This window comes from Rhopalosiphum padi, chromosome 1 (genome assembly GCF_020882245.1).
Source record: "Rhopalosiphum padi isolate XX-2018 chromosome 1, ASM2088224v1, whole genome shotgun sequence".
Classification (NCBI taxonomy): domain Eukaryota; kingdom Metazoa; phylum Arthropoda; class Insecta; order Hemiptera; family Aphididae; genus Rhopalosiphum; species Rhopalosiphum padi.
Window position 1 is genome coordinate 44,806,191 of NC_083597.1, and position 144,179 is coordinate 44,950,369.

At 28.4% G+C, this 144,179-nt stretch overlaps 6 protein-coding genes and 2 long non-coding RNA genes across 18 annotated transcripts; 5 read left to right on the forward strand and 3 right to left on the reverse strand.

Moving 5' to 3' along the window:
• The first annotated feature begins 3,856 nt into the window (after positions 1-3,856).
• On the forward strand, positions 3,857-7,203 carry LOC132917881 (52 kDa repressor of the inhibitor of the protein kinase-like). 2 transcript variants are annotated; one of them, XM_060978856.1, is made up of 3 exons: positions 3,857-4,310; positions 4,401-4,477; positions 5,043-7,203. In XM_060978856.1, exon 3 carries the CDS (start codon positions 5,254-5,256, stop codon positions 7,096-7,098), a length of 1,845 nt encoding a protein of 614 aa, XP_060834839.1. In that variant the 5' UTR covers positions 3,857-4,310; positions 4,401-4,477; positions 5,043-5,253; the 3' UTR covers positions 7,099-7,203. The 2 variants fall into 2 exon arrangements, with proteins under 2 accessions (XP_060834839.1, XP_060834838.1); XM_060978855.1 differs by having other exon boundaries at positions 3,857-4,477.
• Positions 7,204-7,239: 36 nt separating this feature from the next.
• On the forward strand, positions 7,240-13,856 carry LOC132917882 (uncharacterized). The gene is made up of 7 exons (XM_060978857.1): positions 7,240-7,393; positions 8,099-8,295; positions 8,812-8,932; positions 9,024-9,154; positions 11,284-11,415; positions 13,028-13,093; positions 13,340-13,856. Exons 1-7 carry the CDS (start codon positions 7,240-7,242, stop codon positions 13,511-13,513), a joined length of 975 nt encoding a protein of 324 aa, XP_060834840.1. The 3' UTR covers positions 13,514-13,856.
• A 1,930-nt stretch (positions 13,857-15,786) lies between these two features.
• Positions 15,787-27,054, reverse strand: LOC132931702 (activated CDC42 kinase 1). Its single transcript, XM_060997644.1, has 11 exons — positions 26,645-27,054; positions 22,835-22,956; positions 22,497-22,759; positions 22,233-22,424; positions 19,803-20,025; positions 19,410-19,712; positions 19,106-19,344; positions 18,479-19,008; positions 17,704-18,398; positions 17,096-17,232; positions 15,787-16,994 (listed from the first exon to the last, which is right to left on the reverse strand). Exons 2-11 carry the CDS (start codon positions 22,934-22,936, stop codon positions 16,898-16,900), a joined length of 2,781 nt encoding a protein of 926 aa, XP_060853627.1. The 5' UTR covers positions 22,937-22,956; positions 26,645-27,054; the 3' UTR covers positions 15,787-16,897.
• A 10,564-nt stretch (positions 27,055-37,618) lies between these two features.
• On the forward strand, positions 37,619-70,638 carry LOC132932338 (6-phosphofructo-2-kinase/fructose-2,6-bisphosphatase). 6 transcript variants are annotated; one of them, XM_060998657.1, is made up of 10 exons: positions 37,619-38,200; positions 60,042-60,167; positions 60,280-60,440; positions 61,181-61,315; positions 61,599-61,856; positions 62,063-62,281; positions 62,434-62,668; positions 62,785-62,912; positions 68,098-68,145; positions 69,735-70,638. In XM_060998657.1, the coding sequence occupies exons 1-10, from the start codon at positions 38,029-38,031 to the stop codon at positions 69,846-69,848; spliced, it is 1,596 nt and encodes a 531-aa protein (XP_060854640.1). In that variant the 5' UTR covers positions 37,619-38,028; the 3' UTR covers positions 69,849-70,638. The 6 variants fall into 6 exon arrangements, with proteins under 6 accessions (XP_060854640.1, XP_060854644.1, XP_060854641.1 ...); XM_060998661.1 differs by lacking the exon at positions 68,098-68,145 and adding an exon at positions 65,247-65,286 and having other exon boundaries at positions 37,621-38,200; positions 69,735-69,873; XM_060998659.1 differs by lacking the exon at positions 37,619-38,200 and adding an exon at positions 48,724-48,835.
• On the reverse strand, positions 54,482-57,135 carry LOC132932340 (uncharacterized). Of its 5 annotated transcripts, none has more exons than XR_009662855.1 (5): positions 57,040-57,135; positions 56,277-56,928; positions 56,021-56,208; positions 55,818-55,847; positions 54,482-54,857 (listed from the first exon to the last, which is right to left on the reverse strand). It is a non-coding gene; the product is annotated as an uncharacterized LOC132932340 (long non-coding RNA). The 5 variants fall into 5 exon arrangements; XR_009662856.1 differs by having other exon boundaries at positions 56,277-56,894; positions 57,040-57,127; XR_009662853.1 differs by having other exon boundaries at positions 56,277-56,647; positions 56,724-57,043.
• A 429-nt stretch (positions 70,639-71,067) lies between the features above and the next one.
• LOC132932341 (uncharacterized) lies at positions 71,068-88,015 on the reverse strand. Its single transcript, XR_009662858.1, has 3 exons — positions 87,931-88,015; positions 87,711-87,865; positions 71,068-71,827 (listed from the first exon to the last, which is right to left on the reverse strand). It is a non-coding gene; the product is annotated as an uncharacterized LOC132932341 (long non-coding RNA).
• A 99-nt stretch (positions 88,016-88,114) lies between these two features.
• LOC132932337 (endothelin-converting enzyme 1-like) lies at positions 88,115-116,534 on the forward strand. The gene is made up of 14 exons (XM_060998656.1): positions 88,115-88,920; positions 111,583-111,718; positions 111,816-111,977; positions 112,082-112,230; positions 112,297-112,359; positions 112,496-112,696; positions 112,823-112,950; positions 113,025-113,349; positions 113,417-113,598; positions 114,102-114,218; positions 114,323-114,578; positions 114,690-114,785; positions 115,163-115,239; positions 115,433-116,534. Exons 1-14 carry the CDS (start codon positions 88,513-88,515, stop codon positions 115,521-115,523), a joined length of 2,391 nt encoding a protein of 796 aa, XP_060854639.1. The 5' UTR covers positions 88,115-88,512; the 3' UTR covers positions 115,524-116,534.
• A 9,195-nt stretch (positions 116,535-125,729) lies between these two features.
• Positions 125,730-129,542, forward strand: LOC132925868 (SCAN domain-containing protein 3-like). Its single transcript, XM_060990231.1, has 4 exons — positions 125,730-125,986; positions 127,218-128,556; positions 128,803-129,240; positions 129,322-129,542. The coding sequence occupies exons 2-4, from the start codon at positions 127,398-127,400 to the stop codon at positions 129,540-129,542; spliced, it is 1,818 nt and encodes a 605-aa protein (XP_060846214.1). The 5' UTR covers positions 125,730-125,986; positions 127,218-127,397.
• Positions 129,543-144,179: the final 14,637 nt, after the last annotated feature.

The window sequence follows — 144,179 nt, forward strand, 5'->3', positions numbered from 1 at the left end:
TTTTCCACGGAGAGAAACTCGGGGGTTTTGTTTTTACTAGGTTTTGTAAGTCTATGTGATATTCTTCAGCTTTTTTATGTTCTTGGCTAGATATTTATTTGAAGGGTTTTTGATATTTATGAGTGATCTGGTTGTATATAAGAGTGTTATATGTTCTTCTTAAGTCCGGTGGTAATTCGTTAGCCAAGTTTCTTAAGCTTTCAATAGGACTGGATTTGAAGGCACCTACTGCGAAACGTAATCCCGTATTAAGAGGTGTATCAAACGTTTTTAAGTATTTTTGGTTGGCCGTACTAAATACAGATGAACCATATTCAGCTTTAGATCTAATTAATGCTCTATAAATCTTTAATAGTGAAGAAGTGTCGCCTCCCCAGGATGTGTGTGAAATGATTTTTATTATATTGAGTTTTTGTATTAATGACGTTTTTGTTGATTTTAAATGGGGTATCCAACTGATTAACCATTTATAATAAATATTTTAATAAACCATTATAATTTTTTATAGAAACATATAAGTTATAAAATATCATAATCCAAAACTGAATACTTTTTCTAAAAAATCGCCATTAAAATAATTTACAAATATATTGAGTTACATATAAAAGAATCACGAACAAAAAATGTTTTGAGGTACACCTGTTTACTTCACTATTATCAACTAATGGCTTAATAATGAAAATAAAAAAATAATCAATTATTCAATACTTGAAATCCTGGAACTAATTCTCTATCTAGGTGATGACTTATTACAAACACAATACAAAATAATAAAAATAAACTTAGTAAAATCAATAAAATACAAAATAATGTTATATCACGGTTAATAGTTAGGTATTATAAAACAAAAACATGAAACTGATAGTTATAGTTGACAGAAACTGTGACCAAATATGTTTGGATAGGTATTTTAAATGTCAATAAAGTAAGTATTTCATTAATAAAAACTGTACCTTAAATTTTCCATCTAATTATAAATATATTTTAATAAATATAGAGGCAATGAAGATCTTAACAGAAGCTAATCAAAATGTTTACCTAAGCATTGGATTCTTATTAGATGAAGATTGGTGCTCAATATTGAATGCTTTGGATGAAAATGAATATAAAACTCGAATATTTGATCCATTAGTCGGTTTTTTAAATAAATACAAACTTGGTGGTCTTTTCATGTGTATTCCAGATATGTTAAATGTAAGTAAAGTTAGAAATCATTAATTTCGCATAAAATCATACATATTTAAAAGGTCTAATATAAATTAAGTGTAAAATGGTTAATTTTGATCATGCAAAAATAACCGTCGATTTACAACAATCAAAATTTTATAATTTCTTCTATAAGTTTTCTTTTAGAATTGAACACAAAAAATATATATTGCAATTTATCATTATCGGTATGATCAAAAACATGTCCCATCTTTTGAAATATGACGTGCAAAATTCAATTAGCTAACAACTAATACTTTCGTTGATTTGCACCATTAATTTTATTTATAGCTGATGTGTAACCTGAGGTTAAGTCAAATTTAAGTGTGTCATTTATACATAATGATGCACCAGTACATGTTATACTTAAACGTATCATTATAAATCATAGTTATAAGAATGATATCTATGAAAAATAAAAAATGTTATTATAAAAAAATGAACAAAACTAGATACAATTTAAGCGATTTAATTATATAACTCGAAATATTTATTATATATGATAGGTCATATTATCATCAAAATTCTTGCTAAATAATCATTAAATTGAGTGTTCAATCCATTAATAACAATAATGTATTTAGATCCATTTTATGAATAACTTTATATTAATCGTATAATGTATATTTCATTTCAAGAAATATGACTTTTAATTACATAGTATATTTTTATATAAAACATTTATGTATATATTGCTAAGGTAGTATTTATTTTACTAGCTATTTGAATATGATAGATTTATTTCATTTGTACCAAAAACATTTTATATATAATACAATTATCATTTCATTATAATAATAATATCTATTTAAATCAAATATTATTATTTGTATTAACTTTTGAATAGATATTGAATCATCCATTGTACGGTGGGTTTTCACATTTTCATATTTTATCATCAAAATTGCATTTATATTGAAATTGCATTGTGTAATATATACTACAATATTATAATACGCTTATATATAAAAAGTTCAAGTCATCACAAATATTCTTTTAAAATAACTACAAAATAACTAAAATTGTAAATCTTTGTTTGAATATCTAGTCTTAATTAGAACTAATAATGTACGGACAATAATACGTACCTTTGATATTTGTATTATTTTTCGAATCGTGATCAAATTGGTATTTTATAACATATTCGTAAGTATTATAAGAGGCACTGGGGCTTGTTGACACACTTTATAGATTTTTATTCCACGATCAGAATTTCCCTATTAAATACTGAAATTTGTTTGTATGTCTTCATTAACATGTAAGCTATGAACTCATACCTTTAAATCGTCTTTATGTTTAATCTTTTTTTTTACAATATTTAAAACTTAAAGGTTATATCTTACACTCATGTGCACCAATTATAGTGGAGAAAGATCGTTTTAGAGATTAAAATTACCAAAAATGCATTAAGAATAAATTTAACACATGAACATCTAAACGATTTGGCTCTTTTGTCTATATAGATTGTAATTGTGAAAAATATTCACTAAAGTATGATGTTTCGGTAGGTAAAATTCAAACTCTAAACAGGACAATAAGAATTGGAAAACCGATAAATAGCTAGAGAGTAATTATCATCAACTATCTCAAGAATATGATGAAGTTAAATATGAGGAAATCAGCAGAATATTTAATTAATTGAAATTTGAATGTATTAACGTGAAATGTCGAAGGAAAAAATACTTTTCTTGGAGTATATACTGCACGTCGTAGACATCGTGCACTTCGGGTGATCTAGATTAGATCAAATATGCAATGGAGAAAATCATTGTCAAAATACATTTTATTTTATTATTTAAATTAACTGCTGATACATATATTTTTATGATTAGAGTACGAAAAAATAAGGTTACTAATTAACTCTTTATTTAAAGATTATTGTAACATTTTTGAAGCAACCAAAAATAATACTGAATCCCAACGCATTTTCAATAATAATTTATTATCGATTTTAATAACATGACCAATAAATAATAGACAATTTGTTATCTAAATTTTAAATGTTCATTATTTTATAATTTATTATTTACTCGCATAAATTATAATTTAATACTATAACGTACAATATTAATTTAATGAACTTATATAGCAGCTGTTCTAATTTTAGTTATTAATTATGAACATTATGAGTAAATAGAAAATTATAAAATATAATATATTAAGTTGACAATGCATTAAAAATTGTTATTACAATAAACTGCTAGTCTATAACAGTAAACAGTTTTATATTATTTAAAAAAATCCCATACACCTCACACATTTTATTTATAACAATGAAAATTGTATTAGTGATTATTTTGAGCATATTTTTATATTCTCCATTGATTACAATACAAGGTATTAATATTTTTAATTTTTTTTTTTTTTGTATAAATATTTTCAAAGTTATAGAACGACTTATAGATATTACGTACATACTATGTAAGAATATTTTTGTTGATCTCAATTTTAATAAATCAAATTGTTTTAATTATTAAAACATATGTATTTTATTTTGCTTTATTATTAACTGCATACGTTATATTATATAATAAATATTTATAATATATGTTTAAGATGCAAATGCAAAACCAGTAATTTGCGTTATAGCTGGAGAAATATGGAAGAGTAGTAGTGGTCAGTGGCGCAACTAGGGGGGGGGTTAAGGGGTTATGACCCCGCCCGAAATTTTTCCGAGGCTTAGTGTTATGTTTTTTAGCCGCCGTAGTTAAAAACACATAAAAAGGAGTAAAATAAAAGAGGCAGTCTACGACAATTAATCCGCTAGTGCTCATCAACAATATTGCTCTATATTACCATTGTTCTGTGATATTACTCTATGCGCCGGACCCGGCCGGTTGGTGACGGGGTACGGTCAATGTTATACATAATTTGTTTCACTGAAAATGGTCACACTATAAAATGAGGCATTGGTAGCGTCAATATTTATCGATACGGCGCGGTGCCTTTATGATACTCTATGTAATATACCATTCATCACGTCAGATAAAATCGAATTTGATAACAATATTATGATCTCGAATCTCGATTAAAACTGAGTACACCGTGTAGTCAGTACGAAAATTAAAACTATTTTATATCCATTGTTCATTGTTTAGTTAAAGGTAAATTATCACAATCATAATAATTTATACAAATGGCAAAACGAAAAATAAATGATTTTTTCTTTACAAAAACTCCAAAAATCATCAAAGAAACTACCAGTAATAGTGTTACATCACCATTCAAAGAAGATGAGTGTGTAGTAGAAAATAGTTCTGTTTCAATGATGGTAAGTAATGTTTAAATTTAAAAAAAAATTTAATGTATAATTTCTCTTATAGTCTTATCTGCTTATGACTTTAAAATAATTATGAACAGTCCAGCATGTAGGCATGCAGCCAATAATATTTTTCAAAGTAGATGATAAATATATTACATTTTTTTTTTTAATTATGATTGCTTGAATTTTAAAGTACCCTAATATTTGCTAATTATTATTTATTGCTTTGCTTCAAACTAGCCAAGCACTTGTGATGTTGTTAATGCAGTTGAAAAAAATATAGAAAATGACATATCATTTTATGTTGGAAAGAAAGTGTGTATAGTATAATAATGAGTTTTTTGTTTATTGCTTATTAGTACTTATTAAGCTTTTGGTGCTTTTTATTTTAGTTGTCTGAAGATGAAAAAATTACAGCATTGGCAAAGCTTAAGCATCCCACTCCAGACTATATTTTTCCTAAAACTGGAAAAAGAAATCTGAAATGTCAAATTGCATGGTTTTTTCAATTTAAATGGCTTCATTATTCATTTGAGCAAAATGGTGTGTACTGTAAAACTTGTGTATTTTTCAGTCCAAATGATGGTGTAGGTAAAGGAGGACATCAGAATCTAGGAAAATTAGTATTAGAAAAATTTGACAACTGGAAGAAGGCGTTAGGTGATAAAGGATACTTCAAACTTCATTCAGAAAGTAATTATCATAAAACATGTCAATATCGTTATGATCATTTTTTGGCAGTCAAATCGAAAAATGTTGATTCAATAAATATTCAAATTAACACTATGCTTAAAAAAGAAATTGAAGCAAACCGGTTAAAGGTTATTCCAATAGTAAAAACAGTTATATTTTGTGGAAGGCAAGGTATAGCCTTAAGAGGCCATAGGGACAGCGAAATGTTATTAAATGCTAATGAGAATATTAATGAGCCTGAATGTAACGATGGAAATTTTAGACAGTTACTTCGGTTTCGAATAGATGCTGGAGATGAATATTTAAAGAGTCATTTAACTTCTTGCGCAAAAAATGCAACATATCTGAGCTGGAAAATACAAAATGAGATACTTTCTGCTTGTAATAATCTTATTTTACAAAATCTTGTATGTGCTGTAAACAAAGCCAAAGGGTTTTCTGTATTGGCTGATGAGACCAGTGACATCTCCAATAAAGAACAGCTCACCATTTGTGTGCGTTATGTTAATTTAGAACAAAAAAAAATTAGAGAAGATTTTTTACAATTTGTGGAAGTTACTGATGTAAGTGGCAAAGCATTAGCACAAACTATACTTCAAAATCTTGAGATCATGGGACTCGAACTGAAATACTTAATTGGACAAGGGTATGATGGAGCGGCGGCTATGTCCGGGAAATTTAATGGAACACAAAAACATATCAATGATAAATATCCAATGGCTTTATATATCCACTGTGGAGCACATTGTTTAAACTTGGCTATTTCGTTTAGTTGTAATGTAACTGATATTCGAAACTGTATGGGCACAATGCAAGCTATATGTAACTTTTTTGGCTATCCTAAAAGACAAAATGTACTCAAAATATCAATTCAGAATGAACTACATGAATCAAAATTGAAAAAACTAAAAAAGTTTTGCCCTACAAGGTGGGTTGAGCGACATGACGCTGTACTTGTGTTTCATGAACTTCAACCAGCAGTTGTGGATGCACTTAATGAAATATCTACTTGGAAAGATAATGAGACTTCTGCTTTAGCTAACCAACTTAGTTCCTCCATCCATCAATTAAGGTTTCAAGTAGCCTTATTGATATTAGTAAAAGTATTTTCAATAAGTGCTCCTTTGAGCAAATTTCTTCAAACTGAAAACTTAGATTTAGAATCTGCTCTAGAATTTGCTGATATGACTCAATCAACTATAAAACAAATCCGTGATAACGCTAATGCTGAGTTTGAAAAAATATTTAAAGAAGTAGAGGATGTCTGTAGTAGTTTTGATATAACTGTTAGTGTTCCAAGAACAACAAGTCGACAAAAAAATAGGAGTAATGTTATGAATAATAATCCAATAGAATATTATAGAATCTCAACATTCATCCCATTTCTTGATAATTTTCTTGAACAACTACACGGACGATTTCTTGAACATAGGGCCAAACTAAAAAATTTCAACTGCTTATTACCTAAGACCAGCAAACAAATATCTGAAGAAACATTTGAGGACTTCAAAATTCTGTTCAATTTTTATACTGATATATTAAGTGACAGCATCAATTTGACTAGCTTAGAAATGGGTTATGGTGAACTTAAACTGTGGTATAACAGTTGTGCATTCAAATCACCAAATTTGTCGTCAACAATAACAGAACTATTTTTCCATTGTAATCCTGATTTTTTTCCTTTAATCTCAAAGTTATTGCAAATATTAATTACACTGCCAGTCACAACAGCTACTGGAGAGAGGTCTTTTTCATCCTTGCGTCGACTTAAAAATTATCTCAGAAATACTACTGGTCAAATGAGACTAAATGGATTGGCAGTCCTCAATATACACCAAGATATTAATGTTGATCCATCAATGATTATTGATGAAATGGCTAAAACTTCAAACGGAGACTCAATCTTAATTTATAAGTGTTTTTTATTCATAATATGACTATTTCTATACTTATGACTTTATTATTTTATTTCTTGTTATGTATGATGATTTATAAATAATATATTAACATTATTTATGTAATAAATTATATAATTAACCATACAGGATTTTATCTTATGTATATATTATATTGTACTAATGCAACCCCCCCCAAAATTTTTTTCTAGTTGCGCCACTGGTAGTGGTTATGTATTCAATATAAACGAATTGCCAAAACGTTGTGATATATTAATAGTAGGTCAATTTGCTCTTGACCGTGATGTTGGTGTCTTAGTAGATGTAGAAGACGAAAGTAATTATAATAATTATAAATATTTTGAACTCATGCTTTTCTTATGTTATTTGAGATGTACAAATATAACCACTTGTAAATTGTAATACATATAACATAATCTGTTTAACAGCCATAAGTGATAAATTTATTATTTATCATTATAAAAAAAATATTTTCAAAAAAATATTTCGACATTCGAGTCAATATAAACCATTATTATTTTTTATAGAAACATATAAGTTATAATATTTCATAATCCAAAATAGAATACTTTTTCTAAAAAATCGCCATTAAAATAAATTACAAATATATTGAGGTACATATACAAGAATCACGAACAAAAAATGTTTTGAGGTACACCTGTTTACTTCACTATTATCAACTAATGGCTTAATAATGAAAATAAAAGAATAATCAATTATTCAATACTTGAAATACTGGAACTAATTTTCTATCTAGGTGATGACTTATTACAAACACAATACAAAATAATAAAAATAAACTTAGTAAAATCAATAAAATACAAAATAATGTTATATCACGGTTAATAGTTAGCTATTATAAAACAAAAACATGAAACTGATAGTAAGTTATAGTTGACAGTAACTGTGATCAAATATGTTTGAATAGGTATTTTTAAATGTCAATAAAGTAAGTAATTCACTAATAAAAACTGTACATTAAATTATCCATCTAATTATAAATATATTTTAATAAATGTAGGTACAATCAAGATCTTAACAGAAGCTAATAAAAATGTTTACCTAAGCATTGGATTCATATTCCATGAAGATTGGTGCTCAATATTGAATGCTTTGGATGAAAATGAATATAAAACACGAATATTTGATCCATTAGTCGGTTTTTTAAATAAATACAAACTTGGTGGTCTTTTCATGTGTATTCCAGATATGTTAAATGTAAGTAAAGTTAGAAATCATTAATTTCGCATAAAATCATACATATTTAAAAGGTCTAATATAAATTAAGTGTAAAATGGTTAATTTTGACCATGCAAAAATAACCGTCGATTTACAACAATCAAAATTTTATAATTTCTTCTATAAGTTTTCTTTTAGAATTAACATTGAACACAAAAAATATATATTGCAATTTATCATTATCGGTATTATCAAAAACATGTCCCATCTTTTGAAATATGACGTGCCAAATTCAATTAGCTAACAACTAATACTTGCGTTGATTTGCACCATTAATTTTATTTATAGCTGATGTGTAACCTGAGGTTAAGCCAAATTTAAGTGTGTCATTTATACATATTGATGCACCAGTACATGTTATACTTAAACGTATCGTTATAAATCATAGTTATAAGAATGATATCTATGAAAAATAAAAAATGTTATTATAAAAATTGAACATTATAACATAAAATTATATTTATATTAATTAATTATGATATAATTTTGTTTTAGGGTGCCATAGAAAATGTGTCTCAAAAAATAAACGATTTTGTCACTTCGGTTAAAAACAATGTAGATGGATTAAAAGTTGGTCTAGCATTTTATGTAACGGATCAGATTTCCAATAAAACCAGTAAGTACTTGTAATATAAATTTTTATTGGACATATTAATGTTTCGTTAATTATTTTTTTTATATTCTGATTACAACAATTATTCTTTAAGGTATTGATTTTACATTGATAAATGAAATAATGGATCATTATATCATTGATTTTACAAATTTGAATAGTTGTAATAACAATACAAAAAAATACGGGTTGAATCCAATATGTAGTGATACTATGCCATCTATTGTACGTACTTATATTTAAATATAGGGGTGCACATGGTTTGCGCACATTTACTAAAATTACAACTCATTTGCGCACATTTTTACAACTCGTTTGCGCACAGATTATTTCTTGTGTAACCACTGGTTTGCGCACACATTTCCCTTCCCACTTTTACAGACTTAGGACTGTCAATGAATATTTTTAACTTCACTGGTGTGGTTAAAAATGTATTTTTGGAGTGCTATGTGTTAAAAAATATGTACAAGTAATTTTTATTGTAGCGGTAATTTATTTATGTTTATTTTAATTAGATACCTACTTATTTCAAAGGTTTACCTTGGAAGCGGTTGCCCATTTGTTCCAAGTAATTTAATTGATCAATTTCGTTATTTGTATACTTTGTCCACAAATTTTTCATGTACTCAATTGTTTGTAACATTTCTTTCCGACGATAGTTATTAATATTCATTTTTATTGAATTCAGTTTAAGATCAGTTTCTGATTGAATGTTTAAAATAACATCTATTACTTGGTATACATGTGGATGAGGGTTATAGAATTGATTATTAAAATGCCTATGGAATGCTTCAGCTCCGTTCGTTGTTCTGGGTAAATCATCTGGTTTGCCTGCCCACAGGGATGGATTGAAATTTGAATTAGGTAATATATATGATGAAAAAACATAATCGGAGAAGTAGAATCCATCAGGTGGAGCTATAGCTATTAAATTTGAAAATGCTATTTCTATTTCATCAGATGGCAAGTACGGCAAACCAAAAAAATATTTAAGCCATTTACCTACCTCTGAATTATTATTTTTATATTCCTGTAATAATTTACTACTTTTTTGGATTCGACGAAACCAAGATTGAGCTAAATGAAATGTGCAGCATACAATTTTACACTGTGGAAAGACATTTAAAATTGAGCTATGAGCTGATTTTTCAAAATCAACATGAAATTCTTTAATAATAAGTTGCCGATCGAGAATGTGAGTACAATGATTTTGAAGTGTTTCCCACATAGTTGTGTATGTTGACGTATGTTTATCTTCTAAAAAACAAAATACTACTGGTACGTAAAAATAATTTTGATAAATATGAATAGTATACAGTTGTGTGAATAATTTTGAGCAATAAGAAAATGTTCCATCTCCAAATACATGTGGAGCATCACATAAAGCACTTAAATTTGTTGAGCATGTAAACAATACTACACTATTATCGTCACTGAAATACAAAAATTGTTCATCTTTAAATTTAACTTGAAATTCTTTCAGCTGTAATACAGCCTCGTTAACAGTATTTGGGAGTTTTGGGAAATGTTTTTTTCTAGTTGCATACATTGAATTTCGTAACATATGCATGTCACCATGATTTAAATTATAATCTGATTTTAATAATAATTCTCGTCTAATAATTTTACTGGGTTGTGTATGCATTTCTTCAACGGCCTTTCTCTTAACAGAACTACGGATAATATCTTTATGTACTGCGTTCTCAGAATATTCACTGTGATTATGTTCGTTTTTATGATTAATAATACTTGTACACTGAGGATTTAATGTAGCAATTGCCTTACATTTTTTATTGGTACATCGAAATGAAAAATTCCCACATTTTAATTTCCTGTACTTCGAAAACTTAAAATTGTTAATAGAAACACACATTTTACCGCGACGCGTATAGTATATATTTGTTATTTCGTAATCCATATTTCTGTAAACACTGTACGAGAGAATTACTAAAATTAAAAACTTGTGTTTGTGATTTCAAAACGATTGTACCAGTTTATTGATGGGTCATAATTACTGATAAAGTTTATCGAAGTAATATTGCCGATTACAGACCATTATTTGCGTCTAAAAAGCAATTATCCATATACCTAATATCATTGTTTGCACGTGTGTTGTGTGTAGCTGTGTAGGTATATAATAATAATATTATGTACAAAATATAATCATGGCTATACCATATTATTGAATGTCATTTGTTGTGCGCAATCGAGTGGTTCCTTCTACAATATGTTGTGCGCAAACGAGTTACATGTTTTCGCAGAGAAATTTTAAAATGTGCGCAAACTAGTTGTAGCCAAATATAGGTAATACTTGCTAATTTGAAAAAAATTAAATAATTACTAATTATTATCAGGAACAAATTACAGGAGTTGTAACTAATTCTAATATGGATCAATCAAAATTGTTTGCTAAGTTACAAGCAAATGTAATAATACCAGAAGATCTAGTTTCGAAAGACGAAATAACTGTCACAACTTATTCTAAAGTATGGTTTACCTTATATCTCAATAAATAGTTATAATAAATAGAACCATATTATGATTCAAAAACGGTAAAGAGGTAATACCTTAACTTTACAGTAGGTGTATAATGAACCACGAAATTGAGCAGTAAGCCATCATAATATATTATATATGTGTTAAATTTGAATTTAATAATAATTATTAAAATACAAAAAAACGATTCTCAGCTAAGATAATGATTTTTTAATACTATATATATAGCTATTATAGTAGTAATAATTTTTTTAATTATTACGAAATAATAAATTGTTATCCATCATTTACGATATTTAGATATGAAAATAAATTCAAGCAAAATGTTGCATTTCTATTTCAAAATATATTAAACTCATAATTTTATAAAAACAAATACATTTTAAATTCTGAACAGAGCGATGAATGTATTGATTTTAATATTTTTTCATTATATGTTTTTTTTTATATTAGTACACAATAGGTTATCGATAAAATGTTTCAATTTTCCTTTGATACTTGAAAATTTAACCAAATGTTTATATCATTGTTTCCTATTTACGATAACATTTTCAAAATATTTAATTTTTTTTTTAAACACAATTTTTATTCATAAATGTCGATTAAAAAATTTTGGTGGGTGAAAATGTTTAAAAAAATCAATATTATATCACACAAAATATATATTTGTATAAAAATATAAAAAATACATTAGCATAATTTTTTTTTATATACATTTCAAATTAGAACTTTGACAAAATTCATCAAAATCTCCAAACTATGGTTTTCCAGCTTTTTCGTATACAATTAATATATCATTATATTCAAATTTATAAGACCTATAGTAGTGATCCATCTGACACCTAATATTCAACATAGTAGTACACAGTTACCTACCTTTTTTTATTATTAATTATTTTCGGAATAAACTAACGTTTGCTATGAGTTGATTCCCTGTTGAAGGTACCTTTGTTTAACAGCACCGATACCGTTGAATTCATTCCTTGGCTATTGATAAGTATATACGAGTTAATTCTCTCATTGCTTTAGATAAGTAACGAAAATAAATAATATTTTATCGAATTTTATTGGTAATAACTAATTATAATTTACTTAAGGACCATTAATCATTATAGTTCAATATAAATTTATAGTACCATAGATGTACTTTTCGTAGTGTAATTTTTTTATTATAGAATTTATATTTTCCCAAAATCAAAGTTTCCCACCAAGTACAAGGGTTCAGATTTCCACTACTATAAACAGAACTACGAATAGTCAGAAGAGTTATCATTCGAAAATCAACAACTGTTTTTTTCAGTTGAAAATCAAATATTAATCAATTCATGGATGAGCTACTAGATGTTCAGTCGGAAACGATAAAACGTTTATGAAATGCATAAACTATGTTATTAGAAAATTAGATAAATATAATTTAGATGACAATTTTATAATGTTATTTTGTTGCAATCCATTCCACTCAGAGAAAACTATAAAAGTTTTCAAAGTATAACGTACAAATATAGTATTTAGATCGTAGTGTTTTGTATATCTCATTTTTTTTAGATTTTACACATTTATTGTGGAATTAATTTGAAAATTACATTTTCATTTTTATTACAGTATTGTGACGATTCAGTAGATACATCTCGATGGTGTGGGAACCCTTCAAAACTTTCATATGATCAAGTAAATATATTATAATAATATGTTTAACAAATATTTAAAGGATCCTATTATCTTGAAAAGAGGCGGATCCGAGAATATATTGGTTTTTCAATTACTCATGGTTAAAATTTTTTTTCAATGATTTTAATTAATTTTAATCTCAATTTTTATCAGTATATTAGGATTATCCACATAGTTTAAACTATATAATATAGTGTTTGTTTATTTTATTAAATTATTATTTACATAAATGTATTGTTTTTTCAGGGAGCTTATGTAGCACAATTCTACAGCGGATTATATATAGAAAACTTGGATGCAGATGATTTCGAATGCAAATGTGGTTGTAAAAAATTTCCGGTTACAAATTTTATTATTGATGGATGGACAAATTCTGATTTTACAGCGTGTCCTAAAATAGATTCAATTAAACCGAAATAATTATATCACTTTATTCATTTATAATAGGTTATATCATAAAATATTTAATATGAATATTCTTACTAAATTATCATTAATTTAAGTGTTTAATCCATTAAGAACATTAATATATTTACATCCATTTTATGAATAACTATATATTAATCGTATATTTCTGTTCAATAAAAAATATGACTTTTGATATACCATATGGTACATTGTTATATGATAAATTATGTGTGTATTACGAAGGTAGTATTTATTTTACTAGCTATTTGTAATATGATAAGTTAATTTCATTTGTACCAAAAACATTTGATTTATAATACTATTGTAATTTAATTGTTATAAGAATATATATTTTAATCACATGTTATTATTTATATTAATTTTTAAGTTAATATTGAATCACCCGTACTGACATACAGTGCCACAGTGGGTCTTTATGTACATATTGTATGTATAGACCGCCAGACCGGTGGAGTTGTTCTAAATTAACAACTTATCGGGCTATCTTTTCTTGTCTCAGTAAATAAACGGATCTAAATTAGGTATATTTTTGTTGTGTAGGTTATGAGTAGGTTAAGCACGGTAAGTTTTTCATGGTCTACCAAAAAAAAAAAAAAAAATGAAAAACCGGAAAATATGTTTCACAAAAAATAACAAATTATTGCATCAATCAAGTTTTAATAGGATCATTAGAAACAATCTGTAAAAACTAAAAACCTATGGTGAAAAAAATCATTTACCAATATTTGAAAAGAAATAGTTATTGGACATAATATAGTAGAAAAAAGTAACTAATGAAACGCACAGTAACAAATTAAATTGTCATAAATTAGAGTCAAATTGTTAATAAACTAATGGTATTAATTAAAAAATGTAAGCCGGAAAAGCTAAATAATGTAGGTTCAAAATAAAAAATATACCTATTGTTACATACAAATAAAATAAAACGGATGAAATTTCAAATTTGAAGTTTTACTGTACTTAGTACATTTGTGATAATAATAAACAAGGTATATTTTTTGATTACTTATTTAAAAATATAACATATTACACCCAAAACACTAATCTCAATATAAAAATTTAAAACCACATTTTTTATCTTAAGAACAATATTCTATCTAAATCACTACAGAAATATATGACGTTTGCCTACAGTAATAAATTCAATAGGAAGTATTTTTTTGAAAAAAAAAGAAAAAATAAATCAATGAAAAATTTGTTACATAATACATGCTGTTGGTATACCTAGTCTTAATTCTTCAGAACTCTGCTTGCAACTAGAAAATTCACATGTAAAACTTTAAATAGGTAGGTAGTTCTAACATTTTAATGAATATAAGTAATATAACAACTCATTTCAATATTTCATCAACCTATTAAAACATCTAGTTTTATTTAGATTTATTTTAATTTTAGAACAACTGAACTCCATAAGTAGTATCGAGCCATCAAAAATAGTTGCCATAAAATATGAAAATAACATATACTTTGAATTGTAATTACAAAAAGACTCAATTTTTAATTATATACTGTTCAATAATAAAAATAGCCAGTATAGGTACTAGTGTATTACCGTTGATTATAAATATTAGTAGGTATTTATAATATACAAATCAATGGCGATTTTACTCCCCTTAAGGTCTTAAAACTTGGTAAATTACTTTTAATGGGTAGATATTAAATAATTTTAATTTATAGAAATTATTATCAGTAAATATTTAAGTTATAGGATATAACCATAATAAAAAGGTACCCATACAGTAATATAACAAATATGTTCCATTAGTATTCTCGAAGAAATAATAACCATTTATTGTGCCATAGTACAAATTTGCCCCCCCTCCCTTGAAGTTTTGTCAAATCATAAGTAATAACCACTAGTTAGGTATACAAATCCTAACATTGAAATAACTAAAAAACAGTTATTTCTATGTAATAATAATTTATTATAATGCATTTTTGAACAATAATTATGTCATTACTTTTAAATAGGAAATATATATATTTTTAATCATGTTCATTTAACATACTGCAAATTATATAAGGGCATAATGCTATAATATTATAATTCATATTTTTATTTTACTTTTAAACAATATTATTAATTGACTAATTAATATAATAATATATATTATATGGCGTAAATTTTGTCTGATGAATTATAAACAGCACAAATAGTTAATAACAATTTTGTTTTGTAATTTTAATATATTATATTTTATTAGATTTAAAATAATTTATAATGCTGGTACATTAATAGGTGAATTCGGGTAAATAATACTCTGTTGAAACGTTTAGAGACAGTTTAATTATAAACATTAACATTGTTGTTAATATTAATATTTAAATAACAATACAAAATACTAAATAATAAATACTTTGATCATTAAATGTAGTACAACTGTAGAAACCTACTTCATCATATACACAACATTTTATTAGAGTAGATATTTTCAATTAGGTGTGTAAATAATTAATTAAATTAAAACATTACAAGTTATAATTAAAATGTTTCTATTACACTGATAAAATAAGAATAAGAAAATAAAAAAAGAACACCCTGGTAATTTGAACAAAAATAAAGTACAGAGAATACAAATACTTATTCTATGTAATATTAAAGTTTACATAAATTTAACTGTTGACTGCACTAGATTTAACATAAAATATTCAAGTATGTTTTAAAAATTTGGAATTTGGATGTTTGATAATTAATATAGTACATTAATACATTTATTATATAAGTAATTTGTTCAAAAACAGTTAAACACAAAAAAAAATTGTTCTCTTACGACAATATTTATGTTATATTTAACAGATTAATTAATTTAAATACAATTAAGAAATAGAATACTGAATTGGGGCGCAAGTTTTAACACAACATAAACAAAACATTTTGATCAATACTGACTTTTTTAAGAAAGTCTATTAAATAGTCGTTTGTGATGTGATTAATAATTATATAATTCACATTTGTTCGATTCAAATAATACTTTTCTTGAACATAAATTTTAAATAAAATTAATTATTAAGCATGCTAATGAGTTTATAGAATGAGTATTTTTGTAAAATATGTAGACAAAATAAAGATTATTTAAGAATTTATATACAAAAAAAAAATATGGAATAAATACAAAGTTAAAAGTAAGTTTTGTGATGCTTTTGATTTTTATACATTTATCTAAAACGATAATACTAATAGTGTTAATTATAATTATACTTTCTGATGGCTAACTATCTAATATGGAAATAACTTTTATCACAGGTATACTTAAATTTAAATATATAGACTATATTACACAAATTGAATAATTCAATAGTAAACATTTCCCTTAGGGAAAAATAAAGTGTTTCTGATAATGATGAAGAAACATATTCTTTCTATAAATGGTTGGTTCAAACAGCATCGCATAGAGTAGAAGCAGCTTCTTCCACATTCCAGTTACAGTTGTTCAGAGCAGTAACACAAGCTTCTCTGGATGCCATTCCTAATCTAAAAATACCAGTTATAAAGTTATAATATAATTCAATACATTAATTCATTAAATTGTTTTCTTAAATGTGTGTCATCATTCTTACAATTGATTTACTTACCTTAAAAGATTGTTAATTTTTAGATATTTTACACTCTCCTGTAAATTCCAACACGTAGCTTCTAAAGCATCTAAACACTCTTCTTCAGTCACTGTGTTATTAAAATAACTACAAAGCTGAGATACAGAGGAATCAGACTAAAATAAACACAGATATTAATAACAGCAAGAAAATAATTTTTTTTTACATGTGATGCCCGCAAGTGCTATGTAGCAAAATATTTATAACAAAGCAAATTTGCATTTGACAGAACCTATTTTGTGTTGTTGGTTTTAATATTCTAGCAAATTAATATATAATAAAAGTTTAGAAAGTAAGAATATTATCAATATTTTCTTGTTGATTTATTTTGTATTTTAATTAGTATGCCGAGTTTTAGATAAAATAGTAAAATTTAAAAACGTTGATCTCTTAAAAAAAAAAAAATAATACCCTTTGCGAAATGAAAGATAATATTTTTACAAATAAATAATCTGATATTAACTTTATTAATAAATCAATTTATTATAATATTAAAAATGGATTTTACTGAATAAAAAATTGCTTTGTTGTAAGTTTGTAAGTTGGAAACAATATGGGCATCACATCCTCATTATATTATTATTTACCGTATTTTGCTCTGGAACAATTTGATACATATTGGGTGTTTGACTATAGTACCTTGACAAGTCTACTGGTGGACTATAGTATGGTGAATTATAATTTGAAGCAACAGTTAAATTATCAGTCTTGACATTCGAGTATATATCATTTCTATAATCGGAAGCTGTATTATTAATATTTTTATGTGATGTTATATCACTTATGCACAACTCTTTGACTTTATTTTCTACCATATTCAGGTTGGCTGCATATATTGGATCTGAATCATACTTAGAAACGAATAATGACATATCAAGTTCTGTCGTTGAATAATAACTAGATGTGTTTGAACCATTAGTCAGATTACTTATGGAACTTGAAGGTCGAGGAATAGCTGAATTTAAAAGTTCTGTATTTAATTTTTTTGGAGCCACATTAGGAGGTGCCAACACAATTTGATTAGTGTTGGCTTGTGCTTCTTTTTTACCTAAACTTTTTTCAAGTTCAGCAATAAAGTTCATATCAAGTTTAGGAGTATTAGTCAAAACAGGCTCATTGTATTGTAAAATATGTGTATCAGAATAAGAAGGAAATTTTTGGACAGCATCAGTGGTAGTCTCGAAGATAGAAGTATCAAATGGATCAGTAGAGTGTTCAGAAGCAAATAATCCACTAACATTTGAGTATGTGTGATTATAATTAAATGGTTCAGAATTATCAGCTGAAAAAAAAACCATTCAAATAATAAAACAACAGTTTTGATATTACTTAGATTATTCATATCTGTTAAGAAATACTAACTTTCTGCAACATCAATTGGTTGATCGAGAATAGATAAATTTGAGTTGATGGATGAAGAATTACTGGTATTATGGTTTATTGGTGGTGGTGTACATCCGTCTAAATCAACCAAAACTTGTTCACTATTAGGAAGTTGAGGAAATGGACCAGGAGGTCTGCCAGGAGCTGGTCGTAAACTTCTTTTACGGCCATCTGTAAGCTTGGAGTAGTTGAATTGTTTGTTCGATGGAAGTATAGATGTAAGCACAGTATTTTTGGATTTTTCTGCTTTGGATCGCACATTTTTTTCAACTAGATCTGAATTTTTTCGACTTGGTAATATAGGAGGACCAGTTTCTACAATTTTTGGACGACCACCTAATAAATCTGGTGGCTCCATAGGATTGTTCAAATAGACTTGATCAATTTTATCATGGAAGCCCCAATTTTTTCCACTAGCATCACCATGATGGCCAGTATGAATAAAAGAATTTCGAAGGGGTTTGCTGATATCGTCTGATGCTTTCCGTCTCATTGGATCAACCGAACGCCTGTATAAATGCATTAAATTAATTTTAATAACAATCATTTGTGACTATAAATATATATATATATATATATTAGATAATAATATAAATTATATTTTACCTAGCAAAGTTTCCAATTTGAAAAGTTCTCAAATTTTGTCCTTTCCACCAGTAATGATCAGGTTGACCATCAATTACAATAATTCTATCACCTACTTCTATTTCTAATTTACTAGGGTCATCACAAAATTCAGTGGATACCGAAGTTGATGTAGCTTTGACAATGTTTGGTGAGTTACTTTTCAAATAATTTCTAATGCTTTTAAAACTTGGGCGTTCACCTGGATCCAGAATCCAACACTAGAAATAAAATATAAAAATGTTTTATTTAAATTTAAAGAAATAATTTAATATTGTTAACTCACTTGTTGCATTAATCTATATAAATTTATTGGACATGCTTCTGGTTGCTCTAAACGTTGGCGTTCTCTAACAAGTTTTGATAGTACTTGAGAAGCATCAAGACCTGCCCAAGGTTCTTCACCACCAGTAAACATTTCCCAAAGCACAACACCATACATCCATGTATCAGAAGCATGTGAAAATTGTCTAGTACGTAAACTTTCTGGTGCACACCAAGGGAATGGTACTCTTCGTCGTTCAGTCATAACATAACAATCTTCTTCCATTGGTAATAATCGCATTAGTCCAAAATCACCAATTTTTACCTAGATTATAAAAAAAATAAATAGGATTAAAATATATAAGGTATAAAACTATAAACTATAGTAATAAATAATAATAAATAAAAAGAGTACTTGGTGAGGTGTAGTAAGCAATATATTTCGACATGCTAAGTCTCTATGAATACACCTTTTTTTCTCAAGATACTCCATGCCAGTAGCAACTTGTAGAGCATAATCCCATAAATCAGTAATCATAATATGGCCACATTGTTTTCTTAAATAATCTCTAAGACTACCTAGAGCAGCTAGTTCAGTCACCATCATCATTGGCTGAGTTAAAACAATTCCATACAGCCTAAACATACAAAATTAGATTAACATTTCATAATGAAACCATACAATGAAAAAATGTACAATAAAATCACTTGTAAAAATAAAAATAAATATATGTTTATATAAGTATAAAATTCATTAAATATTGTTTAGATCAATAAAACAACAATTTTAATAACAAAATTGCATTACTGATTTCTTACAAGTTTAAACAAGCAATTAATGTTAGAAGTAAAAGTTCATTGAATAAAATATAATAACTATCTACTTTAACAATAATACTCAAAATTATTTATTGGTGATGTTTAAGTGGTAAAATAGTTATTTAAATTGTACTCATTATTAAAAACCAATGATTTATTATTGTATTACTATTATAGACTATACTATAGTCACTACAGTACTATAGTATAATGGTACTATATTAAACTGAATGAACTATCATTATGCAAGATGTGTATCCAAAATACATTGTTTCTGAGTTGAGGTCATAATAATATTGAAGGTAAAATTACTATCTTAATTGTGGTTTATATTAGATTATTGATTATTTGATAAATACTAATCCAAATAGCAGGAATTAGTGTTATATCTTTTATTTTATAGCAAGATGTTGTCATATTTACTTTAATTTTAAAAATATCACTTTTGAAATATTGCACTTTTTTTAAATAATTTTAAATATAAACAATATTTTCGTCAAAAAACGTGAAAAATGTCCTGGAATTGCACTATTAAAAATTGTAATGTAACACAGGACACTATCGGCTAAGAAAGTAAAAACATGTTTTCAAGAATAACGAATGATCATACAAATCATGAACCAGATAGTATTCAAATATTAAATAGACATAAGGTAAATAACTATGTAAAAAGGAAGACTGATTAAGTACTGAATTATCATTTTTGAAAAAGCTAAAGAAAATAATTTGTCTAGAGGTGAATATTTATCAATTTTTGGGAAAAATATTAATCATGCTATATTACAACGGAATATCAAATTTACTAATAAATGAACGCATAGATGATGTGAATGACTATTTGGATAAGGACAAAATGATATCTACAAAAGAGGAATATTTAGTAATATTTTTTAAATAATAGATCAAGCAATGTAATAATATTTTTTTGGAAAAGTAATTTGAAATCTATGTGCAGTGTCGTGACTATTTTTGGGGAAGCATGTTTGACTATTGTACAAAATTCTTTCAGCAGATTTAGTTTTAAAAATAACAAATAAGTTCATGTTGCACTTGATTTATTAAAAGATAAAAATGTTTTATCATATAGAACTTTTGTCTATGCTGAAAAGTAAATATTTAGATATTATTTAGACACAACATATAGTTTCTGACTTTGAAAAAGGAATTCTTCAAGCTGCAATTAAAAAATACCCTATCACCACTGATTAAATGCAAAATCATCTCAGTCAAGCCCGATGAAAAAAAATTGTAAGATTAGGATTGACTATAGAGTAAAAACATAATAACTCGAAAATTGAAAAACAGTTGCACTGCGTTTATGGATTGACTTTTTTCTCTCCAGATGAAGTGGAAAATGTATTTTTGAAATTAAATACTGAACAACTTATGGATTCAAAAGTTACTGAATTTGGTGACTATTTTGTTAATAACTATATTGACTATGATGTTACTTTTTCAATCACACTCTAGGCAGCTTTTGATAATAATGTTTAGAAAAAGAAAAATGGAAGTAAAGCATTCAATTCTAAAATCAAAACTGAAAACCAATCACCACATCCCAACATATTTTAATTAAATATGTCAAAAATATTTAGAAAAAAAACTAACAAACAATATCAACATATTCAAAAATCAATTCAGTAGATTTGGAAGCTGATAAAAACAAATATTAGTCAGAAATTTATTAAAAATAAAATCAAACAATATTTAAAAAAAGAAATTGATGGGTTAAATTTGTTGAATTTGTTTCTTACAAAAATAAACTAGAATGATTATAAATATATTTTTTTTATTTATTAAATGTAACTGTAGTACCTACAACATGTAACTATCAATATTCAAAACATAATAATTGTATTTCCCAACCGAAACTCGGATTTTGTTTTCTACATGTTTTAATCCAAACCACAACTCAGTATCAACCCCAAAATATGATCTCTATATTAGACCCTAATTTTTCATCCCTAAATATTATTAAAATTAATTTTCACTTAACACAAATTTATTTATAAATTGTAAAAAGTACTTTATAAGATGCACATGATCTAATGTGTGCATAGCTTGAACTTCTTTGACAAAATCTTCAAACATTTGTGGCAATGATGGTACATCTTGTTTTAACATCTTGACAGCAACTTGTACAACACGCCCAGTTGAAGTGGTCCATTCTCCACGACTCACAATTCCAAATGAACCATCACCAATTTTTTCAGATAATCTAAACATGACCATTATAATTAATAAATAATAATTCATTATTAAACAACAAAATAAAGTAATATTTATTTACTTTATATCCTTTTCCAGGATTAAACAAGTAAGGGATAGAGCTGATGGTTGAGCAGATTCAGTTGTAGACGTATTTTTTTTTAATGTTCCTGTTGAATGTTTGTTCGCTTGTGTTCCACCCAAAATTGACAAAATTTTATGTCTACGTTCGGCACCTTTACGTTTTTTTACAGCTTCTAATAACCTTCGAGCTGCTGGTTTACTAATACCAATATTTTCCAAATCTTCTGGCTTAACATACTCAAAGTGAGTTAACCTGGTTATCTAAACATATAATAAATACCAAAACTATTTAAATAATAATCACTTATAAAAAATTATTAATATTTTGAAACTTACTTGAAGTTCTTCAATGATACGACTGAGGAAATGTTCAAGTTGAACATCTACTAGAAGGCTATGAAGCCATTCTTTATCATCTCCATCATCTGTTAGTGCCATTTTTATGTACAGTTAACATCCTTAAAAAAAGAAAAAAAAGTTAACTATATGGTAAATTTGTATTACAAGCCACAATCTATTAATACTCTTAACATTCTTAACGCATAGTATGTATGTATAAGGAAAATACAATTTACAATTTCCATATGTTTTGGTTTTTTGGGATTGTACAGGATTTGAATATAATATCTCATTGTTCAGATAGTATTTATACTAAGCTAATTGTTACAGAATCAAACTTTAATAATTAATATTAACAAATAATATTCTATTAAACATTTATAATAGAAAAGCAATATTGTTTAGATAAATGATAGAAAATCAAGTTAACTACTTGATTGAATAACAAACTCTATTTTAAAATTAATTTTCTAGCTTGAAAATAACAATTAAGGACAAATACATTCAATATTTTCACTTTTAATTTTGTTATCACATATTGCTAATTGATTATTTTGTTGGTTACTCATTTCAACTACTAACATTCAATAAGCTTTTCCTATAATATAAACGCATGTTGTAGAATGCTAACCATAGTGCGTGGTATTCCAGTAACAAAAAAAATAGGATATTAAAACTGGTGGTTGACCCTGGAGAAGTATTAAGATTCTTTCCATGAAAACTACACAAAAATGTTCGTCTGGTTTGAGTAAAATAAAATATGGCAATACTAACAAGGAGAAAACAATTCAAAAAGTATTACACTGTTAGCAACCTGTCATGCCACTATTATGGCAACTGGACCATATCTAGCACTTTCCTGTATCTTAATACTAAGCTGTTATTTTTAACATTAACTAGAAAGCAATTACAAGTGTTGTCCATTAATAAGATATAAATTTCAAGTAAAAACCTGAAGTCATAGAACACAATTAATTAAAAATGAATACCATAGTACTTAATAGGAAACAAATATTAAAAAATATAAATATTTAAACCAAATAATTTATTTAAGCAAACAGTAAATTTATGTAACATTTATTTAAATGCAATAATGTTCAATAATTTGATCATTTCTCTGAAGCACTGAAATGTCTGAAATAAAATAAAAATGTATGTGAAACGGCTAGAGTATTGTTATTATTGAAAATTGTAGCTAAATTAAATTAGGTATTTATTAAAAGTAAACATTAAATGCTTATGAAATTAAAATAATTATAGAATAAGATTTATAATTTGTTTAATAATGTGACAGTAAATTAAAGTGCACACTTCAATGTAAAAAGTTACCAACATTATTGAAAATTTAAAACATTTGAATTAGACACTAATAAAACTCAACTACTTTGAAATATATAAAATATAATTATTGATATTACAGCTATATAATATGAATCAATAATATTACCCATGTATTGATAAAACAAGATAAAATAAAATATATCTAACTCAGTACAATATTAAAATAAATTTAATAATATTATACTTATGTAAGAACGGAGGAACCTCATTGAAATTTAATAGGTACAGGTAATTTATATGTTTTTAAAAGGGGATTTTTGGACAAATTGGCATATGGTCAGCTTCAAAACATTTTTGAATACCCACCTGTTATAGTATCATATAACATTATTAAATAAAGATATTATTTTATTATTATAAGATATATACACAATAGTGTTTAAAATTATAATACAACTATATATTTGAGTTAAGAGTTATAGACTATCTTCTTAAGTGGTAAAAATATACAAAAATATAGTAACAATATAAATAAGCACCTAGGTAAAATAAAAAATTAAGTAAAATGATTTCATTTAATAAATATTAATTAAAATGTAAGAGTACCTGTCTTATATTTATATGCTACACTTAAAACTTAATATGAATTGTAACTATTTCAAACAAAAAATGTGATTTAAAATAAAACTGCCTTAATTATTTTGTATACTATTATAACAAATATTTGACCTTGATATTAAATGACTGATTCATAACTAATTATTGTTATGTAAAGAAGTAATATGATAGTAATATAAAAAATAATGTTAATTTTAGATGACATATCAATTAATAGAAATTCCGTAAGACCAAGTAAAGTATCTAGTATCTACATATTATACTTTTTTGCCATTATATTTAGATTTATGAGAACTATATAAAATAAACAATAATATCAGCAAGGTCTGAGTACAAAGAAATGTTTATTAAATAATCAATATGTCAATATCAAAATTACAATAAGAGTACTTGCATGCATTTTATAAAAAAAATTTTAATATAAGTAGGTATAATACAAAATTACACACTATATAAGATAACAATAATACCTTTTAGATATTTTAAAATATACAAATACAACAGTTTTTATAATTAATTTACTTATTTCAATGAATTTTGTATAATATGGTACATAACTATTCAGTGCATACTTAAAAAAAATTGTTTGATATCAATTGATTTATATAATTTAATATTATATTATAAATCTAAGCTAATGATACTTTATACAACTCATTTTACAAAATGTATTTGGTCACAATATTATAAATAAAACTAACAAGGTTCTAACAAAACTAAAGTGTATATATAAAGATATACATAGTAAACGTGTTCTTAAATTATTATACTTTACCAGCAAGCTATATACAAGCTTATTATGACATATAACTATAACTCAACACTTTAACACTTAACCTTGCACTTCACAGTTAACATTTCAAAGATACAAAAAACTTGTCATAATGTGTATGCCCCTAATGTAAAAGATAACATAAATAACCCAATAATATTCCAGTAATAAGACTCATTTATACTTACAAAAAATGTCAAAAAACTTTACAGTATTAACCCTCAAATATTATAATGTTAGTAGGCAACATCATCAATAACACAAATCTATTCTACAACAATTGTAAATAAATTATTCATTTTCAAATTTTCAGACTTGGCAACGTGTTTACATTAAAAATACAAAACTTAATTATTTATTTGTATTATAAATAATAATTAAAATTTTTTAACTATCTTGAAATGCTGGATATTTTATAAATATGATAATACCGAGGATAATACCAAACATGTTACTTCCATGTATATATTTCTGTTTTTTCTGTAGTCTAGTCATAACGTTTATTAATATATTATATTGAACTACAACTTAATTTATAACTAATTATTATATACTCGTAGGTTGTAAATTGATTTGTGATAAAGATTATTTTTATTATTAATAATATAATATAATCCAATTAATTCATGTACTCGTCTATCTATTTTTCTTTACTCTTTCAAGTATCCAAAAAGTGTCTTATCTAGTTGTTGGTTTATAGGATAGATTTTATATTTGTTATAAGTTTTATTTAATTAAATATACACATGTACCTACCTAAGATATTATAAAACTAGTTAATATCCAATTACATATCTATCTACATAGATTTTTCTTCATTTTCTAGGTAAATTTGATTTTGCAATAGGTATAAGTAATCTATTAGCAAGGATTATGCAATAGGTACCTATAGGTAACCTATGCAGATTGTGCTAATAAGTAAATGAATTTCAATGCTTTTAATAAGTGTAGATAATGAAGAAGGTACAAATTATTTACTAAACAAAGTAATAACCTGTCTGAAGACAAGTCAAAAGTTGACAAAAGCAAATTAGGAATGATCAAAAGCATACGCCAATATTATTAAGAAGTACCTATTACCAAGCATCATAATATCATATTTACATAATACATCAATGTGTAAAGTCAATACGTACCAATTATTTTCACAGCTATCGAATCATCATAACAATTCGGGTCTGATGAGTCAAACATCCTCCACGGTATTTGCAAAATAACATCATCACAAGACTATTATTTATGTATAATTAACAACAACAATCGGTAATATTATTACGAAACGGACTCTGACGGCGAACGTATTATTGTTATTGTGGACAATCGTGGAATAGCGGTGTCCGTCACGGCCAACGGGCAACTCGATTAAAATATTATTGCCGATACAGTTACACGGCGCATTTTAGTATCGGTTACTGGAGTCCGCGATAGGTACAATAATAATAATGTTATTGGTGTACAATAGGACTTGGACACGGGGAGCAGCAGTAGCAGCAGCTGTGGTATCGTGAGCCTGTTGCGAGTGGCGACGGCCGACGGGTTGATAGTTACAGGCGTTGCAGCCTTGCAGGCGACTGCTACAACCGATACCTGCTATAACAATCGAGCGATTTCGATGTTCACTATCGATAGGCGATGGATTACAAGTACTGTATCACGATTTTTGATGCCCATACGGGTGGATATGCTAGCCGCTCGGTAATTGGGGATACCTGGCATTCATCCAAGTAATCTATTGTTTCGTATTTCGTACGTTATAACTTATAATGTTATATAATAGATATACGAGTATCGTAATATTATTCTGTTTTGTAATCGTACTTATACAACTATACAAGTATCCTCCGCCATCCAGTGTCGGCTACTCATGTGATACGTATGTTTTGTACAATGCGGATGTACGATGTTGACAAACAGGAAATCGATCGCGTAAAGGACGAATAATTGTACCGTTTAGTTTTTACGCGTATAAACTAATAAGATAAACACTATTTCACATTTACACTGACCAGCAGTTGAGTTGTTGAGAATTTGAGATTGATGAGTGGTTAACAGTAACCAGCTGGCAGCGAAACGAACGATTTACTTCGTTGAACTGTTGTTAGAGTTTGAAATAATTAATATCGTGAATAAAAGAAAAAACACGATAACATACGATTCTTATGATAATTTCCGCTTAAATTCAAAACGACGGTTAAAAAACAAAGAAAGAAAGACGCATACACACCTGTACGGGTGCACGACTAAATTAATTGTGGTTTGTATATTGTATAACATAGTGAATATTACTGAATAGTGAGTACCTACTGACTTGTTCTAACACCCGTAGACTTATAAGTTATAATATAATTTCTTCATCAGACCAACTTAATTTTTTGAACCAGATTCGTGATTTGTATCGATTGACCATTAATTGTAAAAACATCCTTATAAAAAATGCCACCTATTTCTCATAGAAATCACAAAATCAAACTATAAATCTGGAACGAAGTTGTCCTGGGCCCTGGCACTTGTAATTTTGAAGAGTTGCTCAATCCATATCGACATATCATACTAATTTTATTTTTTCGTACCTGATTAGTGATTTATTTATACTTTAATCTTCCTTAAAAAAAAAAAAAAATTGTATCCCTTTCGTAGTTAGATGCGAATTTGAGGACTGTAGGACTGTTCAGAATGGCATACAGATGTAGATATGCAGATTATATGTTTATAAGTTACAAAGATTACAACTTCTTAAAATGTCTTAATATTATATTAATTAGAAGTGTAAAAAATATATGTTCTTCGTTCTCATTTTGGTCGTCACTACTTCTAGAAAGTTAGTTTTATAAAAAAGAACTGAAACAATTTTACAGATAATTTAAAAAAATTAATAACTCATGGTCATTTAATTTTTTTAACGTGTCCATTATACATGAAAGTATTTAAAAAAGTTTTCACACAATTTTACATTGGAAATTACACAAAAACAATTAGATTTTTTTTAAAAAAACTGAAGTTTATTATTTAAAAAATTATTTTCTTAATTAGTTTTATTATTTTTTAAATTATTCATTAAATCATAGCTTACATAAAATAAACTCCAAAGAAAAGAAGGTATAGGTAAATATAATAATGCGTATTCTTATTTACTAATAATTTTTAACTTAGAAGTAAGACGATAATTATTAATTATATTGAAAATATATATACTTTAATATATTCGATTGAAACTCAAGTCACATTCATCAAAATCCTTTTTGGAAAAGCATTCAGGACTTAAGAATATTAAAGTAAAAAAAAAAAGAACATATGTTTTTAAATCCTTGTATGTATCACTGTATTAGTCATCAGGCCATAGACCATAGTAAAATTTAAAATACATGTTTATACATGTATAATACATATTCTGTATTTTCCTTATCCACGGACTAAGATATCTTAGTCCGTGATATTATCTATATTCTACATTATCTGCATTAGCTTTTTGCTGCGACAGAAAGTTAACACTTAAAATACTACCCACTAGAGATTTACAGAAATAATATTTATTTGTTGGCTCTATCTCATAAATTGAACAAAACTAGGGTCTTGGAGATATTTGTGATAAGTGATAACTGATATTACTTTGTCTATTGTATTTTACAAAAAATACAGCAGCTTAAATAGTTAAATGTGTCAAAAATTACTTTCAATTCAACGGTTTGATTACTGTAAAAATAATTTTTATAAAATTTACAAAATGTATAACTTCGACTTTAGTCATTTTAATGTATAGTTATAATTGTATAATTTGACCTGTGATATTTGATAAATGTTACAAGATTATATTATAAGTTAATCTATGCTGCAGTGACCTGTGCGGATTTACCTATTACGATATCCTCTGAAATAATGGAGATATCATAATTCTGGTTTTTAAATAAGATTTACAGGGACAAGAACTACAAATATTTCATGTTTTAATTTATTTTAATGTTTTAGTAAAAAAGTTAAAATATATTTTTTTATTTAATTATTTTCAAAAAAATTGAAGATAGCCATTTTGCAGAGTTCATTTTTCTGAAAATATTGACGTTCCAATCATTAATCTCTTGATTTTTAATATTTTTCTAGTCTCGAAAAATAACTGCGAATTATTTAATACGATAGTGGTATCGTTGAATCAAACATGTGGCCCATGTGCTCGTACGGCCGGAGGACGCTTTCAGTGTTTTTCTCGAAACTAGAAAAATTATTAAAAATCAGAAGATAAATGAAATTAAAATGAATTCTACAAAATGGCTATCTTCAATTTAGTGTAGAGCATAATATGATAAGACATGTCTTGTATTTCAGATAATAATATTTTATAATAGTGAATAGATATAACATAGTTATTAAATTCTATAAATAAACTTAGTAGGTAATTTATCTATTAATAATGATAATTGGTAGAGCACCTCAAATGGTTGAAATAGTCTTATTGTAGCTTATGTATTTTGGTAAATTATAATTTTTATTTTTATAATATTCATAATATTATTATCACTTGAAAAACATTGTGTTTGTAATGTTCTTTACGTGTTCGAAAATACGTTCGTGTATCGTGACTAATCGTGTTATCCTGTACAATACGTATTGTCATTCACCATACCATACCATGATAATATTCGTGGGCGGTGCATTTCGTCACTTTTAATTTATTATTTTTTTCAGTAGATGTAAATAATAGTGATAATACAGTATACACAAATATAAAGTAATAGATATTACTATTTTTTACTTAATGAAATATTTATAATTTAAAAAAATAATAAGCATATGTGATATATCTATGCCACCTAATAAAAAAAGTTTGTTTCGGGATGTCAAAAAAGAACAAGAAAAACTTTAATTTCAGCAATTTCGCGTCCAAACACAACGTTATAATTGATAAATTCTGTACAGAGTTAGATGAGAAAACGTATTCAAGCTTGTGAATTTGTTCCTGATAAATATAAATTTTATTTTACCTTAAAATTATTTAATTCGTTTATCGTTTGATAAGACAAATAACATAAGCAATGAAATAAAAAATTCAACAACATGATATTAAAATTTTCATAGATTTCTATAAAAATGTTGTGGATACTGGATAATTTTTTGAAAAATGAATTTCCTGAGTATTGGATCATTAATAGAAATGCCGAGCAATAATATAAATAATGAAATATGTGGAAGTGGTTCAACAATAAATCATTGGGTGTTGTGTGTTTTATAATTTACACATAGCATCACAAATTTATTTAATTTTACTCAGTAGCAATTGTTAAGCACTGGCAGTGTCTGACACGTATAAAAAACAATTATATAAGTACTTCAATACAAACAAATTTAAATTCTAAATATTTTTGAATCTATTGACTGATGAAACTATCAAAAAATGTAGTTTCCCGAAAGAAACATGTTTTTAAACATATTAAATATATAACATAAATGAAAATTAAAAGAACTCAAGTGTTATTTTTATAAAGTTTTATTTTTAGTTGTAATAAAAATAATTGTTTCAGAAAAAAATAACATTCATTGGGCGCTTTTTAAAAACTTGGCCCCAGAACCCAGGGCCACAAACAGGTATAATCCGGACCTGTCCAAAGATAAATAATTTAAAAAAAAAAATGTATTATATTTTCTATTAGGTTACGATTAATTGGTAGGTAAAATTATACCATCGAAGTGTCGAAGTATATGTAGCATTTAGGTACTACACAAGTACCAAATTATAAAACTATTAGCATTTAAAATTACCTATATTATATAGTATAATGTTTGAAATATTTGTTCCTAGTTCCTGTTATTTATATGTATACGGTTTGATGAAAGTGGATATTATTATTTATTTGATAAAAATATTAAAAACAGAAAACAACTAAACAAAATAAAATTTAATCGTAGATATTTTATGTTTTTTACAGCTCGCGTAATATATTATTTTATTAGGAATACACTACACTATGTCAAAACCTCCAAGCCATGCAGGTACACGGGACCTCTCTATCTTATATTTTATACTTTTTAGCTCACTTAGCACTTTAGCAGTTTAGCAGTACTTATATTGTCGATTTACTGTGGCTTTATTAATTGGAGAAAGGAATATTATTATCCGTAATAATAATTGACAGCTGTTGACAATAATAGTTTTCAGCTGAGTTTTTCTAAGAAGCAGAAGTATTCAAATCATAATATTGTATTATCATCGTGATTATAAATTGTTAACCATAAACCGCTTTTATTTTCAGAATTATGGTTACTGACTTACTGTTACTAATTAACCATTGATCATTGATCTATTAAGTAGTATATAAACATTCTAAGTTCCTTATTGTAACCAAATTGAATATTATTATCATAATGTGATCACTGAAAGAAGCAAAACAGAATCTCAGATTTAATTTGTAATTATTAATATTAAAGAAAACAATTTGAAATTAAAATATCGTTTTTAATAGGAAAGGTAATTTTATTTTTATTAACCTCATAATTTTTAATAGTTTTTTAAATTCTAGAAAAATTGTAAAAAACCAATTTTTGCTCAGTTGATACTTCTCCCATTACAGGACACGTATAAAAACATTTTAGTTATCTATTAATTATTTATTAAAATTATTGAAATTGAAGTATAAATGTGATGAAAAATGTATTTTCATAGTTTTATGCAACTGCTAGACTTAAGGGGTTTCAATTAGTGAATTAAAGATTCTTATAACTTGAGATAACTTTAAAAAGTTATTAATAAGTGATTAGTGATTAATTTATTCCCAATTAAAAAAAATTAAAATCACTTTTTTCACTTTTAATAAAAAATAATCAGTATCAGTTCTGTACATACTCCATAATATATGTAGGTATACTGGTATAAATTATTTTGTATGATGTATAATTAATTTTAATGGTTTTGTGGTAGTTGGTTGAAAAATCCCTGTTATACCTACTCTATATGGTTTCCTTGTACGTATACGGTATACCAGATACCTATATTTATGGCACTGATGATACTACAGAAAAAAAATATTATTACATAGTATTAATATATAGTAATATCTAACCACTAACATGCAGCAACCAATACTGCAATCATAATTATTTTGAGATATAAATGTACAAATATTATGTATGGCTGGTTTAATAAAGACATATTGGTACAAAAAAATTTTGTTTTTCATTTATTCGTTTATTATTCGTATTACGTGTATACCTACATATTTTATTGATTGAAATGTCAAATGGCTTATTTAATATATACCCAAGTACCCAACAAAAAAGAAACTGAAAATCTATTGTTCTATCCTCTACGAATTACGATACAATAAGTTTAGAGTGTATAGTATACCAATGATGGCATGATGTCTAGAGAGATCACTATAATATATGTAAAATGTAATGAATGTATTGAACTAGAATTCAAGTCGTCTTTTTTTTAACCAGAGTAAGAGTAGAACCTATTCTTAGAAATTTATTATACTATTTGTACTTAATTAATACAATAAATAATAATGGGTATATTTACTATATGTCTATATATATGTATACAATATTATATTATTGTTATTAACTTTTCAGTCTATATCTACTTATTTAAAATCTTGTATTACATTTTAAAAAATTATACAAAAAAAAAAGTTTTTTTGAATTTTTAACTATACAAAATACGTCAAAATTTTAACTTAAAATGCATATAAAAATTGTATAGGCTATAATATATAATATATAATTATTATTTTTATACAACTATAAGAATAGGTTTTGTGGGACTTCTATGAAATTTTCATTGATTTTGAACCAACAAATAGTTTTTATCGACATTTCTAGAAAGAAAAAAAAAATTTTTAATTTTATTGTACAATGAATTACCTAAATATGATAGGTAATATACTAATATAAATAATATTCGGTGAAAATTTCATTTATCTATATTCCATATCGTTATTTTTTAAAAAAGCACAATAAAATATCAAAAATTGTTTGAAGAGAAATAATTATTTTATGGTAAATTATATTTTATGTCGTAAAAATATTTTGAACTTGAAATTTTCATAAACATATTATATGGCTTTCTGGTTGAATTTTTTCTTCTATAGATTGAAAAACTAATAGAGAACTTACTAAATTTTTGAATCTTATAAATAATATTTTTACTTATGAATTTCTAACTACAAAATAATTAGTGCATTTTTGAGTTTTAATGAATTTTGTCAAAATTTTAACTTTAAACACTTATAAAAAAGTATTGTGACTTTAATTTTTGGATATTTTTTCATTGAGAAATTAATAACAGGCTTAATTTAAATCTTCGTATTTTATTTTATGAAGAATAAGAACTAATTGATTTTTCAGCCATAATAATACAAAGCTTTAAATAAAAGTTTGTTAGAATACATAGGTACTTCACCGCGGAAATAAGGTTAGATAGTAGGTTTACTATATTAAACATTTATTGTATTCCAATGATAAAATTATATAGTTAATATTAATTATTATGTATTTATTTTGTTTTTCATTTTTTATTTTAGTTAGGTAGTTTAATATTTTCAATTTTCAATTTTCAATAGATATAATATAGGTATATATAGTGTATACATAAAATAATCATTTCGGCCATCAGATTCTTATAGTTTTAATAGAAAAAAAGAAACAAAAAATAATTTGAAAAATTGTCAACAAGTATAATCAGTTGGCATTCAAAATTCTGACTAACTAAAAATAAAACTAAAAAATATGTTGTCCCATTTTTTTTTTCTTTGGAATGAAGATAGTGTAATTTTAATAACTTATTAACGGTGCAATCAGATTATAATAATATGGCTCCATTTATATTACATTTATGTATAGGACGAGTAGTAGTCGTATTTCATTTTTTCCATACCGCTAAAATTAAGTTTACGACTTAATATCATCATGAGTACTAGTTTTGTCAAATAATTTTTTTCGTAAGGCGCACAAAGTAAAAATAATGGCATTATGTGTACGTTTTGTGGTCTACAATACACGCGAAACTATACAAGGGAGCTTGGAGCTTTATTAGTTATTTATCGGAGGCATTTAGATTAAAATGTTTGGATTTTGTATATATTTGAAGACTTGGCTGAACCTATTAGAGTTGTATATCATTAGAGTCCATAACCATAATATTAATGTAATCACATTGGTTTGAGCCGTTTGAGGTTTCAATAAGTTTATATATAGTATTTTATGGTTGAAACTGATATATTTTGATGTTATAAGAGGAAACAGGATGAGTCATTGCCCATTGGTAACCAAAAGAGTCGTTTATTCAAAGTAATTCACTAATTCTGTTGATATGAATATTATGGTGAGCCTAGAGTAATAAAATAATTAATTTTAATATCAATACAAATATAAAATATACTATACTATACAGAATTTTAATCTTTTATTATGAAACTTAATGGTAAAAATATTATCTGTAATTTATGTTTGTGTGATATCAACATGTCGGGTTTTTACGAAAATGTAATATTTAAATAAGTATTTTATTGAAAGTGTCACTACGCTGAGTGACTTCTTTCCCCAAAATATATAACTCATGTTTTATTTTTTTCTTAACGTATATACTATATATATACTTATTAATTATTATTATGTCTTGATATAGAATATAGCTAGATGTAAAAAGTATAGGACACATATATAATGGATGTGTTAAATTTGAATGCAATTATGGCAGGTATATTATTGTACACGAAAAATGATTCTGAACGGAGATGATTGTCAGTATAAGATATATATTATATATTTATATTATTACATATATATTTAAATTGTAATATATCGTTATTTTGTAAAAAATTAAATTTCATATACTCAAAAATGTTTTCAATATTAACGCTGGAGTTTTCTTTATAGTTATAGGAAAACTTATGGAAAACCTTGTATTGGGTTTTTTAACTTTAGGTATAAATCACAAACATTTTATGAATTTTCAACTTCAAAATTCCTTTTCACGATTTTGACACATTTCGTAAACAATTGAACTTTAAATGCTTAAAAACAAAAAATGTGAGTAACGATTTTTGATTTTTTTTACTACGATAAGTACAACTTTTAATAAACCTTGTATTAAATTTAAAATTTTTTTGGAAAGCTAAATTTTTTTATCGACATTTCAAGAAAAAAAATTAGAAAAATCAAAAATAATAAAAATATTTTGAAAATTTAATCGTAAATAGATAACGCTATTTTCAGTTACAAAATGTATAATTATATTTTTGAAGGTTTGACGTATAAGTTAGTCAAAATATTGTCTAAAAAAAATTTTAGTTTCCGTTCAAATTTACATTTCACTTTCTATTTTAGATTCTGAGCAGAACACAAAATGATGAATATCAGAATATGTGCTGTTTTTTGTATGTTTAGACAGTACTAAGTTGTTGTCGTATAGGTGCTTCAAAAAATCAAAAATTAATTTAAATTTTCCAATAAACATCATATTCTAGACCAGTTTCTTAACCTTTTTGTATTAGTGACCCAAAAATGTACTGCGCATTGCTCAACTGTATGGACTATCAACCGAATCAACCGATACAGCATTGACATTGATTAGCACATTTGCCGATGACTAACATTTATTATCTTCTCCATGCAGTTGCAACTGCAGCGATAGTAGAAATTCAATTTCAATGTTGAGGGTGTTTAGTGAGTTAGGAAATTGTTGTTTAATTATACAAAAATAATGTAACATGCATTATAATTAATTCATATTGTAATTTAAAAACGAAAAACTAGATACTTAACATTTTCACAAAATGTTTATATTATCATTTTTTATTTGTGGTATAGTTTTCAAAATATTTGAGTTATTTATAAATTATAGGTATGATAAATTTTCAATTTTTTTAGTCCTTTTCTATAACTGCCAATAAAACATTATTCGTTGACTCTCGTTGAGTCAAAATTGTTGAAAATTTAAAACAAGTATTTACAAAAGTTATTCTTATAATTGTATAAAAATATTGAAATTATATAGGTACAATTTTTTTTATATAAATTTAAGTTAGAATTTTGACGAAATTCTTCAAAATCCCAAAAATCGTAAACCATTTTGTAGTTATAGATATCAGAATCGTTTATCGTTTACCATGATATGTGATATCATTGAATTCAAATTTAATACACTCATAACACTATAACAGTAATCCATTAGACACCTAATGTAGACAGCAGAGCGTCATCAACTTGCCAACTTTTTCATTATTCGATTATTATGGAAAGTACTAGATTTTTATTTTCTACCTCCCCCCTCCCCAAACAAACATACTAACTAGATTCAACTTACTATCAGAAACCATCCCCTAATAAGTGGAAAATCGAAGAATTTTACTGTCTCAAAATGTGATGACAGACAAAACAGAAATATAGGTACATCATTGTAAAATCAATACATTAATTGGTCATCGCTCATCGTTCCGTTCAGAATCTAAAACTTTTTTTTTATGTATGAATGTTTGTTTCGTAACCTAGTAGGTATTTAAAAAAAAGCTCAATACTGATTATCAGCGGACCCGCATGCTGTAGTCATAGATTGGCTGTAGCATAGAGTAATACTCTATGGGCTGTAGAAGCTAATATTATCAATTATTTAGTTCCTCACGCATCAGAAGTCGATATTATGTTTAGTGCTGCATCGTAATATTCATATAAACATATATATATATATAGTTATAATAATATAATTTAAATAAACACAAGACTATACGTCTATTCTAAATATATATACATAATTATATATTTCATGTTGTCTGTGGTTGAGTCGGCTGTTAAATTTTGTACCATTGGTCGAGCGACAAAGTGTCGGATTCAAGGCCCGTCATGGAAGATAAAAACAACTGTGCGACGTTGATCCTTTTCAGAAAATTTACATTATACAGGACGTAGGTTCTTGTAAAAATTAAAAATGAATAACGATAAATCATAAATTTATTATATATTTAATTTGTAGCGCTAAGAGACTGAAAGGTTTGTTAAAAAACATAAATTTACAAAATCGTGGGAAAAACTACGAGTACATGACGTCGCGTACATCTAACTATAAGCGTTATCAAATTTCTTATCAACCGATAGTTTTCATTCATCCGGAGCTCGTATGAAACATCTAAGACGTACAGCACGTTATCGAGTTCCGTCTGCCGTGAAGTGACTACTGAGCACTGACTAGAAAAATAAATAGTAATATTAGTAATTCGGTCTATCGCTTTACCGTAGTACTGTCAGTCGTCACTGTCGCTTTCCGTTGCTTCCTTCGCTCGTCCGTGCGACAGTCGTCCAAACTATCCGTTCGGTTTGGTGTTTATTTAATTTAATTTTGAATTTTAATACAAAAATAATAGTTAGAACATTGTTGTTTTAGGAAGGAATGTTTTAATTGTTTGTCTCATTATTATTTTGTTTTATAATCTGCTCCTGTTTGATTATTTTATATTTTATAAATATTCTATATATTACAATATAGTAATATACATTATAAATATAGCTCTACAAACGTTATTAAGCGCTTAATGAAGTAATGGCCGTTTGCAGTTCAGTAGTGAAGACTGTTGTACCCGATTATAGTAATGGTGACTGTGTTAAATTGTGCAGTGAACACTATTGGCCACCCAAAGATGAAAACAATCAAGTTTATAGACATTTACCTCCAACCACAGATACTGTGCTGACAAAACCGTTTCCAATTAGAGGTAAATTATTTTTACATATATTTTTGACTTATAATAGCTTGTATCTGTTATGTAGGATTGCACTCAAGTTGATAATTAGGTACTAAGGTATCTAGTTAGAATTAACTCATGTTATGATTAATAGTTTGTTTTAAGAATTTAATACATTTTTTGAATTTTAACAAAGCCAGGTAAGTAATTATTATAATATTGTGTTTAAGTATGATACAAGATATGATAGAAAAATTTCTGTTTTAAATTTTTTTCTATTGATTTATTGTAAGGAGTTACTTTAATTGTAGTGATCAAAAACACATAAAACAATTACAACATAACATTATATTTAAAGTTTAATTTCAATGTACTTATATTATATCTGTATACCTAGGTAGTTGGGTATTGACAATTTTTTTCTAATTCTTTTAGTTTTAGTTATTTAATTTTTATGAATTTGTAAAAGTGAAATAAATTTAAAATAACAATTTGGTTTGATAAGTACTTACCAGGGCATTTACTTAAAAATCAGTGTATTACATTCTTCTTGTTACCACAATGGACAGTCATTATAAATAATATTGTTTTTACTTTAATGTAGGTACATAATCTATATAATTATATCTTTCTTAGTATTTCTTATTAGGTAGGTACATAAAACTTAATTTAATATAGGTAATCAATAAGTAATCCAAAATAATGAATACATTTTTAAAAATTTATTATCTATTTTTCATATTCTGATGTGATGTTTAACTTTTCGAAGTTTCTTTCATTGAATTTGTTGTACCTATTACAACATGATAGTTATTTAACCCATAACTTATAATTTCCTTTATTTACTTAATTTTGTTTTAAGTTTAATTATTACAATATGAAATAAAAGAAATAAAGTGTTGTGGTTTTTATGTTTTAATATTTAATTGATAAAAGTATTACACACATGGTATACATGGTTCACCAACATAAAAACAATTTAGGTAATATTAAGTTTGTTAATACTGTTGCAAATATCAAGTGACGACTGAAATTGATTTCTAACTGTTATAATTATTATGTATTATAAGAAAAGGTTAGATTAAGAAAATTACTGAAAAAAATTATGAACCAAAATAGAACAAGATAAATGTAAAGTTTGATGCTCTAAATAATCCATTTTTTAGTTAAGGGTTTAAATATTTATATTTGAATAATTCCATTTCAATAGAGATGCGTTACTATCCATTTTTAAATACTAATAAAAGTAATTTATTGTAAAATTTGTCATTTAATAATATATCTATAAATGATCCTAATGAAAATGGTAACAAGTCTACATAAATGTTCTAGCCTTCTGGCTTCTAGGGTACAAACTGTAACAACAATAAGAAAACAAGTTATAACCGTTGTTGATGTGATTGATTATTACAATCTATGCTTGAATAATAAATAAATAATGCCTACTTATATGTATTTAATATTTATAAATTAATTATAATTTCTTTTTTAATTATGGTTATTAGTTTTTATAAATATTGAATATGGTGTCAGATATTATTGACAATTAGATTGGATATCTACAGAATAATAATTTATTAATAATAGTCTATCAAAGTTTAAGTTATTATTGTATTTACCAAGAAATGTTATAGTTATATTTATGTACATTATATTAATTATTAACCTGTATTTCTGAAGTCTAAACCAATAATAAATAGTATATTTTTTTATTTTAATAAAATCATTGTAAAAATGAATATTGATAATCAAAAAAGAAGAAATATTATTCTATGTGGGCCATACTATAACTATACTTTTACTTTATAAAATAACTTAAGAGGACGCCATACCCGCATGTGTTGTCTCTGTCTTACTAATGTACATCATAACACATTTTCATTCAGCAGAATACATTTTATGACATTAGCTTTAATATTAGAGTAAATTTACCTATTATCAAATTTAAAGGTAAGAATATTATCTAGACAATGACATATGCTTTTAATGATATTATTATTTTAAAGTGAGTTACACCTATGTAAAATATAACAACTTTAAAATGTTCATAACTCACTTTAAACAGATAATATCAATACAATTTTATGTCAATGTTTAGATAATATTCTTACCTTTAAATTTGATAATAGGTAAATTTACTCTAATATTAAAGCTAACGTCACAAAATGTATTCTGCTAAACAAAAATTTGTTATGATGTGCGATAGTAAAACAGAGACAACACATGCAGGTATGGCGTCCTACCTATATATATAAAATATGTGACTATATAAATAATTAGGTAAGAAATTGAATAATATTATTTGGTATTTTAAATTACAATTGTATTTGTCAGGTTAAAAATTATTATGAAATAAAAGTAACTACTTACTAAAACTTAGTTAAGATTAACCTAACTTTAACTTTTTAATTCATTTACTCTTAGTTTTGATTTATAATACCTATAAATAGTATTTAAATTTTCCAACATATAATTTAATTTTAGTTGATTTTTATTAAATTATAGCACCTACTCATGTTAGGTAATACTTATTAGTTATCACTTATATAACTATATATTTAATATAAGTTTCATACAATTTTGTTTTTATGTTGATACAAATGATACAATTATAAATTTATATTGTATAGTTCTACTTTTGGTATAGCCTCCTATTAAAAGAAATTATTGCTAATGCTAAATAATTTTAAAAATTTATCTTGGGCATTATTTTTATTCTAAATTTCAAAGAAATGATCCAATTTATACTTTATTAAAATACATGAATTGATATCAAATTGAACGGAAGATCTTAAACAATTTTTTGTTTTCATTTTATATTTTTATTATGGTGTTAAACTATTAGTTTATTTTAAATATAAATCTTGATCAATAAAAAGTTATTGAAATTATATTATTTCAACTGAATTATTTTAGATTAAGATACCTTATAATATAATAATTAATTTTGTCATTTGGTGTGTGTTAATTATATGCTTTCAGTATATTATATTAAGTGTGGTTTTATTTTTTTTAATCCTAATCATTTTTATGGCAGCGGTTCTCAAACTGGGCACTAGGGGCACCACGAGCACTCTCTAAGGGCACCGTGGTCTACAGTTCATAATAAATAATTTATCATTATCAATAAGTATTCTTTTGTTCTGTCTTTCATGGAACTCACAGCAGGGCATCGTGTCTGAATTTGGTCTAAGAAAGGCACCATGGAAAAAAAAGTTTGGGAACCGCTGTTTTAAAGTATTTAAAATGCATTTTAATTACTAATATGAGATACCTTACTATTATTGTAATTAAATTTATTTAAGTAATTAAAAATTATAAGTGTCGATTGTAAATATTATATTTATATGTCTGTGATTATAATTGGTCTACTTAATACATAAAGCATGGTTATTTTCTCAGTTATATATTTTTCTTCTGCGTCTACTGAGTATTAATATTTTAAAATTAAATTGGTAATAGAATAGATTCACTATTATGTAGGTACTATATGCAAATATGTTTGTTAATTATTATGTAAATCTTAAAAGATGAATAAATTAAGATTTAAATTATAATATTCATCTATATAATTTGCACATTATAGTATAGAATACTATATTTTATGTTCCTGTACCATAGCAGTCGATATTACAGATCAAACACTTTTGTTCTTATTTAAACAAATTTAGTTATTTCAATGAATAAATTAATAATGGTTAAAATGTATATTGTATTGTGTTTTTATGTAATATTTTACACTTCAACCAATGTGGTTTATTTTTAAAATAGGTGTACTTATTTTTGTTACCTAGTACTATTTCTTTATGTTTATTAATTTAAAAAAAAAAACTAAAAAGTCAATATTGCATTCATATTACCTTACATTTTACCAATCAAATGAAATGCATTCGTAATTATTTATTATAATGAAAGTCTATTAAAAATCCAAAACCTTGAAATCTATTTAAAAAATTTTTTTTAAATGAATTACCTAATTATAAAATAAATACTTATTCAATTTTATAGTGAGTTTTTTAATATTTATTAGCAGACATAGAAAATTATTACATTTTTATTGAAATACACTATTTTTGATCTAAAAAATATCTAAATGGACATTTTGTAATAATAATTATTATAGTTATATTTTATGAGTTGAACTAATATTTTAAGAAATATCCTATGAATTAAAAAGATACTTAGGTAATTGTATAGTTGAGTTTTTCATACATAATATTTTCATTTTTTATTAATCTATATTAATGATCATGAGCACTCAAAAGTTTGTTTATATTTTTTATTCTGATATTTGAACACCCAAACCCAGAATGTGCAAAGCTAGCCATCAATATTATTTTGATTGCAGATATAAAAAGTTAGTAAAATTACATAAATTAGGTTATTTTTTATAATTAATTAATGTTTATTAAAAGGATATCACACATTCATTGTGAGGTACTTATTGTCTTGTCAGCACATTTGAAAAAATCTAAAAAATTAATAATTATATTTATATAAGTAAAATTATTTAAGAAACAATTGTAGAGTTTTAATAACCATCGGTAAGAAAACTATAATATATCTACTATAAATCAAACAATAAAAACAAGTAATTCAATACAAGTACCCATTATTATTATTTATTTACTAATATTTAAAAATAAAATGTTTTCTAATTGAATTATCATTATTCTCAGAATACATAAAATTATCTTTTATGTCTGTAAACATTCAGCTTTCTACAATTACCACTGTAGTATTGTAGTGTGTCTATAGATTATTGCGAAATCATTTTTTCCAATAAGCTAACCTCAAAGTTAACCTATGTTACGTGTTTGTCAGATAGATAAAATAGGCGGATGTGTAGTGTGCTCGTTAGTATATACAAGTGTTACAGAAAAGTAAAAATAATTTAATAAAACAAAATTATGGTTTATTTTAAATTAAATATGTAAACCTATAAGTTAATTATTGAAGGCTTGGTTTTTTTATTCAATTTTCAAGCATATTAAAAAATATTTATGATTATATTTTTAAACAAAATATTAGGTAAGATAAAAAACACTACCCTAGTAGGTACCCTTTTTACCTTTAAGGAAATAAATTAAATATAAATGATAATATGTGTACTTACATTTGATACATTAATTGGTGTATCTATTATGAATTTTTGAAAGAAAAAAAATTGTATTTTAGGTGTAGGAGATTTTTTTTTTTGTTGAAGTCCTTGTTTTGAAAATAACACTATAATATCATATATTTATGCAAATATATATACATATTACTTATATGTATAAAATTAAATGTACAATTTTAGTATTTAGTAATATATAATTTATAATTAGAGCACGAAAATTTGACCTGAATTTACATTAAAAAAAAAGTGATTCTCATTTGAAAATAATACGTTTGTATCACCACAAGGACACTTTAAATGATATAAAAATCTAAATAATTGAAAATTTGGTAAAATTTAAATACATTTATTACAAAAGAAAAAATGTAAGTAAGCTGCTTAGTGAATTATTGTGTATATAATTAAATAATTGTAATAGTATAAAAAAAGAAAAGACTATATAATACTGTAGCACCGCCTAAAAATAATATTCTGCTATGATATTAGATTACTGGACATCTGGACATTTTTTACTCTTAACACTTTAAAAGAGTCAAAGTACTAATTACATTAAATTTGCTTTTAGAAAACATCCTTAATATTAAAGAGTTTTATCTAAGACAAGAAATAAATGAAAATTACAAATAAATATTAATATACTAAAAAGTATTGGGGTGTTGTATATACTACATTTTAAGCGTTAAAATAAGAGTTTAGGTTAGAGGAATAGGAATTTACTATTATACTACTTCACACATCTTACTATTCTCATCTCTTATCTTTTTAGATTACATAGATTTAAAATACATCGGCACATTTAATCATGATACATTCTAGTTGTTCAATGTTATTGTATTTACAACTTGATTATATTATTTTTATTTTTAATTTAATTACGCAGTTTTTATCAAGGTCATATAACATATACTACTAAATATTAAATACTAATATAAATAAAATATAAAATTGTACCTAGCTAGGTATATAATTGTATCATATTAATAATTATTTGTGTATAATATTTATAAAATGTAGTTTGTGTTGAATATGAATTAATATTATTTATTAATTAATAAACGAGTCAAATACAATTTAAATATCTGTGTGATTAAGGTTTACACGGATGTATTTTTTTTTTTCTTGAGTCGTAGGCTAAAAGAAAGATTATAGTTTAATACAAATGACGCAATTAAATAACTCATCGTGGATGACGTTTATGTCTGTATTATGTATTTGTGTGCATATACACGTGATTGTATTGGCATTTTTGAACTTGTATAATTGTTTGTGAACTTAATTCAAATAACGCTTTAAATATTTGTGAATGAATGCTATTTAAGTATAGTTAAATTTATCTCAAAATTAATTTATGAAAAATATCTTGATGAATATTTCCATATTTTTAAATATTATATAGATTTCGTATGACCAAGTTAGAGCAACACAACAGATTGTATATAATAAAACTCAATGTGTAATTAATATTAATTAGTAAATAAACAAAATAAAATAACATAAAATAAAATAAACATTATAAAAATTGAATGAGGGTAATATTAAAAGAATAAATACTAGCGTGAAGATGCTCAGAAGAACCGATTTTTGTCGGACCACGACGGCACGACATGTTCTTTTGTTGCCTAGCTGGATTGAGTATAGTTAGAAGTTAGAACCACGTTTGAAAATATATCGAATGCTATAGTCTATACCTTATAGGTTTGTAATCTGTCACAGATAGACTGTCTATTTCGTTCGAATTAATTCACAAAGTGAATACAACAACTATGCTGATTTTCCAGTTGAGCTATACAAAAACCGTGATATACCTACGTAGTGCTATATATTTTATGTTGGTTCATTTTTTTCTTGGGTGAAGTCGGAATATACTGCTAGTTTAATAAACTGCATAGGTACGCCATACATAGAAATTATGCATATTTCTATCTGTTTTATATTATACAATTTACATGGGTAACTATTATTAAATATAATATACTTTTCAGGTTAGATAAATAAGTAAATAAGTAAATATAGATTACCTTTAACTAAGTATTTATATAGGTACGTCTCTCCTATTTTTGATTGATGTTAGGTATTATTTACTTATTGAAATGTAGGAAATATCCCAATTTAAATATAATATATTATTATAATATTCAATATTTGTATCATTAAACATATATTTACTGTTTGGTGAAAAATATACAACGTGAACGTTTAGCAAGTATATTTTACATACTAAGTATAACTACAATATATAATATGCGTAACTAAGCTGTAGATATTAATTTTGTTTTAAATAAAATAATCGTAATTGTTTCCAATAATATGTAATTTTAAGTTAAGCTTTTTATTTTTTTGTCACTTGAAAGTAAAAAAACAGTGGAAATCTCTTTGCAATGGTCGTATAGTATATTTTTTGAACGAATCTCGTTATTGAGTAGGTCACTAATGAATATTCATTAAATTTGAATTCAATAATAAATTATAATAAATCATTGTATACAAAAACGATTACAAGTAACTGGTGTGTAGTGTATTGGTCTCTATTCCTAAGGATATTTTGTTACCTTAAAAAGTTAGAATTAAATCTTCTGTAAAATTTTAAGTAACTCATGGAGTGTTCTCCCTCAATCTTAACATACTTACTTAATTAAACTTTATACCGAGGCCATGGTTTTATTTTTTCTCGTTTGTTAATTTATAATACTTTTTGGTTTTAAGTTTCTTATTTGTTATTTCAGAGCTTTTATTGTATTATACTTATTATTTCTATATATGTTATTTGTTAAAATTCCGTCTAGCACTTGCATTCAATAAAGTAAAATAAATACTATTACTAATACAGAAAACATCGCTTTAGATATTGTATATAATTAAGTATTGTAGTATTCTATATAAAATATTATTCTTATTAATTTATAAGTCAATACTAACGAATTCGTATTATACCGTAAAATAGTGTGAATATCATAACAAAATAATGTAAAATTATACAAGATATTAATATGATATAAATATTATAAAATTAGTTTAAATATTTTGAAAATTTCATAACGTTCTATAGAAAATAATAATAATTAATAATATTATAGGTAATAGCTAAAAATGACCCTATGATTAAATTTTTGAATTACAACAAAATAACTAAAATCGTTTTATTTAGATTTTTTTAACATAAATTGATTAACAAATGTCCATGAAAAAAATTGTGCCAATATATATACATTTCATAATTTTTAATTAATGTAAGAACAACTATATTAAACATTAAATTTTGTAATAATTGTTGAGCTTTTTATTATTAATTTTATTAACGTATTACCAATATAAATCGAAAAATGTCATCAAATATATAAATATTATAAAAAGAGCCAAAATATTTTGAAAATTGTTTCAGTGTAGTAGAAGTACATAATATATTTTATCTCAAAATATATTTATACATTTTAAGTATTTGTAAAATGTTGTCCAAAACTAGTATTTTATATATCGAAACTAGATTAAATCTGCTACCAGAACCAATTCTATAAATTGAAAATAGATAATTTTTTTCTGCTCCTGACGTCAGATACATACATAAAAACATTGTAAAATCAATACATTTATTGCTCCTTTCAGAATCTAAAATTATAATTATTATGAACTATTATATTTTGTTCAGAAAAGATCGACTTGTCTTATTCTTCTAGTACACCTCATTATAATATCAATTATCAATAGCAGCCTAAAATGAATGTTATTTAGCCTTTGGTGGCGTGTCAGTACCTACCTACTTATTTTTATTATTTACTTCTATTTCTATAGTTCGCATGTTTTGTACTACTGTAGTACTGTCTCACAATATCCACTAATTAAATTAATTAGTAGATATTGTAAAACAATTGTGTTCATTTTAAGATTTTAAAATGACTAAAAAAATGGACTTGCATTATATTCATAATTACACAATATGCCCGTAAACACTAAAAATAAGTTAGGTGTACCTATGTTTGCTTAATTTATTTAATGTGATTATTTAACCATATTAATTAGTATATACTAATATAATTTACACATTTTTATAAATACATTATAAAACACATTATCTGATATAGTAATTTATTCATAGTATATACAGGGTTTTTACTATTATTTCGTCATATTGCATTGGTTTTTTTTATAATAAGCAAGTTAGCGCATACACAGCATATGAAGTCTTTGCTTAATGTCTCATATTAAGTCATAATGCTTATTGTTTAATTATGACTACTTTATAAAGAGCGATTCTTTTATCGAATAATACTCATTATTTCTATAAAACTATTAATGTTTTTGAAAATATATTTTTTTACATGATTTCCAGTTGAAATAAAATTGTTTTAAAAGAAATATATTTTTAAATATTTTTCATCGTTAATCGTTATAATTTTTTTAAGTTTTTTTGACAACATATATTCTAAAGCAGAATACTTTTCGGAGTATTTCAATACATACAAATTGAAATTCGGACCAGTAGTTAATGAGATAACTTTATAAGTATTAATTATAAATTTTAGATGATTGGAGTGGAGAGATATTTTTTACATATTTTTTAGTTGAAAAAATTTTTTTGTGTAATTTATAGTGTGACTGAGTAGTTAATGGTTGCTTTCTGGATGTAATTTTATTATGCTTATTTCGTAAATGCAAAGAAAAATGATAATCAAAGAATTATAGTCAAGTATAAACGTAAAGTGCATTCATACACAATAATATTATATTAAGTGGCGTATTTAGGGGGGGCTGTCCAGGGGTACTGGACCCCCCCAGAATCTCTCTAAAAAAAAAACTAAAAATTCTTACATATTTGCAAACCCCGATTTATGTAGGCACGCGCGGACGATGCAATTTTTCCCGTGAACAAAATATTTTTATAAAATATAGCTTAAAATTAGCCAACGGACGCGGTCGAACGCTCAAAAATCCGCCGCCGCGCGTAACTAAACTTGTCCTTGTATTGTATGTATTACCACTTTAAAAAATACCCGTATTAGATATATACATCAATAATTGTAAAAAAAAAGACGTTTTGTACTTTAAAATATATTAAAACAACTATTTTTTATTCTTATAATCTATTAAAAACTATTTCTTTATATCAGTACCTATCTATATTATGTCGGATTTATTAGACCCCCCAGAAAAAAATTGAAAATACGCCACTGATTATATTATTATGATATGAAGAGGAGTGGTATATATAATACTTATTATTCGTATTCGTGTACACCTATAAATAGGTAATATAAAAAAAAATATATAAATAATAGTAATTACTAATTAATAATTGTAAATTAAATAAATATAATCGGCCATGCGCGCGCAACTGTACAAGCCGTTTCGGCACAGTGCGGCAGTGGTGGATTCTGCGATATTGGACCGGTTTGATAGTGGTGAAGTTTCCGTACGCATATGTTTCATTCTGTGAACATCGCATTCTCTGTCAACTATGCATAATAACAGCGACTGCGGGCCGCAGTTCGAACCGCTCGCCTCCAGATACCTGAATAAAAAGACTAGGACCGTGTCTATAATCCATGTTAAGGGTGAGTATTATGCGGCGCGCTCCGTTACCTATCAAATTGTGTATTGTCTAGGAATAGCAGATGTCAACCGTACATCGTCATTGAGTAGGAGGATAATTGTTAATGAATTGGATATGTTTAATTTGAATTCATTGGTAAATTAATGTTTATAGGTAGGAAAAACGATTCTGAACAGAAACTGCTTGTTACTAACTACTAAGTATTTACTTATTTTATTTATTTTAAGTATTTATATTTCTACTATATTAATTTATTAAACTATTAATAAAACGGTTGACGTTAAATGGTATAAAAAGATAATAATTTAAAATTAATCTAAATATTTTGAAAGTTCAAACAAATATTGTTGAATTACAACAAAATAACAAAAAAAAATGTCTTATATTACTCATTATTATTTTAGATTTTTAAGTTTCAGTGAGTGCTACACATTTGGGTGATCTTGTTTAAGTTTTAAAATTTTTGACCGAGCTTAAAAATTGTTATACACTTTTTAAAATAAAAAACTAAAACAAATTCAAATACTTAAAAATAACTTAAAATAATCTAAAATTAGTTTAAAGGTATTGAAAATTTTATTTAGTTTACAAAAATAACGGTTGAAGTAACAACGAAATGTTTTAAGTTTCTACAAATTCTTCCTATATTCTTTAAATTACATTGAAAACAAAAACCCAAAAACTGTGGTTTAAGCGTGAATATTAAAGTTTATTCACATTTAAACTAATAAAAATATATTAGTGGAATTACATTCATTTTATATAATTCTAGTAAGCAAAACTTTTATTTAATAACCATAATATATTCAATTTTGAAACTTATAAGGTATATGAATATTAAATATTAGATTTTTTAACTATAAAATAATTATTTTAACGAAATTCTAATTTCAAAATGCTAGTTAAAAATTATTGTTTATTTACGCAGTTTTATTTTTGATTCCACTAAGTATAAACAACTTATGAAGAACATTGTATTATATTTTCAACCTTTTTGACTGGGGAAAATTATATAAAATACTAATATGAACACTTATACATTTCACGAATATAAGTTTATTTGCTTTTGAATTACAATTTAATAAAAAAATCTATTTTGTGTAAAAATTTTCATTTTTCTATTTTTTTTCTAAAAGAAAAAGTTAACTTGAATATTGAAGTATTTTTCTTTGATTTTTTCTATTATAAAAAATATTTTCAAACATAATAATTTTTACAATTTTATAGTTACCTATAGGCTAAATCGGTATTATATAAATTATTACATCTATCTATACTATATACTTAATACATTATTAATACAATCATAATAATCATATAGTATTATTCTTGTTTGCAAATAATAATAATAAGATATTAGTATAATACAATCATTATTATTTGTATTCTCATTATGAAAGTTTTTATAAATATACTATATGAGGTCATTTCTGTTATAGAATTACCTATTTACGCCATGCATATGTCTTTAAACAGTACATATGTTATTTTGTATAACCTACTTAGTAATTATATTTATAATGTATTTAGGTAATATCTGCTAGTTATAATTTATTGTTAGATTATGTAGACAATAATTTTAATTTTCATAGTATATAATTATAATATTCATTACTTTAAAGATTAGTACTTATTATATTGCTATTTTTGGAAGTTTTTTCTTGTGATCTTTGGCTTAAGTAGTCATTTACGGATTGTGTTGACATTAAAATTACACAATGTAATATAATTAATTTATTATATATTTAAAAATTTAATAAGATGTATCATATCATCATAAATACTGATTATAGTTACACTATGCTTTATATTAGAGGTAATCATCGATAGAAAACCTGGGGTGGTCGCTGCAAATAAATGTGAACTGATGGAATCATTAGGGATCATTAAGAATTGTTTATTACACAATTAAATTGACTTATTATGACACATAAACCAAAAATTGAATACATCCATTAAGTTTTATATTTGTATTAAATATATGCAGTTTAGTTAGGTGTACAAAGTCACGTTTACAAATAATTGAATTGTTTTTAAACTTTTATAATTTGGTAATTAAAAAGTAATTTACATTTAAAAGGTAGAAAATAATAAACAAGCACTTTGTACTATTTTCAAACTGCATTCAATTATAATTTGCTTCGTACTAACCTCAATTAATAACACATTTTAGATTTTATGTATAGTTCAGAGTATGTTCCTTAGTATGGTAAATTTGAGGAGTTGGTAGAAATTGTAAATAAATAACTCAAAGTATGATAAATTTATTATATGGTTTATTTAAAAGGAAATTAATATTCGTTGGAACAAATAACATTAATTTCTATACGTGTACCTTATCTAGGCACAATACAAATTATACAAAACACATTTGAACATTGTATTAAAAGTACCTATTAGTTATTGGTCCATACTATTGCGTTGAAGGTGAAATATCCGAAAAAACTCCTGCGTCGATTCTTTGGATAGACAAAATAAAGAAACCAGTACACTGTAACATATGAAAGAAGAAAGACCAAAGAGATGGAAAAGTCGATAAAGTTTCAAAAATGAAAATTAGACAACTAATTTTAGCAAGACATATAATATGGCGGGCACATGACCATATGATTCGAGATGAGGTAAAATGGGTCCCAACGAGTAAGAGACCACTAGTACATCCAACACAGAGATGGATGGATAGAGTAGAAAAGAAGTTTAATACTCTGGGAATAAAAAATGGTGAGTAAATGCAACCAATAGGAATGAATGGAGAAGAGTGATAGTTGTAGGGAATAACTTCTTCTTAACCAAAAAAATAAAATAAAATATTTGCAATTGAAAAAAAAGCGGTGTTTCAATTTTAAATTCCATAACTTAACTGTTTTGAAATCGTTTTATTATTAAACAGTCTTAAAATAATATAAATATTTAGGATATAAATGATATAATGTTTGATAATGATAGATATATTTTAGATTCTAAGTATAGTGATGTGTTATTTTATGTGTTCACGTTTTATATAAAAAATGCTTAGATTTTTATCTTCAATATATTTTCTGCAGATAGGAAAGTGAATCTAGTTGGTAATTTCAGAAGAGATTTAAATTAAAAAATAATCGAGAAAATGAAAGAATTTTTACTCAAAACTAGTTTTCAAGAAAATCGATTTTATTATTTTATTATAATCAAAAAAACGAATAACCTTAGTAACCTTACATATTTGAAATGTTCACTAAATGCTTATATTAACATTATATATACATAGAATAATTCTCAAAATATTTTAAATCATTTTGATCTATTTGTTGACATTTGAAATTTTGATTTTATTTTTTCTATAAATAATGACAATTAAAAGAGTTGCATAAAATTCACGAAATTATACTCGTAATTCAAAAATTATTTGTGGAGATTTAAACTTCTACGTAGGCTTATTATTTAATTTTATTTACACAATGACATTTTTAAAACATTTAGATTAATTTTATGCTATTGCCTATTTATATCATGAACCAATAATTCTCACAGTTTTGCTGTAAATTATCGACTCAAAAGTTATTAAAAATGTATCAATAATTATTATTTTAAACTATTGCTTCAATTTTAATAAAAGTTATGTCTATTGAGACTGAGGGTGTTCTACCGACATCGCCCAGAATCGTCTTTGATATGCATATTATCATTGAATACAGATTTAACACTCATATATTACAGTGACTTACTTAATAACGAGATACACTTGACACCAATAATTTTACAGCAGAGAAATTATCTAATTTACCTCTTTTTAATATTCATATTAAATTTGATCATTTTTTTATAAGGTTCTTCTTAAGTTTTAACAATTTTAGTTTTTTCGTTGTAACTAATAAGTATTAGCCGTAGAAAATTGAAACATTCTACTGTTACTTAAATTATAATTTTTTATGTATTAGAATATACTTTTATATTAATATTTTCGAGATGTTATATGTACATTATGATTCAGATAAAAATTTCAAAATATAGTTTTGATTAAACATTTAAATATTTAAAAATAAAACTTATTTACGCAATTAAAGTTAAATTTTGTACAGTATGCAATTTTTGTAGCAAAGGTTAAAAAACTATTTGTTTCACGAACACTAAGATTTTTGACTTGCTGCCCGTTTTATATATTTTCATACGCACTAATATAATATATTCACTCAGCTTCTATTTATAAAAATTAAATTTAATAGTCTAACTTTACTTTAATAATTTTTTTCATACCAATTGGTAATATAGAGTGATAATTCAGAAATTGTCTTGTATCTAGTATCTATCACAACGCTGTTATAGTACTGTATGCTAACAACCAGAAAATAATTATCTATTAATAATAGATACAATACAATACAATACTATAGCAGAGTAAATTATAGTTTGCTAACAAAACAAATGATCTATATATTTTTTTTACCATTTATTTTGTTATTATAGCTATTAAGATAAATATTATACGACTATATAATTCCTTGGGTTAAGGACAAAAGAATTGTTAAATTAGGGATAATATTATCCACAATTATTTCATTTTTATTTGGTAAATAATATATATCCTTAGTACTAAGTAGCTTTCAAAGTTTGTAATGAGTAATGAATTATAACTAATTGTTTTGTATTGATGTAAAACCTATTATTTTTCCTTATAGAATAATAATACGTTACACAATATACTTGGTGAATGTGGTTTTGCAGAATCTTTTATATTTCAAGGAGTGCGATGACAACAAAACAATACATTTTTTTTATTGGGTACTAAGTACATACACTTCATTAGTATTTTCATTTAGTCAGTTTTTAGGTTTTTAAATATAAATTTTAAAACCTTATCGCTTATATTGTTGTTGTTGTTTGGTTAACAAGGATAATAATATTATTTATAACATTATTATATATTATATCTCTCTATTGAATGAAAAAGTTTTGTACATTTCATTTTCAACGTAATATAATTGCTACAGAAACCTATAAATAAACAATATGTATTGTTTATTAAATACTTAACATTTTATATTATTTAAAAAAAGTTTTTTTTTAAATATTTAAAAATACAGTTAATTCATTTTTACATTTAAAGAGGGTGATCCTTGGTCGCAGGGGCAGTCTCCAGGGGATTTGATTAGCGAAGCAAGCAAGGAGCAAAGTCCCTTAGTATTATAAACATATATGTAATAAAAATGTGGTTTTACAATAAATTGTACCTATTTTAAGAGTATTTTGATGAGTAAAGCCGTTACTGAAAAAATTTCGGAGGGGAGTCCAACATTTTTCTAAACAAAGATACTGAACACTCATTATTTTTTTGATTGACCAACAACATGTCTGTAGCAGGTCAATTATTTACAAATCAAGATATTTAATTTCTATACATAAGTATATACATTGTTACATTATACATACATACCTACGGATACCAAATTCTTTTAAAATTGTATAATATTATGCAATTATAGTTTATTTAAAATACGTTTCAAAACCGAGAACTTATAGCACGCTTTCAGAATGGGTTTTTTTGTCTTGTTTTATTATTGTATTTGAGCATTGGCTGCTTACAATAAATTAAAATCATATTTACATCTCAAAATATAGATATTGTACTAGATTTTAGTGAAATAGTTGTAATTTAAAAAAATATTAATCCTTGAGACTGAATTTTATTTTAATTACAGATCTTATTGTTTTACATACTCATTGCAAATTTCAAAATATTTAATACATGTATACTTATTCAAAGTTCAAACTATTCTACAATACATCGGTATTTAAAAATAATGTATATGAAAATATAATATAAAATTATAATTATTATAAATTAAAATATATACGATGTTTATTTCATAAATTAGTTTAACCTATATCATAATAGGTTACGCCCATACTACTTATTAAGAATAAAAAACTTCTAATAAGTAATAGTAGGTAATGTATAAGTTATAAAATATCCTTTGAAATGGAGACTGACTAGAATTGGCACTTTCCGGAATATACCCTGCGTTTTACATAAACTGGATCGTCCTCTGAAAAAAAAAATTAAAATATATTTTTTTTTTAATTTTAGGTATTGATAATATTGATCATAATTTAATAAAAAGCATTTTATTAAAATATGAAACAATAGTATCGCCGCTTACAAATAAATATTAGTCAATAAATCATATAAATGTTTATAGTTCGAATATTTTATAATTTAGCTAATGTTAATTTTCAAGTTGATAGGTGATAAATTCGGAATAAAGCATAAATTGAGTCTTAAGTGTTACTACGTATTTAATTTTTATGATAATACGAGTAATACTGCTAGGATGGCAATTTATAACCATTCAACTACTATTTATTTTTATTATCCAAGAAAAGATAACCTCTTCGACATTAGGTTATATATTTTTTTTATATAGTATTTTTACATTTTTAGTTCAGGTGAAATTATTGTGTTTTAGAAAAATAAATAAATATAATAATAATAATAAGAGTATTTATAAATTTACAAAGTTTGTACTTTTGTATATTATATTAATTTATCTCTCGCTGTATTCAAACGACGGCTAATTATGGTGCGCATACGACACTATTTACTGACTACTGGAGGAAAGAAAATATTATTTCTTTTAAATTTATAGGCGTTTGGTATTAGAAGTTCTGGTGTTAGGCTTTCGAACATTATGACGTCAGATATTTTGTTTTTGTTTCTTGCATCGTGTAATGAGTCACACTTAACTGAAAGTTTGACGCCTCATGTCACGTATGTGAGAAATTCCACATAAGATATCGGGTAATTGTAGGTGAGTCTAGTATGATTTATTCTTAATCTTTTGATGATAGTTACCTTTTTCCTGCGAAATAGGTCGATGGATAAATAATTGTTTTTGTTACATAGAATAACTCTATTAATCTTATGTTTAAGTACTATGCAGATGTTAACATTTACCAGTTTTTAAATTTTACATTCTTTTATGATGGAATTAAATAGTATTACTTACCTATAGCATATTTTGATATAAGCAAGACATCTGAAAAAAATTTAATATAATTTTATAAAATTTATAGATGATTTATGTATTTATGTTTTTGTTTTATTTTCATTATTCATTTTTGATCAATTTTAAGACAATTACAGTTTAATTTGTTTTTCACTTATAAGTTAACTATTATCGTCTTTGATAATTAAACTTGGATATCTTACTGAAATACGTCATTCATTATCGTAATTCATAATGATTAATGCATAGTAATTGTTTATCGTGAATCTTTTGATATTCCAGGCCGTTCTCGAACATTCCCTGGAATTCACACTAATTTGTGTTTGCAAAATTCCTTAATCCTTCACTGACGCGACGGGGACGTTTCCACTCTATATACCATTTCTCGTACCTGTATGCAATGGTTTACTAATTATTGTGGATTCAAAATTACCACGTCATCAATTACATAGTACTTACATATTCAATATAACGAATCACGCTATAGAAACCTACTGAAAAGTTAGTATACACAGTTTCTTTACGATCTCCGATATCGCAGATAAAATTTGACAGTAGCGACCACAATGTATAAATAATTTATACTAACAATCGATACCCGGCGCCGCACTGTGAATGCGTGGTTGTTGGCGTGCGACTCCGTCCGGTTCCTTCCGGTCCGTGGCAATTGGGTCGACGCTGCCGCGACGTCTTCGCCGGACGCCGGAGACGCTCTCGCGAGAATAGACCGACAGGCCGCTGTCTCGCGGCATTAGCTATATATCCCTCCGGCGTCTACTATTTATAAACGCTCCGATGCCGCGCAAGCAACGCGCACGTCACACAATGGGCTGAAAATACGATTGTCGGGCTTGGGTACATGTGCGAATAGAGAATAGTTTATTTAGCTATAGCGCATGTACATACAGTAGTATTATTGGTCGTTACGTAGTGCAATTTTTTTTTCTAATAAATACCTATATACTTTCCACCGCCCCGGCGTGTGTTCGATGACGACGTAACGCGACTTGGCGATGGCGGCGGCGGCGCCGCCTTAACGATTTTGTTCGACCTCCATCCACCCCGACTCGTACCTGGCTATATACAAACGCACACGAGTAGTTGCAGGTACCTATATATATATATATAAAAAATGCACGCACACCAAGTATTATTATAATCGCGTAAGTGCGGTTTTCGTTCTCTCCTACACACATGCACAGCTCGATTTTAAACTACGTACTTGTACTATACGGCCGTGTATTATTGCTATCGCGCTCATTCGACTGCGGCATTTGTCGGTCGGTCGGTCGGGTCCGCTCGTTGTCGCCGCCACCGCGAGATAAATAATACTCATTGCGACGTAGGTACATATATACACAATACCCGATGATGCACGTGACATCTTCGTCATCGTCGATATAATAATATGTATTGACCGCGTCCGGATTTGTACGTTTTCCAAAATAAATCTTTTCGCGCGTCTAGTAGTCGTGTCCGCGTCGTCGTTCTCCTCGTCGAGCTTCGTCGTCGTTGTCGTTATTGTTACCGTTCGAAACGTCATTGTCAAACCCATGTTCCCCCGGCGGCAGTCGCTTTTTGAGCGACAAGAGTTCATTATGATCGGTGAGTTGGCCAAAAAGCAAAAACACACGCACAAAACTTTTTGACCTTGAGAAAATCATAACCGTTTCATTTTCGTATATGAGTTTTCTTCTTGCATAATATATGTATATTGTATATGTGTATATATTTGTAATATCATCAGTCTATTAATTGCGTAAACAAGTTATCTACCTTCCATAATCTGTTATGCCCTAAAACGTACGAAATTAAAAATAATTAGGTACCTCTGTAACTACTGTATTACTATATTTTGATGTGTGTTTACGACGGGTTGATCAATTTTCATAAAACACATTTTTTATTACACTAAGTTTTTTATCATTGCATTTTTCCACTTGTAAATGAGTTTTTATGTTCGTTGCAAAGAAAAAAATATCAGTTGACCACCCTGTATCTAGATGCATAATCCATTCAGTATACTTCAATGGACTTAACAATATTAATGTTTACCTTTCATGCGGATAAACGTAATTAACGTATTCAATGTATATTCATTATTCATATAGATCAAAGTATCATTCCGATTGGCAATATGTAATAATCACTAGTATAGTGATTTACATTTTAGTATAATTTTATCTTTAATTTATTAATCCTATAGTGATAAAAGTTTTTAATGTGTACAAAATAAGTTATTAAATTGTGTGGTTATACACATATAAATAATGCATTATATATGAGATACATAATGAAAATTGATTGATTTAAAAAGTAGGTATTCATTTATAAATTATTGATTTGATTTTATAAATAAATAAAATATTGTATTTCTTAAGATACAAACTACCTACATTTAAATACTTATTTTAATATACTTATTGATTTTTAATAGTTTACCTGTATTGTTAATTGTTATTTCACCTTGACATGGTTAGTCTGAAATGTGACAAAGAAATGTTGGATCATAAATAAATTATAATATTTAACACTGTTTAAATTATCTGCAATTGTAAGTTTTAACATGTGATTATTAGTTAGGAGTTTTTAAGACATCAATAAATCAATAACCTTATAAGTTATAAGTATTGACAGTATTGTGAACAAAACAATAAATATTTATAAACTAATAAATTTGTGTTTAAACGGTTAGGTATGGTAGTATTACAATTTATTTCCGTTATGTATTAACATAATACAGTAAAATACGATATTTTCTGAAAAATAATTTCTAGATTCCTGGTTCTAATTCAATAATATTTTTACATTTATTTTAAAATTAAAAATATATCATTATATAGGTTATGATTTACGTTAGATTTATGACGAACAATAATTATAAAACAATGATATTCATTTCTAATAAGTATATTGGGTTTCCGAGTGTATAAAATTTCAAACATTAACATTGTATATTCGTATGAGTGTTTAATAGAATTAACATTTTATTTTAAAATATTGACTCTACTGCCTACTATACATATATAAATAGATACTTTTGGTTTTTAAACTATACAATTATGTATAATGATTTATTTATATTTTTTATTTTGAAAAAGCACTATTTGTATAATCAAAAGTTGTATGGTTCTATTTTAATTAGAAATTAGTAGTATTGGATGAAGTACCTACTGTAATTTGGAAAAATGAAAAGTTATTTTTTGAAATTTTACTAAAGTTTAACTATAGAAAATGTTTTCAATTACACATCTTAGAAAAATTACTTATCCATGTGTACTTGATATTATTGTTTTTTATGCATCAATAATTTTAAACAGTATAAGAAGTCTATTATAGTTTAGTTTAATTTATATAAACATGATTTATAGTGTTACATTATATTTTTTTTTTCATTACCTATTTTTTTTCCATTAATATAGTTATATAATTTTATTACGGTCATTATTTTGTATGATATAATAAATTATGTATCTATTAAGTATAGGTACCTAATTATGAATTACATTGAAAAGTAAATTTTGTATTAGTTAAGTTGTTATAGTGGTTATAGTTAAAGTAAAAAAAAAATGCGTTAGTTATAGTGTATAGAAATGTGTTATTGTGTTATATAAAGTATGACATATATAATCGTTATCAACGTATGGAATCCGACGATGCATTTCCTTATTGAATAGTTATAAACACAAAACTATATTTCTTACTCTTATCGTACAATTACTTTTTGATATAAATAAATAAATCTTGATATCTGGACATTATATTACTGATCTTATGTTTTACCCAAAAGGGAGAAATTAAAGGTTTAAAAAAACGGGTATCCAATGCCCGATGTATATCTAAATCTTTCTTTATATACTATGACCATAGTTTAATGAGTTTTTTTGATGAACGATAATTTAATTGAACACAAATAAATCCAGTGATTTATATATTATTAAGTTATTTTAGGTAGGTTTTCTTTTTCTTCGTAGTTACTGGCCTTCAAAACCATATTATTGACAAACGTATGCCATAACATCATTCCCTATCAATAATATTTAGTATGGATTAATTTTATTTATATTAGTTGTTTCTATATCTCTAAAGAATTTTAAAAACTTTAATTAGTTATAAATGATCTATCTTCGTATTATTTATTATTAAATAATTAACTATGATAATAAATATAATTGAAATATGTATTAAAATACATAATACTCATTGTGTACTAAAATTTTCTAGGTGAACGTCTTAACTATGTTAACACACCGCATGTTATTGCTATGGTCGGACTACCGGCACGAGGGAAAACTTACATTTCGAAAAAACTTTCCCGGTACCTTAACTGGATTGGTATCAACACTAAAGGTGGGTATAGAGAAAATAACAATAGTTTGTGTGATATACTCGTACATGATACATCTGGTATTGAATATTGGTTAATTACTGTTGTATTATATGAGCATATTAAATATTTCAGTTTTCAATCTCGGAGAATACCGGCGTCATGCCACCACGGCGTATAAGTGTCATGAGTTCTTCCGTCCCGACAACGTTGAAGCGATGGCAATTCGAACACAATGTGCCATCGATGCGCTCGACGACGTATGCACGTGGCTAGATAACGGCGGCGAAGTCGCTGTAAGTATATCATAAATAATTTTAAAATAGGGCGATTTCTTTAAGGTCACGCACCCGTTTTATCAAAAATTATTTTTGGAAATATTGTATTATTTGTTTTAAGTCATTACGTAATAATGTTTTTGAAAAAATTGATTTTTTTATAGTGCTTAATTATTTTACTTTTGATTGAGTACATATACATCCAGGGAGGGACCAGGTCAGCGGGATACCTGGAAAATTCTCGATAGGTTACTGCTCAAAAATTATTCATTATTATTGTCATTATAATAAAAAAATGTATACAAATATAAATATTTTGTATTTTTGTATTATAACGTGCAACTGCAAAATATTTCTTACATTGTATGTTTAAAAATAGATTTTAGGTTTCGGTTTGGCTGATAATTCATCATTCTGTATGTTCAACAATTAATATGTTTATTATAATTTGGCTCTAACCGTTTTTAGTTATAACCATTTCTAGTCCACATCTAGTAAAATCACATATTAATCGTTAGAAATTCAATTTCTATACATCAAAGTTCTCAGAACTTAGTGGAATATGAATGTATCAGTATAAATGTATATTTTCATTAAAATAAGTAAAAACATAATAAATAATAATTATAAAAAATCTTTTTCATAAACATTAATACTTTTGGAGAGAATCAGTTTTTTCTCTTAAAAGTACCACTCTTTAAAAAATATATGCTGCATGAAATTTAAATACATAATTACAATGTAACTCCGGTTTATAGGTGTTTGACGCCACCAACTCGACCACTGAGCGCCGGCAATTGATATTGGATATTGTCGTAAAAAAACGAGGGTTCAAGTTGTTTTTCGTTGAATCAGTGTGTGATGATCCAAAAATAGTCGAACAGAACATAATGGTAAATTAATTAATAAGAACATATTATTATAGTATTAAATAGTATAATATATTTAATGTGTGTATATTATATAACATATTGTCGTGTTGGTTTTATATCTATAAATAATAATGTCGATTGTATGTTTATACATAACTTAATGGTCTTCAACTTTTTTTGACTCAACCCATGGGTCATGAACTATAAGTTGAAAACTAGTGGCATAATAAATGCGTATAATAAACAAGTTTGAAATTGTAAATGCCTATTATATTGATGTATTTTACACTGTTTTGTTGCGCAGGAAGTGAAGATCAACAGCCCGGACTACCAGAGCATGGGTGCTGATGTGGCACTCAGGGACTTTTTGCAGCGGATAGAGCACTATCAAGAGCGGTATGAACCACTAAACGAAGAGACTGAGTCTGAATTGAGCTTCATGAAAATATTCAACACTGGCGAAAAGGTGTTGGTGCGCAAGCACGAGGGTCACATACAGTCACGCATCGTCTACTACTTGATGAACATTCATATCATTCCAAGAACCATTTATCTTACTAGAGTGAGTGCTTCAATATAAAATATACTGTCCTGGCAAAAATAGTTTTTTTTTGTGTAATTTAAAAATCTGAGATACTAACTTTAAAAACTATTTATTTTTGTGAAAATTTCAAATACGTGAGAAGTCTTACTGTTTTACTTATCTAAGATTCGAAAACAAAATAATAAAAATTTAATACTATCAATCTAATTACGTATTTTTTACAGCACGGCGAGAGCGAATGGAACAAGGAAGGAAAAATCGGCGGGGATTCCCAACTGTCGCCCAACGGTGTCAAGTATGCCATCGCATTAGCTAACTACATAAACGAACAGAATATCGAAAACCTTCGGGTGTGGACATCATGGCATTATAGGACCATTCAAACCGCTAGCGGCGTTCAGGCCCCGCAAGAACGATGGAAGTCGCTGAATGAAATCGATGCCGTAAGAAACACGATACTTTTATAGATAATAAATATTATATAGTATAATATAAACTTTCCACACGTCATAAACAATTTGTTCGTGACCGCCATACTTACATTATTAGGTGAATGTTTGTTTGCTTATTTGTTTTTTATTATTTATTTTTTTAGGGTGTATGTGACGGTAAAACGTACGCGATGATCAAACGCGAGTATCCTGAGCAGTTTGCAGCTCGTGACAAGGACAAGTTTGCGTACCGTTATCCGAGAGGTGAGTCGTACGAAGACTTGGTTGCCCGATTAGAACCAGTTATTATGGAGTTGGAGAGACAGGGAAACGTTCTAGTGGTCAGCCATCAGGCTGTTTTTCGGTGTTTACTGGCATATTTTTTGGACAAAAACTCAGGTCTGTTTATTTTTATATAGGACTTTCTATAGCTATTATTTTTGCTATTTATTTCTCCACCATTTACAATATAACTAGAAACCCATTTAATATCATAAATATTTTTTATTTTGTAGAAGAGTTACCGTACTTAGAAGTGCCCTTACATTCGTTGATAAAACTTACGCCCGTAGCGTACGGTTGTAGAATGGAGCAAATCAACTTTCCTATCGAGGCTGTCAGCACGCATCGTCCAAAGCCTCAGGTTAGTTACTTAAACAAAATCAAAAAAAAATAGCATAGAATAAGAGTTTAACATACACAAAGATCGGAAATGTTATTATTTTTTTTTTTTAATACAAGTACTAAATTATGTTTGTTTAAAAAATAATGTTTACATTTTCATGTGTAAATTAAATCACATTATATGATCAATTGAACTCATAATAAACAGAAGTGTGCCGGTATTACGGGTCATTCTTTACTCTTAAAAATGTAAAAACTTCTTTGTTAAACTGTTTTATTTTCATTGTTTGTTTTTGTGTTTTTACTAAACTAATAACTACTAATACAACAAGCGCGTTGAAGAGTTTTTCACCAAATGTTACAATTTACAAACTATTGTATCTTGAAAGCTTTCTTGATATTTTAATCAACATTATAGTAGTTAATATTAATTAGTTAGTTTTCAGTAACTTTTAGAAGTGATTTATTATAATTTTGATGTACAGTTAGTGTAGTTATACTTGAATCAACCTTATATTGTTTCACATATTTATGTGTCGTAAACATTATATGTTTACTGCAAAAAGTTGTTGATTTCAGTAACTAATTAGATCCTTATGCAAATAAAGTATAAGCAATACGTTTTGTTTATACTTTGTGTATTTTAATAATTATCAATCACATTTATACTGAGTATTGATCAAAAGTTAATATATTTTCATGTCTTTTGACTGCAAAATAATCTGAGTATGTGCATCAATAATATTATAATTTATAAACTATTGTATCGGTTTAGACAGATTTATGTAATATATATCAACAACTACAATCAATTTGGGTGACCTGTTTGAAAAAATGGATTATGTAAAATCAAATTTTAAAATTATATGATGTACATATCTATTCATTAAATGTATTAGACATTGTTGGAAAATATAATATTTTGTTTTATATGCTAATATTATTTTACAAATTTCGACTGAATTTAGTTTTAAAATCACATAATATTCTTCAATTTCTGACTTCATATTTTAATATTACATATATTTTGTACTTATCCTTCACGGGTTGGCATAGCTGAATTCGGTTCTTTACATACATTCATAGTTATAAATGTCAGCGTAGCTTTCAAAACTATCAGTAATAACAACCATGAATTCACCAATTGGGTCATAATTTTTTTACAAATAATACATGTTTAATGGCAACTTTCCCAGCTTCCACTCTCCTATTTCGTAAAACAGGTCTGTAACTTGCCTGTAAAGTTTGTCTTCAAACTATTGTATAACATTTTAATATCTATAATATTAATCAACTATACAAAAAACTACAGAATGTTATACCTATGTACGTATAATAGTACGTAATAAGTAGGTATACCAATTACGAATAGATTAAAAAAATTTTTTTTTCTTTTGAGAAAATACAGTCTGTCTAGCTAATCCCAAAATGTTTAACATCTGCTGTCTGCACAGTATATTTTAAAACACTATGTAGGGATAAATCCCCTTAAATGGCGTTTTTGAAAATTATTCAAAATGTATATTGTTATAGGTACTTCAATATTTCATTTTTTAAATTTATAAATAACTTAGCAAATTATTTGTACATAAACTTTTGTTTCATACAATATTATATTATATGAATTTAAAATTTTAAAATGATAAAAATGTATTTATATGTTTTTGAAAATTACATATTCTTAATTATTGGAACACATTTTTTTAGATTTAGTTATAATACTATGAAAATTAAATAACAGTTATAAGGTGGGCCTGATTGGACCCATGCACACAGACAACACCATTCATACCTGAGTATTTTTTCACTTGATGTCTTGAAGCACTTATGTCTATAAGTTATAAATGTTGGAAGAGTCTTGATTGTCTTGATTTCTCAGTATTTATTTTTTAAATTTATTTATGAATCAAAGTATGTTATTAAAGACTTAAGTTAAATTCATCATTTTAATATAGATATTCATTTTGTATACACGTTTATTTTTACTCGCATGCTCAATAAATTATATTATATAATATGATAATTTATTTATATCAGTATTAGGATTAAAAAATGTTCGTATTTAATCATCTCATGGCTACTATGTGTTTAAAAAATAACTTCTTTTTTAATAACTCCTGAAATAAGAACTGTAAGAAATGATTTTTTGAAAAACGTTTTACCTATATTTACTCTTTCTGTATATTAAAACACCGGTTGGTAAAAATGCTAAAATTTGTTATCAATTTAGGTATTTATTTCTTTTGAAAAATTACTGTTTTTGCATGTAAAAAAATATTGTATTCGTTTCTCAAAGTCCAATCTGTAAAACATTGATTAAAACATGTTTATATTTTTGAATAATTTTTTCTAGAATTTGCTAAAAAATGAATGACAGAGTAATTATTTCCAAAGTAAGTCTATAAATATATTTGATTTTACACATTTTTGCTTAACATGAAAACAAGGGTCGGTAATATTATTAACAAACACATTTAATTTTTAAACGTGATATTTTATCATAATGTAAATAAACAAATGATGACTTATAGTTGGCTTCATCTCAGTAATACTGCTTATCAATGATTATTAATATTTAATATTGTACATATATTTTTACTGTTATCAAAAATATATAACATACTTAACAAAATCAATTAATATGTATAAAACCATGTATGTACAATATGATTCATTAAAGTGTCTACTATCACTAATTCGATTTTTTTTAACTTAATTGAAAAAATATTTTTACATTATTTTGTCATTTCTAAATGTTTTTGAAAAAAATACAATTTTTTTTTATTTGACTGCTATTTTTAAAATAAGTAATGTAGTCACTAAATGCATCACATTCTACCTAAGTATACAAAACAAAGTTTAATATTAAATTATATATTATATTATAATATTATATCTATTGGTATTTAATATTTGCTGATCAATTTTAGTTTAATTTGTAGTATGGTCATACTATTATTTATTCCTTGGTTTCTTTATATACATTTTTTAATTAAAAATATTTTTTTCCCGTATCTCATAAGTAGTATTTAAAAAAATCAGCTTATTATTAAAATATAATATTTAATATGTTACTTTATAAGAATTAATGTCGTATACATTTTATATAATTTCTCTGGGTATACCGTTAACACAATGACAATTCAATGCATTTCGACATTTAAATAATGGTGGTGGGCTAATATCATATTATATTATTGGTTTTTCATTGTTTATAAGAAATTAACGCAAGTTTATAAATCTAAATTTTTAAAAAAAACTAGAAAATATTGTGATTTTATCGTATAAAATCGGCTTTAATTATCTTTAACCTTAGTTTAATAGTAGTTTTTTATGCTTTATAGCAGTGGTTCTTAACCTTTTTTAGTTCAGCGCCCTTTTATCGTAATAACTAACTGCTAAAAATCAAATTTTCTTCTTATAAATATATACATATATTTATTTATTTATTCATCAGTATACTAAATTAAAGTAAAACTCTTATTTATTTTAAGAAGATAGTAATGGACAATGGTTATATTTTACTCCACTAAACAAAAAAATTTTACTTTACTATACAAAAATATTAATTTTATTCTCCGAGTTTGAAAAAGCTCATCGCCCCCTCAACATCCCCTTCAAAATTATCGCCCCCCCCCCCCCCCCCAGAGAGACCGAAATGCCCCCAAGAGGGCGATACCGCCCCGTTAAGAACCACTGCTTTATAGCATCTAATTAAATCATGGACCAAATTAAAATTATTGTATAGTGTAATAAATTCCCCATCCCAGTTTTTTTCTTTGAAATGAGTTTAAAATTGTGTGTACTACGTATATACCTATAGTTCTATAGCATTTGTAAATATATTTAAATACTTGTAAAGTTATTGCATATTGTTTGTTAAACTTCGAAAAAATTATTTTTTTACAATTTAAACATAAGCACAATTAATAATACACAATTAAATATACAATACTATACACTATATAAGTTCCTTCAATATGTATCTTGATTCATGATGTAAAAAATGGGTTTTGAAATTCGACATAAATATTTTAACATTATTGGAAATTTGTACTTTGTAGGTTCTTACAAATCCGGCTTACGTCCCATGTATATATCCTTCGTTTTGCAAGAAAAACTAACAATAGTTACTTTCGATTACAACAATTTATATTTACGGTACTAAACAGCGCATACGATGGGTTTTGCTCTTTTCCGTTATAAGGGCAAACTTATGACACCACAAATACACACATTTATGTGCTAATTAATTTTACATAAATAAAGGTAGTTCGTTCTGCTAACTTTGTCCTTACAGAAACAAAAATAACAAATAACATAATTCTGTCTACGCAATGTTTAGTAGGAAGCTAAGAGGACGCCATATCTGCATGGTTGTCTTTGTCTTACTAACGTACATCATAACAAATTTTCGTTCAGCAGAATACATTTTGTGATGTTAGCTTTAATATTAGAGTAAATTTACCTATTATCAATTTTAAAGGTAAGACTATTATCTAGACAATGGCATACGATTTTATTGATATTATCATTTTAAAGTGAGTTATGAACATTTTAAAGTTGTTATATTTTACATAGCTGTAATTCACTTTAAAATAATAATATCATTAAAAGCATATGTCATTGTTTAGATAATATTCTTACCTTTAAATTTGATAATAGGTAAATTTACATCACAAAATGTATTCTGCTGAACGAAAATGTGTTATGATGTATGTTAGTTAGAGAGACAACGCAATATAATATATGTTCGTAAGGGGAAGTATCTAGGTAAAATATAAAAATAAAATGTTCTCGGCTGTGTCAGAATATGAGGTACTCGACATAAGAAGCCTTGAAAATATTCACAATATGTTTGCTAAGGAATAAAAGAATAACTCACATTGCGTAAGCAATGTTTACCGACTTGATTGTTCTGTTACTCAACAATAATTTTTTTCTTTTATTCTATAGTATATTATTGATGAAATGTGAATCGGAAATCCCACATTTATGCATAAGAAAAAAAATTTTAAGTAGAAACAGTTTTCTCCATCTACATTGTACGCCGTGACAATATTTATAACGATCGATGTACACAATTTTAACTTTTGATAAATGGAAAAATATTTCGCCGTTATTGTATACTGTGCATTCGCTACCTGATTACCTACTTATATAAAAACGTATGATAATATCATTATTGTAATTTGTTTTTAAAGGATATGCCTACTGTCTCTGATAGCACGGACACAAAATCTACTAATACGGTGTGTGTTCTTGGTAATAATATAGTTATTACTAGTATTCGGATTTTTATGTTTTTGCACATCATCTTCATTGAGTGTATATGTTATTTGGAGGGAGTGAAAAATGAAAATGATAAATAATGTTAAACAGAGATCACACAATAAAGTTGTATACGCATTACGCATATTTAAAATTATTTCAGAGTATATTTAGTTACTTAAGTATATCTTTGAATATTTTGTAAATTGCGAGAAAATATATTAATTTATTTTAATTTTCGATTATATTATTATTAATTATTTATATACTTTTAAGTATCTTTTTTTAATCATTAATCAGTTATAATTTTTTAGATTCTGAGCAGAGCGATGAATGTATGCATTTTACGGTGATTAATCATTATGGTTTAGTTTGTATCTGAAGACATTTTTTTTATTAAAAAATCTTAGATGAAGTTTGCACTTTAGTTGGTCAAAAGCAGAAATTTCTGAGTAGGGCTTAAAATAAAACACATTTTTCCGATTTCATTTTTACCGGTTTTCTTTTTTTTTTTTTTCGATTCCATTGTCGAATTCCGATATTTTACTTTTTTTCGATTTCAATTTTAGTTTCAATTACTGATATTGATTTTTTACTGTCTTCAGTTTTGATGTCCATATTGTTTTTAGTTTTTAACGGATTTTACCGGTATTAAGTTCCAGTTTTAAGCCTTGTTTCTGACTATAGGTACTTTTTATACTAATTGGCAAAAAAATGATTCCAAAGAAGTTTGATCATCTCCGCTCAGAATCGTTTTTCACCGTGTACAATGATTTATCAAATTTAATACGTATTGTAATGGATTTACTTATTAACGGTTTATAGTCGAGTACTCTATAACTCTTAGGTACTGTACAGGGGATCGATTACCTACTTACTTATTTAAGTTGTGATTTTGTTTAAAAATAATTTTTACTGTTTTTAGTTAGCTCATTAATTATGCTTCCAATAATATTTTACACACTCAATGATAATACTATCAAGTCATAATGTCGTTTTTATTTTATATTGTGTTTTAATTAATTTTTTTCATTTTCACATTAAAGCATGATATTTTTATTTTCGTTGTTTATTTTTGCATATTTTTATAATTTTTAAGGGAATTAAGGAGGATAGTTGTAGAATTTTTGGAATATGTTAGCATTATATTTTAAATTTTTAAACATACAAATCCGGAACCTAGTTATAACACCGTGGCATGTTCGAACTTTCGTTTTTATAACACTTATTAATTTTATTGTATTATATATTAATATTTGGCTTAATGTAAATATTACGCTCATATACATATAGGATAGGATAATAATATATAATTTCATATTATATTTTGTTAATCTTTTTTTAATTTTGTCGCACCGTTTTGTAAATTAAATTGTTATTATTATTATTTTTATGTACCTAGTACATGCAAGCTACGTTTTATCAGCACATATACTTGCAAATTTTCTTGATTTCTTTTACGTATGAAATTTTTTGATATATGCAGTGGTACGCAGAAATAACGATATCAAATCGATCAGTTACACGATATTGCTTTAAATTCATTAACGTTTTACGTCTTATCTTCTAGGAACCGGGATATCTGGAGGATCGTTTTAAGGATGATGTAAACGACGGCGTCGGAGGCGGTGACAATACGAACAGCAAAAAAGCGAACAACGGAGACGCTACACTGCCCACTTAACTTACGATCCACCGTCATACGGCAACGATCACAACTATATTATTATACTATTACTATATCAGGGATACCGCACCACCTTCTCTGTACGTGCACACGCCGTTAAAAACGACTGCGTTCTGCAGTGGAGGTCGTGATGAAGAAGGCATCGTTCACGCACTAAAAATAAATATAAATTACCCATTATTATAATTTATTGTTTCCGTAAAGGGGGAAGGGGAAGAATGGTGAATTTCGATTTTTTTTTATGTATAATTTAATATTTAAGAAATATATATATGTGTGTGTGTGTGTGTGTGTATGTGTGTATGATATCAATATGTAATATAACATGTGACAGAAACAAACTATCCGAATTCGACTAATATATACCTGTGTATATATTTTATTTTAATAATATATGTATATGCTTGTGTACAATTTTTTTTTTAATTTTTCAAACGCTACTTAATTTTTAGACGATTATTGTAAATACAGTTTTATTTATCACAGCCATATTTATATTATATAATAATTTAAGTAAGCATCATATACATACGTCATAAACCACACATTACCATAATATTTATCAGTTTTGATACCTTAAAAATTTACTTAATTGTTTGTTTTTATTTTGTAGACTACTTTAAGGTTTTATTTTTATTTCATACTTTCGAAACATAATTTATTATTATTACCTATAAGGGAACTATCCGTTTTATCGTATAAGCTTGTCTTATAAACAAATATTACAATTACAATTGTTCAAAATCATTCTTCAAATAAATATACCATCTATACTCTAAATAGCATATATTATCGCTTTAAACCAATTTTATTGTGATATTTACGAAAAATAGCTTTTTTGTCTTTTGTTTTTATATACCAAAATGTTCTTCAGAATAAAGAAGATTTATTTTTTGTTCTAAATCTATTTTGACGTAATAAATCGTTAAATGCATACAATAATTTTACACTGTATACCTATTTAAGAGGCAGTGTAGTGCATTTGTCACACGGCTGGCCGTGGTGCGCGCAGTTTTTTGGTCAAACCTCGGCACAGTATACAAAATATAACACTTCGGTATTCCCCGTAGTCACTCTGTAGTCTGTTTTAGTGTCTTCGCTCTACCCACTCAACTGAAAGTGATGTTTACACACGTCGAAGATTTTTTAGCTAGATACACTTTAACCCTCCCTAGTGATAAGGTATTGAAAAAGACCTGATAAATCCGTTTAAATTAATACAAATATTGAGAGAAAAAAATGAATACCCATACATAGTTTATAAGTTATATAACGATCAACATTCGACGGTATCTCAACCGTTATTTAACAACTCGACATTGACAAACGCGTCATCTATACAATTTTAAAAGTATTTTAAATTTTAGGTTACGTTTTTGAATTATTAGTTATTATATCCGTGGAAGACTTGTTTGTTTCGTGAGGAAGGCACTTTACTTTTGCAAGACATTATCAGATAATACAAATCATGTAATCATATGCTCGTGATAAACCAGCAGATAAACGAAACACACCTATAATTTAAACGTATCTGTGTCTAATTATTACAAACTGCGTGTAAATCCCATCTAGAGTTGTAAAAACTCCTCCAAACACTACTCAAATACAGTAGTTGTACAATAATATTGCACACAACGTCACAACTCACAACCGTTGTGACACAACGGCAACGAAAGAAAGTATTTTAATAACCAAATCCCTCGTCGGCACCCGCCATCGTATATAACTATTGTTCCTTCGTTTTTTAATGGTTTCGGCGAACGGTCGGCACACTGTCGGATTTCACTCGTTTGTTTGCGTCGGCAGTAAAATGTAAATAATTTTACCAACTTATAGTTGCCGCCACTGATGGTATACCTGGTTTTTTTATTTATAATTATTATTGTAGTTGGGTGAGCTTGTTTTCTATCCGTGATACACTCGTATAATATTGTTCTGTTGGCGAAACGACTTTGTTCGCGTCCGCCTTAAGAAACCTATAACAGTTAGAAAAGGTAATCAAAAATTTAAATGTATCCACATAACAAAACAATAATACATTTTAACATTGCTCAGCCTCTACGGCTGTTTGTGTGATTTATTTTTCTACGTATGCTGGTAACATTGGTTTATAGGTATAAAAATAAATTAAAAATTATAAACATGAACTTGTAGTTTTGTTTTTGATATTTAAGCAGTGTACAGACGTTTAAATAGTGATCAGTATACCGGGATTGATACTCTTGCAACCGCCATAATTGTGACAACCGCAGACAAAATTATGTAATAAATTAAATACCATTGATTATAGAATAATTATACTTGTATTATTATATTTATATTTATTCTATTATCGACAAATTATGATACGCAGAATGTCATAAATAATAATGATTCATAGATGAGTATTATATTTATCATATTAAAAAAAAAATTTTGATGACACGGCACTGTAGACAGGCTACTAAAGGTACATATAAGTTATCAGTCAACCTTACGTTACGATTATGATAATTATTTTAAGGGGCCTTGCTACTGCCGTCAATTTGAGCTCAAAGGACGTAAAGTTTTGACAAAATTAAAGTTAGTTTAAGATGTCCGATTTTGATTCTGAAAAAAAATTAGGAACTCTGCAAAAAATTGTCTATAAATCAATAGATCATACGGAATACTTTGTAACAATTAAATCTTATATTCTAATGAAGTGGTAATAAAAATTTAAAAATATGAATTTTTTTAAATCATAATATTAAATTTAAAATTAAAATTAAAACCGTAATGTTTCGTACGATCTACAGACATTTTCTACTGAATTTAAATATTTTTTCCGAATTAAGATCAAACACCGTTAACTAAATTTAATTTTGTCAAATCAATAAGTAAGTTGTCGTAAAATTCGTATAGTGAATACTTATTGTTATCGAGTTATTGACATGTGCATGCGCGTACGAGAGTGGCAACTGTCGATGATTCCAGCCGGTACCCGCATTGAATTTCACATACACTAATAATCATTTACAACTAATACATAGATCTCGGGCGGCTAAGACGAGATTATGAATTGCCTAAATGTTGTCCCTTAAATAATAACCGTAGCGAGGCCCCTTAATAATAGTATGATACTTTTCTAAGGGGATTGAAAATGACCTTTACTTTTTCCAAAACATAAATCCATCATAATAAATTTTCTATAAATTTAACCTTAGAATTGAGGTTAACTTTCTTTTTTTTTAACCTAACATTTTATTACTTGTAAATTTGATTTAAAAACTTAAAATTCAAGAAATTTAATATAGTATAATATAGTATTACATAAATACTTATTTTATAATTAATAGGTACCTAATAAATTTAATTATTAAAATAAATAAATGGAAAATTATTCAAAAGTAAAACAAATGATGAATTAATATCTGTTTTAGAAGTTTTCCAATAGATCCATCGACATCCAGTAAATAGCGAACAAAAAGTACAAAGTTTTAGAAAACAATATACGTTATTGTTGGTAACAGTGCCTAATGATATTTCAATTATTAACCGTTATCAATATAATTTCGTTTATAAAACTCGTGTTTTTTAATAACTAGACAGATTTAATTTATTTTGTACATTAATAATATAATAGGTACATAGACACCTAAAAAAAAAATAAAAACAATTGCAACTTATTTGTAGTGTACCAAGGATAAACAAATGCAATCTTTATAATAAATTATAGGCAAGAAGTCCACGTGTAAGCAAAATGCTACCTAAATTTAAAATCAGTAATAACCGTGTATAAACAAATATTATACATTTATACTTTTATAAAATTCTGTATATAAATCTAAATTAAAAAAAGCATAAGCTTGTATTCTGCGTTTATAAACATTATAATTTGCATTGCAATGTAGGTGTAATTCAGCCTTATACAAAAACAACTAAGGGCAGAAACATGTCAATTATTTTTACCCTTGGTAAAGTTTTGATGTCGTAACTATTATCCCTCTTAAAAAATATGTCATTGGCAGATATTTGAAAATGTTTATGAATCTTAAATAACGAATACAATGGTTGTAGGTTTTGGACAGCAATGCTGAATTGCTGCCACCCCTATATCCCTAAAAAATGTACTGCACAAAGTCATAGGAACCACTTGCAGTCCTTCTCTAAATACACCCCTATCTAACGATATAAATATTGATAGTTGTATAATGTATAATGCAATTATATCGCACACAAATAATATATATATATATATATATATATATATATATAATACAGAAATCGTTTGTGTAAGATGACGTCATGCTTTTTGTATAGTATTCATTCTGAACAAATATTTAACGTTAACAAGGAGTTTTCGACAAACGCGATGAACGGAAACAGAAAATACTCGCTGAATGGTATAAATAAAAGTATTATAACTATTATTATCATCTGAGCGGAGAATGGACAGATGCGATTTCTTTTTTGAATTTAAAAGCGTGGGTGTATGCAATGCGATCGACGTCACTGCAGAAACTAGCCGCTGACAAACGTTCAACGATACAGGACTTTGGCAAGTATAAAACATTATATATAGTATAATGGTGCTGCCAATTCATTAGGTTTAAGTGTGCGAAAAAATCCTTATTCCTTATTCGAATGTCGACAATACAAAATAATTAATAATGTTTCATATATAATACACAAACCATTTGCGTTCTTTTATTAGATTTTCTATTTACCTATACAATTATACATGTATTCAATTTTTTTTTTCATATAGCCTGCTATATCATTTATAAACATTCAACATTTTTATGAGTGGATGAATGGCTCAAAAATTCAAGGAGATTTCCCTGTATAACACCGTTTCAACTTATTACAAATATAGTGTAGTGAACTATATTAGAGGCCTAGTTTTTATATTTAAATACCAAAATGATCAAAATATGAAATTGAATTAATTGGGTTGCCAAATTTAAAATAACTTACTTGAAACATAATTTAGTATGATAAAAAATAGCAAAATATATTTTTGCACAATTTTGTGTTATTTATAATTCGATTATAATATATGTATTCAAATACTTAGAATTCTATAATTTATTTTAAAATACATAAAATATTTACTCATATAATACAAATACATTCCCACATCACATGCATTATGATGACTATGATGACATCATTGATGATGTGTACACAAGTATTTCATTGAGTGAATAAATTATTACTTTTTAACCAAGCTGGTCCATTATCTCAACATTGATTTTTCCATAATATTGAAATTACTATCTCATTAAGTACCCAAATTAACATTTATGTATCTACTATAATCTATAGAAAATAAACCGAGTTTCTTTTAATTCTTCTATTTAGTTCAATACCAAAATATTATCATATTTTAGGGTTTTGATGCTACCACTAAGAAATTTATGTAGGTGGTGTAAATTCTTACCGATATAACAAATTGATCCGCCATTTAGTCGGTAACTGTAGTGCAAGTCAAGTGTCCATATTTAAAACGGACTGGTTTCCAGTATATAATAACAATAAATTATAAAATGTGAAACTTTCTTTTTAATTAATATTTCAACACGAATATCTAATCCCAATAACAATTTTAGAATAAATAAATAAATTACTAGCATACATATAATAATATGAAATATATTATATACAAAGTATTATTTGATCAAACAATTTTTTTTAAACTTTAAAAAAATGTATTGTGCTTGTTAGTTGTTCTTATTCATTAGTGTTGTACTTTCTACTTAAACTAAATGTATAAACTTGATCATAATATAATATTTATATAGACATATAGTCATATATTACGATCGATGACGTGAAAACGAATACCCACACCGATTAGGTAAATATGATAATTTATATTATTCATACTATATTATACAACATGCTATATGTAGATTGTAATTTGTAGGTACCTATACTACCTATACAATTAAACGGCAAATTTGTATTTGTTATAAGGTTAACCATATATCGTGATATTGAGAAGACTGTATGGTTTTTGAATAGTACAAAACAATGTATGTACCGTGTGCTATTTGATATCAAAGGATCAATGACGTTGACTGGTAAGACAATAGGTTTCATATAATAAATCACGGTTTGCTAGGTAACGAGGTCGTGTGTATTTTATCTTACGCCTAATCATAATAATATGTCAATTATGTTTTGGAATCATCTTGGTAGGTACAGCTAAATAATTTTAAATTTTAAATTTGGGATAACAATTTGAAGTAGAATAGTTCTGTGACCCGTGGGAGACCATGAATATTATACACTACACAATTTTCTACAACTATATGAGTCTTAATTAATATTGTAATGCAACTTATTTCTTAGACAATATTCTATCAAAAATATTGAGATGTTTTTTTAAAAATATTTATCTTTTAAAATTTAGTATAAGTGATAGGTCTTTAAATTTCATATTTTCTTTTGAAATTTTACTTAAAAAATTAAAAACTATAGAGTTATAAACAGGGTTATGGACTTATAGCACTTAAAATAATTAAAATAAACGCTTAAAAACATCATTATAAGCACTCAAATAAGCATTTAAAAAACTTAAATTTAAGTAAAAATATTTAATCAAAAAAAAAATACTTTCTTTTTACATGATAAAGCAGGTACTAGATTTAATTTGTAAGTTTTTAACTGCTAAAAATAATATAATTAAAGATTACAAAAAATATTGAAACACAAAATGATTAGGAAAAGTTTCTAACTAAAAAATTAAAAAAAAAATCAAAAAATCTTTATATTATAAAAAAATGAGTTTTTTAAGATGTATAAACAATTTACAATTTTAAAAAACTCATAACACGCTTTAAAATAAAAATATAATAAAACGTTTATGAGATGCCCAAGATAATTTTCTTAACTTTAAATTTTATAATAGATAATTTCACTCTAATTTGATAAATTATTATGGTTATAGTCATTTTTGTGAACGTAAAATTTGATATGTTGCGCGTGGGTTAGAGAGAGATAACAAATACTACGTTGATAATATCCTCTTAACTCTATAATGGTTTTTTATTTACAAAAAAATGAATACATTTTACTAACTTGTAGAGATAGATATTTTCTTTTTAAATTACAAATACTTTTTAATAAAATTTCAATATATTTTTGTACACTTAATTGTAGAAAATCTAATGAAATTAATTAATTAATTAGGTTAAATTTTAACATACAATAATAAAATAAATACTTATTGTGAAATTATATAATATAATGAATTGATTACTTTGTTATATTTTTTTCTCATAATAATATTGCTTACTTAATATAGCTTAAATATAAATACTTATTTACTTCAATGGTTCAGGGGCTGAGGTAATCGTAATTCATAATAATATTCGATTATAAGATGTTTAATAACATTTTAAATTTGGTAATTATTTAACACAGGGGTCGGCAATAGGCGGCCCGCGGGCCATGTCCGGCCCGCGGAAGGAAAAAATATGGACCGCCAAAAATTTTCTTAATTTTCCTATACATCCTATGCATCACTCCCCCTACCCTTCATAACAAAAATTAAACTAATATTGAAATTTTTTTGGCCCTCGAAATTTTTTTTTTTTTAAATATCTGGCCCTCCATATAAATTAATTGCCGACCCCTGATTTAACATATTTTATCTAATCCTATTTTAGGTAGGATTGAACAAAAACCACAATCAAAAATAACTGGGGAAGTTGATTTCATGACACTCCACACACCTAATATCAGTAATATTTATTGGTATTTAACATGGACCGATGACTTCCCGATGAGTTCTTTTATTCCGCTCTTTAGCCGATCGTCAAAATCGCTCAATGTTTTGAGTGTGTGTTCCATTAATTATACAGGATAATAGTATTCTGATTGCGTCTTACGCGGTGATTTATTGATAGAAATACCTGCTACAAACAATTCAGAGTATGTACGGTAAACAAAACGTGTCATGAAAATTAACAATAAGGATTATAAACAAAAACTGTTCGCAGTCACACTCCAAAATCGGGAAAAGTGGATACGCGAATAAGTAAACACGAGCCGTCGAGGACGCGGCGTTTACTAGTTGGGTCCGTGCAAAAAAACATTTCCTTTCTCATTTTTACAGACTTAGGACTGTCAGTGATCTATAAATTAGAACTGAGGTATGAATAAAAATATTTTTTTGCGGTTCTATATATATTTTTTTTAAGTTTAGTAAAAAATGTTAAAATGTTAATATTAGTAGGTATATAGTGTAAAATTTTAAAAAATATCATTACGTATATATAGTAAAAAATGTTAAAATGCGCATATAAATTAATTGGTTTCTTCATTATTATATTGGTCACCCGCTCCTTGTACGACAGTTTATTATATACTTCTTAGCTTGCCATCCTAGGCCAACCGCCTTACGTAGGAGCCTGGTGGTACAGTTTTTATAATAGGACCCAATTAGTGTGTTACCGTTTTTATAGACGGACCCAATTAGTTGTTTATCTTTATCATAAATGTTATCTCGGACCCAACTCGGATACGTCCCGAGGACGACCACCGCGCGCCAACGACCACGCGAGCGCTATTGGGGTTGCCGCTGACCTAATTATATTCACGCGGCCGACCACAGTCCACAGTCAAATTCGATACCGCGCGCAACAGGCGGTCGATCCCGGGCCCGTCGCATACGCGCGCCGACCTGCAGAGTCGATAAACGGTGCAGAACGCGAACGCGCGGCGTGCACGTGATCTCAGTACAGCTTGTACTCGTCGCCGAACGGTCCCGCGCGCACTTTGATGCATATCGGCACGGGCGGCGTATTGCGCGCTCGCGGACGCGTTGGACACGTTGAACGCGTAGTACCTATTATTGCACGCGGCGGAGTCGTGATGCGCGAGAAACAGTTTGGGCCCGATGACCGTACGCCGTACCTGCCGGCCACGCAGATGTTCGGGGCGCGCAACATCGCCGCGGTTTGATCGCGATATATATACGCGTCATGTATGTTCTGATCCGCGATCGTCTGCTGCACACCGTCACCGGTCCACCGTGCGTAGTCGATAGGGCCACGGCCGCGGCGATAGAAAACTGTGAAAACGCGTTTCGAACGTCAGCCCGCACAGCGGTCCCGGTGACCGACGTCGTACGGCCATCACCGTCGGCAGCTAACCGGATGGAGCCCACTGCCGGAAAACCGTATCCGGGTCACCCGCAGCGACGCGTGAAATATGTTGGGTAGCACCGGATTGGCCGGAACAGCGTTTTGGTCGTTCTCGACAGGCTGATGCCCCGTAATATAGTCTGCGCGATCGTAAACCTGTTCTTAAATATAATATGTCGATGTCGTGTGTCGGCCCTAAGCCGCGTGCCCACAGACGCGGTGGCCAGCGGCGTCCACGCGCCTTTTACGTCTTGGACAGAAAATCGTCTCGCGCGTGATACTCGGGGGCTCTGGTCGTTTTCCAGGCCCCCGGATTTGAGTCGAGGTGATCGGTGTCGTAGCCCACTGGTCGTAGGTATATGGTATCGCCGGTTTCTCCGCACGTACGCCGTGGCCACGAGGTGTCGGTGGACGCTGTGGCTGTCTTGCGCTGTCAGTTCACCTCGATATCTTTACCGTCTATACCACTAACCTGCGGTACTGACGGTCGCGATGAAATATTATTTGTTATTATTTTTTCTTATATTTTTCATCGGTACCAACTTGAAACACCATAATCAACTAATTCAGAAATTGCATTTCAATAATGTTAACTTACGTTGATTTATATTACTATCATATTATATAATATTGCTGTCCTTTTACAGCGACTTTAAATGTATTGCAATGAAACATTTATCGAATTTGTTTATTATCCAACAGCCTGGACGCGAGTTAATCAGCGATGTTAAAATATATTATACACAGCAGTTACATAATTTAACAATTAATCGTTTGCCATATATAAACATTAGTTATGTTCCAGACTGCAATACATCTATGAAATAGTTTAGTCATAACTTCAATAGTTTAAATAGAAAATACTATTTTTTTTATTTATTAGCTTTATTGTCTAATGTTCGTTTAATACTTATAATATTAGGTTGCGAAAATTGACAGTGGTCTAACTACCGGATAAAATACATATGTGTCACATTCACTCATTACAAGAACTTAAATTAGCAAAACCAAATATTTTAAATTACAAATGATTTACTTGACTTATTTATGCAAAAGTAGTGTAATAACCGAGTTTATTCACTAATTTGAAAATATTAAAAATAGTCTATTCGATTTTACGTTTCAATTGCGCAATTATTATACTCGGCGAATAAAAGTGTCATATCTAACCTACTACTCTCCTCCTCCGGCCATTTCTACGCAAAAGAGCTTTTTTTATAACTAACACACATTAGATTGATTAAATTAAATGACTATTAATAAAATAACAATGTTATACAATATAGTAGTACCACCATTTATAATTTATCATTATAATATATAAAAAATACCAAATAACCGAATTCTTATGCTGGTTGATAAGAGTACCTACCGAGAAAGAAAAAATATCCGTACAATATCAAAAGAATATAAATTATAATATAATAAAATAATAATATTATAATATTATATAATTATATAATATAATATATTCTGTAGAGTAATGCATGTAAGTTTAGTAAATAACAAACATTGTAATACACAACAGTTTATGTTATAAATCCCAATTATTAAAATAATATGACTAACATGGATAACAATGTAACGATACAATACACAGATCAATAATTACCTTACGTTAAGTTTGTTTTGTGATGATTTAGCAAATTAATGTTTAGAATTTTTAAATCATTTCTAAGTCTGAAATAAGATTTTGAGGCCACACAACCGTGTTAAAAGTCAATGAGTTCTCTGGGCTTTTACTGTTTATCATTTTTACCGACAAATATGTACATGAAATATCATGTTACAAACATATAAACCAATTATTTTTATTACTAAATAATTAATAAACCAATTTGTGACAAGAAAATGTCTTAATATATTTTTTTCATAATTATCGACATCGACAAATAATATGATTCAATAAAATGTTCATGGAGAATAGTCAAGAAAAAATCAAGTTGAATGATATATTGATATGTACATATATTTGATATATTACATATTGGATCAATACAATTTTATAAGAATACTTATTGTATGGTTGTTATGTTGATATCCCTATGTTATGAATTCATTACTTTGTACTTAAATTATGTCAAGGATTTTTTTGTTTTATTTAGATAGTAAACAATAGGATCGGTGACTTTACTGGACAATATGTGCAGCACCTGCATATATAAAACTAATATTCCAAATCAAACACAGAAAAACAATCGAAATCGATTTTTGGGATCATTGAACGTGATGTAATTAACTTCGGGGTTGGCGTATTTATAATATTATTATCGTGATTAAAAAACAATAATAATTACTACATGGCCGGAAATTTACTTATATGGGCGTAACTATATAATAATATAAAACCGTGTTGTACATATACATACGTTAACAGCAGCTACATAGTAGCATTGCGAACACAGTGTGGTGATTTGTCATTTATGGTATCTATATTATCAATTGGGTTTAAAAAAAATCATACAATCATACATATTTTACAAACTTATAATTGAATCCTATTCGTTAAATTTAAAAATTGAGATTTAAGGCTTCTTTTTTAGTACAGCTGAAACCCGAAATGTATGATATCGAAGTACCTAATACTTATTCATAATAATGTTTGTATAGAATTAGTTATTGTTTTATTATTATTATCATTAACTGTCTAACAAACATTATATATTATTATAGTAATATTCAAATAAATATAATAAACATAATGTATACATACAATGTACATATATATACATAATTCAATTGTAATTTTAATGACGATTTGTTTTTATTTTATGTAGGTGACCGAAATATTATTTTAAGTTATTTAGTTATAGCGTCTTTAAAATAGTGTACTATTAATTATATCGACAGGAAGACAACACATATTACAGTCATTGACTATACGGCGGCACATGGTCCCCAAAACAACCATAAAACGATTTTAACTACCTACTCAAAAATAGACTTTCTATAGTGCACATCTATCTTCTTGACTAAATAATGTATCATGCCTATAACTGTACTTTCCAACAAAACTTCTTGGTTTGTAAATAATAGCGGTATTTAGAACTTAAATTAAACTCCTTTCTGAATTAAAATGTTTGGATGCGTTGTACACTTGTGTAATACATGCCTGCTATAGTAAGTAATAAGTATCTATATAACAAAATATAATATAGTAGTGCCATAGAAGATAAACAAAAAAGTTTATAAATGTAAAAAAAAAATAAAAAAAATTATAATAATGTGATAACAAATTTAAGTTTTTTTTTTTCAATAACAAACCGTTAATTAAATTAACGTTTGTGTTAATTAATAAATATTTAAAAGTCATTAATAAATTACTTGTCTTTATACATATAAAAAAACCTAACGAAGGACATTTCAGTCTTATTGTTAAAACTAAAATAAATATCCTCGTACTACGTTATTTAATTATACACACTTGAGTGAAACTTTTTAAATTTTTTTTTTCGAAACGCTTATTGAATAGGTAGAAGTTTGCAATTCATTATTTATTGTTTGTGTGTCGTCCAATAAAAATACGATTATTCAATAAATAATGTGAAGTGATTAACCAATAACTACATTTTATTATAATTTATGATAAGTACCTAGCTTAGTTACATTTTGTTATAGATTTTAGAGCCAAACTAACATAATAAGCTCGATGTCACTATGTAGAGGGTTGGAAGTATCGACAACTGGATCCCTCAGGCCTCAATATCAAGATTAGGCCCAGGTCAAACCAATAACCAATAATAAACTATTTTCGTATTTGATTTAAAATGTCAAAATCAGGCATGATATGTATAAAAAAAATTCACATAACACGGTCCAATACGATAATAATAAAACTATTCCCAGGTGCAATATACATAAATGTAATATAAAATATAAAAATACGAGTATATTGTAGCAGGTTATATGTAGCAGTAGCATACAGTCATGGGTATGTATAATACTATAATACTATATAGTATAGTAGTATAGTACTATATAATCAATAGTAAAATATAAAATGTGTGTGTAATTTAAAAAATTAAAACTTAACACTTATAGCTATCTATATATATATTTTTAATTTAATATTTTGAAATAATATGTTAGAACCTCATATTTATCGATAATTTCGAAAATTGTATTTACAAGGGTATTTACCACTGAATAAGCTCTTTGGTATATTGATATATTTTTCGATTTTTCTCCTTTATAGTTTATACATGTATTCGTGTTATATGCTAGTAAATTACATGTGAATAATAACACTAATAATTTATAATTTATAACTTATAAGTAATAAACATTAATTATTATTTATATTTTAAAATGCGATCTTTTGTCTTTTGTGTATCCACATCCTTAATTATTAAAGTATTTTTATATGCATAGCACTATATAAACATCTCAAAGGATATAATAATTATAATATTTTACAAATAAACGACGGTCTAATACTTAGTATAATCGTTATTCTAATTTTAAATATATTGTTTTAGGAACGTCGTTAATTTTATTCGATACATTTTATAGCTCTCTAACGACAATAATAATGGTGAAAAAGATCAAAAAGAATAATATTAATGCCCGTATATTCTAATTTAAGGAAAACGACGCAGTTGAAAATAAATTTTATATGATTTAACACGGTGAAAAATTTATAAATTACATTAATATTAAGGAATTACTAATTAACAAAAATAAGTTGCATTTTTCGTTATTAATTTATTGTTAGTGCTTGGTTGGGATTTTATAGCTAATATTTAATTTTACAATATATATTATTCGAAAAAAATATATAATATAATATATAAGTCAGTTACAAATTTATATAATGATATAAGACATTTTAATTTGGAATTTTATTTTGCATATTTTACCAATTTGACTTATATATTTTTGCGTTTAAATTTTATTCGAATATCTTATTTTGTCAAATTTTATTATTGAATGAACAGAAAAATTCAGACGTAAATTACTTTTATATGAATCACCTAAATACCGATAGTAGAAAATAATGGTTTTTCACTATCTAATCTACGATTATTTTATCTGTTTGGGTAGCCTAACAACTATAATAGATATTATACATTTATTTAGTTTTTACGTTTTACCGATTTCATTGCTTTTGGTATGACGAACATCGAACAATTATTAGTCAACTGAAGTAAAACTGTAAAAACAGTAAACACTGTATCTAGTTTAATTTTTATTTATCGAAATTTTACGTGTTTCAAATTTTTATTGTATTGAACAATCTAAACATTCTTTTAAAAATTAATTTTTGTAATTAAAAAATAATTGATAAAAGATAAATGATCTACTGTTATTTTTCAAGACACATGCTTACTTATAATAGTGCATATTTAAGTACTTTTTGCATTATATAAAAACCGGGTATTGGTTATTATACTTGCGTATTTACTTCTACTAACGTAGACGTAGCTATACATATATAACGGTTTTCGACTTATGGGAACTTATCACTTATATGAGTATGTTGATGCAATAATAATTATTCATTATAATTGGTTTTCTTCAATATAAATAACGATATACCTTATATTAAACCATTTTATATTTTGCATACAAATAACAAATATTAAATATCTTAGAAAGTTCAATAAGTTTATAAAGATATTTCAATATTATTTTAATACTTAGGTATCTATTTTTTCGTGCATACTAATTAATAATTTTCTATAAAATGTGTAAACTCAATAAATATTATCGTAATTCAACGTTAAAATCCATAAAAACAATTTTATTTTTATTCTCTGTATACATCTGGTGAAGTGGTGAATTATATTTCCAGATCGTAACATCATATACTATATAGTAATACAAAATACAAATTGCAAATAATACAAAAAGGAAACTAAAAAAAATTAAAAATTTTCAAAATTCTACGTAAAAACAATGAAAATAAATTTGAATTTGTATAAACTTATATATTAGGAATGTTTAGCAGACAAAACTTTAAAAAAAGAAACAACATACATACAAAATACAATTAGATGTGTAATATCTATATTATATATTATATTCTTGGTTTTGCTTAATTAACTTTGTTATGAGGAAGCAATCGTTTTTAAGTTTATTAATATAGTAATAAGTCTGCTATAATAATTAATTGGCATTATAAGACGCTCACAACTAAGTTTATTTTGTTTAATTTAATACGTCATGTTTTGAATTATGGCCATTAAAAAGATGAATTTTTTAGTGTAACAAAAACGATTACAGTTTCCTTAACGAGCTAGTTATACACGCATATATTTAATTCAAACAGTTAGGTAATGTTAAATTGTTAACACTAACCTATAATGATAGAATTTGTTATTAGTTATTACTTTTAATTGTATTTTTAACTATCATTACCTTATTTGTAAACGTTAGAATTCCCAATAATAAATTGATGTTATAAAATATGGAAAATACAAAGGAGGTTAGTTTTATGGAAGGCATTACAGAATATCGGTTTGTTAGTAGTAGAGACAGTAGAGTATTGCCGGTACAGTGGAATATAATAACTATAATAAAAGTATAAGTACTTATAAGGAAAATAAGCCTCATTCCATCTATTTAGTCGGGTGTCTCATATTTGTGTGGGAAGGGATTTACATTTTACATAAACACACATTGCTTCGGAGTTTGAAAGATTATACATTTCGGTTATTGGAAATGTTTTGACTATAGCAACTAGCAAGAATATTAATAACGAGTTAAATCGTTTAAAAACTCTAACAGATTTACCAGCTTAAAATGCAAATATGTATTCCAATAATCAACTTTTGAAATCATTTATGATAATAGGTAAAATTATAGTTACATAGATACATTATATTATTAAAATGTTTATGATTTTTTAATTTTCTTTTATTAAATATATGTATAATATACATAATACATGTATGTCAGTTATGACTCATGACCTACGAAGACGATCGACGTGAACAATAAAACACACGGCCAACGGGTTCAATATGAATATTATAATAGTATTATAATATATTTTAGTCCGTCGTAGAACGCGGCTCGAGCATTTCAATTGGATATTCGGATAGGATTAAACGTGTCGTGCGTAATAAATGTTTGGATTTATTTTTTGTCAAAATAATTTTTATCTTATGATATATAGGTACCTTCAGTGCGTGGTTCGTATTTGCGGACAAGTCACGTAATACGATATATTGCGATATACCTATAGTAATTCAACACATCCAACGCTGCATTATATATTATGATACATACATACATATTGGGATCCCTGGGAATTAATATTTTATGTATACAACATAACTGCAAGTATCATAATGTTTTTATCTAACAATAATTTGCGACAAGGCAGTAACTGGAAATTAATTTCGGGAGGGATTTTAATAGCTAAAAAAGTGTATTATAATTTTATCATAATATATATATATATATAGGTTATTTTACAACCACATAATATAACACGAAAACATTTCGGGGGTTGAATCCCCCCCTAGTTACGGCCTTGATATGCGACATAGTAGATCAATTCTTTTTATTCCTTTTATTTTTAATACCTTAAAGTTTTATTTACCTTTATCTACATTATATGTTATAACGGAAATTATTAACTATTAATCTAACTACCATTTCACATTTAATTTCGACTTAGTCCTAACTAAAAAAAATGGGGAACGCTCTTTACAATATGTCTAGTGTCTATTATACCGTCATCGAGCAAGTCACTGTATAATGTCGGTACCTACTACCTACTACCTATACGTGTTGAATTATTTGAATTAAATCAAATCATTTAGTATACAAAAAACGATTCTAAGCGAAAACGGTAATTACCAAAGTATAATATATTATATTTTATGATATATTTATAATGTATGTAACTTTTATAATATAGTAATAAGGTAAATGGAAATGTTGTCGAAAACATTTCAAAATGTCTCATTGTTGTGCAATAAAATAGTATAATACATACGTTACAAATGTCATGTTACTATGAATACATTTTTTTTTATAATTATATTCTTATCGACTATTTGAAAAAAAAAATGGAAAATTTTAAATTTGATCTTCCAAGGCATAATGAAATAATATAGATTTAATTTTTTAACAAAAACCACCCAAAAAGTTTTCAATTAGAAAAAGTATAATAATACGCATATCACTGTACAATAAATCATTCATTACTTTGTTCGGAATTTACTATACTGAAAAAAAACAAGTCTACCATTAAGACACAACCAAACTGTATCTATACAAAACAAAGGGCCTGCATGATGTGATTGCCCGATACGACGAGGCGACACACCCTTCAAAAGCTATTGTAGGCACTTTAGATACTATTTATTTTTTTATTAGAACTAATACACTTTATTAATACTATCGGATTTATTTTCATTATAGCTCCAAACCGTGTCTTAATCTGATTTTTAAAAGACATATTACTCTTAGGACTTGTCGAATACTTCGATATTTTTCGTAGAGGGATCAAAGGAGATGGTACCTATCTAAGTAAATATGTTTAAAGTGAACGCAAGCATTTATTAGTTTATTATTAAACGATATTATCGGAAATATCAAATTAATATCATAATTTAAACATTGGAATCAAATTTTTTAAACTAGTAATTATACCTTCGAACAGTTCGAACATAAAACTACAATATTTTCCCGTTTTTATATTATACGGCGTACACTATAGCGATTCGGAGGTATAAATCGAAAAACACATCAATATACGTATGGGCATATTAGGGTAGTGGGTACTTACGTTTGTCCGCGACTTCTGATAGTCATAGTTTTATGCCCATTAAGTTAGTACTTCAGCTGACCGATTCGGGTGTTTACTACCCGTTAAAGTAAGGCCTGTAGACGACCAGAACAATTCGTCGTTCGCGTCTATGGCTCAGTAATCGATCGGAGTGACTATAAGCGAATATTCCAATGTTATATTATACAGAATAATATGTGATAATATTATTATTATTTACCCACATGGCCGCATCCCGCAGCCAACAATTAATGTAATATTATTTTGTAAGCGGGACACGACGGTGCAGCGAGCGCGTAATATCGTTACAGCGTCCGCCGTACTGGCCGTATAGGTCGGACGACGGGCTGGCGCGTTGGCAACACTGATTTTCCCGCCAAACTGGTAGTGAGCCGCCGCCACCGGTGTCAGTACTCAGTCGCGTTCCTGCACACACCACGGCGGACAACGGGTACTTTTGTACTATATTAACGTTATATTAATATTGTCGTTCCGTCGTGCTACCGGCGACCGATAGGGACTTTTATCGATCGTTTAACGTTATACCTACACCGTCGCAACATCAGCGAACGGGTTAGCGCCGCGAGCAGTACGAATTATTTATTATTATTTAATTCTCGCCCGGCCGAGTTCGCGCGTCCGTTTTTCGCCCGCCGTTTCCGAACCCGCGACTTGTTCGCGTCTGCACCGGATCTATTACTTGCAACACCGACACCGCCGTAGTCGCGGGTAGTGCGCGTACTTGCCAGCCGTTGGTGGTCCGTCAGATGTGCGCCGCTGCAGAGTGACGACGACGACGAAAATGGCGCAAGAACGCAACAACAGCGGTCAGAACGTTGAGATGCAAGACAAACCCGACGGTTGTCTGTCGGCGGCCGACGAGGAACGCGAACCCTGTCTGAAGCCGTCCGACTCGACGCCGATTACCGAGAAGAACAACGGCACGGTGGCCGCGCCGCCGCCGTCCGCGGACAACAACAACGGCACCAGCAACGGAAAGTTTCACGCGTTCGCGGCCGCCACCAGTCTGGAGCAGAAGCTCCGGGACAAGACCGGCTTCTCCAGAACGGGACTGGCCGTGGCCGTGGCCGCAGTGCTCACGTGCGTCGTCCTGCTCGTCACGCTGGTCGTGCTGATCTTCATGTGGCCGTCACCTCCACGCCACTTCCCCATCTGCCGGAGGGCTGCCTGTCTCCGAGCTTCGGCCGAGGTGAGTTGTTGAACATCGATAATTTAATAACGCGTAGGTATCGAAAACCAAGTGACACTTGATACTGTCGGGTGTACTACTTCATCTGCCGTAATATATACTAATATGTGTCCCATTTCGGGGGTTGTTCGGTAAAAAAAAATACAGAAATAATACGTACCCCGCGTGGGAAGGGAAGGGATCGGTGACAGAATCATCTAAAAAACTCGTATTTAACGGAATTTTTTAGTATCTAGTCGAGTCAAGTATATGTATACTATGTATATGTAAATATGTAAATGCGCAATTCAGCATCTATCGGCGGTAAGACTTTTCAGCGTCATTTTATTATCGGATTGGATCGAGTGGAAAAAAAATGTTTTTAAAAACTCCTGACGAACAGTTTAAAAAAAAAAAAAAAAAAAAAAAAATGTTATCATCGTGTGGTATGTGATCTCGTACGGTAATACAATAACACGGTTTCATGAGTCTCATATAGAGGTAATTTTTTTTTTAGGTTTGCATTTTTGTCGGGTTCATTGTTATGTATAGGTATATTATTATTTATTCCCGTACCGGTGCAGGATGGTCGCGTTTAATATTATTTACTGTAAAATGCAAATTCAATGTTAATTTTTCTTGCTGCTTAGCGACACGGTCAGCCGCGTTCGGTGTTCTTGATGGAGAACGCTTGTAGTAGAGGAAATGTTTTCCCCATCAAACGACGCGTTCGAATAAAACTATAAGTATTTTACATGTTTACGCGCGATAATTAAAAGGTTTTTTCGGGAATATCTATACTCTATACAGCTAGAAGAGCTATCGTAAAGACGTGTACTCTGCAGCGCACAAACATTTCCTATATGGGCGTGTGTGTTTAATAATACGAAATTTTCTTTGGTCTTATAATACACCAGTCTACCCCGTATCATACATCCGATTTATCGGTTCACGTGTAAGGTACGACCTTTTCAACGTGCAAAAAGACAACGGTGCGGTGCATTCCGGGAACGCGTATGTATATATAATAGTAGTATGTTTATTATGTCGAAACGTCGGAGAAAACGTCCGTAAATGGCGTCGGTGGTGGCGCGGTAACAACCCCTCTTGGGTCGACACAAAAGACCGCCGCCGTCGCCACAGGACCCGTCAGCATGCTGCACACCGATCGCTGCAGGTATGTAAGAAGGGTCGGACGTGGGTTTTTTTTCCGCTCGTCTTTCCCGTCCGCCGTCGGTTTTTACGACTGTCGTAAAAACTACCATCAGTCGGTCGGCTGTAATATTATTGCTGTACGCGCGTGTTATCGAATAAGAATTTCACACCGCCAGCGCGTACACGCGCATTATTGTAACTGCAATATTATGTATATATATCGTACAATAAGCGGGATGTAGCCGCGTTCGGTCGCCCGATCGTGTTTTATGATAATACGAATAATTATGCGTATTTCGTTGACCGATTATTGTCGAAACCCGTGACAATTTGGATAATATATTATTACCTTTTTTCTACGCTCGAAACTATTTTATTTTATTTGAGAATTAAATTCTAAGCGCGTTTCGATCGAATATTAAAAAAAAAAAATATTTCCTTCGACTTATCCAAGTATAATATCGTATAGGCAGGTTACGATATAAGCCCCCGTGATGTAAACGCGCCGCGCGTACTACGGTTTCCGCTCGATTACGCTTCCGATCGGCCGAATCCTTATATTTGCAATTCGCACACGTTGTACTTATATTATTGTTGTGTCCTATCGTTGTTATTCCGGTAATTCGATATCGCGCCGTATGTCCGCACACGCGGTCTCTGGAAACGGTTCGCAGGATGTTGTTGTCGCCGTGCCGATGAATATATGTTTTACAGCTGCAGGTGTCTACGGATAACGAAGAATATTTTGGTCTGTACATTATAATAATATGCGTCTCGACGTATAGTAACTGACGTACGTATACTATTGTTGCATTCTCGAAATTCGCCACTCATTTTCGCGGATCTGCTGTTGCGTGGACAGATTTTTCTTCTCCAATACGTCGTATTAATGTATTATGCAGACTACCCGCATAATATAGGTAATTCACTCGTTTACAGAATTTACTGTATTCTCGGAAAATAACCATGACGGCACGGTTCGTTTTTATCGGTCAAATCAAATTCTGTCATGTCCGCAATGTAATAACAATGTTACGTATGATGGTGGTTTAATTTAAACAATTTTATTCAAAACCTGTTGAATAATTTTAGACGATCTGTCAACCTTTTTTTATAGGTAGGTAGAGGTATTAATTATACGTCTCTACGAACTACGAATAATAAAACGTTGTTTTTTTTTTATTTGTATTTAGTTGCACACGAAAACATTGGGTAGGTATATCGTATCCGGACATCACAGGCGCGTCGGTTTTTATTTTACATTGATATCCCTGTAAACACTCCAAAAATGTTCTTTTCGTTTTGTTCCGTTGTCCGAAATTTTTCCAGGCAATAAAATATGCAGGAATGCTATGATAATATTTTTCAAAACTAACTCGATATTATATTCACTACACAACTACACAAGTCGGAAATATCAACGTGTTCGTAAAGTGTAAACTATATTAAACAGATTATATAAGTCTTATTGTAGGTTGTTTATGTATTATACAAGTACATAGTATACAACATTGTCAGATACATGTGGCGTAATTGAGGAGCACGCACATTTCAATGTCATTATGCCAGACGTTTGATGTATTTAAATGTTTTATAAGTCATTCGTATAGTCTAGGACAGATGCAATGAACGAATAAAATTGTCATTGGTACAATCAGCAGACGCTTCGAATCAAAGACACGTGTCTGTTGTTTATATAGTGTATAGGTACCTAATATTTATGTATAAATTTACATATTTAATGAGTTTTGTGTTTTACGGATCGTCGTAACTGTAATATTTTATCCTAAGTCTTGCGATTTGCGTATCCGTGTTTTGTTTTACAAGACTTTAATATATAAAATACTAATCGATAACATTTAATTCTGCGTAGGCATAGATGATGGGTATATAAACTAATATTCATAATTTCGTAGGTAGCTCTTCTAATTACTGATCAAAATCTCGAAGCTATTTTTAGCGTCTTTGAATCAACAGAAGTTCGTTGAATAATATTTCTGCAAGATACTATCTATAATGGAAATTACGTACCTACGCCCTACTGGCTAAGGTGTGGACATATAGCGATTGCTGTAACATGCACGGATTTCGCGTTATTTGTCTACGAACTACGAAGAAATAAACCATATAGAAATAAAACTTCTTTAGGTACAGAAAAAAAATTCGATTATTTTAATAAATTACAACACACCTCCAAAACGATTTCAATATGTATAACATTAATAAACATAACAGTAGACAGTAATTATTAGGTATTTATTATTATTTATTATATTATAACATAATATCACTTAGTAATAAATTGTAATTATTACTATACGTCTTGTTGAAAATTTAATTCAGCCTGAAGTGAAAAACATTATTTTTTATATAAATATAAGTTTTATTTTATAATTATTATATTAGAACGTTTATTAAAAATATTTCATGCCGTCGCCAATCGATATCTAGTCTGATGCGTTAAAATATTATTTTTCTAAAATAATGATCCAAATTGTCTGCTATTGAACCGTAATTTATATAACAATTTTAAAAATCTCTTATGAATAACGTACATATTATATTATTTATATATATTTACCGATGTATATTAATTTACGTCTAATGTTTAGACGTTGGTTTACAAACTTGTTGATAGTAATAATATTATCACATTCGTTAGGGTGTAATAAAGAGTACCGAGTACCTATAATTATATATATTATAATTTCTTAACGCCGATATTTTTAAGTTTAATATTTTTATCATCATTCATCATTAAAATATTTCTTAATAACCATGCGGGGGCTAGCCATAAGTCATAAGTCGTAATGCTTTGATAAATGTTTTTTTTTTGTCAATACGGTTGTTTTGCAATAAATACAAATTCTAAACAAACCATCTCACATGTCAAACAAAACCCCTATCAAAATGCACTTAATAATAAAAAAAAAAAATTTATTATATGATATATTATGACGTGTGTATTTAATTTTAATATAATGCTTGGTTAGAAAACGCTATTGTGCGGTATTGCATCACATTTTCATCGATTAATATCGTAAAATACAAAATGGTTTAGCGTATATCGGTTTATCGTTTACGAAACGAACACTGCGGGGAAGTAATAATTGTTATTATTTATTCATTTCGATTGATGTCTCGCTAAAACCCATATACGGTTTCCAATGTGTCGACATAAACGATAAAATTTATTTTTAAACAATTTCTATAAAATAATACGTCTCCCTTTTACTGCTGCAGATTGCTAGTCCGGAAGTCGCAAAGTGCAACAGTCATTGTTTTATTATATTTTCATTTTTCACCACAAGATCAATAAATCGTAGCGATTTGCGTTATCCGAATTTTATTGTATTTTCATAGGTTTTCTCTCTCGCGTTCGTTTAATGTAAATTAAGTTTTTTAGATTTATCACACATGATTTAACTATCAATTAACATTGATTTATGTAAACCTAAATCATATTGACCTATGATAGGTACTATATAATCAGTGAGGTGAATAGGAACTTTGGTTTGTAAAAAAAAAAATAATTTTAATTATTAGTTATTGATTCATAATATATTAATTATTCTTTTGCACATCCAGTGATAAAATGTATCATGATGCCGTTGAAAATGACCTATCCGGTGTCGCGATAAACTTTTCCACTACACATGCGGTGACGCCGACACGCCGTATCGTGTGGCCCAACACTTAATGATGTTAAGTGTTACCTTAATTTGCATTTGTTAAATATGTATTATGCTGCAAAAATATCTTTAGTCAAATCTATTGCATAGAAAAAATTGGACGGGGACCAATTTATTGGCGGTGTATAAAATTTTACCAGAGTCAATTATTATATCTGCGTAATACGTTTTTTTCGATAACCTGAAAAAAACAAATTAAATAAAAATAAAAAATAATTCATGGAGTAAAAATTAAACTTAAAAAATATATATTTTTTCTTTTTTATTTCAATACAAATAATAAAAATTACCTACGGAAGGTTACCTATGTATTAAATTATAGAGAAAATAGACTATCCAAAAAAGCAAACTTCATAGGTTCCATTTATAGTATTTATGAAGCACCACATATATTGCATTATTGCACAATAATATAGTATTATGTTGTATATATACCTACACATCACAGATCTTAAATATTAATGATGACATTGAATCGATAAAATTATGTTTGCGGTTTTTTACAGACAACTGATATGATATGGGTTACAATAAATGTGTTAGAAATTGAAAAAAAAATTGAACGTGTAAATTAAAAATTTGTAACATTTGGTGTTTTCCTTGGATTATTTTTAACTTTTTAATTGTTTTTTTAGTTAATATTTTGAATTTTTGATTTTTGATTTTTTTATGGAGTTTTTTTTTACTATCGTTTCACGAGGACCGGCAATATTGTCCGGTTATATCCACGTTAATGTGTACCCCATAAAACTGTATTCTCGTAAACTATAGAGAGACGCCTATGATATTATAAATCCATAATAATTTATAATACGTATTTTATACCCTTGTTATAGTAACACGCTGTGTGAGCTTACGTAGGTTCTGGTCGTGTTCAGTTACCACGGTTATTGTTCTACGTGTATCATGATGATACAATGTCGCCGGCGTACGGAGAAATATATTTCATATTATCTCGTTTTGTTAACCGGAACCCAAAACTAGCTAAACGCACACTCAACCGTATATTATACTATGTGCACGTCTGCGCCGACTGCTTTTATAACACTATTGTTTTTTTCTTTATCCTGTAACCAAGCGTGAGAAAGCACAAGAGAGAAAAAAGAACTCACAATCATCTGGTTGCGTGTTGAATTATATTTCATCTAGTCTGCTGCGTGAATAAGGATTTTCTTGTGATAAAAAGATATATTGACTTTTAAAAGTGTCAACGACGACGGTTTAATGCGTAATACATATATTATACAGTATGATGTAGTAAACGAGGTCGATTCGTCATACTCGAAAAGCTAGTCATCGTCGATTTCGGCACGACTATTCGTCGTGTCGACGGCACGATTTTCATTCATTATTTCCGATATCGCACGATAGTAACAACGACACGCTGTCGATTACCATATTATAATTAAAACCCGCATTAACAAAGAATTACGTAGGAACGAGTCGATTTTAGAATCCTACGTCACATATCGTCCAGTTGTGATTTTTGATAAAATATAAACATACAATTTTTACTCCTTATACTATTTGTCCGATACCGGTTTAAAAAATTGTTGCTTTGGAAAGTGCTCAAATTTACTGCAAATTCGATCCGTTATTGAATAAAATGGCAACTCACTTGATTCGAAATAAATGTAGTTTTTTTTATGTTGTTTTTGTTCTCCGTCGGTACATAATAGTGTTTCTGTCTGCTGCTGGTTTTACATTTCCACGATATTACACTATCTATCATTCCGTCTCGGGGCTGTCATATTCAGCTCGTCACGCGATCGAGTGCGATCCTATATAATATGCTTACACGTCTTCGTGTAACGAAATTTGTCCTTGGACGCTCTCTTATTCCTTTTTCCTTGCTCTATCCTTGTCTTCGTGTTTCGTTATAGTTTATGCTGTGTATTTACTAAAAGAATCTTAAGAAGATTAATTTGACACGGTGGTACATTGAGTGTACGGATAGCACAAAATTCTCCTGAAAACCTGCCCAGGACTCGCGTATAATATAAGGACATAATTAAAAATACTCCGCATAGAGGAAATAATCAAACTAAAAATTATTACCAACGGAAGCAAAATAAAACGGTTGGTCGGTTACGCTGTGTACGCTCCCTGTACAAAAATAAAAAAAATACAACGGGTTTCGTGATGAATCACGATATAGCAATTATAATAATACCTGAAATATAGGTAAGTACTACTCGTGTTGTATTTTTACATACACATTACGAAACATCAAAAACACGTTTTTATCGATAATACGTAGATTAGGAAGAGAAAAAAAAGTTCTTTGTGGAAAACGGAGGGTTGGCTATTATGATATGTGTGCCTAGTAAAATATGTCGAGTACCCATATACCATCAGTCTTCAGATCAAAATTATTCGGATTATTGTAAAATGGCTTGTTATCAGAGTTTCGTAATCGCGCTAGACTTTATAGAAATGACGTGGCGATAAGTAAATAAACTTTTTATATATATATTATATTAGTATACTTAATATGGTTAGGTATCTGTGAATCTGTATAATATAGATTGGGCGTCTTCAATTAAAAAATATTCCAACGAAATAAAATCGCGAAAACCGCTTGAGGGATTGCGATCGGTCTCGTTTTTTCTTTATATCGATTACTTATATATTGCGTGTAAGATCAACTGTACAAATTAATTGACTATAGGTATCTAAATAACAATATGATAATTATAGTTTGAAAGATTATTTTGCACATTTTGACGGTTATTACGGTATACATAATTTTCTCGTTATATAATATACTAAATACCGTTGACCATCGTTACCAAGGTTAAGAGATTCACGAGTTTTAAAAATTAAATATAGGTTTACACTAGTAAAAAATAATTTTTGGAACTGCCAACATTTAGCCGAAGGAAAATTATCCAATATTGATTTCTCATTTGGCTTGATTCAGTTCTGATTTATTTTCATCCAATAACAGAATTGAGTAATCCATTATATTATTAATATTATAATTTTATTTGTGTATTTTATAAGAATAAATTTATATCACGCAGACAAATTTACTTAACGTCGTATTACAGAGTACAAACGTACGAATAATGCGACACATGATTTTATTGATTTTAATAATAAACTTAGGCATGATCACATTCATTGCTAGATCGGACATTTGCAGGACTATAGTATATGATAGATTTATGGACATAATAATATTATAATATAATAAGAGTACAATATTCGCGATGAATATAATATACGATAGGTACTTTTACGTAACAAAGTTCTTATTGTTTTATTAAGCCATATCGAAACAATATTGTGCAGCAGAGATGAGTATATCGTGCTACCTATATTCCATGTATTTTTAGACGATCGATGAAAACGAGAATAACACGTGGCTCCAGTTTTCTCTAGTGGCGTCTCCCCTATAACCGCCGCCTCCGCCGGTCGGCGGTCACCGCAAGCGGTATAATATTAAACAGCACGTGGCCATATTCACCGCAACTCTATACCTCGAAATTACTATGTTCTCGAAATCTGTATATTACACGCGTGTTACAGCAGTAGGAGTAGTATTACGGCATAGGTGGTGTATATTAATGTAGAACAATTTGTTGTTTTATGATATTTGTCTCTTTCCGAACTGGTTGGTTGGTTGCCTGCCTGTGCCCGTCTGTCCTCCGGCCAGTAGTTCCGAGAGAGGTCCAAAAGAAAACAGACAAGAAAAGAATAAAAGATTTTTCTGCTGCCTTCGACCTCACTGTTGCGTTAATAATAATAATAAAAATAATACATTATCGTACTGAGTGCGTGTACCCATATATACCGTATAGAGTGCATATATATATATATATATATATATATATATTATATAAATAGGCACTTATATAGTATACATACACGTGGCGATCTGCAGCCCACGCAATTTTCGTGAACAAGTGCTCTGACGGGTTGGTCCATCCTGATAATATGTATAAGTACACGAATTTGTTCCGAAACGTGAAGTATAATATGCTTATATAGGTAATTTTTTCACGCGCACGTTAAACATTCGTTTACAGAATTTCGTAACTAAACTCATATTAATTATTAATTATTAATTATTTTTTTAACGGCGCATATAAGTCTTTTCTCAGAAACGCGACGTCGTGATATTATATACTCTACACTCGCTCACATATCATCATTGTGAATACATACAATATTTCAATATCATAATTTTATTTTTGTAAATATTGTCTCATCACTATTGATCGATCGATCGCCCAGAGCTGTTCAAAAACACTTACTTTACGAGTCTGTCGTCTGAGAATTGAAAATTCCGCTGATACATTCAAATCGAACCGATCGAGATATATATTCGCGCGTCGTACGTACCTTGTACTTTTCGTAACAAATTTTACTCGACTAGTTCTTTCCAATTTACATGCCATGCTCAGACATTTTTTCAATAAATTACATTTTTCAATTCTAAATGTGGATTTGTTGACTCTCGGCGTTTGAGCAATACCACACGCAGTATTATGTCAGTACTCAGTTGTGTATAGTGTTTGTACGTGGTTTTCCACAACTGGCACGGTTTACGTTGTTAGTTTCGCTATATTAATTTGTGGGTGTTTAATTTAATATTCATATAATATGCGTGTATAATAATATGTATTATATTACGTTTTATTTTTATGTGTACTAAAGTTCTTTTTATATTCCAATGTTTATTTTAAACGTTAGTTTTGTGGAAGCTAATTACTTAGCCACATATCATTGAAATATTGAAAAATTTAACAAAACTGTTCATGACGAGGATACGGTGTTTAGTGATTTTTATCAAATATAAAATTCTGTAAAATTATAGATTTGGCTGTTAGGGTATATAAAAATCGAATTCATTTACTTCAAGGTGTATTTAAATTAAAAAAATATATCTATTATTAATCTAAATCACTGATTATACATTATTGTCATAATAATATGTACATTATACTTACAATTCACATCATGATAAAAGCAACAAAATATATTTCGTGTACATAAAACTCGATCGAATTAGTGGCCACAAGACGTGCGTAGGACAAAGACCTAAACTGTTGACCGCGGGCATAAAACATCATAAACTATAAAGGATACTTTATTATAATATATACGTATATAACCTTGATGGTTATACGAGACTCATGAAATTATAATTTAATTATACTATATACGATTTTTTTTCAATAAGGTACACATTCTTCTACTGCACTGTATGATCATTAACGGTAACGGGTCTTTGATATGCCATGAAATACAAATCAACGATTTTTGAGTTTAAAAAACAGTATTGCATAATGACGAAATCTGAACAAACCATGCGTAAAATGTGTTTTCGATTGTCTGTTTTCGGACATGTTCATTTGATAGAAATTGCGCATTTGGAAATATTTTTCCGTGTGATTTAATTATTTTGGTTTGGACCTTAAAACATTTTAATTGTGTTAATGTTTTTGTATTTGCTATAGTTTATTAAACATTTTATTCGTATTGTCATCCTCTGATGCGAACTATTTTAAAAACACATTATGATGTACCTATGTGTTAGATATAATACTGCAGACGTTGAATAAGACGTATTTGTTACTTCATATTAAAGCGGTTCAATAGAAGCTGCAACAGCGTAGAGAGTATTGAGGAATCACGATAATTAAACATAGGAAATAAAACCAAAACATGAAAAATCACAGGGAATTAAAAACTACATTTTTATAATTTGTTATATTTTATTAAACATTAGTTTTAAATTTTATAATTACAAATTTAGATCATAAATCCAACCGATCAGTATCCTGGTGAGTGTATAATACTCATACTTATACCTTAAAATAAATAAATAATAATAGGACCTAATAAATAAAATACAGGATATGTAATAAGTAAATCAAAACAATTTTATAAAAGTATAATAAAATATATATAATTAAATTGTTTAAATATATTTATTTTTAAATTCCGCGAGTACATTAAAAGGTTGATCAAATATAAATGTGTAAAAAAAAAATACAATTAAATTGTGCATCAATGTAAATTGTAAATTATGTATATATATATATATATATATATATATATATATATATCAATGTATAAATAAAATATGATTATATAGGTTGATTATACAAAAAAATAGTTAAAAGCATTTTTTTAATTAGATATACGTAAATGCAACTTTATGTAAATTTAATTTTTATGACAGTTATTATTAATCTAAATGTGTAATTAAAACTAATGTCTAATAAAATATAGGTACACATTTGGTTAATTTTTTTTTCAAAATTATTTACATCGCCTAAATCATTGAAATTCGATTTGGAAAAAATTCATACGGTTTTAAACAAATTCCGGGTTTTGCTTGAACAAAAAAATAAATAAATAAACGTGTAAAAATATAGGCGCGTTTATCGTATAATAATAGTACCTATATATACTTGTTATCACGACGGATATAAAAAAAAAAATCGTGGCCATAATATATACAGTGACCGTTTCGAATCCATCGGCAGAGACGATATCGCGAAACGGTTTTTTTTTCCTTTGTGGGACGACGACGACGTACTCGCAAACTCGCTGCTGCAGTGTATGTAGGTAGATATATATTATATATAGGTAAGTCGTGCTCGTACACGGCCGACAATAATGGGTACCTGTTCGGAATGATTTATATCATATATATGTAAGTGCGATTTATATATGTAGGTATGGTCTGGTATATACGTTGTACCCATATTACGTTTGTGTGTACTGTGTACACGGTGAATCGAACGGATCGCGCTTAGGGCGACCTCATTTTTTCTTCATTCTTCATCTTCTTCTCCGTCTTTTTCGTCTATTATCCTTACGCCTGTATTCCATCGCCGTGCCGAGTGAACTTTAATATAACATCGGTCCGTATGGTTGTTCCATTCGTATGGAAAAAAGAAAACTGCTAGCAGTATATCTGTATATTTATTGTTTATTATAAAAATAATAATAACAAAATATAGGTTAGGTACTTGACTGACTACGTCGGCAACCGCGACGCTGACGATATGCTCTAACGGTAAAAACAGCAAATCGCGTGCGTTTAGCATTTAGTTGTGTGACGTAGACGTTATAAATATGTGTGGATATAGGCGAACTTGTGACGCTCAAGACAATACAACTAGGTACAATAAATTATAAGAAATTATGTTTATTACCTTATTATCTATGATAATTATAAATAAAATAAGAATTTACTGTATATCTCTAGGTTTTTAGGTTTTTTATATTGAGATTAAGTGGTTTGTATCTAATATAATATAAAATTAAATTAGCAAAAATGGTATTTTATACTTTTAAATGGTATTAAAAGAATAGAACTTGCGTTGTATAAAAATGTGCGTTTTTTAATTTCAAAATTATTTTCTTTCTGACTAGTCTGACTCACGTGCGATAGACTTGTAAGTTAAAAATCAATGCGTTTTTATCAGCAAGGTATTAATATTGTTAAGGATTTTACATACATAACATTTTATCTAAATATCGTCAAAAAAGAAATATAAATTTACAAAAAAAAATAATAATTATAAAATTATTTTTTAAGTTAAAATAATGTTAAATTTGAAAATAAACGGAAACCACGAAAATAAAGACTAAATTTGTTATTACCTATGTTATATTTATATAGATATTAGTTTTAATTATAAATCCAGGTCCATAATAGTTGTAATTAAAATTATATTTATTTAAGTAACATTTAAATTTTAAATAATTAAAAATAAAATTATATAAAAATCATTTTTTTTTTTGTGTATCTAATTAACTATATTTTTTTATTAATATTATTTTATACTTGTTTTGGGAGTAGTTTTTCTGTGTTGGGAAAATTAAGTTTCTGTTTTATTGGCATGTGTTATTGTGTAAAAATGATTGATAATGTGTTATATTTATATTTATAAGTATTAAGTTTAATATATAGGTATTATTTATACTATATAGTATGTCTAATTTTTATTTGTTATTCATTTTATTTGATAATCTTAATATAAACCATCCGGAAATTCAACAAATGATACAATTATTTAAACAATTTGATTGTATATATTTTATTTAATTAATGATTAAGTACGAGTATATCTAATATTTAACCAGAACACCTGGCCTGCAGTTGGATTATCGATCTAAATTTGTAATTATACAAATTAGAACTTACGTCTGATAAAATAAAAAATACTTAATGGCAAAATATAAATTTTGGGTTGCTTTCTTTTGGTTTTATTTTCTGTGGTTTTTTCTATAGTTTTTTATCTTTTTATTTCATAATTCGTTCTATTAAAATACAATATTATTTCAAAAGTTTAAATTTGGTAGTAACATAAAATCTTATATGTTATAGCGTGAAGGGAATTATGTTTATTTAGTGTTATCGAGCATTATTTAGTATTTACAATAATCATTAAGAGGTTCAAGTCCGACTACGTATTATATTACTATTATGCACAAAAAATCAGCGTTTCTAACGGAACTGAGAACTGTTTATATTTTTATGAATTATAATAAATAATCTTACTTGTCGTCATTCCAATATTATTATTACTACACTACTCGGTGACGATATATTGTTTAAAAATTTACAAATCTACATTTTTACACCTTCTTCGGCTATAATAATGTGAGCTGTTAGTGGTAACAACATGCAGTGAGGAATTAAATTGCAGCTAAATCGAATGGTGTACACAATCAATTATGAAAATATGATTTCGTTTCTTTTCTTTTTTTGGTGTCCTTGGCAAAGAATTTTTTTTTTATATACTATTATCCTACGTATCGATTACGTAACGTTTCATACACAGAAATATTTTTTTTTACTACCGCTACAAAACGAATTAAATCGCAGATTAATAACGTGCATTTAAAAAAATAATATTTTTAAATGTTTTCATCAGTGCATCAAATATAGTGTCCTATACTCTGTGTAATGTACAATGTTAACCAATAATATAAATAACTATACTTATCTCTTGTTGCTTTAACTCGTTTTATATACTATTATACACTATATCACTATATCAATTGAGTTGTGTATTAATTTATGTTTCAATTAATTACTATATCTTCAAGTGTACTTAGACAAAGTTATGCGTACTTGACCATTGTAAGTCCCCATATAACTGATTACTATAATATATTAATATTATTTATGATATTTTATAATCAGTCAACAACATATTACCCATATAATTATTTAAAATTAAAATAAAGCCTGTCACTATTATATATATTTGTAAAAAGTTACCGTTATATTTTTTTTATTTTATATTATTTGATTCATACTTTTTATATTTATGTAATATTCTAATAAATATACTTAGATACCTATATTTTGATTCAAGCAAAGTCGCCCACAAATTGAGATTTCATTAGGTTTTATTATAAATTAAAATTTAAGAGTAAAAATAAAATATAACTATTATATATAGCAATAAGCAACAATAATTATTTTAATACCCTAGCTATTGAAAAATGTATTTTTGTTTAAGTAAATAGTATTACAATAACAGTTGTATTCTCATCAGTCATCGGTCATCTTTAATATTTCGCAGTAAACCGTAAACGCAATGAACTGTGTCAGTCAAATTAAATACAATTTTATTTTTGGCATTGTTTTTTGTTATTTATTTGTTGTTTTATAATCTAAACAACTGCAGTATACAATTTCAAAACCTACTGTTGATTAGAGTTTTATTACACCATAAATATTTTAACAATCACAACTATTATAGTTATTCGCTGCGTATGCGTTAAGAAAATTATTAAGATTTTACTCATCAGACTGCTAAGTGTATATAGTAGTACACTTGGAATATTATTGAATTACTATTTCGTTTAGAAACGAAATAAACAAATCAAACGTAAACTTGGACAGTAATATTATGATGTGGTCTTCGTTCCGCTGTGGCTAAAATATAAAATTAATAATTTTGTTCGTTAGTTGTAGGTAAATATGTATAAAAATCATTTATTTCGTCGTCGTTTAGAATAAAGTAACAACTCTAGCATGCACCGATTCACACGTGTTGACTTTATATGTATGCATACGTGTATATAATATTAATATTTTTCTGTCTCCGTTTAGCGCAGATTAATGGACGCATTCAAAAACTTCTATCATGCGTTAAAATTGTATAATATAATCACTTTGTGCACCGGTCGAAATGTAATACACATATAACATGTTAACCTATTGTGCGTTACAGTAATCAAACGGACAATTTTTTTTTTAAATAAAAAATATGTTATGGTGCTGGGATGTAATAGGGAACTAGCTCTATACGATCGCATAATAATTTAGCCTGATAAAATTCTTATACGATGTCGAATAAATCAAAGTTGTTTGCGTGTAGTTTCGCCTGAATCTAAAGTCTAGATGTACGTATCTACACACACCCTCGAGAAAGTGATAGAGAGTGAGAGAGATAACGACGACTGTATACACATAACATACACAAATACAGGCAGAGGCAATATACGTTATTATCATAATCATTATTCGTTTGTTTACATACACACACACACACACACATATTACGTTACGTATATACACAGGGGAATCGTCATCGTGCTTAATCTATGCACTATAGTTGAACCATACCTTTACATAAAAATTACTCTAAAAAAAATCGGTAACGACTCATTTCGTAACACGCTCACACATGTTATATATTGTTAGTTGTATACTCATATTTAGTATAGTACGGTAAGAATTTAGTGGGTATCATTATTTCCTACATATCCGTAAACTTGCTATACATATAAAATTATAACATGCAAGTACTTGGTGCCCCTTAGTGCTCTGCGCCGCGCAGCCACTGAAACTCGGAGGAGAAATATCTAATAGTAATATTTCAAAGAAAAAACATTTAAACGATACGGTAGGCAATAGTATTGTAGAGCACAGTGCACAGTGAGCACACGCAAGTAGATAAGATTACAATAGACCGCACAGTTGTTAGACCATCGACTACGTTCCGAGCGTGCGGCTGACAGACGATACGCAAATATTATAATGCCAACAATAAATATAATAATAATAATTATTATTATTATTATAGTATTTTGTATATACCTACCTAGCTAGTACCTAGTTACCTATGCACATAATAGTGTTTTTGTGCCATGAAAATGAATAATACGTGATCCGGTGTCGCCGTGGGTATCTATGCTGCTCGCTCCGATGACTGCAGCGACCGTATACGATATAACTTTTCACTGTCACCGCAGTCCGCCGACACTGGATAGTTAGCGAATCGAGATATACGCGATCGAAATTCGAGTTTGTTCATAAAATGATGCACGTTAAATAAAATAAAATGATTACAAACAGTGGAAAAAGGTCTGTGCTAATGTGACGTGTGTATACATTATGTTATTTACATATACAGTACAAAGTCTATCAATAAATTTAAATCATAATCATAATGTTGTGTACGAATTTTAAATTTTAATTTAATTTTCAAAATTTCTCCTACCTATCCATTTTATATTGGTATCTTGTTTTTAGACATCATCGTGCAGCGACGTATTTTTAGGTGGTGATGTATAGTGCTTGATTACGTGTACGTGCACCCAGGGCAAAACAAAAATGGTCTTGTAATTTATTGTTATAGTTATAATGGGAAAAATATGTAGAATGATTGATGAATTAATCAATTATTTATGACACTTAAATTATATCTGAATATTAAAAGAATAGGGATTTGGGAAGATTGATGTTAAGTGGTAAAAAGGGATTGGGGGTCACGTCATTAGAATATGTGACATGTTCTACACTATAGTAGTTAAGTTGTAAAGACAAATTTATGCTACTGTTTAAGAAATGAGATGCTTTTATTTTAGTAAAACTGTAATCTGTTATAAACTCGTTGGTTTGTGTAATATATTTTTATCGCAAGTAAATAGTAATAATTAAATACACTTGTACACATATTACTGATACGTTCGTGCTTATATATAATATCAATAAAATAATATATATATTATATTCCTTATTATTCAAGGTACGAAAATGAGATGTAACTATACGTTCAAATTTATCGTTGGAAAATTCAAAAACATGTAATTTATTTATTTTCTCAAATCAGTTTTGAACTAAATAAATAGGCCCGCAGGAAAAAAATACAGAATGAGTTCATATTTTATCGTTTAGGTGAATTTGGATTATTATGGTGTTTTTTTTCCGAACAAAACGTTTCGTTTTATAATTTTACGTTATTTTAGTTTAAATCTGACGGGTGAGTTATTGTTCGGTATAAAATATTAGGTATATTATTATTATATGTCTTAGAATTTCGGTGGAATAGTAAACACACGTTATTCTCATCACTGAACCCGGAGTGCGTACGTACAATAGGTACCCGTTGAAATATGGCTTTTTGAATTTATTGCAGTCGTCCGCCGCATGAACTACATATGATTTCCCGAACTGCGGGTGTCCGATTCCATATTACAACCGTATATGTAGCATGTATATAGTATATAGTATATACTATATGGTATTTAGTTTGAGCGCCAACCGGTTCTTAGGAAATCTCGTGTAACTAGCAGCCCATCGTCAAATGGATTTTACGAGGGCATCATAACAAATTGTATATGTTCGTATTCGCTGTGGTCGTATTCTGTATTATAGTAGTAATAGTAGTAGTAGTAATAGCAGTAGGTACTAAATGTAATATTATATTATATTATAAAAAAAAATAGTGATAATATACGCGCCATACCTATTTTATATGCATCGCTATATATATACAGTAGATATGTTATTTCATTACAGGCACTACATATTGGTATTTTTAAACCACAAAAAAAAAGTAAGGGTGATTACTTTTCGGCGGCCCATTTGAATATTCACACTTGCCGGATATCTGTCGCACACAACCGCTGTCGGTTGGAAACGTTTTTTCGGGTCGTCTACCTCCGGCACCGCGCACAGGAACAGATGTATAAGTACACAATATGATGTTGTGCATCGTACTATATGTACGCGCGCAACAGGTATGCCTACACAACATCAAGTATCGCGACGTACTATTGTTTCACGACTACCAGCTATAATATTATAATTATTCTTCTGTGTGTGTCGCCGTATTATTATTTTAGTTTTCTGTCCGCCGATGCGGTGTAATCTCGGTTTGATCTCGCTGTGTGTGTGTGTGAGTTAGAATATTAATGCTTGTGTGAGTGTGTTGGGTTGTGTGCTGCAGAGCACGCGCATTCTTGTGCGCAGGGAGACTGTCGGACCAGATACTCCGCCGGGTCGGCGGCTGTCCGGCCGGAGGGTCAGTTGTGTGGTATAGAGAGAGAGAGAGAGAGAGAGAGTAAGTGAGTTGGTGTGTATATATGAGAGAGAGAGAGAGACAGATATAATTTAGCGGTACGTCGTACGTGTCTACATTATTCTCGACTGGTTTCCTCTTCCCGCTACGCCGTAACTGACACTCATACAATATACGATTTATTCGCAATGGTTCTCAAACCTAGTCTCGCTCACCCCCGCCCAAAAGTCATATGCGTGCGGAGAACTCGGCACAAAACAAACGAACGCGTACGCTTTTGTACGTATCGTTAAAACACACATGCGAGTATAATATTATACAATTATTCGAAATGTTCGCGACGATTCGCCAAATATCTTGTGCGGAATTTCTAGTTTTTCCGTAGGAAAAGTCGTGCACAAAAGCGCTATACGCGATCAAAACTATGATAACGAAACACGGTACAAACGCTGGAACCTTCCGTTGGAAATTGTTAATCATTTATTTCGTTAGCCGTTCTTTCCTGTGAGTTCAGTGTCCGTGATGTACCTATATCGATGAATTTAAAAATTTTGGTCATGCACTCTGACGTTATGATTTTATTATTATCAACGCTGTTGCTCTTGCAATTTAAAGTTTTCGATCATTGGTGGTATTTTCAATACATATACGCTCGTAGTTTATATGAACAAACTATACATTTTAGTATCAAAAAGACTGTTTTAATTTGTATAACAATGTAACATGTTATAATTCACCAATAGTGAATTGTTTTCGTATAAAATAATTTTATCAACAAGAAACTAATATTACATTGAATGTATTGAATGATAATTGTTAATCTGCAGTTTATAAAGTGAAGTATCGCGGTACATTGATATAGTACATGTATTGTGCAACGAAATATTTGTGGTTTATCGTAGAGTTCTAAATACATATATACATATTACAGTTGTGATTTTCTCATACATAGTTATCAAACGATATACAAGGCCCTGTGATCGGAAACTACTACTTTAAAATCTAATTTCGCTATATCACGTATTGAAATATATTGGTGACGTATGGTTAAAACAATTTCTTATCAATGTAGTTTGTTTATTATAAGCTATTGGGAATTCAGTAGATAAAAACAATTTTTATTCATTAAATCACGAGCACGTAAAAAAAAAATATACAAATTATGTCATCAATATTTTATAAAAATGTATTGTGAGTTATTAATAATATAATTAAGATATATACATACATAGTTTGTTTTAGGTTTTTAAAACTGTGATGTAGGTACCTACTTATAAAAAAAAATGTGTAACAGTAAAGGTTTAAAAAAACTAAAACTGTATTAAGTATAATATGTCTTTTATACATGCTGTCCTTGGTTGTCAATACAAATTAAAGTCATTTTATCGTTGTTCATTTGAGTAAAATTTCGAAGCTATTAATACTAATATATATATATATATTTTGATAATTTTTTTATTGGTGATATTTTTTTGCTCTATCGTTTGTAATTAGTCGTTTTTATCATTAGGTACCCAACATTTCATTGTTTGTTATAATTTTAAAATTGTAAAATAAACGTCTGCTCGAATATTCATAAAAATGTTAATTCTTGAAAGCAAGTATAAACTTGTGAGACTTAAAATTCTTATTGTTTTGGTCAATTTTTCTAGTATATTTTTCTATATTTTATCACTTTTTGGAGCGCATAACACACGTGTGCACATGTTGGTGTGAACCTGTCGGTTGGACGTGCGGGTGATGTCGACAATATATAATTATTTGTACTGCATATTAAACACAGTTTAGGAGAAAAAACACAGTCACATAAGTATATAATATACATGATTCGATATGGTATAGTCGTTATGCTATTTCGATCTCATATTACTTGCCTCAGTTATATTTGTATATTATTTATATCATGTACACAAATATAAATTAAGCGTATGGTCTTTACTATATTCTGTGACAGGTGAGATTATATGACTATAGTATTATACAAAAATATATATTTACGATTGTGCTGATGGTTATGAGAACCGTTAAGTCTGTGGTGGTCGTTTTGCGAACACCGAAGGGATGGAAAAAGTACAACCGCCTAAAGTGAGGAATACGTGGAAAATCCGATCAATGTATATTATACACAGTAAGACACGACACATGAAACACTGTCAACGACGTGACGTTATTATTATTATAATTTTTTGTCTATATTATACTGTTTGTGTCACGTGTGGAGTAGTGTGCGGGGGAGGGGTTGCGTCTCCGTAGATGGTGCATCATTTGCTTATATCTACGTAGGACGGACTCGTTGATGGCCGAGATCACTCATCGTCCGAGCGTAGGCCTATATATAACTGTGACGAATTCAATTATACGAAAACACTCGCCCGTACAGCTATATTCAGGTGTACCTATATAAATATATTATATTATGCAGGTTATAAGATTACCCGTGGAGAACATAATATTATAATGTAAAGCGTGTGCGTCCTTAACCTTGCCTATTGTCGAACGCGGCCACGACCTCCTAGTGAAAGTATTCGAGTATAATATAATATCGTATCATTTTGTTGTGCACTCGGACTGTGTTACGAGGACTTGAAACGAAACGAAATTTTCATCTGACCGTGAATATATATATATATATACATATTTTATATATTATATAGGATTATAGCCATATATAGGGCGCGCACTCCGTCTGAGATGGGCACTCCCGTGCATTTTTTCGGCCGATGTAGCGTATATTATATTATTATTTATTATTATGATTATGATTACTATTATTATCATTAATGTCATCGTACTGCTACAGCAGTAACACATCGTTCATATACGAGGGCGAGGCTCGGGTGACGACGTAAAAATACTGCTCGCCTAGCCCATTTCGATTGAACGCCAACACGGTCCATTAATCCCTCACAGGGTTTACGCATTGAGATTTTTGGGATAAAAAATAAAAATTAAAAAAAACCTAAATCATGCACACGTGGAATATATATTAACATATTGTGATTATTACGTGACGAGCTGCACGGAGGACAGTGATGCAGCGTTTATTTTTGTCTTGACGGTCGTTTGACATTGGGTGAACCGGAACGCCTCTCGTCCGTATCGAAAACCCCTTTCATCGTGAGCCGCACATAATATAGTGGATACTGGATAGTGGTCTGCGCACGTTTATATACTATACACACCGCAGATGATGCGAATTTCTACAGTATTTTTCTACGATTTTGTTTCGTTGCCGAAATTTCATTATTATAATTAACCTACAACTCGCTCCTATCGAGGGTATTACATCTTTACTCTCGAGGTGACGTGATAGTATTCTCGATATTTTTATAAAGTTCGAGTTTTGATTAATACCTCAGTTGAATCAATTTTTCAAAAACCAATCGAATACGATATATGTTTAACCATGGCATCAAATACTTGTAATGCATTACCAATATGTTGAAATAAACATGTGTGCAATTTAAACGAAATCGGTGGTGCAGGGTGTAGACATATTTTTGTGGCTAGTGTCTTGCTACATTTAATAAATGTGGGGATCCTCGGACCTTATAGTATAATGGTAATGTTAACCTAACCTTAGCTACTACGGCGCATGATTATTTGAATGTCATTCATAAAACTCTCAGTGTCCGCGCAACAGGTACAGTGGAAATAATGTTTTCTGAGTGGGCGTATACACTAGACGACCGATTCCATTAACTGTGGGTATAAATATATAATATATACCATTAGCGGCTACCTTTTTAAAAATAATGCGATTATACTACCTGGTCCAGGAAACAGTAAAACATTTACTTGTGTTCGATTTATATATTTTTCTTTCAAAATTGCTTACGTGTATACTCCAACAATTTCGAATATTATTGTAAACGTTTCGCGTACCTACAATAAAATATAATACTCGTTAGCTTATTCATTTCTACAATATACGACTGATCACCTGATGGTGTTATTAAAATATGAATAATATGATATTAAATTATAATATGATGTTGATGTACTACCTATTTATCTACAAAATATTAGCACTTGTTATTTGTTAGAAAGTTTCGTGTAGGCACTAAATTCTAATTAATCGATCGATAAAATCTAACTATAAATCTCATTTGTGTTTTGTTGTAATAATGTATTCAGTACCTATATATTTTTATAATGACTGTTGTTATGCGCTTCTAGCATGAATTTTATACCTATCTATTGTTCAGGTATCAAAGTATGGTAACAATGAACCTAACCTAAAATGTTATAGTTTATATCCAGAGCTAAATGATCGTTGTAGGTCGTTTATAAATAAATAAAAAAAAATGGTTTACAACACTTGTAATAACGTTTAGATGTTATTGCGGTTCGTATGATGTTCTACAACGCCCATGACGTTTCTTTAGGTTTTGAAATCGAATTAAAGCGTAGAGTTAACGATCCGCAACCAAATATACTACAGGAAACTCTTTGTAACATAACGTTTAAATTTTAAACATTTATTATATATAATATATTATATTATAAACTTATATTGATGTGATATACATTTTTGTTTAAAGGTTCTGCCCAAAATTAACTTTACTCAACAGCCGTGTGAAAATTTTAGAGAATACTCTTGTGGAGGATGGCTACAAACCAACGACTTGCCGGCGTACATGAGTTCGTGGAGTTTAAAAAAACGTATTCAACAAGATCGTAAGTACATAGAGTGTATATTATATGTATTGAAAATATTATATATTATTATAGAATAAACATTAAAATGTAAACTGTACTTATTTACTTTGTTTAGAAAAAATAAAGATCAGGAACATGGTCGTTACGCTGAGAAACGTTGCCAGTTCCACGTCGTTGAACTGGAAGATGAAGCATTTCTACGAATCGTGCATGAACCTAGACAATATTGAAACAGATGAAGGAAAACCTTTAAAGAAGATTATTAGTACAATCCTAGGTATGTTTTGTTACTCATCTCTCGGGTGGTCCATTCTTAATGATTTTTTTATATATACTAAACAATATAATATATTATTCAATTATGTTCATAATATATATTAGGTGGTTGGCATGTATTGAAAGATTTTGACGTTCATGCGTGGGACGTGACTAAAACCATTGTACAATTGCACTCCAAATACAGCGTGAGTCCGTTTTTCAAGATAGACGTTGTTCCTGACGATAAGGTTTCAGGCCAGAACATAATTCAGGTATTATTATTATATCATTACTTTAGTTGGCTGTTGTATAAAATGCGGAATGATTCACTATTTCAGATATCTCCAGCAGGGCTAGGCTTACCCGACCGAAGGTACTATTATAGGCAGCAAGAAAACAAAGTAAGTTTGTGTGCACAATAATAATAATGATAATAATAATAGTAATAATGATAATAATAATTTAATAAAAATGTTAATGAGAATAGAATTACAGATATATTGTACTATAAATATGTGCTTTGACGATAATTTGCAGATTGTGACCGCATACAAACAGTATATGGTGGACGTATCACAATTGCTGGGCGCTACCAGTGGTGACGCATCGATATTTAGTAACGACATGTTCCACTACGAGAAACGCATCGCGGAAATAACGCCAGCTAGCAAACAAGAGGATCCATTTAATTCTCACCGACGGTTCAAGCTGTCGAAACTGAAAGAAATCGCTGGAATGGTACGGAGATATTATATGTTATAATAAACAAATATAATAATATAGCCGCCCATATACATCATATAGTTCTTTATTATTTGTTTTATATATAATATTAATCGATTTCGATTTTGTCTCTCGTTGTAGATCCCGCTTTTGGACATATTGCAATCAAAGTTTCCAGATAGTAATATTAGCGACGACACGTTTATCTCAGTAGTGTCGCCGACTTATTTCAGTAACTTATCTAATCTGATTTCGTCGTCAGATCGCAGGTTAGTTTTTAGACATCATTGCATTTCGATAAGTTCATTTCTAACAAAATATCTTATTTATGTTTTTCAAATAGTGGACTAAACGACTATTTCATGTGGAAAATGGCTGAGGCTTATGTTCCTTATTTGTCGGTCAAGTTTAGGGAAATTGTCAAAATTTACACCGCTGAGCTGACGGGTGAGAAAGATTTACCGCCTAGATGGGAGATTTGCGTTTCTCTGTTGCAAAAGTTCATGGGATACGGTATAACCGCTACGCTAGAACCGAACATCGAAAATAAATCCGGTGTTGTAGCCGTAGTGAAAGACGTTTTCGAAAACATTAAAGAGTCGATCACATCAAATGTCATCAAAAACAACGACTTAGAACCCGAACTGCGTGAGCACGTTATTAACAAAGTAAGTTTGTACCTTAAAAATAATTGAGATTGGTTAATGACTTACTATTCACCCATTTTTGTTTTAGTTGAATTCATTAACAGTACAAATCGGATTACCAGAGAATATGCTCCAAGAGAATTATGTAAATCAGTTCTACAGCCAGTTGCCCATTCAAAAGCTCGACTTTTTTCAAAATGTAAATTACGCCATATCATTCGTTAAAGACTATTCGCAGATCAAACTCAAATCCAAGAAAGAAGAATATGGGTTAGTTTCATATGATAAAAACATACTGTTATATCTATACTTTTATTTAATTTTTACTTAGAAATACTGAGTCTCAGTTAAATAATTTACGTTGGAAATCTTTGTAGGGTATTATTTATTGTTTTAATGTTACATTGTTACTTACATTGATAACGTAGTACTTTAATTTATAATAATTAAAAAAAAACATGTACAATAATATAATTCGAGAAATATTTAAACTTAAAACAATACAAATAAACAGCAATATTATTAATAATAATTAATAATCAAGAAAAGTTATAGGTACTAGTCCTGATAATTTAATAAATATTTGTTAAGAGTAGATTGTACAAGAATTTCAGCATCAAATTTACTAAGATACGTATTGCTAATTATTTATACTTACAAACTTCTGTTTAACGGTCAATCAACGAACAATTTTGGTTTCAACATATTGTGCATATATTTTTGAGTATGATATATAGGTTTGTCTTAATTAGATATCGTCTTATTTTCCGCAGGTGGTTGGATGACTTGGTGTCTGAAGATCCAAAAGTGACGTACAACGTAGCCAGCAACAAAGTTATCATACCACTGTCGTTGTTGTCTCCACCTTATTTCGAGACCGGTTATCCCGAGTAAGTTTAAAAAAAATATAAAATATATGTGTATATGTGTTGGCTAAACCATATACACCGTTTGTATAATCTATCTTGAGACTAACGACTGTTCGATTTCACAGAGCTTTATTGTATGGAGGTTTGGGTGTAGAAATCAGTTCAGCCATTCTGTCCAGCGTGTATCCACCAGGAGTGGCTCACGGTTCGGACGGTGTCTTGTTACAAGCTCACTCCGCGGCCGTCAACCGAAGTATCGTCGCCACCAATGAGGCTCGCGAATGCTTTGGCCAATTCTTAAAGGACCAGCAGATGGAGTTCGCGAACAACACAGTACTGACAGCTATGTTATCAGTATCGAGTGTTCGGTTTGCCCTCCAGGTATGTTTATCAGATGATATAATGATGTGTGTGTGTGTGATATAGTGATAGTTATGTCACCGCAATAAATCATAAAGTTATAATTGTATTTAATGCCTTGTTTTTTTACAGAGCTTGTCAAAAATAACAAAAACTGAACCACATTACCATCAACCGGCTATGGAATCATATGAATATGACGCGCTGTTCTTCATAGGATACGCACAAGTAAGGACGTCCGCAGTACAATAATTACGTGAAATTAATACAGACAATTAATTTGATTTTTTTTTAAATACTACTTGATGTTCGAGTCTGATTAGGTTATGCGTCCCTTATTAGATTTTCAGTTCCGCAACGGTCTGAATATTAAGTGATCTATTAAGTTTTTAATGTTCTGTTAAATTTAATCAAATTAAACTTTAGTAATTCTCACGATATTTAGAGTACGGTTATTTTACGACCGAGTATATAAAATCATAAAGAGTGTCTCTTGTTATATTTCGGTGTCTGTATATTTAATAAAATATAATATAATATATATTATCTATGATACAACAAGTCAATATTATATAATAACAATATTTATGCTTGTTTCGTTACAGTCTCTGTGCACAATAAAATCTCCACAACAACAAGATTTGGACACCATGTATAACTTGATGTCTGATGAATCTCTTTTGTAAGTATAATATTATTATTATGTGTTTATAAATATGTTATATCGAGAGCAAAACGCGGCGTTTTGAATAGGCAACACATTATGTAAGCTGGTAGTGCGGCTTTATGTAAGGCGTCCAGAGTTGGGTGCTCACTTTTTTTCGTTTATTACCGATTAAATTGTTTTTCATGTTAGTGTTACTTTTTTTTTACAGATTAAAAACGATCTCTGAACATTCAGAATCGTTTAAAAACGCGTTCAACTGCATGGGGAGACCAACGAAAACATGCAAATACATCTACTGATCGATGGTATTGTAAAACTGTAATATATCATTATTATATCAGAGTGCATCCGGTTTCTCAGAATTATGCACCGACGAGTATTCGAAATTTTTTTTAGTGACTTCTCGTTCATTATTATTATTATTATTATTACTACAATAATTATCGATATCATTTATTATTATTATTAACTATTATTATTATTACTATAATTTTTGTTGTTTACGATAAAATTTGCGCAAATTGACCATGACATAATTTTCGGATGGAGAGTTTATCGCCAATACGTATTATACATATTAGTATTTTTATGTACCTATTCTAAAAACATATTTGCGCACACATGAATCGGAACAGTTTAATGTATCAACGTTCAACGTTGATGACTTTTCGACATGCATCATGTATGTGTGCTGTGAAGACTGGATATGTGTGTGTTTTTGTTTTATATTTTTTTTTATAACTGTTCAATTATCTATTTTTATGGCGGTACTTAGATGTCAAGAAATTGTCATTATTGTAGTTAGTTTTACAAATTCACACACAGGGTATTAAAACAAAATAAAGTCGGTAGAAGATTTTGCATTTTTTCTCTCTATACGTCGAACTCATTGTACATAAATTATACACATACGTTAAATTTAAGTCTTATTTTGTTGTTGATATTAATATACATTTAAAATGTAAATATGAAATATTTTTTTTTGTACTTTAAATTTTTTTTTTTACATTGATTGTGTAAGACTTATGACAAAATTATGAAATATATTTAAAAATAAATAAAAACACTATAGGCTTAAGGATTTTCCATTAAATTAAGATATTTTATATATTATTGTTTTATATAATTATTATTATTATGCAGCTTTTAATTTCTCATTGGCTAACACTCGCATTTGTGCATCAATTGAACATTGTTGGTTTACCATCGAATTTCGTTGTATTTATATTATACTATGTTAATTGTTTTTTTAAATGGACAAGTCATACTAAACAATAAACATTACAACAGTGGGTTGACCTTTTCGAAAATTGCTTGCATGATAGCATTCCTTTTATAATTACTGATAGAAGGTAGTATAAAAACATGTTTATATTTTTAATTAGATATTTTAATTTTAAATTAGCTAAATAAACACACCCATGTGCACACTTGAATTATTATAAAATGTTAGTGGTGAACTTAAAATAAATTAATTGGTCCTAGAATCAAGTATGCTAAAATTATTGAACAATTTAATAATTATTACATAATTATTAATTAATGAGTAAAACAATATCAAATACCATGATGTTTGTATTTTATGTTTAAACATAATTAATAAAAAATTGTCTTATTTTATGTGCAAATAAAAAAACCTAATTTTAAATTTATATATATATAAAAAAAATAAACTCGTATATCTTGAACATAATTTTAACTATTTTTTATATGAAATTAAAATATTACTTCTATAGTTATATCGATGTTATGCTATAGTATGGCAATGTGTACATTCTATAAAATAATATGTTTGTTAATTCATTTTTTTTCATTTAAATCTAATTAATTTTTTAAGTATATCGATTATACCGACTAGGATTTTTTTTACCAAAACAGTAAAAAAAATTGTCAATCGTACTACTGTACCAGTTGACCTAGTGATGTGTGAAAGTCTTCTGAAAACAAATTACATGTTATAATTATTCGTGAAGTTTATCGAAATCGATTTTCTCACATTTTTAAATACCTTTAAAGTCTTAATCAAGATTTCTCATAATTTAAGTAAAGATTAGGTTTGGTTCTATAACTTAATTTAAAAAAAATTCTTATTTAATCTCATGCAGACAAACCATATCTGTTTGCACTTTTCAGGCATATTGACTATCTCTATACAAAATATTATTTAGGTACATCTAAAATATTTCGTAAGATATGGTAACGTTATAATTACATTATTGTTATATAATGTAATTATCTATATTTATCCACCATTATTGTTGTATTACTATATTTTAAATTTTGTTATTTTTGAAGAGTATCTGGGTATCGTATTAAATGAAAAACAATTTTTTTTTTAGTCGTTTACTATAATATATAATATATTATATATATTTAAAGTTTACGTAAAATAATGTTTATGTGCATAAAGGTCGGAGGATATTATTTAACAGTTTGTACTTTTAGTCGATAGTTTCCTAAAAGTAAACCTAAAACAATGTGTACAGCGGAGTTAATTCGTAGGTACCTCAACTGTTTAAATTTAGATTGTCAGTTCTACTAACATTTAATAAACATTTTTTTCTACTAATTTAATAGAAAGACATGTTAATTACATGTATTTTTTTGATATTTAATATTAATATAACATAAAGATGATTTCCTACTTTTTTTTTATTTTTTTTTTTCATACAATAAAGCTAATTAATTTATATTAACTTTTAAATAGTATATTTAATAATTACTTTTACTATTTAATGTATCGCATTATCGTTTGTATATTTTATAGATATAATGTTCAAAATTTAAATAATTGAAAATCAATAAGATTATAATATGAATTATTTAATAAAAATAGTAGAAAAAAATATGATACCATTAAAAAAAAATACGATTAGAAAAAAAAATGTTCAAACGCAATTCTCTTACCGATAACAAGTACAATATTAATAATATATTATGTTTCCTGCTAAAAATACCACGGCTTAGTGTGGACACCGATAAGACGGTGCACTGTATGCAATCTAAATGCGAAAACAAAAACAACACTGTATTGAGATAACGTTATAGGAAGCGTCGATAAAAATATGCGTTGATATACGGAAGAACGTTCCTGGTTATTCGTAATGATACCTAAACAGAAATCATTTGCTATTGTGCATGGCATAACAATTACTATTTACCGGTCAAAAGTTCTCTAACAGCCAAGTTACATTGAAAATTCAAGTAGCAGTCAATTGAGTATTCATCCGAGGTCACGTGGGACGATTTTAATTTCACAATCCGCCGAGTCGTTTTCAAAAAAAAGATACTTTTAATACATAACTGGTGTATAGGTACGTATTTTGCTTATAGCCCATGTTTCTTAAATTGTTATTTCTCAGTTCATTAACCATATCTATTTTTAACTATCTTTATAAAGATTCTTCTAAATAGTTCAACCGACAACCATACTGATTAAATCAATTTTGTTCAGTAGAACCGGCTAGTATCCGTAATAAATTCTTATTTATTTTTATTTTTTTGTAAACCAGTACCATATTAATATACATTATAATATTATCTCCGATCGTAATAACGGTTTTTGTCTTAAATTCTGTAAGAAAACCTGATATTTTCTAACCTGCAGCCGTGGTGGTCTTAGGTAAACCTATACTTGAACATAACTTAAATTTGAAAGGTTTGCATGGACGGCCTATATAATAGTATAATAATTGTACTCATGTTAAAAAACGCATAGATATTGTATAATGTACAGAGAGATTCGCCAAGCGTGCTCGCCGCAGTTTTTTCATTCAATAATGAATTTATTCAAATTCTGATTTTTGAGTGTTTAAATATAAAATTCTTGAGATTTTTGTTCAGCTATTATGGAATATCCTGTGGCAATATAATTTTTTTTATAAATGTCGATGTACCTAATTAAAAATTCAAACCGGTATTTTTTCAGTCATTTCTATGTTTATACAAGGATAAAATTATATACCTTTTAAAATTATTTTACAAAAATATAAATAGATGTAATACGTATTGTATTTAGTATTTATTATACTAGGACCATTTTTACACATCAATTTATAAATGTTGATAGAATATTAATATAAATTACCGTTAAATATACATGTCATCATAGCCCTCATAATCTTCTAAATCCATTATCAATTACTTCCTAACCTATTCTAGTAATATAAGTTAAATAACTCAAAAATTACTTGTTTGAATTTCGATTTTAATACGTCAAAATGTTCAGAAAAATAATCTTCTAAATAAATTATAATAAAAAAGTGAGTTTTCATTTGAAAAAAGTCTGTATCTCGAGTCATGGGACATTCATTAAGCGGTACAAAAAATCTCAACATTTTAAAATAAGTCTTCATGCGCGTTAAAAACATTCCAAAATCAATTTTTTAATAATTGCAATATTGAAAAAATGTATAATTGATCGCGCTCATGCAGTGAGGTATTATTATGATATAGGATATACTTATAGATATATAGGTTAGTTGAGACGTAGTTATTTTATAAATTAGCTAACCACAATAATTGTTGTCGTCCACGCACCTTTAAATATTTGCAGTTATCAAAATTAGCATGACATTCAACGGACTGGGCGGTGGGGGTGGGGATTATAATTTTTTTTTACCGTGTTTACGTCTGAAACGGATTAAAAGTAAACGATTGGTGAAAATATGACAACACAATAATATATGATCAGACTTCGTTATTGGTAATCCTGTTGAAATGCACGCGCGTATGATATAACGATGATGATGTGCGTTATGTAATGCGTATTACCTATATAATACTTGTACTCGGCTTGGATGAATACCGAATTACGCGTTATATAGCACACGCCACGACATTAGATAGTAATATAGTATACAGCTACTTTTAAAACGACGTACAACACATCGTACTAAATACACTATCTACCATAATATAACATATATTGTAATAATGTAATAGCAGTTATAGGCAGTGGGTGTACGTTTTAATGGCATTTTTCGTGGGTGTTACATTTAGCTGCGTCTGCAATAGTCTGCACTTTTACTATACATTTTACACGAAAGGTATACCTATAATTTAAGTTTACGTGTTTCCTATTCATAAACGCATTATCCCGATTTTTGATTTTTGAATATACAATATTCTTATTCGGTTATACAACAGCAAAAGAACACGCATAAAGTCTTATATAGTGTATATTTGTACCGTTTTCAATGATAATAATATTTTGAATAATGTCGTACAGCAGTAAAGGTCGACTTTTAAGATGAGATTCATATCGCATGGCGCGTGCTGTTTTTAATCGAACGGGATATTATAATACGACTATACAGGGATGTTCCGAAAACGGCACACTAGTGAGTAATCCGCAGCTTATAGGTGTCACACCTCGCCATTCAATTTTTAACCCAACGAACGCCAAAGGTTTTTCATGCGAAATCCTGCACAAAGTTGTATCGGCGATTTCGTGTATACAATATATAGGTGTCGTTGCAATGATATATAATATTCGAAAACTATATGTATCTGCTCACGACTGCTAATATATTCCAATGTTCATACATTATTTGTCGCCGCCGTCGTCGGGGGACTTTCGATGACTGACATCTGACGTACATCCGCACTACACCTCTTCATATCATCCCGCCAATATCGTAGCGGTTGAGATTCACGTGGTTTTAAACTGTAGCCCGAGGGACTGGCGACGAGCTATCAGCGTCGTATTTGAATATTACTCAAATCAAAACCGCGTATACAATGCGCGACGTACATAATTAATTTCGAAGTGCTATATATACACAGCTGCCCCGACTTCACGCGCGTATAATGTCTATCATAGAGCGTAATATTATCTTTTCTATAACACTTATCTTATAGTTGTCGAATAATCAGCCATTGTTGACGTCCGACCGCCGTTGTTATACTGTAGAGTTACGCACAATATAATATTGTTACGATGATGCGCTGTTGCTGTATTAAAGGTAATATAATATACGCCGTAAGTATATACGCATATATCGAGACGACCGATGGGCGGTGTTTCGGATTGATTTCCCGCAGTGCGCCAATATATTATTATGATACAGACGATATACAGTATATATGGGTACGCGCGCGTGTTGTCGGCATGCTGCAGCACATCTCGCCACGACCGTATTAATCGTATTGTGGTACAGCATAATAATATTAATATGAATTGTATTTAAAACCGCGTATACACTTCAAACCGGGTCAATCAGATTTAAATCATCTCTGAGCGGTATATTTGCGTGCAGATTATAAAGTAAAAAAAAAAAAAAATGTAATATATCTCGGCGATCTGGTTATAAATAATATAGGCGACTTAACATGATATTTTACCATATTATTGTAAAAGATTCATATTATACAGACGCGAATTCGATAAAGGTCCTTTAAACGTATCCGCTATACACGTGCAACGTATCTTACGCGTGTGTACAATATAATCCAAAACAGAAATATTGCCTTAAGCCTTTCGATCTTCTGTAACTGCCTACAAGGTTTGTTATACCTACCGAATATTATACACCAATATGAAATTATATGAAAAAAAAAATTTTTCGATTAATTTTAAAACGGTATAATATGATGAGACGGTTATACCTACTCTTATCGCCTGTATCATTAAAGTACGTACCACTCGTACATATTTATTAACATAATACTATGGTATTAAATCAAATTACGATTTAATATTTACGGCACGGTACATATAAATTACTTCATTTTTTTTTTAGGTTAACGGGATATTACACTCACCACAACCGTAGGTATTTGACATTTTGACTTAATCGCAAGAACAATTAATGTTTCCTATATTATTATGTCATTCTGATATATTATGTAGTTAATAATGTACATTACCTATATATATAGTTTCGTCAAGATTTTAACGAATGCGCACAGTCTGACGTTATACCGCCGACATCGTCGTTGTAATAATATGATGGTAACGCGATGTCGCGCAAGTCGTTTCTCCGAAGTGTTGAGCGACACGTGTCGAATCATCGTGAAACATCACCACCGTTAACAGCCCTAAGGTTTTTATTGATGAGTTTACGCGTTTTTAAATGGGGTCGCTACTTTAAAGCATTCCGTATTCGTCTGCACACAGAACAAACTCAACAAACCGTGTATATTATATACCATTTCCCCTTTGATGTCTGAAGAATACAGGAGTGTGATGTATAGTTGCAACATCATACGTGCTATAGTCGATAGTAGATATATACTGTTTACAATGTGCAGGGTGATTCATCGAGTATGCTCATCCCTTTATTTTCTTTAACAATTCAATTATTTTAAATCTAATTTTTGGAATTTTTATAATATTACGCATGTTAAATGATGTATAGTTCTCGTTTGAATGAAAGAAATTTGTAAATTGTTATCGCCACGGAAAGAAATATCTCCTTTAAGTAGTCGTATATTTAAAACTCCCGAAAATCAAAGTCTTATAACTGCGTAATTGAATAATAAAAAACGGGTCCAGCGTGATGCACTTATTGGTGAATCACCCTGTAAAATTAGCAATATATATTTATATATATTTGTCATAAAGTAAAGTCACACCTGGTCGCTAGGCACTTAAATCTATTATGGTATCGACAAACATAGATTTTAAAAGCTTTGTTGTGTACCAATACCCACCTAATTACGAATCTCGTCTCCTAATAATATCAATTTTGGCCATGTGTGTATATTTAAATAACTGCAGTGCGTTGGCATTACTCATCTGCAGCAGTAATAAGTAAATCTCACGGGCTATTGACAATATTACAGTGATTTCGTTTGTCACGGCGTGAGGCGATTTTGACGTTATTTTCACTTGCGCGCGGTACTCATATTCTCAGAAACGAACAATGGCCGGAATATAGTGGATTCGTTCAAAGACCGCATTTAAAATCATCGGCGTACAACTACGCTACCGAACGTCGTTATGGAATATTTTTCCCGAACATTCGCGTCGTCTAGAGACACCGACATCGTCTCGGCGGTGACAAAAGCAAACCCGTTTTTCGATTATCGCGATCGCGCGTTAGATTTGTACAACTACAATATTGTTCTCGTAGAAATGCGTTTTTCAATCAGAATAGGGTACGAATAATAACAACTATGTGCGCCTCGCTTTGTCAACGACGTTGACATAATTATTATGAAGGGTGTGGCGGGCGTTAGAACACACACCCTCGAGTGTGTCAAGTATATACCGTCTGCGGGTCTGACGGCGACTTCCGCCGCCGCGCGCCGCCGACAGGGAGATTTACAATTCTCAGAAGGTCGTCGGAAATCGTATACCTCTGCGCTGCAGTTGTGCAGTTCACTCGAAAACCACAACACGCCACTCGAAATACTTACATTGTAGTTGTCATGGCTGGCGGTAAACCCATAACACGTCCTCGTTTACTTTGGATCTATTCCGCAAAGATTGTAATTTCACGATAGAACAAATATGCGACGGCGAAATTGTATTCGCGACAGAGTGAATTCGAGATTTTTAATAACAATCGCAATCGCGTATATAAAATCGTGGATACGGTTACAAAACTATAATATATTGCAACTACCCGTTTATCAATAACTGAATAACGTATGTGTGTTCTGTTACAGTCTTGTAAAAAATACTTTAAAAATACTTTTAAAATACTAATACTAGTATTCGCATGAAAAAGTATTAAAAATACTTTTCAAATACTTATAAAATAATGTGTTTTACTAATGCTCACAAGTATTTGAATACTTGAGTATTTATTTTTAATTTTTACAGATCTACATACCTAAACCGTACCTTATACTGTATAAATTAAAAAAATTGTACAATCAAATCTCTGAAGATTTTTAGAGATAATAACATGTGAGACCAAAACAGTTAAAATATGTTCTTGTACAAAACTTCTGTTTCTGTATAATATAATAATATAGTAAAATATATATTACAGTGAATCGACTTTTGGTCAGGTCGGCGAGTCCTATAACGGCTCAAATAAGGCTATATATATATTATATTATCGGCTCGCGTGTAAAATACGGATATTAAAATATTCGTTATTCCGTGGCAGTTACTCTACGACGTTTACCGGAATTTCACGAAATTTCTTCGGATGTTTTCGTGCATTTTCTGTCCAGTGTCCACCCGGTCGGTTCTCTTCGTCCGGATACACTCGGCGACGCATAGGTAATTACCACGATTCGTTCAATTCGTACAACAACCGTTACACATATTATCTTGCACACAGAAACGTATAATTTATTGTGACCATAGTCGTCGTGTGTAGTGCCGACCATCGTGTGTATATAATAATATGTGACACGAAACGGTGTCTATTCGACCGGGTCCGTTTTCTATCACTGTACATATATAATATAATGATATAGTATTTTATTATTTAAGTAATATTGTTGTCCTTTCTTCCGGTGCTGTTAAACGCCGACAGCAAGTGACACAGTTACAATAATATTATCTAGTTATAGAAGGCTTATTATTTACACTTTACAGAGACATATTTTGTAGGTACACATCGGGCGTCTAGACTCTAGAGTCTAGACGGTACAGACACTTTCTTCGGCAGAGGTGTTTCTAATCGTTTAGGCGTCTCTGGGACGGGTACAATATGACACACGCGTCACACACATGCACACGAATTTCAGTTTTTAGACATACTACAATGTGTAATATGTGTGTATATTATAATGCAGGAAGGAATCGGGAGGTCGCGATACAATATGATCGGTGTGCTGATGGAGCCGATGGAGGATAATATCACGGTTCTTTCTTCGCGGGCGCCAACACAGGGGGCAGTGTCGGCCTGGCCAGGGCCGCGGGGCCGCGAACGCGGCCGAGGCCCTGACCTTTTTTTTTTTTTTTTTTAGTTTTTAATTAGTGGAACTAAAAAATATAAAAATATGCTGTCATCAGGGCCTGCGAGATGGGACAGAAGAAGGGTCCAGAGTCCCATGGCCTGGATCTCTGGGGCCCCCCAGTCCGGTTAGGTATAAAATAAGTATATATAAGTAAAACTAGTAAAAGAGCCCGGAATTGATCAGCCCTGAGGACTGAGGCCCACCAAAGTTCTCGCGGGCCCTAGTGAGGGAGCCGGCGAGCGTACTACAGGTTTGATCAATATTTTATTATATGACATTACTGCTATATCGAAATGAAGAAGTAAAGTAAGAACTACACCATGATATATATATATGTATACTGTATATATACTCTAGGTACGTGTTGACGGTTGATCGTGTTGTATATTGTATAATGTATATATTATTATTATAATGTGCATTTTAATTTGTACGATTGTACGTTTACCACGATACACGGTTATCTACCGTTAGATAACAGTGATATACTAATATTATTTTGTTCGTGTAACATATGATTAATAAGTATGTATTTCTATTTTTAGTACAAAACACCAATCACCGGTTTATCTGTTATTTGTTTTCATTAGAGTTATATTTTATGTCGTTGCCCGTAACTGTCTATTTCTTATCGTTAACAATCCGCGTACAAAAATATATTAATACAGAATGGAACTTTTATCTTTTAATTAATAATTTGGTTTATACTTTAGTGAGTGAAATATCAAATTATTTTTCTTTTTATTCATTTTAATATTAAGAATCAATATGTATAAAAGAAAGTTTGAAAACGGGCATTCCAAAAGAAAAGCGAAGCAGAGGCAGGCATTATTAGCATGTGCTAATGACAAAAATCAAAAAAAGTTGTTTTTTCCAACTGCCCCAGCAGTTCAAGGTAAGAATCTTAAATAATTAGGTTAATTATTAAGTATTTAAGTTAGTAACTTGTATTATTCAAATTAAGTTTTAGTATTTTAGGCATAAATATTGATAGAATAATTATTGTATTTAAAAAATTGGTAAGAAAATATTTTAAAGAGTTTTGCATATAGTCTATAGATATGTAGGTTCAACTGATTTTTAATTATTTAAGTACCTAATTATCTAATATAGACTAGTTTGGTCCAACCACCCCTGTGTGTGTCTGAAAATGTTTAAAGAGTATTGGATCTGTAGGCTTAACTGATTTTTAATTATTTAAGTAGGTAATACAGTTGTGTTCCACCTATCACTAGTATCACTGCAGTGTGTGTCTAAACATTAAAAAAAATAATGATTATTATAATATTCTGATATATGTTTTTACTTTTTAGTGTTGTTTTTAGTGTGAGTTTATTTAAAATATGCCAACCCTGGTAGGTTCCTATCTAACAAAAATAAATGTTAATTATCCTATGATTATTTTTTTTCTATTATATTGTTTTACAGTTAGTTCCAGTGTTATTAATGATTCAAATTCAAATGCTTTATCTGACATTCAAATTGTACCAGATAATATAGAAGAAAATATTATACATAAAATCACAGAAATTAGTAAATAAATCAAATATTACTTTTTTTTTACTATAATCCAACCAGGGTTTAATTAATACCTAAATTTTAGATGTACAAATTAAAAAAAGTATTGAACCCAAGTTAAGACTAGTATTTGTATTTAAATACTTTCTAAGTATTTGTATTTATTCTTAAATACTTTTGAGATTGATGTATTTGTATCTCTATTTAAATACAAATTAAAAGTATATTTTTACAAGACTGCAAATTATTATAATATAACCAATTGTTTTGATTCCTAAAAAAAAAATAACTACTTTTATTTAAACTAGTTTGAAACATAGTTTCTTAAATTCTTCACCACATTACCAATATAAATATTATATTTATAAGTAATAAATTATTACCTAATATGTTAAAAAAAATCTATTTAATATTGGTTAAAATAGTGATTTTTTTATTATTAAGCTTAGTTTGAATTAAATATTTTAATTCTGTTAAGTTTACTACGTCCTTAGATTATTTAAAGCTTTAACTGTAGGTACCTACCTGCTTCCTACATACCCTACAACTCTAATCAAATATAATTTTTAAATTATTATATTTTTAATCATGGATTTGGTATTTCCCAGATGGAATAAGTGTGGTGCAAGATGACAATGTTCATCAGATTTCTGTCGAATCAAATTCAAAAGAAATTATTAGTGACCTTAGTTTTAGAAATAATGATAAAGAATATGACGACACTGTTCACCAGATTGAATTAAATCCAAAAGAAGAAAAAATTACTAGTGACCTTAGTTTTGGAAATAATGATAAATCACATGACAATATTGTTGACCAGATTTGAAAATTCCAATGCTCATGAAGAATCTGTATCTACAGCTATACGGTTTTCTCTTAATAAAGATATAGAAAATATAATCAACAGGGACGTCATGGCTAAACGTGCTATTGAAGTTGAAACCCGTAGAAAAGTTTTAGAGAGGTTGATTGATATTATTTTATTCATAGGCCAGCAAGGTATTCCCTATCGAGGGAAGCACGAAGGAGCTTATTCTTTGAATAATGAAAATCTAAACCATGGGAACTTTTTAGAGCTTGTTATTCTAATTTCAAAATACGATGTAATTCTTCAACAACATCTGAATACTTCCATTAAACTTAGTGACAAAAACAAATCCAAAAAAGGCCGTGGATCGTTAGTAACATTTTTGTCAAAGCATTTCATTAACGATAAATTAATAATACCAATAGGAAAAGCTATTCAAAATGCAATTATCAATGAAATCAGAGAATGTCAACATTTTAGCATTATGATTGATTCAACGCAAGATGTCAGTGTTATGGATCAACTGGCAATATGTGTACGTTACATTCATGGAGGAGTGGTCCAAGAACGATTATTGAGCTTGGTTATTTGTCATGATTCCAGTGGTAATGCTCTTTTTGAACTTTTAAATGAAGAATTACAAAATCTACGACTATCGATAAATGACATTGTTGCTTGTTCATTTGATGGTGCTTCAAATATGAAAGGCATTTATAATGGACTACAAGCACACTTGAAAACCAACAATCCTAAAATTGTGTATACCCATTGTATGGGACACGTCCTAAATCTTGTGATGACAGAAAGTACAACCCAAATCTCACTTGCTGAAAATCTATTTGGACTTGTTGAAACATCAGCAGTTTTTTTATCAGATTCTCATAAAAGGATGTCTGCTTGGATGGCCATAACTAAAGTCAAACATGTTGCTCATAACAAGCTTTATCGTCTTCAAAAAATTGGAGTTACACGATGGTGGAGCAAGGACAAAGCTTTGTCATCTATAATAGATATAAACTTAGTCGAGAATAATCAAAATGTGGAAAATAGTAAATTTGTAACATTTTTAGAGTTTCTCATTTCAGTTAATGAAGGAAATTTTAATACCTCATCAAAATACATGGCACGTTCTCTCATTGGTAATTGGTCAAAATTTGAAACAATTTTTATAGCTACTTTGTTCATCGACATATTTTCTGTAACAAGTCCTGTATCTAAATATTTACAAACAAAATCAATTAATTATCTTCAAGCTTGGACTATGATTGATACCTTAAAAAAACAGATCCAAAATAAAAGAAAAGATACTCACATATTATTTTTATTTAAACAATGTCAACTCTTTATAAAAAATGTTAACTCTTATTTTCTTACAAACGAATTAGTTGATATTGAAGAAAATTTTTCTGATAAGCGCATATCCAAAAAAAAGAAAATGCCCGGAGAACATGGCCAAGATGAATCTAGAAGTTTAAGTTCATATGACAGATTTAAATCTGAAGCATTTACTATTTTAGATGTTATTCTGAATAGTATAGAAGCAAGATTCATGCCAAATGAAGGGCTTCTTAAAGATTGTCACTGGTTGGATCCTAAAACGTTTTCATCGATTAATTCTATAAATGTATTTCCTAATAGTGATTTAGAAACCATTTGCGAGTTGGCAGGAGTAGAACGTAAAATATTTTGTAATGAATTGAAGCAGTTTGCTGGTCAGTTTGAAAGTTTTCAACCAAGTATGGCTTCAGAAAGCAAATTAACCGAAAATAGTATCCATGATAGCGAAGATGAAGACAACACTGAATTAGTAGACTGTGATAAATGTAATAAATGCATTGCCTGTGCTTATATTATAATTAAAGAACTTTCATTTCATTCCAACTCATTTCATAATTTATTTACAGTTTATAAATATGTACTCTTGTTACCCTCAACTCAAGTGACCTGTGAAAGGGTATTTTCTAAATTAAAACTTGTAAAGTCTAAAATCAGATCAACAATAAGTCAACAACATTTATCACCTTTAATGCTTATGGCGATTGAAAAAGATATACAAATTCAGAAAACGCAAATTATTGATACTATAGCTAAGTCATCAAAAATGTTACACGAATTACTTATTTAGTATTACTTGTTTTAAAAATAATGTTGTGTCAACTTTTGTTCATTGTTTGTATTATGTTTCTGTAATATATTTTGGGTGATATCTTTTTCATAATTTGTATTATATTATTTGTTTGGTAACTTATTAAAAAATTCCATGTGTCATTAAGCATATCAGAACTCAGAAGTGAATATCAACTTCATACTTGGTTTTAATTAAGAATGGTAAAAGTGAAAAAAGTTTAATCGAGTGACTAGTTGGAAAGTTGGGAAGGGGGGAAGTCAGTGTTTAACGGTCTGCTTCAAATCATACAATTATATAGTTGTTTTTTATTTAATCGTTTTTTTGTTTAATATATAATATTCCAGCAGGAGGATAGACATTAATCCATTATCCTATGAAGAATGTAAAAAAATAAAATTGAGGCCCTAGAGAAAAATTGCGGCCGAGGCCTTTTATGTACCAGGCCGACACTGACAGGGGGAAAATACTTTTGGAAATTTGATTTATTTTATATTTATTTATAAAATAAATGGTTTGCACGTCTTAAAATCCATATGTTTAGTATATATATTATATATGTATTATGTATATATATATATATATATATAATTGACAATATTATTATTATCAAATCATATCTTTATTGTTATTTATAATATTTTATGTACCTATCTACTTAAATTATAACTGTAATTTTTTTTTGAAAAAAAAGTGGCCCCTTCTTTTATTTTAAATTTCTAGATCCGTCTCATCCGTAATTTATGTGTACATTCATAGTTTAAATTAAAATGCAGTTTACTCATTAAATACCAACATCATTCTTGCACGAGAAATTGTGATCATAAAAACGATGTAATAATAATATTTAGTACTTGTAAGCAATATACACTATTATTTTTGTTTTGATAAGATAAATAGTATAATTTTGGTATCACCAAATATTACATTTATATCAGTGTTTCAAATATACATTTTCAATAATTAAAAAAAAAAAAAATTAATTAGTCACAATAAATAAGAAACAAAAATATTGCATTTTAACCGTCGTATTTGTAAAATTGAGTAGGTTGTTGCTCAATAAAGTCTTTGTTTTTTTAGCAAATAAAAAAATCAAATATTAAATAATATGCATAGTCATTTTTATGTAATTGAATGTTTAACTACGTTTACATATATATACGATCAACTGCAGAAAGCTGTGAGCCGGAACTTAGAACGATAAAAATATACTCAACTACTTAAGTCATAAACTAAACATGTTTACTATTAAGATTTATACCAAATAAAAATAAAAATACGAAAAACTTTATTATTTTATGGTATAGATAAATTATACCGTGGTATTATACATTTGCTTCTATTTATTGTTCTTATGCGTTGTAAACGATATTAACTTTTCGTCTTAATGTTTCAATTAGGTACCTACACGCAAAGACTTAAATAATATGGTAATGACGTTAACGATGCGGTAAATGTGAAAATATGTTGTAAAAAAACGGAATGACTGATAATTCAAAATTATTTATACCACATCTCATCGTATAACTAATATTTCTAAAATATAATAATATTAAAAACAGATACACCTAGCTTGGTCGTAATATCACTAATATCCATTTTATATAAACAGTGCAGCAGGTTCCTATTATACCTTCTAAATAAAATATGTAGATGGAAAATTAGCTGACTGCTGACAAATTTTTGAAGTTATGATATAGGTACGTTATGACATCAGTAAATTAAAGCTAATATTTAATTTATATTTTAGCTTTTTTGCTATAATAACAACATACAATATTAAACCTATACGTATAACAACTTTAAACTCACATTTCCCACAACCTTACGTTAGTGTATACTTTATAATATTACGATGACATACTTAAAGATTTCGTTAACTCGAGTTCTATCACTTTGTAAATAAGTTTATATTTTACACGTCCAAGTCTGTAACAATAAAAGATCACGTGCGATAGGTACATGGGTTTATACGCGTTGTTGTGTTGTGTTATAGTAATAATTGTACACTATATTCGTATATATTTGTATCATACGATTTTATTATTTTTATCACTTTAATAAAAATGAAAACAATTATTCACTCAACAGTAAAATTATTCTTGATTGACCATAACACCTATCCTGTAAGATGGGAAAAGAAAATATTACTTTCAATAGTATTCTCTTATTCCGTTGAGTGTCAACAGGATTTGAATGGTTTGATTTGCATGTTTCACGATATTATATTACTGTGCAACATATCGATAACTGTAAAAAATAAAAGTAATTAGATATGAGGAAACCATTATATGTATTTGCAAAGCTATAATAAATCATTTGTTGATATGTAAACTATACTATTTATTTTTCCCAGAAAATTATATCGTATAAAGTTGGCCAAAGATCGAAGTGAAATATATCTCTTATAATATAATTGCTCTACGATATAATAATTCATAGACTACTATAAATACTAATAGGTAGGTACTTACACGTGATACTGTAGGGACTAAATACAAAAATATTTTGGATACGACAAATACACTCATCACTACTAACATACATAATATTATTATTTATTATACAATTTATATAATATAAAGTTGATGATGTCGCATTAAAATATTTTATAGACCCTATGTATTACTCACTGTGGTTCTTGAAAAAATTTAAATTATCTTTGTCGGCACATAAGTCGTTACGACATTTAAACAGCAATGATTTATGAAAACAAATATTTCTGATGTTGGTTTATTATATTGTACGCATCGTAAACCAAAATAGGATTAAGTGTATAGTAAACAAACTAATATACGCTCAGAAAATCGTAAGACCAAGTCCCGGTAGTGTCATAAAAATGATTACTAAAAGTCGCGGGGAACTTTGTAATTTACTTCAGATATCGTAGCAACACGCGCCGATATCGCCGGGTGGTTTGAAAATTTACTTGTTTATGTTTCTGGCATCCATGCAAATGTTATCGTTTCGTCTACAAAGGCCTCAATTATTGTATTATGGAAAATCTCTAGTCCCCAGCTCAACATAATATTATTATCCCCTTTTGTAGATCGATTTTAATTGTCGTTTCCTCGGAGGGACATAAATCCGTCGCGTATCCTTAATGAGTCATCCGGGGTCTCTCTCCTTTCATCTGCCGAAGTCCTCTGAATGGTGCAGATGGTCCTATACGCCTAAACTGTATTATTTGTATTATATATATTGGCAAATGCACGTCGTTAGAGAGCTATTTTCTCACTTATTATAATGGCTCTGTCGCTGGCGGCCAATACAATTATATTTTGTGTGTAACACATATTATTCCACATTTAGTTGTTCTGACAGGACAAATAATGATTGCTAAAGAGTCATGTACGTGAAACGTCAGGAAAATGTATCCACCCGGAGGCATCAAACGATTCGAACGTGTTCTAAGATTTGAATTCGTGAAAAAATATGTGGTACTCACGAAGTTGCGAAGACCCGGAGATTAAGGTTGCACATTACCGCCCATTAAAGAATTCCGTACAAAACATTAATCAATTATTATCATTTAAAACTATTAAGCATTTTTAAAGTACCATATGTATATAATATATAATATGTAAGGGATGTCTCGTGAGTCGTGACTTGTGTTATACTTACATGTTTTGGGATAAATAGTGTATACAATATTTCACGTGCATAGACCGAAATATATTATGATTTTTTAGAAGTATCAATTAATCAATATATTTATGGTGGATTTTCACGATATATTTTTCACATTTATTTTTAGTCATGTCAACAATTCATTATTCAACCCCTAAATCTGGGGTTAAAATAAGGGTAACTAAGCGGATTTGAGTACAGTACAGAACTATTGGTTTTAATTCCAAGTAAGTATTAGTATAAATCATATTGACATTCTAACAATAGAAAATTAATGCACTCTAATTTTTTATGTTTTCTTTTTTTAATTCACATAATACAATTATACGCATAGACGTATATACAGTATAGCACATTATTAATTATTATGTATAACAAACAATAATTAGTAATCACATAGTTTATTACAAAAAACATGAAAGAAAGTCTTTATTTTTCAGTATCCATAATATAGTTGAACGCATCTAAATATTACCATGCGTTATTATTTTGGTGAATCGTAGACAAAATAAAAATAAATTTCGGTACCTGTATAAAATAATTTATTTTTACGATGTAGTATTATTTGAAAAATGTACATTAATGTTGAGTGTTTGTATGGGTAAATTATTATTGTTACTAAAACCGGTGTAAATATAGTAAGTATAATAATATATTCGAGTTATAATAATTTATCTTGAATGCTATATATTATATTATATTATGATGGTAAATACACATGAAATATGAATGGAATGGACAACATTGTCGTGAACACACGATATATGGCTAATAATAGTTTCGAGAATATTAAAAAATGTTTTTAAAACAAAAAAAAAACAGAGGAATAATGTCCGCGAACACGTGGGCGCCCATATATTATAAATTCATATAACTACCTTAATACACTGCTCTAAAATAGCCGTCGGCGATTATCCGTGACTGCAGTGTTATACCTATCTATAGGCACATAATATTATATCGTACGCAAAGTGAAATCCGGCGATAGTGAAATACGCCATTATTTGAGTGTATAGTTGTATACATTATATAGGTATCATAATATCATAAATAAATAAATACATACGAAAATAAAATAATACAATTTATAGTATTGTGCGAGCACGTTACATTACACAGCTCTCAAGGTTGAGCCCAGGAAATCGGACAAACGCAAATTCGCGGATATCTCCACCGACCATGTTCCCGTGTCGCTGTTGTAGGTGCGTATAGTCCGTATTAGTGTGTTGTGTTATAGTCATTAATTTACGTATCGTATTTTATAGCACTTAAAAAAATTCAAATATGCACCGCTTAAATGTTTTAAAATATAAAAAGATAAAATTTTAAATTATTATTTTTTTTGTTACAAAAATCAATTATAAAATTAATTTTAAAAAAATGGGTTTTACATTGTTTAACATGTACCTTTACTAAATGAAATCTTAACTCAAAAATACATAAGAATTGTGAAGTAATAACTTAAGTTCGAAAAGTCAAAATGAGCCGCATTTAACCTAAATAGGCAAAATTTCACGTTTACAATCCTCATGCCACGAAACAAAGATTCTTAACTTACCTAACCAATTTTCGGAATAATCTATAAAATGCATTAGTAACAAGATCCTAACACTGATTTATTATACTAAATTGTCATTGCGTGTAGCGCGTTTGTGCGATCACGGGTGATCTACATCGATCAGCGGCGGAAAAGATCGGCGTTTCCCACGTCGTTGCCGTCGTAGCTGTTCGGCGTCCGTCAATGTCCCCGGGGAAAGCTCCAAACTAGTTGTACATACGACGACGTTATCGTCGTAAATTTAATAATAATAATAATAATATAGATTGGGTGGTTGAAAGAGCTGCAATAGGACGTCGTGCGTGCTGCATGTCGTACGCAATAATAATAATAATATAACGCATAAATCGGGGCGACCGACCGACATCTGTCGAGTTTTTGGCGCCCGCCCGCAAGTATAACGCACCACACGCACGCCATATTATACTCGTGTTATAAACATAAAATATATAATATCTCGACGATGCGATGACGATTGTTTGTTTGTTGTTTTTTTTTTCTTTCGTTTTTTGGGGGTGTAAATATATCCGCCAGTTAGTAAATATATCCTCCTCCGTATTATATATATATATATGTAATATTATAATGCTGCACCTGGACCGCGGGGCGAACTGCTGCAGCACATAATATAATATCATAACGCTCGTACACATTTTGTTGTATTTCTCGTTATGTTATATATAAGTACGGTATACAATATGCAGTATTTCCACGTGTGTGTAGCGGCGGTCGGATGCAGAGACGCGCACGGGTCTTGTAGTCCCACCTGGTGCAGATGAAGATATATTGGTAGGCCTTCGGGTACGGCGATGATAATTATATTAGAACGTTTTCACGAGGTTTCCTCGCAGCACCGTGTTTGGACGGCGCGTTTTCGGCCGCGCGATAAAAACCGTTAACGAAACGGAAAATCGTCCGGCCCGGAGTGTAATAATATTAATATTATTATCGTTATTATACGCGTCGCGTCATACGCCCACTGCAGTCGGTGTTGTGCCACCGCAGACTGAAATAATATATTATAAATGGTACTTGCGATGGAATTACTACTCGTCACGTGTTTTTTACCCGTTATATAGATAATATAATAATGTGTGTTATTATTTCACTATTCGCGTTTGAATGACGTTTTATTTTAAACTCGATCGTCTCGTGTATATAAACGCATGTCAATATATCATATTTTATATGCGACCGCAAACACTTTCGAAATTCAAATCGGCTTGCGGAGACACGTTTACATCGAACAGTTCTGGCGTGTACGATTATTCGGCTATATAAATATATATATGTAATTAGCTTTTAGATATTTAAAAAGTACACAAAAACATGAGTGTATAGAAGTGCATTAAAAATATTATATTTCATTAACATAATATTTTAAACCATTAAAAAAAGAATAATAATTAATCGCTTGGATGCTGCCGCGATGAGATCATTATTTAATGCTTTATCCACACTCATTATTATATATGCGTGTTTATACGATGCACGTCAAAATTGTTTCAATCATATACGATTTTATGTACATATCATAATAATTATATTTTAATATATTCTATCTTCTATCTATACATTAACAAAATATTACCATTAACAATATTCCGGATCTAAATAGTATAATATTATGCTGTATTTGAAAGAGCTACTATATAAAGGGTTGGCGTGTAGTCGACGGTTCACTTGCCTGTTTTCTTTTAAATGTTTATACAAACACTTTTTCCATATGATAACAATATTATTAGGATAAACGTAACCACATTTGGATTAGTTAGTAGTTACACGTGTTAAAAATTAATCCGTTACTGTCTATATACTACATAATATATTATACTACTCATATTATTTTTTAATACAATTTCGAAGACTGCGTGTTTGAAAAACGTATTTTGAGCGTTTTGACTATTGACCTTTTTCGTTACTATCCTATAGTTTAGGGCGTGCGCAATACGAGCGCAATTTCAAAATAAAAATATTCACCCTCGACTTTTTTCCACCTTTATGTTTAATTAACTTGGGGTTGCAGAACTTCAACTAAAAAATTTATCGTTTACGGTTATTTTTTACTTTAATAAAATAGTAAGATATTTTTAGAAAAATAAAGTATGGATTAATTTTAAGAAAATTTAAAGTTGTGAAGAAAAGACAAGCCAAAAACACTACATATTATACAGAAATATATAAATATTTATGTTGTTTGCGTATTAAATGTTTTCCAAAAAAAGAATTCTAAATTTCGATGTGAGGGAGGAGGTTGAGAACACATACGTTAGGTCGTAGAACCGAAATAACTTATTATGATATTTTATTAAATTCCAAAGGTTACTATTTTTAAACATTATACGAGTAGTATGTCACCCGTTGAGGTCCACCCACTATAGTGACTATTACTGTTATAAGGGCACATCGATGATTTGATTTTTATTCAAAAATTAAATATGACAATTGACAATAAACATGTCTTGAAAAGTATATTATTCGTCGACGAAAACTATTCTTTATATTATAATATAATGGATTAGACATCAAATATTAATTATTTACATAATATTTTGTTAATAATAAGTTATCATTGTTAACTTTTGACCATAAACAATTACAATTATTATACCTACTTATATTATAAATTGTATTTTACTTTTACATAGATACTATTCTTTAATGTTTAAATTTATTTTGGTTTTATTGCAAAAAAACCCATATGTACCTAAATAATGTATTTGATTTTTAAAGTGATTATCATTTTAATATTACCGTGCACATTTTATTTTAACTCAACTTTCTATGATTAAGATTCTCTTACCGCCATTTTACATATTACACACTTCTCGAGCCAGTAAGAAAATTGCAATACCGTTTGAGTATAAAAAATACCAAATAGTACATTAAGCGTGTTTGGAGGACAAAAATTATAATAGAGCGATGAAACACAATTTGACATTTTGCCAAATAATATTTAAAATTATTATAATTTCTCAGGTATCTATACAAAACAGACTCGTTGAATGTCACATCAGTGTTGCTTGTAATAATATAAATCGTACAATATCATATAATATAAGATATTATAATAAATGATCGACGAGATAACTATATAATATTTATATATGCACGACATAACATTGTATATTACTTTTAAACATTTAAACCGAATAATATATATATATATAGGCATGTACTGCGTTTTCACTCAATTCAATTTTGCTTTCATCTGCATTTTTCGAAATCATATTTTTAACCGATTTATATGTATATATATATATATTATAATATTAATCGTTTAAATTTCAAACGTCGCCCGCCATCATACTGTTCAGAGAATAAAACGAAAAGCGAACTACAACTACTCAGCTAATATATTATATATATATTATTTTATTATAATAATATATATTATGATAACATATTAACATGCATGTATGCATATATGTATAATATCTACATATACTATATATTATATTGTATTTAGGTACGCACAACGCAAACAATCGTATAACAATATACACCGTCGATGTCTCCTTCAAATTGTCCGTCAACCTCGACGACGACAACGAAGGAAATGTAAACATTTAGAGAGTGGTTGCACGAAAACGTGATATTATAATATTATTATATAGTCATCGCGGCAGTCCGGGTACGTAGACAGTACTAGGCATGATTTCGAATAAACGAATTTCAAAAATCCAATTATGGATTCCGGTTTTTTTTTTTTTTTTTATCCTTTTGTCAGAGGTTTTAAAAAACCTTATGGGATATAGAGAAAATTAAAGCACGAACGTTTGGATTTAATTTTAACTCTTGGTGAATGTACTTTTCATGCTGCGTATTTTAATGTACAATACTTGATAACACCATATTTAATATTATCATACAATTTTTTCAAACTATCAGACTAACAACTTGTTTTTTTTTGCTATTTTTGAATTTGAATTTCCAAAATACTGCATTCAAAAAATCTATTTTCTAAGGTGATTTTGCTATTATACGCATAACTACTAAACTACCTTTCTACCTACCAGAAATGAAATAATATATCGATTTATAACTTGACTATAATTATTAGTAGTTATAACTAATTACGAATTAATTTATTGTTTAGCATGATCGTAATACTAAGGTTAATGACTTAAGGTGTATATACAAGATAATATTTTATTTTATTATAATTAATAATAGTCGGGCCACGCTTGTATAATGTTCGTAAGTTTCCGGCTGACGTGGACGATATTGCACTGCGAACAATGGACGATTTCTGTAAATCAAACGTGCGTTCGATCTCGTCCAAACACATATATACAATATAATACATATTATATGTAATAGGTATACGAGGGAATCTTCTATCGCTGCTGCAGATGTCGCATCCCGATTCGGCCGTGTCGGAGTATAATAATAGTGCAAAAGTGTGTGGTGGTGGTAGGGTGGTATCTTGACCCTATTTCGGATAATGCGGATTCGGGTGAACAATGCGCGAACCCTACACATCGGATACCATCGATGGGGTGATAATGTTTTAGTTTTGATTTTTTTTTCTGTTTTTTTCCCCAACAATTTCCGATTAATCTGTGGCGACGATCAACAGCCACCGTAAAATAATTAAAATCGCCATATAAATCCTAAAAGACGATAACATGTTATCATAAACATTTTATAGTCTTTTCCACAGTGTTTTCGCAGTAACTCTTCGGATTATTCAAACAAGAAACTTGAGAGTGATGTTATATAATCATGCAGGTACATAGCAACGACCGAAATCCGATATTATTATTTATTACAATAAGTATTATATCTGGTCTGGCATATTCCGCGATCTCGAAAGAAGGTGTTCATATAATTCTTTCAAATGTGAATAAACTGAATAAAGGCATTAAAAATATATATATATATTTCGTAACGACGCTCATAGAAATTTATTAGGCTGCACAGCAATTCCAATTATTTGTTTTGTGGTTAAAAAAAACCGAATATTTTACGTTAATAAAATAGTGATACTTATAAAACAATATATTATAGAGAGAGTTATAAAATATATAAAGAGTTTATTTTATACGATTTGTATTTGATAAATACGGTCGAATAATGCCAGGATTGGTAAGCATATTATTGCTGTCTTCCTTATTTAGTTCCACTTCTAAATCCCGGTGCACCAATGTTTTATTGCATTTATTTATTTTTATTGACATTTGAGTAAAGAACGAAGAAATATTAAAAAAAAAAAAAACCGGATCCTGTATTTTGACTGTTTCTAAATTAAAAACGTTTCGTTTTTGACTTAGTCAATAACTGTTGTACTCGTAGCCAATGGGTTTCTACCCACAACTGCGTTTAAATAACGTCTGCCGCCGTCCCGCCACGTATTAAATGATAATATTATAATATTCAGTGGATATTGTAATTTGTCGTTTCCTGTACATAATATACATCGTACATATTACGGACGCGCGTAGGTATTGTGAAACAAAATCACATTTAATTTAGGAAAATATTCAATTTTAGAAGAGGGAGCCGCACGCGGGCCCCTAGTTCGAAACGTCAGGTGGTTCCGCAGTTCAGCAGCTGGGACACTCGTTACACTGCAGCCTGCGCACTGCACGTCTGCACTGGGACGCATTTACCGATCGCGCAGTTGTAATAACTTATAATACATATTATTATATTATTATAATATACTTAAAATAATAATAATAATAATAATAATAATACCGTTTAATATCGCGCATTAATAATAATTATAGTATTATTGCCGTGGCCATATATAATATGAGCATAATATACTGTATAATAACGATACGCCAACGGTGTTGTAAAATACATTATGGCTGGTGCCTACAATATATTATATTATACTGTGTATCATAATAATAATACTCGGTCAAAACTTGTCGTCGACTTCTTGCGGGGTGATTATAGAGCGTGGTATGGTAGTGCCGACTGCTGAGCACACGTCAGCACGAGTAGCTATATTACAATATATACATATGTATATAATATAGTTGTGTATAACAGCCAGTCGGAGCTGTGGTTATCGGTGTTGTTATAATAATATAATGCACACACACACACACACACACACACACACACATCGATCATCGATAACTGAACGGGTGACACGGTGTGTGCAACGAAATAATGGTTACAATGATACCTGTGTAACGACGAAAAATGATTATGTATATAGTGTTAATACACGCGCAAACCGCGAGCGCTGCGAACAGTATAATATTTATAGTTCGGTCATGTCTCATACATTATAGTGCAATAAATTAATATAATATCACTCGAGTGCTACGCTGCGACCGGCTGCACAGCATTGGTTGCATGCGATTTAATGGGGCCCAACCGACACCTGGAAGTTATGGTTTCCTAAAATAGTTAATGTTCGAGTGTTCGACACATATGTGAGCGAGTCGAGTGTTGCGCGCGTGCGTTGCTTTCCTTTATTTTTTTTTTTAGGAACGAGAACGCTTTTGATACAATACAGTATATTATACACTGTGATTTGCCAAGTATGCTCACCCCCATTTTATCTTTAACAATGAACTTTTCAAAATTTGATTTTTTAAATTTTTAAATATACTTAAAGTACATTTTGTTTTTAAATTCTCGAAATTTATTTTACTACTTAAATAATGTACCTACTATGGTCACACAAACTTCTGTTTTTCAATGAAATCCTTTATTTTGCTGTAAAATGACTAGTCATTTTGAAAATGTTGATATATCTAATTCAAAATTTGATAGAGTAGTTTTCAGTTATTAAAATATAAAAGATAATAGTCCTTAAAAATGGTTTCATAAAAATATAAAATAGATGTAACATTGAATCTAGTCCTTCTTCATTATTATATTTGGACCATATTCGTAAATTATAAATATTGTTAGATTAATATTAATAACTAAAGTTTTTAAATCTCAATAGTTTCCATCTAAACATATTATTATGAATAAATATTATTTTTAGTGCACAAGCTCATAAGTATACACATAATTTGTTTGAATTTCGACTTTGATACGTCAACATTTTCAGAAAAATATCCGTTAAATAATTTACAGTAGAAGAGGAAATTCTTATTTGAAAAATTTAAGTTTGGATATTTACATGATACATGATACTTGTATAATACGATAAATCTCGAGAATTTTTAAGAATGATTTCATCTATAAGTACATTTAAGAATTTCAAAAATCAGATTTGGAATAATTACATTATTGAAGAAAAAAGGGGGTCATCAGCACGCTTGGTGAATGGCCTTTTTCTATTTATACATACATATACACAAACGTTTTAGTAACTTTATAGGTATATATCTGAATACGTGTGTATATAATTTAAATACCAGATTTGTAGTTTACATAAACAAATATTTTAAAATGATAAAGTATGTAAAAAATAATGTGTTATACAGTAATTTTTAATTTTAAATGCTATAAAAATAATTATTAAACGATTAAGTTACATCAGGTTTCATTTTATACGGGTTAAATTATAAATGTCCACTTCAATACTCATTTTATATGTATTATATAAGTTCCGAGTTCACCAATAATGCAAGTACCTATTGGATTTTTTTAAAAATAAACTGTAGTGGTGTAACAATAAATTATAACAGTGAGACAATATGTTATATATTTATGACATGTGAATTGTTTTATACATTTTTTTTTTAGTGTTGACTGGTCCTAAATATTTTATTAAATTCATAAAATATATTTTTCTAGATAATATTATTAATCGCCCACGCAACGACGACGAATAACGAAAATATAGACATCGGTCATTATTTATTAGATTGGTCTATGTAGGACGATTTTATAAAAATAATTACTTACTTATTATTGTTATTAGCCATTTTGAATAATAATTATCCTACTCGGGGAGTTTACTACCGCCTATACGTATAATAAGTCTACTAGATTTCTTCCGGCTTTGATAAGGCACAGAGATAATTATATTGTAATGTATACTTATTACTCGTGGGTAATAATACAATATACAATAATATATTCCTATATGATATATTTTATGCATAATATAGTATGCCACCATTGCCACCGGCTTCTACGTGGTTTTCTCTACATGTTTGCAGATTAAATATTTTTAAACGTTTTCAAGCATATATAATACGATTTTAATGATGTTTTTGTCTTTTTTTATATACTACTTATAAACTGTTATTAAGTCAACTATTTCATGTCTAACAATTCGTAATTATTTAACGCAATACTTATTATAATATTATACATGCGTGGCGTTTTTACTCAGGCTATATTCGATACGTCTTAGAACTTGAAGCAATATATCAAGGGAGAAGATACATAACATAGTTCATTGAACATCTAACAATTCCATTTAAGTCTCTCGGCTGTGATTTAATTTTTGAATAAAATCAATACATATTTTATTGTTCAGATAATATTTTCTATACTTAAATATATAATATAAGGTGAGTAGTTTTTTTTTGTATGTGGATGTCTTCTACAAGTAAAATTTAATCTATCTGATTAGATATTAAAATTAAGGATTAAATTAATAAAAATATCATTTTCCATCAAGTTAAAAATATATTTTATGATCGATAAATTTTGTACTCGACTATTTTTTGTATAATATGTTTTTAAATTTATTTTATTGTATTTGTTTATCAAAAATTAAATTAAATATACCTTGTAAGTTAAAGTTATTAAACTTGTATGTATAATATTATAAATTAATAATTTGATTATTTTAATTATGGACATTTATAATATTAAAAACAAATCTCACGCGGTCAATGATCACTTATAAAATATTTCTTACAAAGACTATCGTCATCGCGTCTATATAATGACAGAATAATTATTCTATTATTCTTTGATATTATATTGTTTATTACAGTGAATTAATTAAAAAATAGTTGACGTTTTTGTCAACGAGACATGTGAACAAACTTACACAGTGTGCACTGTGCAGAGTTTAACGATTTCTACCACGCGTGCTTATCGATTTCGGTAAACGCAGCAATGAATGATGATCTTCTTTTAATTAAACAACGTTATTATCTGCGCAGAGTTGAAGGCCGATAAAATGTAAACAACATTCTGAGAAAAAAAAAACAATAAAACTATTTCTGTTCAGTATAGGCTCGAGTGTGGTAGATGAACACTATAATATACGCATCTCTCGTATAAACAGTGGGATTCAATAGTTTTATTTTATTTAAATTGTTCTCACGGATAATGCTGGGTCCTATCGTAAAAAACACTCACATACACATTATATCATAACATTAACAAACTAGTAGAATTTTATGAACTAAAAAATGTAAAATCTGACATAGGCCGACAGTAAATGGGAAAAGAGCGCGAGTAAACATTTAGTTTATAATTTAGTTTAATATTTAATGGTCACGAATTATTCAAGTAAAAATATGATTCTAATCGGTCGAATATAAATAATAATAATAAAAAAA

What these genes read in the sequence shown, in the direction of transcription:
- LOC132925868 (XM_060990231.1), top strand. Translation starts at nt 127,398, where the DNA reads ATGATAAATCACATGACAATATTGTTGACCAGATTTGAAAATTCCAAT. An exon ending in CATGGCACGTTCTCTCATTG is followed by an intron (nt 128,557 to 128,802) that starts GTAATTGGTCAA and finishes CAAACGAATTAG; the next exon opens with TTGATATTGAAGAAAATTTT. An exon ending in ATTAGTAGACTGTGATAAAT is followed by an intron (nt 129,241 to 129,321) that starts GTAATAAATGCA and finishes ATTTATTTACAG; the next exon opens with TTTATAAATATGTACTCTTG.
- LOC132931702 (XM_060997644.1), bottom strand. Translation starts at nt 22,936, where the DNA reads ATGGCACTAACAGATGATGGAGATGATAAAGAATGGCTTCATAGCCTT. An exon ending in ATCCTGGAAAAGGATATAAA is followed by an intron (nt 22,425 to 22,496) that starts GTAAATAAATAT and finishes GGTCATGTTTAG; the next exon opens with ATTATCTGAAAAAATTGGTG. An exon ending in TTGTTCCAGAGCAAAATACG is followed by an intron (nt 17,233 to 17,703) that starts GTAAATAATAAT and finishes TGTTTATTTTAG; the next exon opens with TCTGATTCCTCTGTATCTCA.
- LOC132917882 (XM_060978857.1), top strand. Translation starts at nt 7,240, where the DNA reads ATGCAACCCCCCCCAAAATTTTTTTCTAGTTGCGCCACTGGTAGTGGT. An exon ending in AGTAGATGTAGAAGACGAAA is followed by an intron (nt 7,394 to 8,098) that starts GTAATTATAATA and finishes TAATAAATGTAG; the next exon opens with GTACAATCAAGATCTTAACA. An exon ending in GTATTCCAGATATGTTAAAT is followed by an intron (nt 8,296 to 8,811) that starts GTAAGTAAAGTT and finishes ATTTTGTTTTAG; the next exon opens with GGTGCCATAGAAAATGTGTC.
- LOC132932337 (XM_060998656.1), top strand. Translation starts at nt 88,513, where the DNA reads ATGGCGCAAGAACGCAACAACAGCGGTCAGAACGTTGAGATGCAAGAC. An exon ending in ATTTCGTCGTCAGATCGCAG is followed by an intron (nt 112,951 to 113,024) that starts GTTAGTTTTTAG and finishes TTTTTCAAATAG; the next exon opens with TGGACTAAACGACTATTTCA. An exon ending in TCCAAGAAAGAAGAATATGG is followed by an intron (nt 113,599 to 114,101) that starts GTTAGTTTCATA and finishes TATTTTCCGCAG; the next exon opens with GTGGTTGGATGACTTGGTGT.
- LOC132917881 (XM_060978855.1), top strand. Translation starts at nt 5,254, where the DNA reads ATGCTTAAAAAAGAAATTGAAGCAAACCGGTTAAAGGTTATTCCAATA.
- LOC132932338 (XM_060998657.1), top strand. Translation starts at nt 38,029, where the DNA reads ATGGCCGTTTGCAGTTCAGTAGTGAAGACTGTTGTACCCGATTATAGT. An exon ending in GATTGGTATCAACACTAAAG is followed by an intron (nt 60,168 to 60,279) that starts GTGGGTATAGAG and finishes TAAATATTTCAG; the next exon opens with TTTTCAATCTCGGAGAATAC. An exon ending in ATAACGGCGGCGAAGTCGCT is followed by an intron (nt 60,441 to 61,180) that starts GTAAGTATATCA and finishes TCCGGTTTATAG; the next exon opens with GTGTTTGACGCCACCAACTC.